Below are 142774 nucleotides of genomic sequence, written 5' to 3'. Positions count from 1 at the left end.
TCGACCCCCACTGGATCGATCGCTGCCCATCGACCCGGCAGGTAGTATAGCCATAGCCTGAGTCATGGCTCTATCCCCGAACACCTGCATGACTTGAGCAGCCACCATATATGCTATTTTTACTTCCTTGAACGCCAGTGCCGGGCACCAGAGGCAAGATTCAGCCCAGAACAGAAGCCATGTGGGTGGCAATGCTGCTATAGACCAACGAGCCTGCTCCAAAGCCTTTGAAGTCTTATATAACTCTACCTGGAAATGGAGAGAGGGGAGAGTGTGCCCTGAATTCCCATTGGATGAGTGGTACAGCTCAGCCTGGGACATGCCTTAAAGGGGAACGCTCAAGAGTTTAACAATCTTCAACTGAGAGCCCACTTCCTTGCCTGTGTTGCTAATAACACCTTACAGCAAAGACATTGAGAAACCTGATCTAGCTTTGATGTTGTGTGTTTCCTTTTTGCATTTCACTCTGCTCGGCTAGCAAAGCTGAACGGCTCCAAACTGTGTCGGTTTTCTTTCCCGGCTGGGACACTGCCCTCTGCGGTATCTTGTGGTCTCAGGGTTACCTCGGACGGGGACAGGGTAAATAACTGTGCAGGGATAGTTTGGGTTTGTGATGTATGCAGCTGTGCACAAGTTATGATTTTACCTTTAAGCCAGATTCTGGAGCTGTCTCCAGGAGGCAGCTGTTGTCCTAAATTAAGTTCAGCTGCAGACTTGATTATTTGTTCTTGCATTGTCCTTTTAATTAACCTAAACTTAAACATCATTCAGACTGACAGTTCCTGGCTCTTGTCTGCGCTGACTGACAGTGCTGATGTTCGTTAAAATCACAAATAGTGCAAATAAACAAAGCAATTCAAAACTTGTGAGATGCCAGATTCCAGGAACTTGCAAAATCCAGGGTGTGTGCAAGCTACCCAAGCCAAGTAGCTCCAGATCTGTCATTTACAGTTTCACTTTAAAATCTAAAATAAATGCAGAAAGCTGGTGCTAATACAATGCAAAAGCCAGACAAAAGGAAGCACTGAAGTGTTAGAAAAGTCCCACATTTCAGTTCTTCCCTACTCTATTAGCTTGGCCTTATCGCATATCCTGCATAAGCAATCTCAGTGTTGCTAACTGGCACAGTGTTAGCTTGAGTTTCACAATATCGACATTTTTCTTACATCCCTAGCTCCTGGAGTCAGAGGATTATGTAAAATCTCATTTTTCAGTTTCAAAACAAGGCATAAATGTGACTGGGAGAGTAATTAACCATTGGAACCTTTTCCCAAGGTGGCGGTGAGCTCCCCATCACGGGCAGTTTTTAAATTATGATAGGCTGTTTCTCTAAAAGCTCTGCTCTAGGAATTGTTTGGGGGCAGGTCTCTGGCCTGTGCTGTGCAAGGGGTCAGACTAGATGATCACAGTGGCCTTGGAATCTATGAAAGTTTCTAGCTCTTGTTGTTGCAGAGAAAAGCCTGAAAATGTGATGGGAGTGTGATCCAAAGGCTCAGAGACCAAAGGGCAAAGAAAAGGGCCCAACCTTGCTATTTTCAACCAATCCTGTGGTTCCATGGACCTGACTCATGAGGTGTGAGTAACCTGAGCAGCCAGCAACTGAATCCTATAGATAACATCATTGAATAAGATGCCCTGGGGTGTCTGTTTTGTTCTTCATGGGATGGGGGTGGGGGGGGAGTTGGCTTGTGCAGTTCACCAGCCTCACAGGTTCAGGGAGGGAAAAGCTGAACATCTCTGAGCTGCAGCTATTCAGCTTCGGTGCCTACAAACTCATCAGTTGCTCTTGCTAGCTCCTTGCTCTGGAGCTAACGGCTCTGCAGAGCCAGCTTGCCGTTTTTACTAGCTCCACTGTGTCTTGCTCCAGAACTGTTACAGCCACTTTTTTCAAGAGCGTGAGCAGGAGGAAGTTGCTATTCAGGTCTTTCCCCCAATCCAGGACACACGAGGGGGGGGGGGTGTCAGGGATCATACCCGAGTTGCATGAAAGTCCAGTGGCTTGAGCACTCCAAGGGGATGGGGAGGGGGCTCTGTTTGGGCGAGGAGCAGTCGGTCAGTATGTCAGGCAGTGCTGGGTGTGCTCCGTGGCTGCTCAGCAGTTGGTCATGTTAAAGGCCCAGCTAAGAGGTGTAGAGAAGGTGCCAAGACCTTGTTAGCTTCCCTGCAGCGCATGCACTCGAAACAGGCAGCACCCAGCTGAGCGTGCACATGACCGAGAGAGTCATGCAGAAAGGAGTCACTGGACGGAAAGTCAGGCTGAGGGGCAGGGGTGGGAGTTCCCGGGGGTTGCGGGACGGGGATGCAGCACTGGGAGAGGCTATATTGGGAAATATATGTATATCAATATACATTGTGATTCACAGATCCATGTAATATGTTATAGGTCAATGAGGCCTGGTGTGAATGGTGTGTGCTTAACATGAATACATACACTGCAAGTTAGCAACTGAAGCAAGAACTTATGGTCAAGGACTATTAGAACTATTTGTTCAAGAACCATCTTATGTTCAAAAAAAAAAATACAAAAAATACAAAAAAATCAGCAGAAAAGGAAACAACCAGCTGAATTAATATAAAATTGTATTAAAATTTTTAAAAATGGCCTCACATCATGGTGGCCCGCCCAGAATTGTCTCTCTGGGATTGTGTGGGTAGAAGGCCTAGTAAACAAAGATGAAAAACCAATAATGCAACAGAATAAACTATATTTGGTTGCCTCTAATTTCTGCAAATCGGAGTTGTTTATTGATCCAGCTTCCCGTGTGGTTATCGATGTGGTTTTATCATCTTATAATCAAAAGGAATCTCAGCTGTCCCTCGAAACCATTCTGGCCTTTGGACTCTGGCATAATATGTTTGGGCTGTAAAAGTAAAGTGAGTAAGGTTTGTTTTGTAATCAGTAAAAAGCATTTAAAGGGTTATATACCAACACTGTGTCCTGTATCTGCCTGCTCCCCATCCCATAACAAAACCTCTGTTGCAGGTCCAACAGCTGGAGTAAAGCACCTGACCATCCTGGGCCTGCATAGGAAAAGGAGGCGCCAGGCAGGGAAGGTGGAAGCTGAGAGAGTTCCCCTCCTGCTCTCGTACCTGGCCTCTCTCAGACCTGGGTCACTCTGACGCCACACCTCTGCAATGAGCTGCAGGGGCAGCTGCTGCCCTTCCCCACCTCATGCCCTCCCCCCACTAAGCGAGTTTCAGATTGTTTTGGTCCTAGGCTGACTCCAGGTTGTCATGTTCTGCTCACATCTAGAATGTGATGAGGCCCCTGCATGGGACTTCTCTGTCCTGCCTATTTAGCATCATTTCTGAATATTGCTAATGTGCTATTTTCCCCGTAAAGACGCTGTCATAAACAGATAGCTAAGGGAGAGTTAGGACACACCCCACGGCTGCTGCTGCCTGCTAATGAAGAAGTTAATGAGACCAGACCTGCCCCGATCCCTGCCAAACACACTGCACTCATACACTGCCATGGGCACCTCTAATACCAACATGCAGCGCGGGTGACAGCTCTCCCAACCACGGAGCCATTTATGAGACACTGCTCTGCATCTTGTGGCTGCTTTATTACAGCCCAGGGCCTGATCCTGCTGTCAGGGACAGAAGCAGCCAAAACAAGGACCACTGCACTAAGTGGGGGGAGGGGATAAAATGAGGCCTAGCCAGAGCTACCCCTTCTCCAGACCCCGACCCCAACGCCAGAACTGTACAGGGGAGACTGTCACACTCTGGAGGCACTAGGACCCAGGTGGTCCTTAGTCGGGGGCAAAATTGCAGAGAGGAACCAATCAGCCAGAGACTCCATCCGGAAGGAGCAGAAGCTCCCATAGCAGGGACATTTGGGCAGTCAAGAACTTTCTACTGCCCTGTGCTGGCAGGCTATTTGCTCCAAGCCTTCCCCTCCCTCACAGTCCCTTCACCTTAGCTTCACTTGACCCCAAGAGGAGAGGGACTGAAAGCAGAGCCAGCAAGCTTCACAGGCCCTGTCCAAGTTCTGTCCACACCTGGCTGCAGTAGCAGAACCCAGACCTCAGCTCCCCAGGCTGTTGAGTTCAATGGGACTGGGCATTAGCCATGCTGAACCAAATGGTAACAAATGCCCGTCCGGGATACGACCAGCCAGCAGAGCCACTGACACTCCAGTGTGAAGCCTTGGAGAAAGGACTGAACTTTTGCTTTTCAGGCTTTTGTGAGCTGTAAATGCAACATCTGAAGAGGCTCGTAGAAGGAAGACAATATGGATAGTGAGCGATCAGCTGTTGTGACCTGCACAGGATGTGCCATGTTTGGCTTTCTCCCAGATAGAAGTGACTTCGTCTGTACGAAGTGCAAGCTGGTCCACATATTGGAAGAGAAGGTTAAAGGACTAGAGAACCAAGTATCAACCTTGCACTGCATCAGAGAAAATGAAGATTTTCTGGATAGAAGTCAGCGTTTGGTACTGCAGGCACAGCATGCTGAAGAATCAGAGAGGATAGTGCAGAATGGGGAAGAAAATTGGCAGCATGTGACCTCCAGAAAAAGAAAGAGGAGAACCCATGTACCCCCAATGCAGATGGAGGGAAGAAACCATTTTCAGGCTCTCCGCACAGGTACTACAGTGGAGAATGGTTTGAAAAAGTCATCTGAGGGAAGGGATCAGAAGGGGACCCCATCGACTGGAAGGCATAGGATGCATTTATCCTAGAGATGGGGGTTCCACGACCACCACTCCTGTCAAGGTTCTTTCCCCACTCTGAACTTTAGGGTACAGATGTGGGGACCTGCGTGAACACCTCTAAGCTTAACTACCAGCTTAGATCTGGTCTCGCTGCCACCATCCAGATTTCTGAGTTATCTGGAAAACTCTCAAATACTAGCTCCCTTTTCTGGATAGTCTTGAGAGACTTCTTCACCAAGTTCCTGGTGAACACCGATCCAACCCCTTGGATCATAACACAAGGAGAATTTAACCATCCCCCTTCCTTTCCCCCACCAATTCCTGGTGAGTCCAGATCCAATCCCCTTGGATCTTAAAACAAGGAAAAATCAATCAGGTTCTTAAAAAGAAAGCTTTTAATTAAAGAAAGAAAGGTAAAAATCATCTCTGTAAAATCAGGATGGAAAATAACTTTACAGGGTTATCAGATTCATAGAGCCCAGAGAAACCCCCTCTAGCCTTAGGTTCAAAGTTACAGCAAACAGATGTAAAATCCTCTCAGCAAAAAGGAACATTTACAAGTTGAAAAAACAAAAATAAAACTAACACGCCTTGCCTGGCTGTTACTTACAAGTTTGAAATATGAGAGACTGGTTCAGAAAGATTTGGAGAGCATGGACTGATGTCGGGTCCTTCTTAGTCCCAAGAGCAAACAACCCCCAAAACAAAGAGCAGAAACAAAAGCCTTCCCCCCACCAAGATTTGAAAGTATTTTGTCCCCTTATTGGTCTTTTGGGTCAGGTGTCAGCCAGGTTTCTTGAGCTTCTTAACCCTTTACAAGTAAAAGGATTTTGGTGTCTCTGGCCATGAGGGATTTTATAGTATTGTGCACAGGAGGGCTGTTCCCTTCCCTTTATAGTTATGATAACTTCCAAGAGGAGAAGACAGGTGGTGGTCATCGGGGACTCCCTCCTAAGGGGGATGGAATCATCCATCTGCCGTCCAGACTGGGAAACTTGAGAAGTGTGCTGCTTGCCTGGAGCTAGAATTCAGGATATGGCAAGAGTGTCTGCCGAGACTGATCAAGCCCTCGGGCCGCTACCCCTTCCTACTTTTCCACGTGGGCACCAATGATACTGCCAAGAATGACCTTGAGTGGATCACTGCAGACAGGGCGGCTCTAGACACCTGTAAAGCAAGCATGTGCTTGGGGCAGCCCATTTGCAGAGGCGGCAGGGATCCAGCATAGGAACTGAGAACCAACAGAGGGCCCTGGGAGCTGTAGTTCCTTGGTTAGCTCCCTGCCTACAGAGCCAGCCCTGGAGCAGGGAAAGAACTACATTTCCCAGCATTCCCTTGGTCACTACCAACAGGAAAGGAAGGGGGAGGGAGTGAGGAAGCTGAGACCTCGTGCTGCAGCCTGCTATGAATGGAGAGCTGCACTGTGAATGAAGGGTAGGGATACCATATGTTAACATTCAAAAAATAGGACACTCCATGGGGAGGGAGAGTAGCCCCAACCTGCCACCATCCACTCCCTCCAACTGCCCCCCACAGAAACCCCAACCCATCCAACCCCCCCGCTCCCTGTCCCCTGATCACCTCCTCCTGGGACCCCTGCCCCTAACTGCTCTCCAGGACCCCACCTCCTATCTAAGCACTGCTAGTCCTTGTCCCCTGATTGCCTCCTCCTGGGACCTCTGCCCCTAACTGCCCCTTGGGACCCCACCCCCATCTAAGCCTCCCTTCTCCTTGTCCCCAAATGCCCCCTCCTGAGACCCCCCCAACTTCCCCCCTAGTACCCCACCCCCTACATGTCCCCTGACAAACCGCTGGGACTCCCATACCTATCCAACTGCTGCCTGTCCCCTGACTGCCCCCCTGATCCCTGACCCATCTAACCCCCCTTCTCCCTGCCCCGACTCCCCCCCAAACCTCTGCCCCATCCAACCCCCTGTGCTCCCTGTCCCTTGACTGCCCCCCCCCGAACCCCCTACCTCTTCTCCGACCCCCCAGCTCCCTTACCGTGCCACTCAGACCAGCGTGTCTGGCCCCGTGCAGCGACAGACATGCTGTTGCATACGTGCTGCCATGCTCCCCCATGGAGCCACACCCCCCCAGCCTCCCCAGCACCTGCCTTCCAGATTTGAACACCTCAAAATTCAGGAGTTACTCAAGCTCAGTTTGGGCTGCTGTTACTTGATTTCTCCCAAATCAAATATACTGATCCACTGTAACTTGCTATAGAAAAAGTAGGATAAAATTGAGCAAGAAGTGCTTCCCAGTGGTTATTAGGACTGGAATTGCTAGTTTCAACAGGCATTGCCTTTTGTTTATTTATTACTGACCTTGGCACGAAAAGAGGGAATGTGCTAATAAAGTTTGCGGATGACACAAAGCTGGAAGATATTGCTAACACAGAAAAGGACCAGGATATCATACAGGAAGATCTGGATGACTTTGTAAACTGGAGTAATAGTAATAGGATGAAATTTAATAGTGAAAAGTGCAAGGTCATGCATTTAGGGATTAATAACAAGAATTTTAGTTATAAATTGGGGACACATCAGTCGGAAGTAACGGAGGAGGAGAAGGACCTCGGAGTATTGGTTGATCACAGGATGACTATGAGCCGCCAATGTGATAAGGCTGTTAAAAAAGCTAATGCAGTTTTAGGATGCATCAGGTGAGGTATTTCCAGCAAAGATAAGGAGGTGTTAGTACCGTTGTACAAGGCACTGGTGAGACTTCATCTGGAATACTGTGTGCAGTTCTGGTCTCCCATGTTTAAGAAGGATGAATTCAAACTGGAACAGGTTCAGAGACGGGCTACTAGGATGATCCAAGGAATGGAAAACCTGTCTTATGAAAGGAGACTCAAAGAGCTTGGCTTGTTTAGCCTAACCAAAAGAAGGTTGAGGGGGGATATGATTGCTCTTTATAAATATATCAGAAGGATTAATATTAGGGAGGGAGAGGAATTATTTAAGCTTAGTACCAATGTGGACACAAGAACAAATGGATATAAACTGGACACTAGGAAGTTTAGACTTGAAATTAGACAAAGGTTTCTAACCATTAGAGGAGTGAAGTTCTTGAACAGCCTTCCAAGGGGAGTAGTGGGGGCAAAAGACATATCTGGCTTTAAGACTAAGCTTGATAAGTTTATGGAGGGGATGGTATGATGGGATAGCCTAATTTTGGCAATTAATTTGGCAATTGATCTTTGATTATCAGCAGGTAAGTATGCCCAGTAGTCTGTGATGGGAAGTTAGATGGGGTGGGATCTGATTTACTACAGAGAATTCTTCCCTGGGTGCTGGCTGGTGAGTCTTGCCCATATGCTCAGGGTTTAACTGATTGCCATATTTGGGGTCGGGAAGGAATTTTCCTCCAGGCAGATTGGCAGAGGCCCTGGAGATTTTTCACCTTCCTCTGCAACATGGGGCACGGGTCACTTGCTGGAGGATTCTCTGCAGCTTGAGGTCTTCAAACCACAATTGAGGACTTCAATAACTCAGACATAGGTTAGGGGTTTGTTGAAGTTGATGGGTGAGATTGTGTGGCCTGCAGTGTGCAGGAGGTCAGACTAGATGATCCTAATGGTCCCTTCTGTGTCTATGAGTCTAAGACAGTGATATTGCATTGGCAAATTCCCCATAGAAAGAAAGAGTGGAACAAAAGAATAATAAAGGCACCTCAACTTTTCCTCATTTATGGAGGACAGTCTTATAATATGCATCCAGATATCCTCCAGTCACACAAGCTGAAAATTGTTCCATATTACTGCAGTTCTGTAACCATATGGGAACCAATCCTGTCTGTGTTCTGTGCACATCCAAAATTCTTGCTGAATGACCCACCCTGGGAGCAAGTTACCAGTGACCCAGGGCTGCAGCAGAAGGAGGGTGCAGGTGGTGGGGTGGGGGGAGAGCCCAGGTCTGGGGTGGCAGGAGGTGTGTGTGGGGAGCAATGGTGGGGGGGAAAAGGGGAGGGGAGAGCCCAGGGCTGGGGCATCAAGGGGGTGCAGCAAGGGGCCCAGGGCTCTGACGGGGGACAGTCAAAATTTTTTTTGCTTGGGGCATCAAAAAACCTAGAGCTCGCCCTGACTGCAGACTACGTGGCTCTGGGAAGAAGGATAAAGAAGTTTGAGGCACAAGTTGTGTTCTCATCCATCCTCCCTGTTGAAGGAAAAGCCCAGGTAGGGAACATCAAATTGTGGAAGTAAATGCATGGTTGTGCAGGTGGTGTCGGAGAGAGGGCTTTGCATTCTTCGACCATGGCACGTTGTTCCAGGAAGAAGGGTTGCTAGGAAGAGATGGGATCCACCTAACGAAGAGAGGTAAGAGCATCTTCGCCAGCAGGCTGGCTAACCTAGTGAGGAGGGCTTTAAACTAGGTTTGCCGGGGGATGGAGACCTAAGCCCTGAAGTAAGTGGGGAAGTGAGATACTGGGAGGAAACACAAGGAAGAGGGAGCAACAGGGGAAGCTTCCTGATTCACACTGAGAAAGTAGGGAAATCGGCTAGTTATCTTAGGTGCCTGTACAGAAACACAAGAAGCCTGGGAAACAAGCAGGAAGAATTGAAAGTCCTGGCACAGTCAAGGAAGGATGATGTGATTGGAATAACAGACTTGGTGGGGTAGCTCACATGACTGGAGCTCTGTCATGGATGGGAACAAACTATTCAGGAAGGACAGGCAGGGGAGAAAAGGTAGAGTTGCTGTCAAGGCTAATTCCCCACTCTGTCACCCTGAGTGCAGAAGTGTGACCCGCAAGGGTTCTAAAAATTAATACTGGCCACTCCAGGCTTGTATTAAACGCCCAAGGTTACAGCTTCTTTCTAACGTTGGATTGTTAGATGCTGCCACCACCCATGTGCAAAACCCCTTTGAGAGCCCAGGAAGGCGCACTTGGGAATTCCTTCCTGTGGGGTACCCTCAAGCCCTTTCACACACACCCCGCCCCCCCAGGGAAGAGCTGAGAAAGAAAAACAAAGGAAATCAGGTGTTGCCACCAACTAATTAAACAACGTGTGCACAAACCTCTTAGGACACAAAAATCCAATCCTGTTCTTTAAAAAAGGTAAATTTTATTAAAACAAAAAGAAAGAAAATACATCTGGAAATTCAGGGTATTGCTAGATTTAAAAAGAGCAAATAGAAAGATTAAGCATCAAGAATAGATCTTGAGGTCCAGCTTAAAGGTTACAAGCAAAACAAAAGCACCTGGGGTTAGCACAGAGGTGTCCACAAGCCATAAAGAAATAAAAGGAGATAAACCTAATCGCGTCTTCCAAGACATTTCCTGATCTACTTAAGTATCAGAGTTTTAAATAAGTAGTTTCTAGGTATGATACTGATGGGTTTTCATACCTGGCCCCAAACTTCTTACAGCATAGCTCTGCCCTGTCCGCATCTTCCCAGGAGAACAACCACAGATAGACAAAAGGGGAGTCTTGTTTCGATTTTAAAAAGTTCTAGCCTTCTCATTGGCTCTTTTGGCCAGGTGCCTTCTCACTTCCTTTTACCTGTGCATAGCAGTGAGTTGTAACCCTTTACAGGTAAAGCAAGTAGAGAACAGCGACTAAGAGGGATTTTATAGCTAACTGACTGGCTGGGTTCATAAAAGGGAGCTACCCTCCCCCCACCTTTTCATTTATCACAGTTGCAATGTATGTAAGAGAGCAGTATGATTGCTCAGAACTCCAGTCTTTAGGTTAAGCTTACAGGCAAGAGAAAGAAGAGTGATGTCGTAGTGGGCATCTGCTATAGACCACCAGACTAGGAGGATGAGGTAGACGAGGCTTTCTTCAGAGTATTAACAGAAGTTTCCAGATCACAGGCCCTGGTTCTCATGTGGGACTTCAATCATCCTGACATCTGCTGGGAGAGCGATACAGCAGTGCACAGACAATCCAGGAAGTTTTTGCAGAGTGTTGGGGACCTAACTTCCTGGTACAAGTACTAGAGGAAGCAACTAGGGGCCGTGCTCCTATTGACTTGCTGCTCACAAACAGGGAAGAATTGGGAAGGGAAGTAGAAGTGGGTGGAAACTTGGGCAGCACTGACCATGAGATGGTTGAGTTCAGGATCCTGACAAAAGGAAGAAAAGAGAGCAGCAGAATACGGACCCTGAACTTCAGAAAAGCAGACTTGGACTCCCTCAGGGAACTGATGGGCAGGATCCTGTGAGAGGCTAATATGAGGGGGAAAGGAGTCCAGGAGAGCTGACTGTATTTTAATAAGTCTTATTTAGGATGCAGGAGCAAACCATCCCGATGTGCAGAAGGAAAAGCAAATATGGCAGGCGACCAGCTTGACTTAACAGATAAATCTTCGGTGAGCTTAAACACAAAAAGGAAATGTACAAGAAGTGGAAACTTGGACAGATGACTAGGGAGAAGTATAAAAATATTGCTTGAGCATTCAGGGGTGTAATGAGGAAGGCCAAAGCACAAGTGGAGTTGAAGCTAGCAAGGGATGTGAAAGGTAACAAGAAGGGTTTCTACGGGTATGTTAGCAACAAGAAGGTGGTCAGGGAAAGTGTGGGACTCTTATTGAATCGGGGAGGCAGCCTCATGACAGAGGATGTGGAAAAAGCTGAAGTACTCAATGCTTTTTTTGCCTCAGTCTTCACAGACCAGGTCAGCTCCCAGACTGCTGCACTGGGCAGCACAGTATGGGGAGGATGTGACCAGCCCTCTGTGGAGAAAGAACAGGTTAAGGATGATTTAGAAAAGCTGGACATGCACAAGTCCATGGGGCCGGATGCACTGCATGTGAAGGTGCTGAGGGAGTTGACTGTTGGGATTGCAGAGTCATTGGCCACTATCTTTGAAAACTTGTGGCAATCAGGGGAGGTCCCAGACAATTGGGAGAAGGCAAATGTAGTGCCCATCTTTTAAAAAGAGAAGAAGGAGAATCCAGGGAACTACAGTCCAGTCAGCATCACCTCAGTCCCCAGAAAAATCATGGAGCAGGTCCTCAAGGAATCCATTTTGAAGCACTTGGAGGAGCGGAAGGTGATCAGAAATGGTCAACATGGATTCACCAGGGGCAAGTCATGCCTGACCAACATAATTGCCTTCTGTGATCATCAGCTCTATGGATATGCGGAAAGTGGTGGATGTGACATACCTTGACTTTAGCAAAGCTTTTAATATGATCTTCCACAGCATTCTTGCCAGCAAGTTAAAGAAGTATGGTTTGATGACTGAACTGTAACGTGGATAGAAAGCTGGCTAGATTGTCAGGTTCAATGGATAGTGATCAACAGCTCGATGTCCAGTTGGCAGCTGGTATCAAGTGGAGTGCCCCAGGGGTCGGTCCTGGGGCTGGTTTTGTTTAACATCTTCATTAATTATCTGGATGATGGGATTAATTGCACCCTCAGCAAGTTCGCAGATGACACTAAGCTGGGGGGAAAAGTAGATACACTGGAGGGTAGGGATAGGGTCCAGAGTGACCTAGACAAATTGGAGGATTGGGCCAAAAGAAATAAGATGAGGTTCAACAAGGACAAGTGCAGAGTCCTGCACTTACGACAGAATAATCCCATGCACTGCTACAGGCTGGGGACCGAGTGGTTAAGCGGCAGTTCTGCAGAAAAGGACCTGGGGATTACAGTGGACGAGAAGCTGGATATGAGTCAGCAGTGTGCCCTTGTTACCAAGAAGGCTAATGGCATATTGGGCTGTATTAGTAGGAGCATTGCCAGCAGATCGAGGGACGTGATTATTCCCCTCTATTTGGCACTGGTGCGGCCACATCTGGAATATTGCATCCAGTTTTGCTCCCCCCCACTATAGAAGGGATGTGGACAAATTGGAGAGAGTCCAGCGGAGGGCAACAAAAATGATCAGGGGGCTGGAGCACATGACTTATGAGGAGAGGCTGAGGGAACTGGGGTTATTTAGTCTGCAGAAGAGAAGAATGAGGGGGAATTTGATAGCAGCCTTCAGCTACCTGAAGGGGGGTTCCAAAGAGGATGGAGCTCAACTGTTCTCAGTGGTGGCAGATGACAGAACAAGGAGCAATGGTCTCAAGTTGCAGCGGGGGAGGTCTAGGTTGGATATTAAGAAACACTATTTCACTAGGCGTCAAGTATCAGAGGGGTAGTTGTGTTAGTCTGGATCTGTAAAAGCAGCAAAGAGTTCTATGGCACCTTATAGATCAGGGGTCAGCAACCTTTCAGAAGTGCTGTGCCGAATCTTCATTTATTCACTCTAATTTAAGGTTTCACGTGCCGGTAATACATTTAAATGTTTTTAGAAGGTCTTTTTCTGTAAGTCTTTAATATATCACTAAACTATTCTTGTGTGTAAAGTAAATAAGGTGTTTTAAATGTTTAAGAAGCTTCATTTAAAATTAAATTAAAATTCAGAGCCCCATGACCAGGACCAGTGCAGTTGAGTGGAGTGAGGCATCACCAGCAATGGAGCTGCCATGTGATCAGGACAGAATAGGGATTTGAACACAGAGTGGAATGTCATATGAAGAATGAATGAAGATTTGACTTCAACTTCTTTTTTATCATTACTAGTGGTTTGACCCAATCTTTGTGCTGTTTCCTGGGATGAAAGAAGTAGGTATATATTTCTTGCTACTCCCAGTCACAACAGCTACAGTTAAGCGTTTTTTGTCATTGAATAGAATTTTGTGTTCTGAAAGAAGTCACCTTCTGCCTGATCATGTGAATGAACTCATGAGTATATTAATTGAAGGACAGGAAGTACCAGACATATGAGAAGTCACCAAAAATGAACGCACTGCATTTGACAAGTTCATTAACAGAGTAGTGCAAAATTACAGCAAGAAGGATGTAGATGTTGTGCTTCACAGAAGCCTTAAGAAGCCAACTTTGATTTGTGTGATGATTTTAAACCATAAGTTAAATCTAATAAAATGGTCCTGAAACATTTTTCAGTTTTTAGTATGGTGCCATCCAGCCGACCTTCATCCTCAGTCTCACTCCTCATCAGCCCTCACCCCCCTGTACATTTGAACACCGCCCCCACCTCCAAATTCAATTCCTAGGGAAAATACTGAATAGGAGACAAGGGAAATGAGGGAATTCAGAGGCAAGTTAAAAAATAAATTAGGCCATAACCCCAGGTTGTGTTGTAAATCAGTTTGGAACTAAGTGGTTTTTACAAGTGTTGAAAATAAAATGTTAATGTTTTGGAAAATGCTGTCTCTGTTGATAGTCATTTGGCATATGGCATTTAGGCAGATGTTAATTGGAAATGAGCTTAATATAGCCAGACAAACATAAAAAATATTTAATGGTAGTAAAAAGGTGGGTTTAATGCTAATTAATTAAGGGGTGTTATAATAATGCATTATACAATGGGTAGCAAACTAATTTTAACTCATGCGCACTCATCCACCAGCAAGGTACGCTCAGAGAAAGGATTGTGAATCCCCCCTCATAGACTGAGTGCCTGTACCTGAATCCCTCCATCTCAGGAGGTGAGGATCTGTGCAGTGGGTGGTGATATGCCCACACCTTCAATACTGCGAGCTCAAAAAATATATATTGGAATTGGAAAAGGTTTAGAAAAGGGCAACAAAAATGATTAGCGGTATAGAACAGCTTCCATATGAGGAGAGATTAATAAGACTGGGACTTTTCAGCTTGGAAAAGAGGCGACTAAGGGGGGATATGATAGAGGTCTATAAATCATGAGTGGTGTGGAGAAAGTAAATCAGGAAGTGTTATTTACTCCTTCTCATAATACAAGAACAAGGAGCCATCAAATGAAATTAATAGGTAGTAGGTTTAAAACAAACACAAGAAAGTATTTTTTTCACACAACACACTGCCAATCTCTGGAACTCCTGGCCAGAGGGTGTTGTGAAGGCCAATATTATAACGGGATTCAAAAGGGAGCTAGATAGATTCATGGAAGGTGGGTCCATCAATGGCTATTAGTCAAGATGGGCAGGGATGATGACATGCATCCGACAAAGTGGGTATTCACCCCCGAAAGCTCATGCTCCAATACGTCTGTTAGTCTATAAGATGCCACAGGACTCTTTGCTGCCATCCCTAGCCTCTGTTTGCCAGAAGCTGGGATTGGGTGACAGGGGATGGATCACTTGATGATAACCTGTGTTCATTCCCCCTGGGGCACCTGCCATTGGCCACTGTCAGAGGACAGGCTACTGGGCTAGATGGACCTTTGGTCTGACCCCAGAAGTGGCCATTCTTATGTTCTTATAATGCGAGGCCTCTTTGCTTAATTCCCTATTTTATTTTTAATAAAGCTTTTAATTTGATCACTCATTGAGTCATTCACAGGCCTCCACTAAATTAAACTGTGTTTCACCACCCTAGAGGCTCAAACCTAGAAAAATTCAGTTTGGTTTTATTCCTCATTACTAACTGGGAACACACCGAATCAAAGGCTCCAGAAATCCTGGAGAAGAATTCCTCCCCAAGATGTCACCGGGCCTCCACACCATCCTTCAAGCTGTGGGCTGCGCGTTGTGGGAGAAATTCACTTTCTCACTCACTCCCAGTTTGGGCACTAAATAGCACATAGGCCTTGCCCCCTGTAGAGGGGTGAATTTCACCCAGAATCTGACCTGCCAACCCCAGGCATTCAAAATCATGAGATTCTGTTTAAAATATAAATTCTGGGTGCTTATTTTTTTTGTGTTCTGGTATTTGAACCGCTAAGATTCACATTTTCAAGCTTTTCTCTGAAACTGAGAGGGCCAGAAACTATCTAAAAGAAAAAAAAAAGTTGAGATTGTCACATGACTGCAGCAGCTGGGGCTTTAAGAGAAACACCAAATATAGTGATTCTCATGCTAAAATGGTAAGAGTTAGCAATGCTACATGATGCACAGTTTGTGTGGAAAGAAATCAGTGAAGTTCAATTAAACTTAAGTGCTAACTGCCATGATGGGCTCTGGTTCAAAAGCAAGCTAACAGCGTAATATCCAGGCACACGGAGGTTTCCTACATCACCCAGGATGCACAGACAGTGCCTCTGTGCTCAGAGCACCACCGCATGTGGTACCTAGACAACAAAGCTTCTCTCTTCTCCAGTAAAACCTACATTTCAAGTCCATGTGAAATGTGGTGGAGAGAGAAAGGCACTTTGCGCTGCCTTTGCCAGTCTCTACGGAGTTTTATTTAGACATCAAAGAACCATTGTGTTTCTTGTCGGATCATTTAGATTGTCGGCACTTTGGGGCAGGGCCTGTCATTATGCTTGTACAGCATGTAGCACAGGGGGCCCTTGGTCTCTGCCTGGGGCTGCTAGGTGCCATGTTCCCACAAACAGTAAATAATAACAAGCGGAGATGACACTGTGTGGCAGGTCAGCTGCGGCTGCTTTGGGGTGAGAAGTGCTGGGGATTTCTGCACCAAGGGACTCTGCTGTTTACTAGAGAGCAAAAGAAATTCTGTGTCAGCTTAAAATTGTGCAACACTTTTCTCCTCCCGGCAGAGAGGTCTTTTCCGTTGAGTCAGAGGACATGGAGCTTGCTGGGCAGCATAAACAGCTCAGGCTGCAAGTCACTTATTCTCTAGGTTCCAAGAAACACCTCCCATATTCTGGGTCTGTAATGGGGGTGCAAGGCAGATGTAGAGGAATGGGCTACTGGGTCCTTTGGCCCAGTTAGTCCCAGTTAAGACACTTGGAGCAGAAAGCAGGCCTCCAGGGAGGCTTAAAAAGAAGAGCCAGGCTCAGGTGTTGAGAGCAGGCAGAGAGTGAGCAGATGTTGAGCTCTCAGTGTGGGAGAAAAGGCTGGATAGAAGGGTCAGGGACTGGGAAGACTCGGGCCAGGTGGCTCTCCTGGCAGCCTGGGGAGTTATGTTGCTTTATACTTGGTTTGGACTTTGAGCTCCCTGGAAGGGGTAGCACCGTAAGAGGTCTTGCTGGAGGGCTCACTTCTGCCACCCAGAAGGCATTGGAGGGTGGGCAGAGCAGTGGAAGCCTGCCCAGCTGGGAAACCAGTGATTTCCCTACCCCCCCCCCCCGAATTTCCCCAGCACTCCCCCCCAGTTTTGTGAACTAGTTACATGCCAAACCTGGTGGCTGAACTTTGCGACTTTGTCCTCACCCACAACTATTTCACATTTGGGGACAATATATACCTTCAGGTCAGCAGCAGTGCTGTGGGTACCCACATGGTCCCACAGTATGCCAACATTTTTATGGCTGACTTAGAAGAACGCTTCCTTAGTTCTTGTCCCCTAATGCCCCTACTCTACACTGATGACATCTTCATCTGGACCCATGGAAAAGAAGCCCTTGAGGAATTCCACCATGATTTCAACAATTTCCATCCCACCATCAACCTCAGCCTAGACCAATCCACACAAGCGATCCATTTCCTTGACACTACCGTGCTAATAAGTGATGGTCACATAAACACCACCCTATACCAGAAACCCACTGACCACTATACTTACCTACATGCCTCCAGCTTCCATCCAGGACACACCACACGATCCACTGTCTTCAGCCAAGCTCTGAGCTACAACTGCATTTGCTCCAATCCCTCAGACAGAGACAAACACCTACAGGATCTCTATCAAGTATTGTTAAAACTACAATGCCCACCTGCTGAAGTGAAAAAACAGATTGACAGAGCCAGAAGAGTACCCAGAAGTCACCTACTACAAGATAGGCCCAACATAGAAAATAACAGAACACCACTAGCCCCCAACTAAAACCTCTCCAGCTCATCATCAAAGATCTACAACCTATCCTGAAAGATGATCCCTCACTCTCTCAGATCTTGGGAGACAGACCTGTCCTCGCTTACAGACAGCCCCCCCCCCCCCAATCTGAAGCAAATACTCACCAGCAACCACACACCACAGAACAAAAACACTAACTCAGGAACCTATCCTTGCAACAAAGCCCGATACCAACTCTGTCCACATATTTATTCAAGTGACACGATCATAGGACCTAATCACATCAGCCATGCCATCAGGGGCTCGTTCATCTGCACATCTACCAATGTGATATATGCCATCATGTGCCAGCAATGCTCCTCTGCCAAGTATATTGGCCAAACCAGACAGTCTCTATGCAAAAGAATAAATGGGACGCAAATCAGACGTTGAGAATTATAACATTCAAACACCAGTAGGAGAACACTTCAATCTCCCTGGCCATTCAGTAACTGAGGTGGCAATTTTGCAACAGAAAAGCTTCAAAAACAAACTCCAACAAGAAACAGCTGAACTTGAATTAATATGCAAACTAGATACAATCAATTTAGGCTTAAATAGAGACTGGGAGTGGCTGAGCCATTACACACATTGAACCTATTTCCCCATGTTAAGTATCCTCACACCTTCTTATCAAACTATCTTAAATGGGTCATCTTGATGATCACTACAAAAGTTTTTTTTTCTTCTGCTGAGACTAGCTCATCTTAATTAATTAGCCTCTTAGAGTTGGTTGGGCAACTCCCACCTTTTCATGTTCTCTGTATGTATAGTATCAGAGGGGTAGCCATGTTAGTCTGGATCTGTAAAAGCAGCAAAGAATCCTGTGGCACCTTATAGACTAACCTTATAGACCTTATAGACTAACAGACGTTTTGGAGCATGAGCTTTCGTGGGTGAATATCCACTTCGTCGGATGCATGTAGTGGAAATTTCCAGGGGCAGGTATATATATGCAGGCAAGAAGCAAGCTAGAAATAATGAGGTTAGTTCAGTCAGGGAGGATGAGGCCCTGTTCTAGCAGTTGAGGTGTGAAAACCAAGGGAGGAGAAACTGGTTTTGTAGTTGGCAAGTCATTCACAGTCTTTGTTTAGTCCTGAGCTGATGGTGTCAAATTTGCAGATAAACTGAAGCTCAGCGGTTTCTCTTTGAAGTCTGGTCCTGAAGTTTTTTTGCTGCAGGATGGCCACCTTAAGATCTGCTATAGTGTGGCCAGGGAGGCTGAAGTGTTCTCCTACAAGTTTTTGTATATTGCCATTCCTAATGTCTGATTTGTGTCCATTTATCCTTTTCCGTAGAGACTGTCCAGTTTGGCCAATGTACATAGCAGGGGGGCATTGCTGGCATATGATGGTGTATGTATTTATATATATACATATCCTCACTATATGTTCCATTCTATGCATCCGATGAAGTGGGCTGTAGCCCACGATAGCTTATGCTCAAATAAATGTGTTAGTCTCTAAGGTGCCACAAGTACACCTGTTCTTTCTGCGGATACAGACTAACACCACGGCTACTCTGAAACATGCCAATTTAGTGACTGTTTGGAAATTTGAATTGAAATTGAAACATTAATACACACTTTAAAAGCATATACAGTGTATGATAAAATACATAGATCTGAAAAAGTATAATAGATTTCAAAAGTATGAACATAGACTAGCTTCCTTATACAGCTGTTTTTTATGACAATGTCAGTGCATTCATTTCAGTGATGTTGGCCAACGTAATAATTTCAAATGATGATTTGTAAGCAAAGTCTAAATGAGCTCTCCGTGACAGCTAGTGATGAGCAGGAGGCTGAGGGGAAAGGCTTCAGGACCAGATTGGATTTACTTTCACACCTAATCTACCTAGGTATCCAGCAAACAGAGCTATGTTGCCCAAGTGATAGATTTTGGCTGGGGTTGGGTTACAAACCACTTGTATGTGGGGAGTGGGGGGTGGGAAATGAAATGTTGTTCTTATTGTATGAGTACAGGTCAGTCAAACTGTACTTAGCCTGTGCTGATTGACCTCTATCATATCCCCCTTTAGTCATCTCTTTTCTAAGCTTAAAATTCCCAGTCATTTAAATTTCTCCTCCTGTTTCATACCCCTCATCATTTCTGCTGCCCATCTCTGTACCTTTTCCATTTCCAGTCTCTCTTTTTTGGGATGGGGTGACCAGATCTGCACACAGTATTCAAGGTGTGCATGTACCATGGATTTATATAGAGGCACTATGATACTTTCTGTCTTATTATCTATCCCTTTCTTAATGATTCTCAACATTCTGTTTGCTTTTTTGGCTGCCTCTGCACATTGAGTGGATGTTTTCAGAGAACTAACCACAATGACTCCCAAGATTGCTTTCTTGAATGGTAAAAGCTAATTCAGACTCCTTCATTTTGTATGTATAGTTGAGATTGTTTTCCAATGTGCATTACATTGCATTTATCAGCACTGAATTTCATCTGCCATTTTGTTTCCCAGTCACCCAGTTTTGAGAGATCCCTTTGTAACTCTTCACAGTCTGCCTGGGACTTAACTGTCTTGAATAGTTTTGTATCATCTGAAAATGTTGTCAGCTCACTGTTTACCCATTTTTCCAGATCATTTATGAATATGTTGAACAGTAATGGTCCCAGTACCAACCCCTCAGGAATACCACTATTTATCTCTCTCCATTCTGAAAACTGATAATTTATTCCTACCCTTTGTTTCCCATATTTTATCCAGTTACTGATCTATGAGAGGACTTCCCTCTTATCCCATGATGGCATACTTTTCAAAAGTCAATTTAAATTAAATACATTTAAAAAAAAAATTATAAATTTTTTGGAAATCTAGACCTGTTATGTGTAACTTGCATTATCCTTATGTTAAATTTGCATTATCCTAACAAAGCATTTACTTTATTCATATCTCTTTTATATATCTCATTGGCCCTGACACCCCCCCCTGTAAATTCAAACACCCCCCCTAATTTCAATTCCTGGGGAAACTACTGTGGGAAACTGAGGCTGAGTGGTGGCTGCCCTGCACAGCGCTGGACAGGGCACTCTACATTTACACAGCTGTTCCAATCTGGCGTGTTAGGCTGAATGTTTTAGCCATTCAGTTGCTGAGGGAAGGGTATTGTGCAAGTCCAGGGGAGAACCAGGCAGCCCTTGCCAGTGGGTGCACTCTGCCAGTGTATATGATCTAAAACCTTCCACCTGGCCACAGCAGCAAAGGGGAGAGTGAAGGCCCCCCCCCCTCCGCCACAGCGTATCTGATCACTTTACAGCCGAAGGGATTGCGCTTTGCCCACAGATGGGCGGAAGGACAAAATTCCGGGGCTGGACGGTTGGAGCTGTCATGGGACAGGCACTGGCTGTGTTTGAAGCTGGTTTTTGCCACCTGGAGGTGACATCAAGGTTCTCGAAAGGAATTGTCCAAGCAGAGATGCCTTAAGCTAAGACAGTAGGTGATGGATTAGACACAGCATCAAATGGGGGAGATGTGGCACGTCTTGTACCTTAAGGGTGGGGACAAAGCCCCTCCCACTGCCACTAGGGAGGATTCTGCATGGGGTGCCCTGGACAAGCAGTGCACTGGACCCATGACTGCCTGGGCTGTGCTCAGGGTCTGTCTGCACTGCAATCCGAGGTGTGACTGCAGCACAGGCAGACGTACCTGAGCTAGCTCTGGGAACAGCAGCCTGGGGCCCTTTGGGGAGCTAGACCTTGCTGCTGTAAGTCCTTGGGGAGGAGGAAATGAGCAGAGCAGACCTCCCATGATTCCCACCCCGGCCTGGTCCTGCTGTCAGGCCAGCGCCGCCCGGAAGGACATGGGCTCAGCCAGTGACTCTAGTCTGGCTGATGGGGATGGTCCCATGCTCTCCTTCATTCATTCTGTTTCCCTCCGAGAGCTGAAATGACCCCTCGCTTGCCTTCATATCACATACATGAAGGCTCTGCCGTGGTCCCCAGCCCTACACTGAGACCCGCATGAGGGGCTCGATTCTCCCCTCATGGGTATGTGAGCCACACCACTGCAGCCCATTGACTCCTGTGGAGCTACTCTTTGTCGGCATGTGAGTGAGGAGAAGGGCAGGACACAGCAGTGAGGCCCCCAGGGAACCCTGCTCCTCTGTATGTCACTCCAGGCCCTCTCTGTGGTTCTTAGCACACTCCAGTCTGGGAGTGCTGACACAGCTGGACAGGACCTTGTCATGCCTGGAGGAGGTTCATTTTCTGCACACACTAAAGGAAGGGAACAGATTTATCTGCTCCAAAGGCCTAAAAATCATCTGCCAGTTTGGGAGAGAACTGTCCCGATGTGCAATAAGAGAACAAATACCGAACCCCGGGCCGGGGTCCACACTGGTGCTGGGGGCTGGATCCCAGGTGGATGTGCTCTGAAGAGTGGCCCGGGGAAGTGAATTTGCACTGGTGCTGTAGAGGGCAAGGAGGAGCCAATTCATAGTGGCACCAGCCACACCGGATCGTTAGTGCCCGTCACTTTCTGCAGAGTCTGGCCACCTTCTTCTTTTAAGAAAAATAAAGATTCTAGGGTGAGATTTTCAAACTGCCCAAGGGATCTGGCCAGTATTTGAGCATCCAAGTCCCTTCAGCAGTTTTGCAAATCCCCTCCCTAGCTTGTCTCACTGCAAGGATCTCGTTCTGATGCAGGGTTCTGTCTGTTCCTCTGGGCCAAGGGCTGCTCCTCCCTTCCCATTGAGGCATGGCCCAAGGATGCTCCAGAGCACAGCAGGACCATCGCACAGCCCAGCTGGCTGTGCCAGGCGATTGCACCCAGAGAGGGGAGGGCTTTGATACATGTGTTGCTGTGCACACCCCAGACCTGGAACCCCCGCAGGAAATGTGCAGAGGCCCCAGTGCCACCCAACCCATTGGGCAGTGGGGCAGCAACACCGGTGATGACATGGAGCTGCTGACCTCGAGGGTGGGAACAGAAGGTATTTTTCCTGTTCAAGGCCCCTTAGATTCTCTGTTCAAAGGCGTATACTAGGGCTGCGGATGAAGTGGGAGGGAGGGGCCTATTAGCTTCGAAGACAAGGGCAGACTCCCCCACTCAGCTCAGTAGGGCATTGGCTTGCTAGCAGGGCTCTTTAAATGTCAGGTTGTTAACCATTTCCCTGCAAAAGCTTTGCAGCGCTTCCAGCAGTCCCTCCCAAGCCTCATTGTAAAAGGCGTCATTCCCTTTAGCTCCCTTCCACATGCGCTGGCCACCCCCTCGCTTTTGTTGTTATTCCCAGCGCAAAAAATGAATCATGAAACCGAGGTTACAGAAAGAGTCGTTTGCACTAATGTCCTGAATCCCACAGCGTTGGAAATTTCATTTCCCGGGGGCAGAGTGTGGTAGCAGGCATAATGGTTCAGCTGCAGGCTGCTTATTTAAATTGACAGAATCTCCATCATTAATTACAAATGTGCTTTTATGCTGAAAAGAAAGTGCTTCCCCTGAGCATCTGGCTGTGTGTATGCATCTCTTGCCCAGTCTTTTTACTTGCCTGGCTACTGGTTTCTAGACTGTTTGCACTGAGGTTCCCTGCGGGCTGTGATGTCCGTATTTCACACTAGCAGAGCTCCCTGGCTGGAGGGCAAACCCACATCTTGAAAAGGCAAACACTGGCGAGGCAGAAATACAAGATGAAAAAGTTTGGTTTGGGTTTTTAGTGAACTGGAAAACTCAGTCCCCTGCTTGTTAACATTTGAGGGCTCTGTTAGCAACACACTAAACACTTTGCCCCAGGTCAGTTGATTATTTACCCTGTAGTGAGTTAGGTGGCAGGATAAGGCTCTGGGATTTGCAACTCCCAGAATTCCACACTGCTGGAAATTCTCTATTGCAGTGATGTGCAAACTTTTCCAGTCACCACCCCCATCACTGTGCCGCCCCCCCCATCACCCCACAGCAGCAGAGCATGAGCCAAAGTCAGAGCTGGAGGTGGAACTGGGGATGGGGAGGAGCTGGTCTAGGGATGGAGGGAGAATGAGGGCAGAACTGGGCTGGAGGCAGAGCAGAACTGGAAGCTGAATGGGGTTGGAGGTGGAGCTGATATCGGGGCAGAGCAGGGCTGGAAGCATGGCGCTCAGTTGCTGACCCCTGTGGGGCTGGCCTGGGTTCCCTACACGTTCCCCCCCCCCCAAATGTTCCTCCATGCCTTCCTAGGGGAGCACATCCTGCAGTTTGGGGACCACTGGTCTATGGACCAGAATGATGGGGGAGAATAAGAGTGTGTAATAATAAATAATAATCCTTAGCTCTTATCTAGCATTTTCATCAGTAGATCTCAAAGCACTTGGCCAAGGAGGTCAGTATTTTACAGATGAGGAAACAGGCCAGAGAGAAGAGGCTGGTAGCACTGCCTGGGATTCAGGTGCCTTTCCATTATTTGTTTACTTGTTTACTTACTTATAACTTTGTCAAACTTTAATCATTTGGGCTAAAACTTTCCACGCCAGTGTCAGCCTTGGGCTGATTTTCTTTAATTTCATTCAAGATGGTTCAGCCATTTCCGAGAATGAGGTTAAGGAAAGAATTTCTGGTGATCTTTTCTTTCAGTGCTCTAGCTCACCCATGCTCTGGAGCAGGAACTGGGACTTTGGCAAGGGAGTGGCCTTTGGAGAGGCCTTCTGCTGTGTCAGTGAAAACTTGCCCAGATTGGTCCAAGCGCTAACCTTTGAACAAGTTTGCACATACTCAGTAGAGACTTGCTAGAGCTCAGCAGTTAGAACCACTGAAGATTCCACGTGAAGCAGGCGGGCGCTGGGGGCTCAGCTCCAGACAGCAGTAGGATTGCCAGGCATCCGGTTTTTGACTGGAACGCTTGGTCAAAAAGGGACCCTGGTGGCTCCATTAAAAGTCCAGTCAGTGACGCAGCAGTGCTAAGGCAAGCTACCTGCCTGCCCTGGCTCTGCACAGCTCCTAGAAGTGGCCAGCATGTCCCTGCAGCCCCTAGGTGCAAATGCAATCAGGAAAGCTCCACGCACTGCCCCCACACTCAGAGCCACCTCCGCAGCGCCCATTGGCAGGGAACCATGGCCAACGGAAGCTGCAGGGGCAGCGTCTGCAGGCGTGGACAGCATGCACTGCGCAAAGCCATCTGACTGTGCTTCTGCCTAGGATCCGGACATGGCAGCCGCTTCTGGGAGCAGCATGGAGCCAGGGCAGGCAGGGAACCTGTCTTAGCCCTGCTGTGCCACCGACTGGGAGCTGCATGAGGTAAGTGCTGCCCGGCCGGAGCCTGCACCCTGAACCCCCTGCCCCAGGTCTGAACCCCCTCCTGCACCCAAGCACCCTCCTAGAGTGCACACCCCCCTCCCACATTCCAACCCCCTGCTCCAGCCTGGAGCCCCTTCCCACACCCTGAACCCCTCATTTATGTCCCCACCCTGGAGCCCGCACCCCCAGCTGGAGCCTTCACCCCCTCCTGCATCCTGATCCCCTGCGGCAGCCCAGTGAAAGTGAGGGAGGGAGGAAGGCTGGAGTGAGTGAGTGCAGGGCCTCAGAGATGCGATGGGGCAGGGGTGGGGCCTTAGGAAGGGGTGGGGCTAGGGTGTTCGGTTTTGTGCAATTAGAAAGTTGGCCACCCCAGGCCCTGAGCTCAAGCCTGCCAGCAGCCAGGAGCAGCGCTGGGGCCAGCAGGGGGAGGAGGGGCCGGTGGGGGGGACAGCAGCTGGGCCTGGTGCTAGGGTTGCCAGGCAACCGGTTTTCGACAGCTGACCGGGCTGCTAAAAGCCTGGTTGGCCACAGCAGGGAATGCAGGCTCTGTGCCTGGCTCTGCGCCAGTCTGAGGAAGCGGCTGGCATGTCCCTCGGGCTCCTAGGCAGGGGACAGAGAGGACGGGGAACTCCACACACTGCCCCCCCGACAGGCGCCACTCTGACCGCTGGTTCCGCTGTTCCCATTGGCCAGGAACCACACCCAATGGGAGCGGCGGGGATGGCGCCGGCGGGTGGGTGCAGCGTGTGAAGCCCCCTGGCCGCCCCTCCACCTAGGAGCCTGCGGGACATACTGCCACAGTAGCTGCAGTGAACTGTTGTCAAATTTCTTTTCCGATTGCCTCCACCCTTCTCATTATGGTTGTGTCAGACAGTTGCAGCTCTTTGGTTTGCTTTAGGGTTGCATTTTTGTTATTGAAATCAGCATACAGGATTGCCGCAGAAGACAGAAACACTCTTTAATGATCTGTCAGTAAATGCCTTCTTATGTCTTGCTCAGATCCATGCGATTTTGAAATATGCCTCTGTCAAGCATTCTGCAACGGACCTCGAGCGCTGTTTTATTTTTTGCTGGCCTTTTAGTGAAGCAGCAAGTTGTTCAATTTTACTTTTTCGTAGGTTACTTCCAGGTGGGTAATTTTTGCTGAAATTTGCATGCGCTGTTGCATAATGGCTTTCAAAATTGCTGCGCTTAAAGGCAGAACACGTCTGCTGATAAATTAAACAAACAGGTGTCAGGGACTCTAACCCAGACGGCAAAGTTTGTTGTTTGACCGCGAGAGAGACAGGCAACACCAGCAAGGTTTGATTAAAAGCTTTTTATTGACAAGTGCACGCATTAATAGAGAACAGCTTGTTTTTAGAGAGAACCAGCCTGCTCTTTACATTTTAGTATAAGCCTATATAGACAGTTTTGTTGCGTTATAAATTATTTACTGGAGCAACCCCCTCCCTTTTTTTAACAACTAGAAACTAGACACTTTTAGTATACATGTTTTACAGCATTAGGTGATTAACAATGTTTTAGCAAGCACCAGAAGTTAGGAGTGTAGGGGAGTTAAAACAGACAGAGAACTGAACCAAGGAGTGAAAACAGGGAGGCTGGGATTTTTTATTAGTTTTTTAAAGGAACTGTTTTTAACACAGCACAGTTGGTACTATACCAGGAATGCAGCCCCTTTTTTATTTTACTTTTTTTTTAGCGCTTTGTGAGACATGCTGCTTTTTATTTTTTTTTTTACTTAGGGATTACCCACAAACCTTTGTTAGCCTGACTGTGGTTAGGTTGGCATACCTGGTTTTGTTTGCTATATTTTTATTTAGGCCTAACACAGGCTTCATGCATGTTTCATTAAGCACAAAGAAAAACTCATTAGTCTACTTTTCTTGAAACTTCCGGTTTTCATCTTCCAAATCACGTACCTTTCTCTTTTTCTTGGCGGGCTCTGGAAGGGGGCTCAGGGCTGGGGCAGGGGCTTGGGGTGCAGGAGAGGGGATTGGAGGCTGGCCCCAGGTCGCTGCAGGATGGGTGGTGGAAGAGAAACGCTGGTCCAGCATAGCTGGGCCTGCTGTACTCATGCTACTTCTGGTCTTAATGCTGAAGAACTATTCAGAACGTGCCCATTGAGGGGCAGCACTTACATTGGGCAGCCTGGGCCCCACGCCACTCCTGGAAGGGGCCAGTGCGCCCCTGTGGCCCCTGCGGGGGGCATGTGGCTCTGTGTGCTGCCCCTCTCTGCAGGTACCTCTCCCACAACTCCCATTGGCCACAGTTCCCTGTTCCTGGCCAATGGGAGTTGCAGGGGCAGTGCTTGCAGCCAGGAGCAGTGTGCGGAGACAGCATGGGCTGTGGGGGTGTGGTGGCTGCTTCCAGGAGCAGTGTGGGGCCAGGGCAGGCAGGGAGCCTACCTTAGCGGCAGCCCCACTATACCACCAGGCATTGCTGGAGATCGTGATCAACAGGGAGCTGCACTTAGGGTCGATCGGAGCCGCCACTGGCTCTCGGGCCTTGCAATGAAGAACAGTGGTTTACAGTGTACTGCTATGACAGGTCCTCCAGCCCCCCACAGCACACATACAGGTAGGGACACGCCCAGCTGCAGCTACACACGTGCTGACATCACCTCTGTATGGGAAGGCTCATGTAAGGCACCTCATGGTTTCCAAGGCTCACACCCCCCTCTGGAGTGTAAACCCAAAATTATACCATCTTGTGCTGCACAGGGAACTGTACAGCGTAAGCTCATGAAATTCATCCCTTCCCCCAATGTGGAGGAAGATATACAACAGCTTTCTGCCCCCAGTTCTGATTTCCACACATTGGGGGTATTTTGGCTGGAGCCTTTCTATTGTTGATTCATGCAGTGGCTGGCAGAGCATTCATGAACACAGCTGGGTGTGGCCCCTGCCTGTGGATGTCTGTGTTAGGGCAAGCTTGGTGGGCTTTGCAGCTTGTCACAGCATGAGAGGGAACCCAGACTAGTAAAACAGAGGGCTTAACTGTACCCCAGTTCCAGGGGGCACCCCGGGGGGGACCCGTCACAACCACAGCTTGTGGGAAGAGCTTTGCTGCTGCTGTATCCTGCCACAGGGGCTGGACAGGGCCCAGAATTTGGAAGGCATAATGGTAGCCTAGAGCCACTTTGCCCTTATGCCACCAGGGCCTGTATGCTGCCCCCACCACTGCATCGGGGGGCCCCTGATGTTGCTAATCCACCTCCTAAAGGGACTGAATTCCCAGGCTGTTTGCCTGGAAAACAGTCTCTCTGTGGAAGCCAATAGACTATTTTTATCTTCACCTGGGCAGGACACTGCTGGCAAACTCTCAGCCGCTGGTGTTGGCTTCCTGACAGATGTGGTAGAGCTTGTCCTTCATCCCTGCGCTGCAGACCATGTGAGAAGGACAGGCTGTCACACAGGGCAAGAACTGCCGTCTAGCAACATTCCTCCTTCTGACCAACTCCCAGGTAGAAATCAGAGCCTTGGATTGTGCTCTCATGCTGGGAGGAGGATGAATCATAGTGTGTGGAGATGGGAGTCTCATGGGAAGAAAGTGCAAACAGGCTAAGACTTGGTTACTCTAGTAACTGTATCCATAGTGATGGAGCTCAATCACCCTGATCATTAAAAACATATTTCAAACCATCTTATAGCTGGGCCCAATCTCCAGGTAAGGGGCTTTTCCACACACATTAATGACAGTGAGTCACTCGGATACTGCAGTAATGGGGACTACATAAGTAGTGTTGTCCTATTGGCCTGAGCGGTTAGCCAATACTTGGGGCTTTGCAGGGCTGTTTCCCTTAGGAGGTGATATGATGATACGAGTCAGGTCATTCTTTGGTGCAATCCTATTTATTTACAAAGAATGTGACCAGAGTACTCTTCCCCTGCACACAATAGGAACAAACAATTTCAGGCAGTTTCCTCGCTCAGGAATTCTCAAGCCTGCCTTTCTAGCCAGCCCTGTGCCCCAGGCAGCTCTATTTCTGTGCTCTGTCTCAGGGCCATGCTGGTGATGTCTGCTGGCTTTTTCCTCAACACACACAGCTTGCGAAACAGTTCCCTACCTCTGCATTTACAGCCAGTCACAAGGAAACCCCTCAGGCCACTCAGCTTACTCTGATCAGGCTTTGCCATGTGGCCCTGTACCTTGAGTGGTAGCCTCCTACAGTTTCCAGTTATCACTACATAAAGGGTCATTTAATTGCTGCTTCCATTTAACCTGAAAGAAGGATGCTTAGCACATCCATCAGCTTTAACCAGGTCTGTGACTGACTGTAGAGCAAAGATCTCTTTGATTGCATCTTGTGACATTCTGTACCTCAAAGCAGCACCCTGGAACCACCATATTCACCACCATCATATAATTATATGTTTTGTACAAAGTGTGCCTTGTGAGGTATCATTTTAAAAGTCTTTATCTGTCGAACATTAATATCCAGTTGGATTGTATGTGCTATCACTGTATGTGGAGTTATGAAATTGTGCTATGTGTGTGTTACTGAAATATGTTGTGACTTTGGGAACACCCACAACTAGCCTTTCAGGTAAAACAATGAAGTAGCCAGATGTGCCGATGGTCCATTAAAGGGAATCCACTCTCCTAACAACCATCTCAGAGTGAGCGTATAGACAATGGAGAATGCTTGACTCACGTCATAGCAAAAGATCTTTCCAGCAAGCTGGAAAAAAACATAAAAGAGGGGAAGTGATATCAGGATTTGTCCTCACTACCCTCCCAGCCTAAGAATACAAGTATAAATTAAAATCCTTCCAGTCAAATACACATTTGAACTCCTTCCAACCAAATACACATTTGCAAATAAAGAAAACAACCATAAGCCTAACTTGCTTTATTTACCTAGTACTCACTATTCTGAACTTATAAGAGCCTGTATTGGAGAGATTGGAGAGAAACCTGGTTGCACATCTGATCCCTCTGAGCCCCCAGAGTGAACAACAACCAAAACTAACAGCACAGCACAAAAACTTCCCTCCCTCAAGATTTGAAAGTATCCTGTCCCCTGATTGGTCCTCTGGTCAGGTGACAGCCAGGCTCACTGTTCTTGTTAACTCTTTACAGTCAAAAGAGATATGAAGTACTTCTGTTCTATTAACTCTTACTTATCTGTTTATGACAATATGTTACCTAAAACAGTGTCTTTCAGTTGAAGTACTTGGGAAATCTCAGCTCAGTTTACAAAGGCTAGTGCGTGTCCTCTCCACATCGAGGGAGGAGTGGACGGGTAATGGATTTACACTGCTCAGGCTTCTGACCAGGGCAAGACAGTACAGCTCTGGGGTGCAAGGCTGAGCAGCTGGGGGGAATTGACTGGAGCCTCCCTATTGATAGTTCATGAGCGGCTGGGAGAAGCATTCATGTAACTCAGCTGGGTGTGTCCCTGCCTGGTGATGTCTGTGTCAGTGCAGTACCTGCCAGTGGTTTGTAGCTTGGCAACAGCATCACAGGGTGAGAGGGAGCCCAGGCTGCTGGGACAGAGGGCTCAGTGGTCCCACAGCCCAGGCTGCACCCTGGGAACCCCGTCACACAGTTATTAGCACCTGCCGGGAGGAAAGCACTGGGTAGGAATGGAGAGTAGCTAGCTTGTACAATGCTGCAGTGTTGGGCTTCAGACACATTAGGGGAACAGTCTCTTGAATCCTTGCTCATGTAGGTGGCATCATTGTTCTAGGGGACATCAGAGCTGAGACTGGGGCCCTTTTTCGCACCCAGGGACTGTATTCAGCAGCAGCTGGAACAAAAATGCACAGGGAGAAGAGCCAAGAAATACAAGGGGAATGTGGAGAGTTGGAGGGGGTGGGGTCTCTCCTGCTTTGCCAAAGGGAATATGGTGCTTGACGGCACCATAGACATACTGGGGGTGTCTATCAGTCAGGTGCCACTAGACAGATTAGGTTGTGATAGGAAGATTCCTAGTTGCCAGCAGTGGGTTTTGGGATGCTGGGGGTAGTGGGTTTGGAGGCCTATGGGTGGTGGGTTTAGGGGGGGCTGGGTAATCATATTACTGACCCCCAAGGTCACCCCATGCTGTTGGTTACAATATCTGCCTCCTTGCCACAGGACTCATTCCCCTGGCCTGAGCTGGGCTGCTGCGGGGAATGACATGTGCCGGGTAGCAGGAAAGATGAAATGTTGGCCCCACTAATTATCCCAGAGTGGACTCAATGGAGCATTGTCTGCTGCATTGTTCCTGCTATGCCCTTGATGGGGACTTACTGGCTTGAAAACTGGGGATTCGCTATTTGAAGCCTAAAGCCCATGTTAAAGCAGCAGTTATTTGGATTGTCTATGGCTCGGGGGTGGGGGAACAGTCCATGGCAAGGAGGCAAACATTGCATCCAGTGGCACGGGGTGACCCTAGGGTCTATAATGTGGCCACCCTGCATTGTTTGTGCACATCACTGCCAGGCTGTTTTTAGGGCACCAGCCACCAGAGCCATGGAGCATTCTGCCCTTGGGAGCATTGCGCCTGCAAAGGAAATCTGGGTGCACGTGGGGAGGAGCAGGCCCAGCAGGGCTGCTGGCCAGGGAACGTTACTGTGCAAGGGGGATTGGGAAGACAGGCTCATTCTGAGGGATGATCCCACCTCTCCAGGTGCATCCCCAGCCCCACTCTCCATAGTGTCTGAGCACTAGGTAACTGTCCAGGAAGTCAGGTTTCAGAGTAGTCTGTATCTGCAAAAAGAACCGGAGTCCTTGTGGCACCTTAGAGACTAACAAGTTTATTTGAGCATAAGCTTTTGTGGGCTACAGCTCACTTCATCAGATCCACAAGTTCTCCAGGAAGTGGGGTCTCCACTGCAGAGCCAGAAGGTGACTTTCCCCACATCACCCAGGGAGTCTGAGTCGGAGCTTGGAATTGAACCCAGCTCTTCTGGGCCTCAATCCTGTGCCTCAGACAGCACAGAAGAGGGGCACTGCCCTGCCCTATGGCAGCCCTGTTTTGGGAAGTTGGCCCAGGACTGTTTGAAGTCCCTCGACCCCTGCTGGGGAGACCTGTGTGATGTGACAATCATGAGGAAGGAAATCATTTGACTCAGGAGCGTTGGTTTGTGAGCATTTTCCTGAGGTCTCTCTGCTTCCCTTCCCCTTTGGGTGGGGACCGTCCACCTGGGGATGCTTGGCAGGGGGGTGTTGAACCATTGTCACTATCTTCATGTACATATTGCCCCTGGTTTCTTCCCTTGGAGACCGTTTGTCTCTGTTCCTATGGCAATGGGTTGGTTTTGAAGGTGTGACACATTCCATGAGGAAAGTACAGGGCCTTGGGCTCTTTCAGGTGCATTTGTTTGGTGTTAAAACCTGTTCAGCTTTGTTTTAACTGCATTTTATTTGGACTTTTACCCGGTGCTGCCCAGCGCAAGTCTGGGCGGCTTTTCATTTCCTGTGGCAATTTTATAAGATCGTTTTCTAGTAAACAATAACAGAGTGGTCAAATGATCGGGCAGGCCAGCTTCCTGATCTGTGAATCCAACCACAAAGTGAGACAATCAGTTAGTGGGGCCCAGAGCTGAACACCCAGGGTCTGAGAGAAATGACAAACTCTCTGACGAAGAAAAGAATTGTTTGTGCTTTTGACATTCTCTGTTCCAAGAGGGGATTGCGAAGAGATCCAGACTGAACATTAACACAAGCAATGGGCAGCCTCAGAAATCACCACACAGCACGTAAAGAAAATAAAGCAGGAGCTTGTGTGGATTCATCGAAAAGCAACAGCTCTGGAGATCGTGCATTCCATAATAGCCTTTAGCAGAACCAGTGAGCAACTAGGGCAAACGCTGGGCTGTGGGAAATGTGGTTCTGAGCACTAGAGAAATAAGGCGCCGACACAGCAAACCACTTACATTAAATCCAAATGCGCTTAAATGCTTTGCTGAACAAGGACGAGATAACTCACTTGCATAATGGTAAGCATGTGCTAAAATGCTTTGCTGAATCGGTACCTAAGTGTCCTGCACTTGGAAATATCTGCAGAGACTGTCCCAGAAAGGACCGTGATGAAAGAGATGTGAAGCAGGAGACGTGCCAGCAGGCACAAACAGGCATGAAGTGAGGAGTGTGAGGAAGGGAACGCACCTCTGGAACTGAACAGAGGTGCTGGGCGAAATCTTCAAAAGCACCTAAATGTCTAAATACCTTTGAGGATCTGGGCCTTAACTCCCATTGAAAGCAAGGGGGAATCTGTGCCTATGTGATGTAGAAGTAGGGTGACCAGATGTCCTGATTTTATACAGACAGTCCCAATATTCGGGGCTTTGTCTTACATGGGCGACTATTGGTCCTCACCCCCATCCCGATTTCTCACACTTACTATTTGGTCACCCTACCTAGGAGCCTGAGAAGTCAACAGGATATAAGCTCCTAAGTCACTTAAGTGGTTTTGAAAATGTTGTTTGCAGTGGTGTTGTAGCCTTGTCGGTCCCTGGAGATTAGTGTGACAAGGCAGGTGAAGGAATAGCTTTGACTGGATCTTTGAGTGAGAGACAAGCTTTTGAGCTTCTCAGGGCTCTTCTACTTGAAAAAGCTCTGTGGAGCTCAAAAGCTCATCTCTTTCCTCAGCCGAAGTTGGTCCAATCACAGGTAACACCTCCCCAGCCTTGTCTTTGAAATGTTCACACTTCCATGGTCAGTGTAAGACAGGAGCTGAAGTCTCTGCAGTGTCAGGAAAGCTGGGAATAAATCTGAGCTAAATAGCACGAAAGAAACGTGGTTTGAGCAGAGCTCAGGAGGCCATTCCTGAGTGAGGAGAGAGACAAAGTCTGGGGACTACGGTTTTAACAGGAAGAGGGGGACAGCAAAAAAGGCTGAAGTCTGAAAGTTGAAATTTGGGGTGGAGCCAGATCTGAGCAGCCTCTGGCCGGCTGAATGAAGCTGCTTGGAATTGACATGTTAGGAACATTTGACAATTGCCCTGGGCCAGATTGTGCAACCCTTATGCTGAGAAGTGCTTCTTCATGGGAGCGTGAGAGTGCGTGCTCACCAGCACAGTGTGGGTGTGACCAAATGCACCCCTCTATTCACACTCTCCGTGCTAGTGTAATAATCTTTGTATCCAATATGCCTTGTGAGGTATCATCTGAAAACTAATAACACACTGTGCAATCATATGAGGAAATGCAGCAACATTATGTGTAAATGTATGAATTCCTCCTGCATGGTGTTGATAGCACATGTTCAAACCCATGTAGACCTGAGTAAGGCAGGAGTGGTTATGCAGGTCTATCTTAAACTAAGGAATGTGTGTTTACCTCAATTTACATATAAGTAGTAAACTGGGTCCTTGAGACAGCAAGGGGGAGACGAAGCAAATCTGCATTTCAGAACACGCAGGGGAGAAGAAAGCATGGGGGCAACTTCTCCCCCAGACTCCATGTTGCCTTTACTGCTTGAATAAACTTGGCTTTGGGGTTAATCTTCAAAAGAATCCACTTCAGATGGGGAGGGGCAAAACACCCCAGTCTCCCTCTCTCTCTTTCACTGAAGACAAGGGACCCAGACTTTGGACTTTGGGAAGGGTTCCGACCAGAGAATTTGGTCAGCCCTGTTGCTGGGACCATGTGGTAAAGATTTTACCTTGAATCAAGTCTAGTTTGTTAAACCTAGAAAGAGTTTTCTCTTTATTTTTCTTGTAACCGTTTCTGACTTTAATACCTTATATGTGTCCTCACTTAAAATCTCTCTCTGTAGTTAAATAAATTTGTTTTCTTTAAAATAAAATTGAATCTGGTTTTGTATTTAAACTGAATGGTTTGGTAACTCCAATTAAAGTAGCAAACGATAGTGTATTGACCCGTTCTAAGGGCAATGGACCAGTAATCTCTGAGCTGTCCAGATGAGCATGGACAGTGCAGAACACATGTTTTTTTGGGAAAATCCAGGACTGGGAGTGTGCTGGGATCACCCCACAGGCAGGAACCAAGGCTGCTGGAAGCCAGAGTGTGGCTGGTGTGTTGCTGACAGGCTGCTGGGGTCAGACACTCAGGGTGTGCCCTCCATGCTGGTGGATGGATCAGGGCCAGCTCTACAGTTTTCGCAGCCCCAAGCAGCACACTGAATTGCCGCCGTGGGCGGCGGGGGCAGTCCGTGTGCCCTTAGGGCAGCAGGTGCATTTCCGCAGCGGCGGCAGTTCGGTGGCAGCTTCCATGTTTAGCTGAAGCTGCTGTGGACAGCTGCCCCTTGCAGATTGCTGCCCCAAGCAGCAGCTTGGAATGCTAGTGCCTGGAGCCGGCCCTGGGGTGGACTGTGGGCAAGACAAGTTGTGAGATACAACAACAGGGCATTATGAGATACCCCAGGTGGCCGGGCAAACGATGTCATAAACCCTTACTGGTCTGTATGGCCTGGAACTGGAGTAGGGGAGGGGAGACCAGGGAACTGGGGCAGGGATGCTGGGCAACAGGAGGGGAGTATGAAATGGACCCTAAGCCGCAGCAACCTTCAAAGAGAATTTGGAGGCAGACGTGGGCGGACAATGGGTTTGTGGAGCACACGGCTGTATGGGACAGGGGTGTTCCGGTTAATTTCTGGGGGTGCTACTGAGGCAGTCTGTCTACACCAACGTTCAGCAAAGGAAAATGCCCCTCCCCCCCAGAGCAGGGCCTGAATCGGGGGTCCTGGGCTCTGTGAGCAATTCCAGAAGCAGAAGCTCATTTTGGATTGAAGGAATTTTCCAGGAATCTCCTTTCACTAGCCAGCTGCTAACACTTCATCTGCAGCATCGGCAGCATTCCCCTGGAGTTATGGAGAATCCAGCCTGGTCGCTTCTCCTTCGACCTCCCCTTTCCAGGACTCAGGAACAGGAACACTGGCACTGGCACTTTCCTTATATTCATATGGGCAGGAGTGCAAGGGACCAGGGCTGAAGAGCCCTGAGAGACATAATGCAGAGGGAAGCCCCCAACGACAAGCTGGCGGCAGGCGGTGGGTTATTAGGGAATGGTGCAGGGGTTGGGATCATAGGGGGACGTGGCAGCTAAGGAGGCAGAGTTGCTATGGGGACAGGTATAGGAGAGTTTGGAAGCTGCTGCTTGGGGTCATGGGTGCTTACGTCAGGGGTGCAGGAAGCTGAGGGAGGGTCTATTTGGACAGCATGAATCTTGGAGGAAAGAGAGGGCAGACAAGGGTACTCACTGGGGTGCCAGGTGGCCTCCAGATTCCCTCCCTTTTCTGCCTCTGGACCTGGCCAGCAAGCCCCCACTCCCCTGTAGTGTCCCTGGCACTTTAAGGGGAGAGCTGCAGGTGGGGCAGGGCTGTGGATGGGGAGGTGGGTCCATGCTCGTGGAGTGGGAGGCACCAGACTATGGAATGTGTCCGTGGTTCTTTGAGATTCGCTAATGTCCCAGCTGCAGAGCATTAAACGTGAACTCAGATCTTGCAGGAAATAGCTTCGACTGCACAGAACCCACATCTCCCTCCCCAGCTCCTTGCTCTTCTGAGAACTGGAGGGCGGGAGTGAAGAATGGAGGAGTTTACTGTGTGGGCCACTTCAGGGCACTGACTTTCTACTGGAGGCAATTCCCTTAAATGAGCAAGCAAAGGTCAGGCTGCATTGGAATTGCTCCCTGCTACCAGGACAGCAATTCCAGCTAGTGCCAGAGGGCTCCCAGCAAATAAACAACACACACAAGAACAGAACATAAGAACGGCCACACTGGGTCAGACCAAAGGTCCATCTAGCCCAGTATCCTGTCTCCTGACAGTGGCCAACGCCAGGTGCCCCAGAGGGAATGAACAGAACAGGGAATCACCAAGTGATCCATCCCCTGTCGCTCAGTGCCAGCTTCTGACAAACAGAGGCTAGGGACACCATCCCTGCCCATCCTGGATAATAGCCATTGATGTACCTGTCCTCCATGAACTTACCTTCACAACATCCTTTGGCAAAGAGTTCCACAGGTTGACTGAGTTGTGTGAAAAAATACTTTCTTCTGTTTGTTTTAAACCTGCTGCCTATTAATTTCATTGGGTGACCCCTAGTTCATGTGTTATGAGAAGGAGTAAATAACACTTCCTTATTTACTTTCCCCACACCACTCATGAGTTTATAGACCTCAATCATATCCTCCCTTAGTCACCTCTTTTCCAAGCTGAAAAGTCCCAGTCTTATTAATCTTTCCTCACATGGCAGCCGTTCCAGACCCCTCATCATTTTTATTGTCCTTTTCTGAACCTTTTCCAAGTCCAATTTATATTTTTCGAGATGAGGAGACCACATCCGCACGCAGTATTCAAGATGTGGGCGTATCCTGGATTTATATAGAGGCAATCTGATATTTTCTGTCTTATCTATCCCTTTCTTAATGAGTCCAAACATTCTGTTCGCTTCTTTGACTACCGCTGCACATGGAGTGGATGATTTCAGGGAACTCTCCACAATGACTCCAAGATCTTTCCTGAGTGGTAATAGCTAATTTAGACCCCACCATGTTATACGTATAGTTGGGATTATGTTTTCAAATGTTCATTACTTTGCATTTATCAACATTGAATTTCATCTGCCATTTGGTTGCCCAGTCACCCAGTTTTGTGAGATCCTTTTGTAGCTCTTCCCAGTCTGCCTGGGACTTAACTGCCTTGAGTAGTTTTGTATCATCTGCACATTTTGCCCCCTCACTGTTTACCCCTTTTCCCAGACCGTTTATGAGCATGTTGAATAGGACTGAGCCCAGCACAGACCCCCGGGGGCAGCGCTGTAACAAGGGCGAGGCGAGTGAGGTACTTGCCTTGGGCACGCACAGCTGAGGGGCGCAGAAAAGCCCCAGATCGTCCCTGCCTGAACGAAAGCTGCTGCATATCAGCAGGGGGTCAGGGGAGGCGGCACACAGGTGCTTCGCAGCCCTTGCCTCCCCTGGCACCCACCTGGAGGAGATGCCGAGGGGGCTTCTGGTGGAGACAGACCTGATCATCTGCAGCCAGGGGACCTCACTCACCTGAGCAGCTGCTGAGGCTTCGGTGAATGTTTGACCTTGTGATCCCCCCTTCTCCAGCCACCACTCCTGCAAACTGGGCAAGGGGCAGCCCCATCCCCCACCCCCCGTGAGGCTATGGCGAGGGGCAGCAGGGGAGGAAGGAAGCCACATGTGATGGCAGTCTCCTCCCCCCAGCACCCACCACCACCTCCCAGAGCCCACACCCCCTCTCTGGCCCCCAAACTCTATCCCAGGGCCTGCACCCAGCCCTCCGCACTCCCTCTCAGAGCCTGCACCCCTTCACTCATCCTGCACCCCACCCCGTGCCCCAGCCCTGAGCCTGCACCCAGCACCCAAACTCTGTCCCAGAGCCTGCACCCCCACCTCTTCCCACACACCCTCTCCTGCCCCCAAACTCCCTCCCAGAGCCTGCATCCAGCCCTCCATACTCCCTCCCAGAGTCTGCACCCCTTCACCCATCCTGCACCCCCACCCTGTGCCCCAGCCCAGAGTCTGCACCCAGCACCCACACTCCATCCCAGAGCCCAACCTTTCAACGGTCCTACACCCCAATCCCCTGCTCCAGCCCAGGGCCTGCACCCCAGACCTCCTCCCCCCACCCAAACTCCCTCGCAGAGCCTTAGGAGGTAGGGGACAGAGTTTGGGGGGGAAGGGGTGGGCTCTGCGTGTTCTGGGCACCACCAAAATTTCTACAAATCTGCCACCCCTGATACTTGGGGAGGAGCGGTGAGGAGGTGAGTGGCGAGTTGGAGGATGGAGGGGGGCATCCATTTTCAGTATTTTAATTTTTGGTACTGCATTGATTGACTGCTGTGTGCAGTAATATAGTGCCCCCTGGGTCTCTGAGTGAGGCTTTATACTGGTGGGGGGTGTGTGTGAGGAGGTGAGCCGCGAGTCGGTGGCTGGAGGGGGGCAAATCTCCCAGATTCAAAATCTGGGACTGTGTCTGTTGGTCCTTTTTGCTGCTTTTCTCTGGGCTGGGGATTGTCCCAATGCTGCACAGAGGTGTCCCCAAAGGAAGGGGCTTGCTCCTAACCCCTAGGCCGTCAGTGTGTCTGCTCTTCTCTAGTCAGCCCACTTGACAAGTCTGATTGTCCTTGGTCTGGCTCCCAGCCCCTCTCCAAGGGTTGCAGCTGTCTGGAGGTGTTGCCTTCCACACTTGCCTCAGTCCCACCTCATTCATTCAACAGGGCAATTGATTACAAAGTGGGGGGAAGATCTTATTCTACTCCTAGCAAAAAGACATTTTTCTTTTACTTAATTATACTACCTTAGGGGCCTGCTATAACATATTACCAAGGTTCAATACAAAGTCATATAACAGTTATACAAAGATGCATAATGCAGAGATTTATCTACAACTGCATTGATTGACTGCTGTGTGCAGTAATATAGTGACCCCTGGGTCTTTGAATGAGGCTCTATACTTGGCGAGGGGGAGGGGGTGAGCAGTGAGTTGGGGGCAAGCAGGTGGGTAACCGGCTGGTGGGCAAAGAGGCGAGCAGTGAGCCAGCAGGGGTTCTAGGGGCGGGCATAGGTGTTTCTGACAGGGGAGGGAGAAGGTGAAAGGAGGCAAGTGGTGGGTGGGGGACTGACTAGGAGGGATGCAGCATGCCAGAGGGGGGTGAGGGGTGTGATGGTGGGGCTGAGCAGGTCCTATTCTATTGCTGTGATCTGGTCACCCTATGCGTGCCGTTTCTTCTTATATGGAGGGGGGGAAGGCACAATTTTATATTCTTGCCTTGGGCGCAAAAATAGCTAGTTACGGCTCTGCCTGGGGGACACCACTATTTACCTCTCTCCATTCTGAACACTGACCATTTATTCTGACCTTTTGTTTCCTGTCTTTGAACCAGTTACTGATCCATGAGAGAACCTGCCCTCTTATCCCATGACAAGCAACATCCCACCCCGAGAGAACCCCCAGGCCGGCCCCCAGCACCACACCAAACCAATGCTATGCCCTGCCCGGGGACAGGGGCTCTCTGCCAGCCTCCTACCCCAGGGAGAGCCACTGCAGCCTGCCCTGCCCCACCCCAGCTCCCATGGGTCTGTTGGCAGGAGCTACCAATGGCCACATTGCTATACTGCTTGGTCAGAGGAATCCAGATCTCTGGAACCAGCCAGCCCACAGTGCCCAAGATTGTTGCTGGGGACAGGGTTTTGGGGGTCAATTCCAAGGGGAGGCCCTGCAGGCTGGGTGCTAGCAGAAGGACCAGCTGATCCAGTTCAGGACCAATGCTTGCATTTTCCCTCCCACTGAGCTGTTAGAGGCAGCACCAGGCGTGCAGCCGATGCTGCCAATAGGCTACAGCCCAGTCAGCTCTGGGAAAATGCCACAGCTGGCAGAGGTGTGTGAGTGCACATGCACTGCTCAGGAACTGCTCAGGCACGGCATGGCATTGCACAGACAATGTACAGGCACTGCACAGTCACTGCATGCTCAAAGCAATGACACCAATGGTTGGTGCAATATCTTTTTGCCTAGTGTAAAGACGTGTAGAGACGCCCAAGTGTCAGCCCCCAAAACAGCTTCAGGTTCCTTTGAGGTTCTCCCCTGCCCCTCACCACCGGGACAGCCAGCTCCAGCCCCACCCTTCCAGGCAGGGGCAGCTCTAGGTATTTTGCCGCCCCAAGCACGGCAGGCAGGCTGCCTTCGGCGGTTTGCCTGAGGGAGGTCCCCTGTCCCGTGGATACGGCGTCACGCCTGTGGGAGGTCCACTGAAGCAGCGGGACCAGCGGACCCTCCGCAGGCAAGCTGTTGAAGGCAACCTGCCTGCCGCCCTTGTGGCGACCAGCCAAGTGCCCCCCGTGGCTTGCTGCCCCAAGCACGCATTTGGCGTGCTGGGGTCTGGAGCTGCCTCTGCTTCCAGGTCCCTTCGTGTTGGGCACATTCTTCCAGCTCCTCTCCCTCTGGTTCTCTCAGTGGCAGGAGGAAATTAGCTGGCTTTTCCCTGGTGCTACTAACACCACGAGTTTGCACCCTGGCCAAGATCTGTACCCGCGCCATCTCAACTTGGCTCCAGCCTCTACATCCAGGGGAGAGACCCAGAGAGAATGGCTCTACTCTCTAACCATCTCAGAGAGGGCCCCACTGCAGGCCCAGAAGCTACCAGGCCCCTCCCCAAGGCCTGGCAGTAGCACTCAGAGGACTGCTCACTGGTTTAATTTGTTGGACTTGCCCAAATTGAGATCTAACATTTGCTGCGACTCCTCAGATGTCTTCATGGCATCCTGCTAGCTGGGGCTTGCCCACATGAGAAGGTTGACCTCGTCTGCTTGATACCAGGATAATGGTACAGACACAACAAAACCTGAAGTGCTAGCCCCACACTGCTTACTCTCCACGCAGGACACGGCGCAGTGCGTGGGGTGGGAATCCTAGGGGGCAAAGTGCTGCTGCTAGGCTCTGTGCATTCTGGGTGCTTTTTGCAGTGGATTGTGGGTGCCTGCAGGTATCTAAGGGCATTGTAGGACTCGGCAACAAACTCCCATGATCCCTCCTACAATCTCTCAGGTTTCAGCAGCTTTTTGCTATCCAGCACCATCTGCGAACTGTTCCAGGCAGCACAGGGGAAGCACTTCTGAGCACTGGGACTGACAGACCAGGTGATCCTGGGGAGCAGCAGTTGCTCAGCTGGGCAGCTTTGGCAGAGGCAGCAGCAAACCATCACCAGGGCGATTCACGAGGGGACAGAGGCTCTTTCCTAGCCACTGCTTCTACGGCGCCAGGCTCGTCCCACTTAGCGTGGCTGAATCATAGCACAGTGCAGAGTCCTCAGGCAGCAATGGACAGATCTGAGGTCAACAGCCAGACTGGACCAAACTTCTCAGAGAGCATCAATTCCCAGGGACCTTCCCCCTGGATATCTAGAGGATGTGACATGGACGCAGCAATGGGGGATGTCTGCAGGAGTCCCTGCTCTTGGTGGCTGCAGGCAGTGCACTACGTGCTGTGACTGGGGGCAGCTGGAGAGTCTGTCTCTAGGAAGACATTTGAATGCCTAACTCTAGGAAAGCAGAATGCCCAGGGCTTGGGGGAAGATACCATTTCTCTCTGGACACTCACGCTGCCCTCCCGAGATATTTTTAAACTTGAGGGGTGAAATCTTGCTGAAGTCAAGGAGGGTGGGGATAGGGTCCAGAGTGACCTAGACAAATTGAAGGATTGGGCCAAAAGAAATCTGATGAGGTTCAACAAGGACAAGTGCAGAGTCCTGCACTTAGGACTGAAGAATCCCATGCACTGCTACAGGCTGGGGACCGACGGCTAAGCAGCAGTTCTGCAGAAAAGGACCTGGGGATTACAGTGGATGAGAAGCTGGATATGAGTCAGCAGTTGTGCCTTGTTGCCAAGAAGGCCAACAGCATATTTGGCTGTATTAGTAGGAGCATTGCCAGCAGATCAAGGGAAGTGATTATTCCCCTCTATTCAGCACTGGTGAGGCAACACCTGGAGTGTTGTGTCCAGTTTTGGTCCCCCCGCTACAGAAAGGATGTGGACAAATTGGAGAGAGTTCAGTGGAGGGCAACAAAAATTATTAGGGGGATGGAGCACATGACTTATGAGGAGAGGCTGAGGGAACTGGGATTGTTCAGACTGCACAGGAGAAGAGTGAGGGAGATTTGATAGCAGCCTTCAACTACATGAAAGGGGGTTCCAAGGAAGATGGAGCTCGGCTGTTCTCCCTTGTGGCAGATGACAGAACAATCAGCAATGGTGTCAAATTGCAGTGGGGGAGGTCTAGGTTGGATATTAGGAAACACTATTTCACTAATGTAACCCTTCTGCCCCTCTGAATTGGCAGCAACAAGGGCCGGGTTCAGTATCCAGGGGTTTCGTTTCAATAACACAATGCATAACCGGCTCGGCCCCCACCCAGTGACCTGGGACAATTACATACCACCACCCCCCTCGGGCGCCTCTAGGAGGCAATACTTCCCCACTCGCAAGCACGGAGTCCGAGTGTAGCAAAATCCTTTTAATAAAGGAGGGAAACAATGCGGCGTCACATTGGAGAAACACCACAAACAGGATTATAACACAAACCATAAACAAAAAAAAAACCCACCCCCAGGTACATTTGGCAATGTCCTTTCCCTTTAGGGTCTTAAGTCCAATCACCCCAAAGTCCAACAACACAAAAGTCTCTGGCTCAGTGCCACCCCAGAATTCGAGAGTTTATCTGCAGAGTTTTACCCCCCACCCAGCCTGGGTGGAAAGGGGGGGAAGTCCACACAGGGTGCTAAGGGGCACCTTACGTGGGCCAGGGCCAACTGCTCTGCCTCTCCGTGGAGTTCTGCTGCAGCCTTCACCATGACCAGCTCCACCACACCAGCTGTGCCGCTCCTCCAGCTGTCCCTGCAAACCGCTTCACTCCACTCACTGTTCCATGGGCTGCTCCAACACACTGCAAACTGCTCTGCTCTGCCAGCCACTTAATGATAGGTCTTCAGGCTCCCCCACTAGTTAACACAGCACTCCATGATCTCAGTTCAGCTCTTAGTAGGGGAGCCCTGGTGCTGGTGCACCATTGGCCCAGCATGAATTCAGCTCAGCAGTCTCTAGATGGACTCCTAGAAGAATCAGGAGGATGTGCAATTGCTGGTCAAGGCCCTTAAAGGGTACCCATACCATTAGACACACACACACACACACACACACACCCCATCCCAAGCTGCTGTGGGGTTATGCTAAGTGGGGGGGGGGGGGTGGATGTCAATGCAAATTCTTGAAATTCTTTCCACACTCTCTACAATTCACCACCAGATGTCAGGGTAGCACTCATCCTGACTCTGCTTACATCAGGAAGGTGATGAAGCAGTGGAATGGGTTCCCTAGGGAGGTGGTGGAATCTCCATCCTTAGAGGTTTTTAAGGCCCAGCTTGAGAAAGCCCTGGCTGGGATGATTTAATTGGTGTTGGTCCTGCTTTGAGCAGGGGGTTGGACTAGATACCTCCTGAGGTCTCTTCCAACCCTCATCTTCCATGATTCTATGATTCTGTGATTCTAAGGGGAGTTTTGCTGTTGATGTCAGTGGGACTAGGATATCTCCTAGGGTTGGATCCTGTGAGCTAGAGAGCAAGATTCAGGTAGCAGAAGGCCACGCATCCATCCAACCTTGGCAGGACAGACTGTTTTCTTAGAGGCTCCAAGATATAGTGGAAGCGGAAGGTACGGCAGTTGAGGAAGAAACAGCTTTTGCTGTCCCATGGCAGCTTGCCAGCTGCTGCTACGAGAGCATGTGCCAGAGCAGTGAATCCCACAGTGACACCACCATGCTGCACTGTGTCACATATGCCTGCCTGTCCGGGTCCAGCTCCATATTCTCCAGGAAGGCAGACAAGCCTGTGTCTCCTGACACCACCCCAGCCCCGGTCCCCATCACCCCCATTTGTTAACCCCCGGGCACTGTCTAACAGGGCCACCCAGGAACGAGCCAGCTGCCAACTCTTGCCCTTACTCTAGCAGGCACCTGGGCATAGCTGCCTCTCACCCTCTTTTGCCATCCTTTGTGTTGCACTGGCAGAACCTGGTGCCCTTCCCTCCCCCTGGGCCCTGGCAGAGCTGGCCCAGCTCAGGCTTAGATTTGGGTGGGCCTGACTGCTAACTGGGTGAGCTGCGGCCCACTCCTGGCTGCGCCCTAGCAGGCCTGTCGTGGTCCCCGGGCCGCTCGTCGCCCAGCCCTGCTGTAAGCAGTGAGCGGAAATGGAAGTGACGGGAGCTGAGGCACGACAGAGGGGAGGGACCTCATTCATCTCCTTGGTAGCTACCCGCCCTCACAGGGCCACTGGCAAAGCCTCTCAGACCAGGTTCGTTCTGACTGTTTCAAACTGCACAGGGCCTCCCACTCCTCACATGGGGGATGAGACTCTGCACAACTTATAGGGTCCACATAATACCCTCCCTCAGCCCCACTACCCTCCCCTATTCAGCCATATAGGTGATTAGCCAGATCATTATACAGCAAACTTCACTGTCCTTCCCTAGATGCCCTTACCGGGGTGGCAAAAATGCAGTGAGCATGGTCAGGAGGGATCTGAATTCACTCATTGCTCAGCCTGATCAAAGACAATTTGCTTCAGAACAAAGCTGCGTGCTACCGCTTGGTGAGGGCTACTTCCAAGCCAAACACCACCATCCAAACCGTAGGCATCTCAGCTGCAGGCCTGTTCAGAAGCAGTTTTTATTTATTCTGTTTTTAACTGTTTCTGCTCCTGCTGTTCCAAACCAAGTCTGGAAAATTGCAGCTGGAGAAGTGAAAGTTTTATAAAGTTAAGAGTGAATGAAACTGGGGACTTGGAATGGAAACCATTGTGCAAGTGGAACTATTCTGGTTTAGAACCAGTGGCCCGTGTAAGGCAGCTTTCCAAATTCATGCAAGACACACTTCCAAGTCCCATCCCATAATATTCTTTTCTCTGCACTAACGTCAGCCCTGGTGCCCAAGCAAGTCTCCCTACCTCCCTCATGGCAGCCTCAGCTTTGCTGAAACTCTAGGCAGAGAGGTCTCCAGAGAACAGCTGATGCAATAAACCTTACTCCAGGCACTTCTGCCTTTGCCTTCTGAGTGCTGTGAATATTGTAGCAATGCTGTTTCTTTCATCTCGGCTTCCTCCCAGGGAGCCCCCAGCCCTCCATTCACTTCCACCTTGCTGTTCATCTGAATTATTCAGACTCTCCTTCCTGAAGTGGAGAACCGTCCATTACGCTTTTATCTCTGTGATGCAGCTGGAATCATGGCGTTTGAAGCTACACTGCATTAATCTATTCTCTTTCCTGACCAGCATGTTCTTCCTATAGATTTAGCACAAAGGACTTTGTCCTTCAATATGCACAGGCCAACCCCAGTTTACTTCCCAATGCCTTGATTAGTTTAATTTCAGGTCGGAAGGCAGCCCGTCAAGATCTCAGGGTGTTTAGATTTGGGAAGGATTCACCAGGCTCTCCCAAACCTTATAACCAACCTCTCTTAAACCTGAAAGCACCTAGGATTGGCAGCAAACTCTCAAGTCCAGTGGCCCTTCAGACCCTGAAACAGAGAGGAGCCAGTGGGTTGAGGCAAGGGCTGGCAGCCAGGGACTCTTGAGTTGTGTTCCCAACTCCACCATGTTATATGGCTTGACTGCATTGCACGGACAACGCACCTTGCGTCCAGAGTGCTATGCAAACCTGACGCAAGGGTCACAACTCTCCCACCATCTGGAAAGATGCTTTATGAGGGATAGGCGAAAATTTTCTCTCTAGTTTTTGGTGGAAAACTGGGTCTCCCATTAAATGAAATTTTCATGAAAAGTGTCTGCAGAAAATTTTGAATATTCGTTGAAAATCAGAAACCTTTTGGGTCCAAACTTGAAAGCTCACTAGCTGGACCCCAGGGTTTGGTTTTCGCCTCAAAGGCTTCCAGTTTGTTAACAAAAAGTTGAAAGTTTCTTCATGAAATGTTTCCCCCAACCAGCTCTAATTTTAACCATGTTTTCTGATGGGGAAAGTGAAGCCAGGGAGGCAATGGGATTGGCCCAAGGCCACACAGTGAGACGGTTGGGATTAAATCAGAGGCCTTCCCACACTACTAGGTCACGCTGCCTCCTGCACAGCTCACTTAACCCTTCTATGCCCTGTTTCTCCGTTGTCAGAGTGGGGCTAATACCTCATGGGGATGAATGAGCTAATGTGTATTTCTGCTGTTTGACAGTCAGACTGGCTGTACAAGTGACTCTGTGATACTCACCATAGAGGCAACTTCCCTGCATGGATGGTGCCTGCAGGGGAGCGTTGGATGGGCAGAGTTATGATTCTCTGAGGTTCCCTGGTGTTGCCTTAACTCCAGTTTTTCCGGTAAGGGGAAAGTAGGACAATGTTCCATGGATTCATGGTAAAGCAGACGGCTCATCCGCGGAATGGGATTACCGACAACACAGCTGGCATGGAATGCCTCAGACAATCCCAAAGTCTGCAGATTTATATCGGTCTCCAAATCTCTGGATCCTTCACTTACTGCATGGAGATCTGACAGAGGGCAAGTGTCCATCACAATAGTGTCTAGGTGTCCCATACAGCATGGCAATAGCCACTCACTACTGTCTGCTACCCTACTGGTAAGGCCATGCTTCCTGCAGCTTGGGAAGTAGCATATGGAAGGAGGGAGGAGAGATATTTTAGAGGGGGGAGTGGCTCCTGGTTGTTCTCACTGAGATGAGGGGGCTTTGCCAAGAGGTGTGCCCTGTGTTTTGCTCTAGAGGAGGAGGGACATGAGCCTATGGCAGGGTGCCCGGCTGTCTAGAGCTGTCTGTCGGAGGTGCCCTTCCCTGGCTCCCAAGACACTGGTGGGTGACAGTGCTGGTATCTTGGGGGAGAGAAGCATTCTTGGAGGGTGCAGGGAGAGAGCTACCCAGGTCCCAGGCATCTGAAGGGACTCTGGGAGTGGAGAAGGAGCCAGTGCAGAGCACACAGTATCAGTGTGGTGTGTTCTTGCCATGGGGCCTGGGTGGGGATATGATCTGAAGTATCCTGCTGTGGTGGAAGATCTGCCCTGAGTGAAAGATGTTACTGTGGAGACAGGGGCATGTGCCCTGTGGCCAGGCCTGTGTCTCTAAGGAGGGGTCACATGCTGCTTGCTGACAGCAGGTGGAGAAATCCCCATCAGGTGACTGATGCTATTCGGTGCCTGGCTTCAGGGGTGACTCCAATAGGACTCACTGTATAAAGAACCATGACATTGCCACGGGCTTTCTGAGCCCCATCTGTGTGACTGGCACAGGGTGCAGGAGGGCAGGCCCAGTCTGGCTCTGCTCCTGCCCACAAGGAGAAGAGCGTGCCAGGAGCTCTACAGGGCTGCAGCCAGTTTGAGGTCCACAGAACAAAGCAGCGGATGCCGGGTTAGCCAGGTCTTTGCCACAGTAGAAGGGTCTTTTGGTTTCCTTCCCAGGAGTAGCTAGACTCACAGAGAAGGTCCCTCGTACTTAGACTTGGCAGCACTAGCTTGGGATCGGTAAATGTTGTTTTCTCCGTACACACACAAACCCACCAAAAATAGTTCCATTGATATAATCGAAATGTGCAGAGAGGCAGAGTCAGGAAAATGCTGCTTGAAAACTTAGGAAAGTTTGATTTAAGGATATTTAATTTGTACATTTTGCCATGTTTTGTGTTTTAGTGGTTACAGGGCTTTAACTTTTTGAATCTTAGTGTTTACTGACATTAAGTCAGTGCTTAATTTATGCCAGGGCTTGCCAGGGCTGAGCCCCGGCACCTCTGGGCTTGGCAGTTCATAGCTCCAGAACCTCTGGGCTTGGCAGTTCATAGCATATCAGGGTTGAAAGAGACCTCAGGAGGTATCTAGTCCAACCCCCTGCTCAAAGCAGAACCAATCCCCAACTAAATCATCCCAGCCAGGGCTTTGTCAAGCCTGACCTTAAAAACCTCTAAGGAAAAACCACCTCCCCAGGTAACCCATTCCAGTGCTTCACCACCCTCCTAGTGAAAAAGTTTTTCCTAATATCCAACCTAGACCTCCCCCACTGCAACTTGAGACCATTGCTCCTTGTTCTGACATCTGGTATCATAGCCCCAGAAACTCTGGGCTTGCTGCATCAGTAATGACATTTTTTCAAAAATCGCTTCTGCCCCAGCACCTTTTTCCTTATAAATGAAGCCCAGCATTAAATAATCATTGTTTTAAGCCCTGTCGTCTGACCCACCCATAATTTTGAAAATTTACATTAATAAAAATAGAATAAATGCTTAATATGACCATTGATATTATCTGTTGAAATTATAATAGATAATATAGAATTGTGCTGAGCGGACCCATACTGTCCATTGAATAGCAAGGTGTCCGTTTAAGTCACAGCGTGGTTTGATTGTTCAGGGAGCAGCAGACATTATGTACAAATAAATTCTCCCTCCCTCCGAGCCCAGGGGGTAAGTACAGCTCTCAGTCCAGTATCACTTGTGATTTGTATGACACAGTCGGGTGAGTAAGCATGAGTGGCAGCACTAGGCCATTCCACTACTTAGAGATCATAACACTGATAAAAAAGCCATGTGGTCTAGTGCTTATAACCTTGGCCTGGGGCCAGGGCCGGATTAACTTTTTGTGGGCCTGGCGCCAAACATATTTGTGGGCCTCCCGGGGAATGACTGTAAAAGGAGCTGGGGGTAAAAGCACAGTGGGGCAGGAGCTAGGGTTGGTCTTTGGAACAAGGGAGGGGTCAAGAGTAAACTGCAAGCGCAGCAGGGCTGGGGGGGGGGTAAACAGGATCCTCCCCCCCCGCCTCTGCCCGCACAGAGCGGGTACCTACCTGGTTCTAGCCCAGCCTCTGCATCTCTCCCTGCGCTGAGCTGCCCCCACTCCTGCAGCAGCAGGACAGGTTCTCTTCCAGCCCTCGGGGGTGGGGGTGGGTGTTGGGAGGAGCGGAGGCTAATGTGGTTACTCCTATACCCGGACATTTAGTTTCCACTCAGCGCTGCTAACCAGACACTCAGGTCCCGTTTTCTACTGGAGTTTCCAGTCTAAAGCTGGATACCTGGCAACAGGGTTCCCAGAAAAGCCTGAGAGGGGGAGAGGGGCAAGCACTCATTTTGAAAAGTAAGAGGGCTAAGCCTTGAGGGGAGGGGGCTAGGGAGTGGAGAGGAGCTAGTGGGCAGGGCCATGTCTGCTGTACTGCCCAGGTAGGTTGGAGACTGTGGGGATCAGCTGACACAGTATCCAGAGCTAGTGCAAGGATATTTTGCACCCTAGGCGAAACTTCCACCTTGCCCCCCTCCCTCCTCCCCGGAACATCTCTCATTATAAATTTTCAGAAATGAATACAGTGGAGTCACATCTTAAGGGGGTTAGGTTCTCAGGTCAGCGCGTAAGGGGAAAATCGCATAGAGTGAAAATTATCATAAACTACAGTATACACTGTATGCACTAGAACAGGGGTCCTCAACCTACAGCACATGTGCCAAAGGTGGCAGGCGAGCTGATTTTTTTTTTTTTAATGGCAGGTTGTGGGTCCCAGCCACTGCTGAGCCTGCTGCCAGCCTGGGATTCCATTTACTCAGCTGCCAGCCAGGGTCCCAGCCGGTGGCTCTGCTCAGCCTCCTGCTGCTCACCCAGGCCGGCAGGATGCTGAGTGGAGCTGGTGGCCAAGATGCTGGCTGGCAAGGGGCTGGCAGCCGGAACTCCAGATCGTAAGTGGGCTGAGCAGGGCTGGCAGCCGGGACCCCATCTGGCAGGAGCCGGCCCACTGCTGGCCCTGCACAGCCCGCTGCCGGCTGAGTGAACAGAACCCCAGGCTGGCAGCAGGCTCAGCGGCAGCCGGGACCCACAGCCTGACATTAAAAAAAAAATCAGCTTGCGTGCCACCTTTGGCACGTGTGCTATAGGTTGAGGACCCCTGTTCTAGTGCATACTGTGCATACTATAGTTTATGGTCATTTTCACTATACACGATTTTCCTCTTTCATTGTGATTTTAGAACCTAACCCCCGTGTAAGATGTGACTTCACTGTAGCGTAAAAAAAATTTGAGGGCACTGCTTTTTGGCACCCCCAAATCTTGGCACCCTAGCAGTCTCCTAGTTGGCCTAGTGGTTACACCGGCCTTGACAGTCTCCCCAGCCCAGGTGACGTGACAGCCAGTGGTGGATTTAGATTTAGTGGGGCCCCCCCAGCCCTGTGCTCAGCTTCATTTTTGGGTTCCTCCTTGGGACCCAGCCAAGAAAAAGAACATTTTCTCTTATCTCCCGCTGCCCCCGTTTTTCATTCTTTTTTTCTTCATCCTCCTCCTATAAGTAATAGCAAGTAAATGAAAATAAAGTGAGGTATCTTGATTGTTCTTGTAGTTGAACTTATTTTTCCACAGACCACTTGAAAATCACAGAGGGTCTCGACAGACACTTAATGATCTTTGCAAATATTGTAAAAAATGTTCGGGTGTGGGGTCTGGCCAGGAACTAGGGCGAGGGCGGGGGCTCAGGGTTGGGGCAGGAGGTTGGGGTATGGGGTGCTTACGTGGAGCAGCTCCTGTTTGGTTCTCAGGATGGGGGTGGGGATGTGTGGGAGTGCAGGTTTCAGGGCAGGGGCTGGGGGGGCGTGAAGGGGGATGCAGGAGTGGGGGCCGGGGAAGTGTAGGGGGTGCAGGGGTCAGGACAGAGGGCTGGATGTATGTGAGACGGTGCAGGGGGGTGGGTGTGTGGGGGGTGCAGAAGTCAGGGCAGGGGGCTTGGGGTATGTTAGGGGAGTGAAGGGGGCTGGGGATGTGTGAGGGGGTGAAGCTGTCAGAGTGGGCAGGGGCCTGGGGGTGTGGGCTGGGGTCATGGGAGTGCTCATGCAGGGGGCTGGAGGGGGTATGCCCCAATTCCAGCCCCTTTCCCAAGGCCTCACCCTCCTCCTCCTCCCCGGCGCGGCACGCTGCGGCTCGCTCTTCCTCCCCCCACTCTTGCCGGCAAGCAGCTGATCTAGCTGATCAGCAGCAGGGACGTGAGGAGGGAACGTAACATGCTGGGGAAAGAGGTGGGGGAGCCTCATGCTTCTCTGACCCCACAGGAGAGAGCAGGGGGTGGAGAAGAGCAGGCCGGGGCCCCTTTTGACAGAGGGCCCGGTGCCAGTATAAATCTGATATTGCCTGGGGCTCAGAGGCCGTGGATTCTACTCCTAGCCTGGTGGGTGACCATGGATCAGTCAATTCTGCTCTTGTGCCTCAGTTTCCCCATCTGTACAATGGGGGTAGGGATACTGACCTGCTTTGAGAGCTGCAGGTGAAAAGTGCTAGGTAAGAGCTTGATGTTCTCATTTGTTTGGTCATAGGGACAGATCTGTAAAGGTATTTAGGCCAGGTGCTGTACAAAAGGTGGTCACATAGAGCTCACAAAGTGCAGTGCTTCTATATTCTGGGAAATTTCCCCAAAGCTGAATTTGAAACATTTTACTCCCAAACTCCCAGGTTTGGGGAAATTTCCCAGGATATAGAAGAACTGTAAAAATCTTTAGCTGGGAATTTTTCACCATATTTGGGAAATCTTTAGCGCTCAGTTGGGAAAAGTTGGCATCACGGTATAGAAGCACCGACAAAGTAGCTCGTTGGCCCTCCTCCATCCAGGCCTTTTTTTAAAAACTACACTGCAAAGGGGCTGCCGAAGCAGAAAAGTTACTCGTGCACCTTCGGGCCCGGCATTCCACAGCCAAGAAGCAAAGCTGCTGGGAGGTTGGAAATTGCTGAAATCAACATTCCCCACTGTCAGGTGCTGCACCAACCCTGAAATGACACCGCCAAGAACACTGTTTGTCTTCTAAAAGAAGCTGCATTTTACCTTGAAGGTTAGATTGACAAAACTGAGCTTCTCCAATGCTTAGTTCAAAGCCTTTAGGCTGGAGCGTCTGTTTGGGAGATCCCATTTGTCCGGCTCCGAGTGAATAACTGCTTCTTTTCAATCTCCAAAAGCCTTATCCATCTGCACCTGGAATGCAGCCAGGCCACACGACATGGTACAACGCTCTCAATGCCTTCTCTATCACCAGGGTCCATTGTTATTTATTAATACTGGTGTTTCATCTGCTAGAAATAGTGGCACCATGAACCAAATCAAGGATTCCTTGCCTAATGGACACTGGAAAAGCATCACATTGCACACAAGCCACAAAAATCTGCACAAAACTCAGATGACCTCTCTTCAGACAGAGCTACCAATGCTGTTCAAAGTGACATAGAGAGTTTAACAAAGTCAGCTTCATTTGGTTCATCTAGACGTTTTACTGTCATCATGTTTGCCTTACTGACTGATTGACAGCTTTGCTTTTCACACCAGATAGCTCATCAGTAATCTTGTTTATTGTAATAATATATCTTTACGCTCTGATTGAGGCCAGTTTATAGAAAAGCTACTGCCCCAGAAGGGCCCAAAGGCTATCTGGGATGAGCCTCAAACTCCTGACCCTCTCATCACATCAGGTGCGTCAGTACCATTAAACAGCTGCTTTCTTCCCTGCTGACCTGACAAAGGTCACCCGGCAGTGGTCATGTGGGGTGGCACAGGAGAAAGCAAAAGGTGCTGGTGGGAAAATACAACTCACGGACAATAAAATGTGTCTGGTGAGACTAAACTCCCTTATTGTCTGTCAGTAGAAGACAAAGGGTGGGCGGGAAATAGAGAGGATGAGACTTGCCCAGTGTCACCCAGGAGGTGAGTGGTACAACCAGGGAACAAGGCCTGTCTCCTGAGTTCCAGCCAAGTGCCCCATGCACTAGATCACACTGCCTCCCAGGTGAGCCCTTGGGACACATCACTCACTCACCTGAATCATTGTCCATCCAAGGCTTGGGGGGAGCGGAATCTCTTTAGGTCCCAGTCCTCCACCCCCCCTCCAGGCTCTTGCTGAAGTAGGGCTCATCTGCTTGTTCCTCCCAGCCCTGCACGTGAGTTTAAATTTCTTGTACTTTTCACGTGCTCTTCGCAAGAAAAAAGACTAGAATTGGAACAAATGGCAGCTGAACATTTTCCTTCTCAGTCCTGAAGGCAGCACTGCGACCACCAGCGGCTCAGCAAAGCAGGCACGATGTGCATCAACCAAGTGGAAGACCAACAAAATGAGACACCATTTGTCTGGGGTCATAGGACCCAATTCCCTGTTGCTGTTACACTGTGTGACCATGGTAACCCACAGGGCCTAGTTGTGTGTTTGCACAGCACCCAGCACAACAGGGTCCAGGCCCATGGTAATACAAACGCTGACGAGCAATAATAGTAGCTGCACTCTGTATGACCCCCGTTAACACACACGGCCCAGTCCCCATTACCATCATCCTGCGTAAGCCACCCTAAAACAATGTGATTCTCTGTCGCCCCCTAATGGCTGGTTCATGTACCAAGAGATGAGGCTGCTGCAGCCATCGAGATCCTTAATGTATTCTTTAGCTCAGGAGGTCACAGTTTATGCTTTTAGATCCAGAGCTCCTGGGTTTGGTCCCCGTGGCCGACGACTCAGCCGTGATTCCATCTCACACCGTCAAGGTTCCTTCCCTACTCTGAACTTTAGGGTACAGATGTGGGGACCTGCATGAACACTTCTAAGCTTAATTACTAGCTTAGATCTGGTACCACTGCCACCAGCCAGAATTTCAGTGTTTAGATCACTCCCTGTCCCCCCAAAACCTTCCCCTCCCTGGGTTGCCTTGAGAGACTTCTTCACCAATTCCCTGGTGAGTCCAGCTCCAATCCCCTTGGATCTAAAAACAAGGAAAAATCAATCAGGTATTAAGAAAAAGGCTTTTAATTAAAGAAAAGAAAGGTAAAAGAAAACCCTCTGGGAAAGATTAGCATACCAACTACTCTCACAGACAACAGATTCAAAACACAGAGGATGTTCCCCTGGGCACAATTTAGTTACACCAAAAAAATACCCAAATACCCAATTTGATTCTACCTGTATTTGCATAAGACAGGTTACAAAGAAATAAACATAAACTATTTATTCCTTTCTAAAACTTACTACTCTGATAAGAGGCTGGTTCCTTGATCTTTTTCACTCCGGCTGAAACTGAAACTCTCAACAAAGGAAAAACTTCCCTCTTTCCTTTTGAAACATCTTGTTCCCCCATTGGTTCCTTTGGTCAGGTGTTAGCTAGGCTAGGTAAAAGAGGCATTAACCCTTAACCATCTGTTTATGACACACCTGTTCCAACGTTCTCCTTCACACCTGTGCAACATGGGGGTAAAAGGCTCCCAGACCAGCCAGGTGGCGTCTTATGCTCCCCTTGCTCTGCTGTGAACGAAAACACTTGGGGAAGGCAAGGGAGGTGAGGCCATGACCTCCAACCTAACCAGGGTCACGTTGTACCCAGACGAAGGGAAACTGCCTTGTTTCCCTACCCACCCCAGCCTAGGTTGGTTCCATGCCTACTGGACTGACAACAACTGGGACAAAAGGCTCGGGCAGAAGCGGGTGGCTGGGGACTATTCCATGGGAACTACTTGGTAATCGCTGGCAAGCACCTAAGGTGCAGACCCAGCAACCCCACAGGGTGCGGTGAGATTGCAGGGAGCGGGTTCCTTCACAGGAGGGAACTGGGCTTTCTGAACCCCACATTGTCAGACCCTTGGACAAACTGTGACAGGGAGTTAAAGAGTGGCTGGCATAGGCCAGCAAACCAGGAGAAAGAGGTTTTGAATGGCCAGGGCACCCTCAATGGTCTCAGAGGGGGACTGCGCCCCTCACATGTCTCCATAAGGGAATCTGCGAAGGTTCCAGGGTCTGACAAAGCATCGACAATACAATCAGCCCAGCCAGCCGCTCTGAATTGGCCTGTGGTAGCTCAAGGGGCCACCAGGTAAAGTCAGGGTTTGCCAGCTGTTATTCCCCAGTAGCACCTGAGACCAGACCCTTCCAATCGTCTGAACAGGAAACAACTGCAGCATGTGAGATTCACATACACACTCATGAGATGTGTTGGTGACAGTTACCACCTGTCACCTCGGTTTGGAGAACAGCCAGAGCCCACAGTACTTTGGTCCTGACTGACAAATGAGACCAAAGCCATGGTCTTCCATTTAGGTTTGTGTCCCCACCACTGGGCTGCTTAGAGAGACAGCCCCGGGCTCCCTACCCCTGCAGCAGGGCGGCTGGCTTTGCTTTGCTCCAGAGCTCACAGAAAGCCTGTGACTAATCCTGGAGATTTAGAAAATTTGCCATGACCAGTTTGTGATTCTTGGCGCAATGCACCGACGACCAAAGCCTTGCCCTGGTCACAGCTAACGGTTCCAGGGTGGGAAGGGGGAAGTGTGGGGTGACAGTTCATCTCTCTGAGGGCGGGCCTGGATGAGTTGCATTTTTGAAGACTGATCTCTGCCCGTGACGAGGGGACCCCACCCTGACTACAGTGAGACAAATTGCGAAAGCTCCTCTGGACTCCAGTGCAGCAGGTTCTGAATGAATAATCAGCACTTGCTAGTTGCTCTACACTGGGTCTTGTTACTTAAAAAGATTCTTACACATGAAAAATTCATTGCATTAAATGATTGATGGCCAGTCCATGGAGGTGCCCTACATTCTGCAGCAGAGCTCGGAGTGCAGGCAGGTTCTCTCTTCCACTTTGGGCTGCCTCCTACTCTGGGGCCTGGGCTAGAATGAACACAGCTTCCTCCTCCAGGGCGTCATCCAGCCCCATGGAAAGTGAGGACAGTCCCATTCACACCAGAAAGAAATCACACAGGCAGGCAAACCCCTACCAAAACACACAGAAATTAGAAACATAACTCTATCTATCTATCTATCTATCTATCCTTTGAAGTATTTCTCATAGTGTAACGTATTCATTTCCCCTTCTTCCTCCTCCAACTTCTCTTTTCCTCCCTTCTTTGGGACAGCCATCTTGGAGGGAACAGATGTTCTGCCTGTGGTTGGAGGGAGATTCCTTATTAGCTCTTGTGGCAAAGGCCTCCGCCTCTATTCTAGCCTGTTCTTTTCAGGTACTTGTACCACCCTCATCCCTGCACGAGCGGAGCACCTTCCAGTAGCACATTAAGGGATATGACTAATAGCTGTCCCATGTGGTTCATTTCCTCTCTGTTCTTTTCTTCTCCTCACTAAGCACATCCACTAGAAGATCTTTAATAATAATTTGAGCTGGCTGGGGGGGGAAAGGGAGAAAAGATTTTTTGAAAATTTTGAGGGTTTTTTTTTTCAAAATTTGAAATGTTGAGGTTCAAACCATTTCAACTCACGCTATAGCGGGTTGAGAAACAGAAACATTATCCTGGGAACATCCTAGCTCAACTTATTGTGTGAATTTTGAAAGTTCAAATTTCAAAATCTGTTGACCAGCTCCAGTAATAACGCTGGAATTCCCAAGCCAAGATAACACACACACACACACACACACACACACACACACACACACACACACACACACACACACACACACACACACACACACACTCTCTCTCTCTCTCTCTCTCTCTCTCTCTCTCTCTTAGTGACCCAGAACATATTAGCACTGTTTCTGGATTTGTGTCACTGTACTAGGGCCTGGTCCATTCAAGTTAATGGCAGTCTTCCTTTTGCCAATCATGGGAGTTACTCTGGGCCTTGTAACATTTGAGAAGTGGATAATTCAGTGTGGATGCATGTTATTTGCGTGGCAGTATCAAAGGGACTGGGCCATTACAAAATGAATACCTCCTGTTTTTAATGTAAATGACGTTCTGATGAGCGGGTGTGAGGCGGGTTATGTTTAATCTGTGTTCAGACATTAGCTTTGCCTCTAATGATTGGTACATGGAATTATTTTGCTCAGTAGGAGAACGTTCCTGTTCGATTACGGGTATTGCAGATAACCCAGCTAGCTAGTTTTGAATGTTAACATAGCCTTGATGTTGCAGGTTGGTTATAATTGTACAAAAAGCCACATTTTGTGCATTTTTGTAGAACTGGGAGAAAGGCATTACAGGGCTCATGGAGCCCTCAGGAGAAGGCTGGAAGCCTGGGGAAAGCATTGTTGACACTTTGCAGTGACTGTGCTTTGTCCCAGGGTGGAGGGAAAGCCGCCCAGTGGGAATGGTTCTGTCCAGCAGTGTAGGTGGTGGGGTAAGGCTGGGCTCCGATAGCTCATCTTGCCTGAGCTTGCTCTTTCCATGGTTTTTAATGTTCGTGGCTTGTTTTCTTACAGCTGGGTTTAGTTCTGCAGCTTCTCTTGAAGCGAGGTTAGCAGTCGCAGTGAGCCTTAGCAGGGCTCATGATCTGGAATTTCCCATATTTTGTATCACTCCCTGGTTTAGTTGGACGCCAGGTGCTGCTGGGCTGTGTAGGAAAAGCTCTGCAGCACTGCCTGGAGACCAGCTGGGGAGCAGGGGGTAGGGTTTCTCAGCTATGCATGCAAAGCTTTTCCTGGAGCAATTAGGATTTTTACCAGCTCCCTGGACCTGATCCTGGTCCCCAGCAAGTCCCTCTCCACAGACCTTCAGTCTCCAGCTTTGGTTCCCCCGTAGGGATGCCAACCCTCACAGATTGGCCAGGAGTCTACTGGAATCGGCATCCATCTCCTGGTGACTATTGAAAGCAATCCAGGAGATCCAGGCTGCACAAAGTCCAGTTGGTGGCGCAGTGAGGGTGGCAGGCTCCATACCTGCCCTGGCTCTGCACGGCTCCTGGAAGTGACTGGCATGTCCAGCTTCTAGGTGCAGGGACAGCCAGAGAGGCTCTGCCTGCTGCCCTCGCTCCAAGCCCGGACTCCACAGCTCCCATTGACCAGGAACCACAGTCAATGGAGCTGCAGGGGTAGTGCCTGCAGGCAGGGGCAGCACGCAGAGCCTCCTGGCCGCCCCTGAGCCTAGGAGCTGGACATGCTGGTCACTTCGGAGAGCCACCCGAGATAAGTGCCACCTGGAGCCTGCACTCCAACCCCCTCCAGTGCCCCAACCCCCTGACCTAGCCCTGAGCCCCATCCCACACTCCAAACCCCTCATTTCTGGCCCCACCTGAGAGTCCACACCCTCAGCTGGAGCCCTCACCCCCTCCTGTACCCCAACCCCGTGCCCCAGCCCAGTGAAATGAGTGAGGGTGTGGGAGAGCGAGTGTGGATGGAGTGAGTGGGGAGCGGAAGTGTGGCCTCAGAGAAGGGGCGGGACAATGGCGTTTGGGTTTGTGTGATTAGAAAGTTGGCTACCTTATTCCCCAGCAGCCTATCTTCTCCTTTCCTTCCCCCATTGGCTCATTCTTTGTCAGCTGTTGGGCTCTTTCTCCCTGGCTTTTCCAGTGGCTGCCCAATCTTCCCCACCATTTGTGGTGGTCTCCCTCACCCCACAGTGGCCCCCCAGGGATGCAATGTTCTGCTGCTGCTGCTCAGCCCCTGGAAGCTGCAGAGCAGGCCTCTCCCTCGTTTGCTGCCCCATGCATGGCACTGAGGGGCTTGGGGGTCAGGGAGCCAGCAGAGGTAGCAGTGAGTAGGGGATGAGGAAGCCTTGGCTGTTTGCTCAGAAGTGGCCTCTAGTAGCAGAAAGGAGGCACTGGGGGGAAGGCCAGTGCAGGAAGGGGGCATGAGTCTGACACCTGGGGCGTAACCGCACTTGGGCTGGTGGGGAATTCCCAGCTTGAGGAGACACACCTGGGCTAGTTCTTACTGAGCTAGTGTAGCACTGGCAGAGACCCCCAGCCTGCGGCAGAGATCAAACCTGGGACTTATGGAGCTTCACGCGTGAGCTTCAGGCTACATCTTCCTTGGCCCAGGCGGCAGCAGACTCATCCCTGACTAGCTAGGACTAGCTTCTACTAGAGGGGGCACGGGAGCCACCTCAAACAGGCCTGAGTTACACTAGCAGCTAAAAACAGAGGATGGCGGCTCATTGCCCTGGGGTGATCCCATCCCGACCTGACACTAGGTACGCACTGGGAGCAGCTGGCACCCCTGTGGCTACACTACAGCTCAATCCAAGCTAGTGCTGGCCTGTCTCCTCGAGCTGGGAATCGCCTTCAGCTCGAAGTGCAGCCAGACCCTCAGAATCAGGGACAGGCAGGGTTTTACATGCCCAGCAAGAGGAAGGGTGGCCTAGTGGTTGGGGCAAGGCCATCCTTAGGCATATGCAGCATAAGCAACTGCGTAGGGCACCATGAAGTTTGGGGCATGAAATTTCATAGTGCCCTAGGCAGCTGCGTGCTGCACACGCAGCAGCAGCAGCCCCGGCGACCAGCTCTATCCCTCGGCAGTCCCTCCCTGCAAGGGGTAGGGCTGTCCTTAGAGGGGTGTGGGGCCCTGGAAAACTCCCTCCGCCCCCGCCTCTTACCCTTCCCCCCTGTTCAACCCCTGGCCTGCCCCCATTTCACCTCTTCCCCCAGTGACCCTGCATTCACTGGCAGTGGGAAGTGGAGCAATGCGGCCCCAGCCGCTCCACTTCCCTCGCCCCAGCTGTGTCACTGGGTGGGGGGTTAGGGAAAGGTTTCCCCCCACACACACCCACCAACAGTGGGAAGCGGAGCTCCACAGCTGGCAGCTGGTGGAGTGGAGCAGGCTGGGGCCAGGCTGCTCCACTTCCCATCACTGCCGGTGAGTGTGGGGAGGTGGGGATCCCTTCCCCCAAGCCTCTTCCCCTGAGTGAGACGGCTGGGGCCAGGGTGAGGAAGCGGATTGGGCTGCTCCTAGCCCTCCGCTAATCCCCCGGGCCACTCTGGGCCTGTGGGGCCCCCAAAAGTGCCCCCTCAGCTCCTACCTCCCAGACCCTGGGAGGAGGGGGCTGTGTAGGGGACCCAAATAGCTAGTGACGGCCCTGGGTTCAGGTGCTCACGTAGGATGTGGAAAACTTGGGTTCAATTCTCTGCTGAGCCACAGACTCCCTGTGTGACCTTGGCCAAGTCACTCAGCCCAGCTGGATGTCAGTTCTCCTCTACAGAGGAGACAACTGCCCCGCCCTGCCGCACAGGGGTACTGTGAGGTGCTCACATATGTGGTAATTGGGGTTGTACAGTATCTTGGGTAGACTAGAGCTGTGCTTTCTAGTGAGTATGTGAATTAAATACACCCAGGATGTGGAGGGTTTGCAATGAGCATTGGTTTTTCATGGAAATGTCTGTGTTGCTCAAAAGGCTCAGATTTCTTGGGGGAGCCAAAGGTCTTGGTCCAGCTCCACCCCACTCATGACAAACACTCAGTTCTGTATCTATAGCTGAAAAATCAGAAAATTCCAGGGGAAAATTTTGTTTTGATAGAGATGGTTCCTGGAGAAGAATTCCCATTTTTCTAGCAGCCCTGGTGGAAATCTCTTGAGCCTGAAACTCTATCTCTGCCCGGGCACAGGTGAGGCCTGTCCCCAGAGAGTACCCTGTTAGGAGCCATTGTTGTCTTTCACACCTGGGTCCCCATTCACAAATCCAGGCTTCCCACTACACTCTGCTCTCTGTAAGTTGTCCCAGCCAGACAGCCTGGAGGCAGTGGCTAGCCCTGTTCTGTGGGTTAGCGCTGCCCTCTGCTGTCTATCCAGCAATTTGCATTCATGTTTATTTTCGTTCTCTCGTCCAGCAACAGTGGCAGGATTTAGAGGGTGGGACTGAAATTTGAGGCCAGAAGTTAAATACAAATAGAGCCACCTTAATCAAATGCAGTGCCCTTGACCCACTGCACTGTGTGGTCTCCTAGGCCCTTTTATGCCACTGTGGTTGGAGGACCATAGGAATTACAGCATGAGCTAGGGCAGCCCTGAGGCTGCTGTAATTTACACTGTGGGCTGGACAGATGCTCAAACAACCCCAGAATACAGGATAACAAGGTGAACTCAGTTATGTAACTCTGATTCATACCAGCTGAGGCACTGGCCAAGGGAGTACAAATCTGCTGTATAGCTACCTTTGTCCTAACTGTCCATTCCCCTGGTCCTGTACTGCTCCAGGACAGGGCACCTCGGATTGGGGCCATGGTGACCAATCACCCTGTGCTGTGGTGTCTAAGTGCTGACATAGCCTGAGAACTTCTCTGCTTTTTCTGCTGCTTCACACTTGAGATCCTGCCAGAACTGAGCAATGCGGCTGAGCTGGCAAATGCCTGGTGGTGTTAAAACCTTCTGTGAGATCTTAATGAAAATAGATTTTTTAAAAGTTTCCCTGTACGCCTAACAGGGAACAACGACCTCAAATGTGTCAGAGATGCACATCAGGCAGATATATTATGGGTATAGAACCAATTTCTCACTCTCAGGTTAGACTAGCTCCATGACCGTGGGTGGTGGGGATAAGACACCAGGGGAGGCTAAGCCTCCCCAAACAGGACACGGTGCTCCTCCCTCTGGAGCTGTGCTGGCCCACCGCTGCTGCTATGGCACTGGGGCCTTGGTCCCACCCACGCTCCTTCCTGTGGCCCCACACTCGCTGCTTCTCTTCCCACCTCTGCTCCACCTCTTCCCCCCATGCGTCTGCACCTTCCGTTTGTGCCTCTTCACCCTGGCAGGCAGGGAGGACCTCTGGGGCAAAGAGGAGCGAGCAGTGGGTGGGGGAAGGGAGCAAAGAGGCACGAGTGGCAGGGAAAGGGGCCTCGGGGGAGGAGGCCAAGTGGGGACAGGCCTCGGGGCAGAGCAGGGGTGGAGTGTGGGCAGGGCCTCAGGGTAGAACAGGAGATGTGGCCCCCACACTTCTCAGGATCTTCCTGCACTTGCTCCCAGCCTCCCCAAATGCAGGAGTCACACGCTGCCCATGTCCATTATGGATACAAAGCCAACATCCCACCTTGACTCTGGTACTGAATTTTTCCTGGAGCGTGTCCCTAGGTTTGTTGCCAGCAGTGGGTGGGGGGATGAACCAGGGTGGGAGTGGCATGAGCACAGCTGCTTTGAGAGCCATGAGATAAGGCTCTTGTTTTATTTAAGTGAAAATGGAAAATCAACCCAGCCTTGAAATGACTGTGACGGCTCCCTTTAAAGCTTTGTCTAGACATGAGGTTCTCGCAACAAATATTTTGGTGGCCTCAGAGTGCGGCCACCAGCTCTTGCTGGTAGCAGCACTTACATATTTTCCTAAAATTATTTATTTTTCCTAAAGTTAAAAAAGTAATATGCACATCTATACATCCAAATCATTGGCATTTATTTATGTAAGGTTTGGGGTTTTTTTTGCAGACTCAATAATAAAAATCACGCACAGTTCTCTCTATTCTTTACGGACCTAACAGAATAGAAACACAAATAAGGTGCTTTGCATGTGCTTCTCTTTTTTATTATTGTTTCTTTTCCTTTGTTGGTAGAAGTGGTTGTCTGTATAACAGTTCTGAACTAAATTTAAAAATGCTTTGACATAATAGAAGTCCAAATAATAATAGAAAACATATCTGGGTGGCTTGGTTCTGGAGAGAGGAGGGGAACAGAGGTATGGCTGTGTCTGGCCTAGGGGAGCTTGGGGTTTTGGCCAGCCTGGAGCTCCTCTGGAAGAGGTGGGGAGGGGCCGGTTTCAGGGCTTTGGCCGGCCCAGGGTTCATCTAGGCAGATGCGTGTGGGGGAGTGGGTCTCAGGGCTTCTGCCAGCCCGGGGCTCCTCTGGCCACAGGGCGGGAGCTCGGGACTTCTCCAGGCAGGGGACTTGTGGCTTCAGGCGCAGGTAGTCTCGGGGCGCCAGCTGCCAGGGGCGCAGGCAGAAGGGTGCAGTTGGGGGCTAACCTCCCCAAAGGGGAGCTCCACCTGCTGCCTAGGCACCCACTGTTCACCTCCTCACCCCCTGCCCACCGCTTGCCTCCTGTGTCCCTCCTCACTCCACCACTCACCGCTCACCTCCTCACTCCCCTGCCACAGACACCCCCTGCCCGCTGCGAGAACTCCCGCTCGCAGGTTGGTCACTGCTCACCTCCTCACTCCCCCGCTCGCAGCCAGACCCCCTGCCCACCTTGTCCCCCTGCCGCTGGCTCTCTGCTCGCCTCCTTAGTCCTCCGCCAGGCCCCCTGCCACTCGCTTCCTCCCCCCAGCTCCTCCCCCCCATGCACCCGCTTCTCGGCTCCTCACTCCACCCCTGCTCACCTCCTCTCCTCCCACCCGCCTCTCACCCCCCCATGCACCTGCTGCTGGCCTCCTCACCCCCCACTCGCCTCCTCACCCCCCCACTCACCTCTCACCTCCTCACTCCACCCCTGCTCACCTCCTCACTCCACCCCTGCTCACCTCCTCTCCTCCCACCCGCCTCTCACCCCCCCATGCACCTGCTGCTGGCCCCCTCACCCCCCACTCGCCTCCTCACCCCCCCACTCACCTCTCACCTCCTCACTCCACCCCTGCTCACCTCCTCACTCCACCCCTGCTCACCTCCTCTCCTCCCACCCGCCTCTCACCCCCCCATGCACCTGCTGCTGGCCTCCTCACCCCCCACTCGCCTCCTCACCCCCCACTCGCCTCCTCACCCCCCACTCGCCTCCTCACCCCCCCACTCACCTCTCACCTCCTCACTCCACCCCTGCTCGCCTCCTCTCCTCCCACCCGCCTCCTCACCCCCACATGTACCTGCTGCTGGCCTCTTCACCCCCCACTCGCCTCCTCACCCCCCACTCGCCTCCTCACCCCCCCACTCACCTCCTCACTCCACCCCTGCTCACCTCCTCTCCTCCCACCCGCCTCCTCACCCCCCCACTTGCCTCTCGCCTCCTCACTCCACCCCTGCTCACCTCCTCTCCTCCCACCCGCCTCCTCACCCCCCACTCGCCTCTCGCCTCCTCACTCCACCCCTGCTCGCCTCCTCACCCCTGCCCGCTGCTCACCTCTTCTCCCCCGCCTCCTCACCCCCATCCACCCGCTGCTCGCCTCCTCACCACCGCCTCACCTCTTGTCTCCTCAACCCCCTACTCTCCTCTCGCCTCCTCTCCCCCCCACTCACCCCTCGCCTCCTCAGCCCCCCGCTCACCTCTCACCTCCTCAACCCCCCCGCTCGCCTCTTGCCTCCTCAACCTCCCCACCTTTTGCCTCCTCACCTCCCTGCTCACCCCTCGCCTCCTCAAATCCCCCCACTCACCTCTTGCCTCCTCAACCCCCCCATGCACCTGCTGCTCGCCTGCTCACCCCCCGCTCACTTCTCGTCTCCTCACCCCCCAACTCACTTCTCGCCTCCTCAACCCCTCCACTCACCTCTCGCCTTCTCACCTCCCCGCTTACCTCTCATCTCCTCACCCCCCCAACTCACTTCTCACCTCCTCACCCCCCCGCTCACCTCTTGCCTCCCCAACACCCCTGCTCGCCTCCTCAACCCCCCCATTCACCGTTTGCCTCCTCACCCCCTCCTCGCCTCCTGCCTCCTCACTCCACCCCAGTGAGATTGCTTTATGTGATGCATGATAGATATAATGATTTTCTTTTAAAGGGTTAAAGATCTGGCTGAAGACTACTATAGATCTATTACAGGGATAGGCAACCTATGGCACGGGTGCCGAAGGCGGCACGTGAGCAGATTTTCAGTGGCACTCATGCTGCCTGGGTCCTGGCTACCAGTGCAAGGGGCTCTTCATTTTAATTAAATTTTAAATGAAGCTTCTTAAAACATTTAAAAAACCTTATTTACTTTACACACAACAACAGTTTAGTTATATATTATAGACTTACAGAAAGAGACTTTCTAAAAACATTAAAATGTATTACTGGCACGCAAAACCTTAAATTTGAGTGACTAAATGAAGACTGGGCACAGCACTTCTGAAAGGTTGCCGACCCTGATCTATTAACTAGTCTACTAAGGGGTAAGGAATGGGAACTACTCAATTGTCAGTCCTCATTCTGCCTTTGCAGACTCAATAGTCTGATTGTCTGTGCGGAATAGCAACCTCATTTTAAGCCAGACATGCAGAATGGCCCTTTGATGAGTTTTCAATGGCAGATCTCTGAGATTTCTGCAGGGGGGGTGCCCATCACCACTTTATTGACCCTTTCCAAAACCTCCCCCTTTAATAATCAGGGCCTTCAGCTGAAAGGCTGCCTGCTCCCGACCTGCCAGGAGGAGAAGGGCCACTCTGTGTGCAAAGGACACATGGCTGTTTTCAGCTTTGTCTGAAATGTCAAAGGAAAGTGGAAAAGCCTGTGACGTAACCCTGAAGCCTCTTCTCCGCTGCAATATGTGTGTGAGTCAGAGTGCTGGGGGGCTAGAGGTGAAATCACAGCTGAGATGAATGGATGATGGATGGGCTGGGATGAGGTGGCAGAAATAACTCTCCAGTTTTACCAGTGAATGGATACAGAGACCCAGTTCCTATTGGCACTACCTAGTGCTGAAGGGCACCGTGTTCTCAGGTCCTGGCTGTAAGGGGTGTACGAGCCAGAAGGACACGCTAGCTTTGTCATGAGTACATGGCCACAGCTTTTCCTGGCACCTAAAGGGGAACGATCCTCTGGATAAAAGGTGTTTCTGAGCAATCATTTACTTTTCCATCTTTTCCCTCTGGCAGCTGCACCCTCAACTTCAGAAGAGCATCCACGGCAAAGCTCCCGGTCAGGCCAGTGAGGTAGGGATGAGCCCTAAGACCACAACCATTAAAGGCGGAACGAAATGTGGGAGAGCCACCCTATCACACAGCCATGGAGCCAGTGAGTGTGTAACACCAGAGATGGGCAAAGTGCAAGCTAGGATCATGCAGCTGAGTCTGAGACTGGCAGCCCCGTGGTCACGTGGGAAATGGCGAGACATCAGAGAAAGCACTGCCAGGATTTTCACTTCTGGGGAATCCATCCCCAATGCTCACAACATGCTCATTACCAAGAGGAGACAGAACCAGTGACCAGCCCTCAATGGTGGAACCGCAGATTCCAAGGTGATGGGTGGTGCACTGTAAGAATGGAACAGGACAAACTGAGATCAGAGGGAAAGAGGAGCAGAGAAGCTGACCCTACCTCCAGCCGAGCCCCCAGTAGCCACTGTAATACACTAATGGGGCACTGGAGGTCCATGCAGGAAGAGCTTAGAGCACCTGGTTGTGAGTGCACACAATTCTGGTACTACAGTTGCCAAGCAAGTTAGACTAATCATTTCCAAATCTAACCCCAGCTATGAACCAAGGAGGGGCTTTGAAGATCCCACCAGGTGAGATGTAGATCAAAGCCATTGCAAGTTAGAGAGATTTTCTGGGTCTGAAGGAGGGTTAAAATCACTTGTTCTGCTGCTTATGTGACATTCCATAACCTGTGCTTTGTTGTGTAGGTAATTGGACCACACTGAAGGGCTCATGTTTGATTTCTTGCTGGCAGTCTGGCAAGGATGAAGGGAAATCTCTTTTAACCTCTCATCTGAGTGCTGAGGAGCTTTGTGGCTTGAAAAAGCATGAGTCAGTTTGGGTGAGTAAAGTAATGTAGATAGAAGCAGGAGCAGATAAGCCACCACAAGCCCTTTTATTCAAATACCATTTCACTTTGATGTAGGTACTTTCTGCCTCTCATTGTGCACTAGAATGTGCATTTTATTGCTCTTCATAGATCAGCTGGAGCCAAAAGCCCAACTGCCAAGGGGGATGAGGAGAAAAAGCAGAGTTTTTCAGATGCATGCTCTAGCGTGGCATCTGATGGCCTCCTCTGCCAGCCAACTCGTGGGGCAAGTGGGCCAAAGTGACATTCCCTTGGGTAGGAGCAAGACCCTGCTTGCATTTGCCGCAGCTGGGAATCTGTCTTGTTCCAGGTGCAAGGAGTTTTCTGTAGCCTGCAAAAGCTGCTTTTCATTTTCAATAAAATTTTGAAACTAAAATGTGTTTATGGAATCTTCAGAATAGGGCAGGGTGAAACTTTTCCAAGGAAACTTTTTTTGGTGGGAAATCTAGATTTGGAGATGCCAAAACATTTTGTGAATTCATGTGGGTTTCACCCAATGATTTGTTTCATTTTTTTAAAAAATGAAATGTTTCATTGAAACACTTCCATTTTTCCCTCCAAAATGACTTTTCATTTAGAAATTTCTCCTAATTTAAAATGTCCTTATTTCTCTCAATGATGTTTCAAAATGCTTGGAATCGAGACAAAACATTTTGTTCAATCCGAAAATATTCCTTTGTTTCAACTTTTCGATTTGCCGAAAATGTCAAAACATTTTTTTTCTGTAATTGCCAGAAAACTGAAAAATCCATTAGTCCCCCAGCTCCTCTTCAGAGCTGGGATTTCATAGCATTTAGTGCCAGAAGGGTCTGTTCTGATCAGCTAGTCTGAACTCCTGCAGAACTCAGACCAGAAAACCTCACGTACTGATTCTGCATTGAAGCGAACATCTCACGGTTGAGCTAGAGCTGATCTGCTAAAGAAAGACCCGTCTTGATGTAAAGACCCCAAGAGATGAAGAATTCACCATGTCCAGGAAAGTTGTTCCAATGGTTAATCGTACTTATTTCTAGTTTGAATGTATCTAGCTTCAGTTTTCAGCCACTGGATCCTGTTAGGATTTTGTTTACTGGGTTTAAGAGCCCTTTAGTATCAGAAAAGGTCTCCCTCTGTTGGTATTTATACACTGTGATGCAGTCACCTCTTAACATGCCCTTGGAGAAGCTAAACAGATCAAGCACCTTAAACATCTCTCACTGACAAGCAGGTTTTGCAGACCTCAGATCTTGTGGCCTTTCTCTAAACCCTCTGCAATTTATCAGCCAATTGCAATTCTCCAGCACTGACCTTTTCTTTCTTTCTTTTTTTAATACCCAGTTCTAATCAAAGTGTCCCGGACTCACAGATCGTGCCCACTCTTGGCCCTGTGCGGTCCATGGGGGGTGCCCCTTTCAGTGAGACAGCCCTTCTCGGGGGTCCACTCTCTCTTGGGGTCAGGCCTCTCCATCTCCTGGAGCCTCACCTCTCTGAGCCTTAGCACATCTGTCTCTGCGGTGGGCCCCTCTGGGAGTCCATGCTCTCTGGACCCCCTGGGCCTCTTCATGCCCGTATAAAACAGGAGGGTTTATTGAGAGTTGAACACAGCACAGGAAACTCTCAGGGTCTCAGGTCTGGCCTCTCACAATAACAGCACATCCCAGTCTACCTGCATCCAGGTGGGCTCTGCCTGCTTTCCCTCGCCAGCCCCGAGCCCCCCTGCTTCCTCTGGGCCTCCAGCTGGGCCTCTGATATCCCCGCCTCAAGCCCCGCCTCTGTCCATTGTCTTCTCTCCAGGTAAACAGGGTCGTAAACAGGAAGGCCTGAGTCCCCTCTCCTTGCAGCTCTCCTCTGGCTGGAACCGGCTGGTCAGGTCACCGGGGTCCTCTTTCTGCAGCCCATTGTCCTCGCACTGGCCAGAACCAGTTGTGTTTCCTGGGCTGGGGTTCCTCCCTCTCCCCTCACCTCGTTAAACCAGTAACACCCAGGGACATTGAGTCCCACCCCCTGTGCATGCAAACCCTGGAAAAGACAGAAAACCCCAAGAAACCCCCCCACTTCGTCACACAGAGCACCAGACACCTTGTGATTCGGGCGCGCACTGAGAGCATGCTGGTGCACAAGGAAGCTACTAACATCCAAGGTCTGAATTATTCATAAGAGAGACTGGACTTGATCCAAGTCTAGTTATGCAGCTTCCAGCACCAAAGGAGAGGTAGGACCCCCAGCCATGGGAAGGCTTGTTGTCCTTACATGGCCCCACTCACCACAGTATCTAAGCACCTGAGAACCTTCCAGTGGCACACACTGCGAGGCGGGGCAGGGCGATCATCCCCACGGTGCAGATGGGAGATATGAAGCACAGCAGAACCAAGTGGCTTACGCTGGGTCACAAGGGAAGCCTGTAGCAGAGCATGGAGCTGAACAGGGAGTGTCCCTGTGCTATGGAGAGGCCCTAAGCACTGGCCCATCCTTCCACACATCAAAACACAGCTGTGGCTATCCACAGATGATCTTACTGATCCATGTGCAGACAGGCACAAGGCACAGAAGAAGGATCCTAGTAAAAAGGAGCCCTGCAAGGCCTGCATGAAGGGTGTCATGCTGTCTGGTGCAGTTCACAGCTGTGAGTGCTTGCCTCCTGGCAGATTGTCACAAAACAGGGCAGACATCCCAAGCTGGCAGCATGTTCTATTCTTAGTTTTCACCTAGACAGTAACAAATGTGAACTCCTGGTCACTATCCCAGTCTTACCATGAAGTCACAGACAGTCTCCTTAGGCCCTCCAGCCTATCCTGCCATCCAGACAAACTGAACTTTGTGAGAAAAGCCTCAGATCACACCCCATCAGGTTGCTCTCAGTCCCAAAGGACCAGTTGCTTACCACGGATCAGTTAGTATTCCAGACCTTACACCAAAGGCAGCCAATTGTATAGTAAACTAACTATAGGTTTATTAGCTGAGAAAAAAGAATGAGAATTATCGAGCAGTTAAAGCAGTTAAAATATAACAACAGGTGCATCACAGTTTGGAATTCCAAGTGGTGGCAGTGATTAATAAATTGCTAGTTTCTCAGGAGTCTTTTCCAGAGCTACCCAGAATAATTCTGGGGATCTACATGTTCTCATTCAGTTATTTTGCCCTGTTAGAATTCAAGCAGTCCAGAGATAAAGGATCTTTCTTTGAATCCATATTAATAGTGTCTTCAGACTAGAAGAAAGAAAACTGGCAGTGTCTGTACCCCTGTGGGTTTTTTCTTTGATGACTGATACTGAGGAATGCACTAAGAGTCCTTGACCTGGATCATCACACACAATGGCCACTTGTTTTGAAATTATCATTTTCTGTTAAAGACCTTAAGTCCTTTCATTTCACAAGCTTTCTTTGGTGGGCAATTTAGGTACAGAGTTATACACAAATGTAAATGTTTGCTGTTGCATTATAATAGGACAAGATAAGTGAGAACAATTCAAGTAATGATATATATGTTTTCATAAAGTTTAAACATCTGAATACACACTTATACATTAACAATTGCCTTGATCTACACTAACACAGGTGAACTGGCCTGTGGCCTAGGACTGATCTGGTTTGCCAGCGTCACAAAGGGTAGGAGCAGAGCACCAGGACTGGTCAGAATATGTTTTTTTTCCACATGGAAAATTTAAACTTGTCATTGAAAAAATAGAATTTGACATTTTTGATGGGCCCTGCACAGCATGGTATCGAGGACATTAATGATCAGCAGCAACGCCGGGATATGACACAGACTTTACAAGTGTGTTACACATGCAGATTCAGAGGCCTTGTCCTTAATTGTACCATGGTTGGTTACAACTTTGTTAGTCACATTGAACAATCTGAAACACAGAACACGGTCACTACCCCGATATCCCCTGCTCCCAAGAGAAAACATCAGGCCCGGCCTTTGGCCTTGCAATGCACTATCGCACTCTTCACCCTGGTCATCTTGTTGATCCACAGCTGCCAAGTCTCCTCTTGCCCGATACACAAGAAATCCCTGCACTGAACCCCCGGCAAACACTCTCACCCTGGAATGGCATCATCCCAACCTGGGCTGGTTTGTTCCACCCACTCAGCCACCCCCCAAGTGGGTGAAAAGTTCACCCAACTCCTGTGAACGCAGGTGCTGACTGGGGCCCACAATGGCCCTATTGGATTTACGGCAACAGGGGGGATGGTGTAATTAGCTGGTGGTTCTTTCCTTTCCCCTCTCATGCAGCTGCTCTGCTAATCTGTTTTATCCTCTAGCTCTTCCGCTGGCAGCCACGCTGCCATGACAGATACAGCCATAACAGTAAGCTGTCAGGAGGGAGCTCTGGAGTGCTGGCTGTGACCAAACCTTCCCAGTTTGAGCTGTCTCTCTTCACGGCCCTTGTTCTCTGTGGCCTGGTCTACACTACGCGTTTAAACCGAATTTAGCAGCGTTAAACTGATTTAACCCTGCACCCATCCACACAACGAGGCCCTTTATATCGATGTAAAGGGCTCTTTAAACCAGTTTCTGTACTCCTCCCCGACGAGGGGAGTAGCGCTGAAATACGTATTGCCATGTCGGATTAGGGTTAGTGTGGCTGCAAATCGACGGTATTGGCCTCTGGGCGGTATCCCACAGTGCACCATTGTGACCGCTCTGGAAAGCAATCTGAACTTGGATGCACTGGCCAGGTAGACAGGAAAAGCCCTGTGAACTTTTGAATTTCATTTCCTGTTTGCCCACCGTGGAGCGCTGATCAGCATGGATGGCGATGCAGTCCCAAATCCAAAAAGAGCTCCAGCATGGACCGTACGGGAGATACTGGATCTGATCGCTGTATGGGGAGACAAATCTGTTCTATCAGAGCTCCGTTACAGAAGACGAAATGACAAAGCATTTGATAAAAATCTCCAGGCTATGATAGACAGAGGCCACAGCACAGTGCTGTGTGACAAGCGTAATGGAAAGCCAAAGAATGAAATGGACGCTCATGGAGGGAGGGAGGGGGTACTGAGGACTCCAGCTATCCCACAGTCCCCGCAGTCTCTGCAAAGCATTTGCATTCTTGGCTGAGCTTCCAATGCCTGAAGGGTCGAAAACATTTTCCCGGGTGTTTCAGGGTGTATGTCGTCAATTTACACCCTTCCTCCCCTCCTTGAAAGAAAAGGGAAAAAAAACATTTCTCACCTTTTTTCAATGTCACCCTATGTCTACTGCATGCTGCTGGTAAACGGGGTGCTGCAGCGCTGAACACCAGCATCCCTTTCCTGGTGGATAGCAATCATGTTGTACTGTCTGCCATCGTCATCATCAGCCCGAGAGTGCTTCTAGCTGGCCTCATTGAGGTCGGCCAGGGGCACCTGGATAAAAATGGGAATGACTCCCAGTCATTCCCGGCAGATGGTACTGAACGGCTGGTAACCATCCTCATCATAGCAAGTGGAGGCTGAGCTCTATCAGCCCCCCCGTTTCATGTCTAAAGAAAAGATTCTGGACTATCATAGCAGCTGGAGGCTGCCTCCCCCTCATTTTATCTCACTAAAAAGTCAGTGTTTCTTATTCCTGCATTCTTTATTACTTCATCACACAATTGGGGGGACACTGTCACGGTAGCCCAGGAGGGTTGGGGGAGGAGGGAAGCAATGGGTGGGGTTGTTGCAGGGACATTCTCTAGAATGGCATGCAGCTCATCATTTCTGCAGGATCTCTGGGGCTCTGACATGGAGCAGCTGTGCTCTCAGGTTCTCTAGTATACTTGCCCCATATTCTAGGCAGGACTGACTCTATTTTTAGACAAAACATAAAGAAGGGAATGACTCAAGGAGTCATTCCCATTTTTGTCCATGCACCCCCGGCCGACCTCAGCGAGGCCAGCCAGGAGCACCCATGATAGCAGCACACGGTACAGAACGATTGATAACCGTCATCTCATCGCCAGTTTACAATGGCATGGCAGACGGTGCAATAGGGATGGTAACCGTCTGCAACCTTGCAAAGGCAAATGAATACTGCTGTGTAGCACTGCAGTACCGCGTCTGTCAGCAGCATCCAGTATACATACGGTGACAGTGACAAAAGGCTAAACGGGCTTCATGGTTGCCATGCTATGGCGTCTGCTAGGGCAATCCAGGGAAAAAGGGCGCGAAATGGTTGTCTGCCGTTGCTTTCACGGAGGAAGGATTGAGTGACAACATTTACCCAGAATCACCCGCGACACTGTTTTGGCCCTGTCATGCATAGGGATCTCAACCCAGAATTCCAGTGGGCAGGGGAGACTGTGGGAACTATGGGATAGCTACCCACAGTGCAACGCTCCGGAAATCGATGCTAGCCTTGGTACATGGATGCACATTGCCGAATTAATGTGCTTAGTGTGGCCGCGTGCACTCGACTTTATACAATCTGTTTTACAAAACCGCTTTATGTAAAATCAGAATAATCCCATAGTGTAGACATACCCTCAGTTGCTGTGTTAATTCGAGTGCTCCTGGTGAATGCTGTGTGCTCTCCTCACATTCTGGCTTCTCACATGGGTTTAACAGAAATAAATCTCTCTCAGTGGCCAGCTCGTTCCAGCCCCGTTCCAGACCCACAAGCTGTTGTGAAACAGAGGAGGGGTTTAAGGCAAGGTAGAGATGGGGACTCAGGATTTTCCCAGGCTGTGGTGGGGTTTGTAATGACCCTAACGTTATCAGAAGAGAGTTTCCTGCATGGCAAACCACCAGTGAGTTCGGGGACAGGAAGGCAGCAGAGATCCTGCCCATTAGCACATTCCAACAGATGCAGAACCATCATATGGAATCAAAAACAGCTGCCAAATAATCCAAGAGTGTCCCAAGCTGAGTATATGCAATCTGCAACACTGAAGGATGCCCCGGAGGGTTAGCTAGGCATGCAGTGCACTGGGGAGGGATTTGTTCTGCAGGAACAGGACAAGAGGCTGAAGCAGAAATGAAACATGGGAAACCAAAGGCCAACTCACACAATATTTGGTGTTTTTCTTAAAACTCCAGCTTCTGGAGTCATGTGATTCTAGGAGAAACTAAGCTTTCATTTTAATAAAAATAATATTTCTAGCCCTTGTGATTGTGGATGAAAGCTCAAAAATATTACATGAATGTGAAAAGGCCCAAAGAAACAGAAGGAAAAGAAAAGGCACCCAACAGTTATTATATTTTAGAAATCTCATGATGTTTTGGGCTGGTAACTCGTGATTTTGGAATATTTGGGGTTGGGATACTGAAAATCATGGAGTGTACACGAGGAACGAGCTCATCCTGTGTCCCCTCTCCCCAGGCAAAATGTACGACAAGTTTTGTCTGCAGTGTAGCCATGTTGGTTATGGGCTATTAGAGAGACAAGTGGGTGCGGGAATAGCTTCTATTGAACCAATTTCTGTTGGTGAAAGAGACAAGCTTTCAAGCTCCACAGAGCTCTGCTTCAGGTCCTTAGGTCCAGGGCCATCCTTAGCCATAGGCAGAATAGGCAGCAGCCTAGGGCACCACTAGGTCTGGGGGCACCGCTCTGCCGGGAGCCCAGACAGACGGGAAGCAGTGGAGCATGTAAGAGCAGGGCTGCTGGGTCCTAGAAAGAGCAGAATGCTGCACAGTCTGAGGGAGGGGATTGGCTGCTGGGGGTTTCTGGGGAGGGGCGGGGGTAGGGGTTGGAGAAGGAGCTCACCTGTGAGTGTGACTCTTTCCCCCCAGCTGAGGTGAGGTGAGGCAGGCTCTGTGGCTCTGGAACCAGCATCCTTTGTTGTCCCCCATAACATCCATTCTTCTCCCCTCCTGCCCCATGGAGCACCCCCTCCTTTCTCCCTCCTCCCCAGGAGCACCCCTCTCTCTCTCCTCCCTCCCCTCCGTGAGGGCTGGGTTGGGTGAGGTGCTGCGGGGGAGGGGAGGCTGGCTGCCTGCTGAGGAATGAAAGTGAAAGTAACTCACTTCCTGGGCAGCGAGCCAGGATTGGAATGTCACACAGGGCTGGGTTGGGGTTAGCCAGATGTGTGACAAATCAGGATAGGGGATTGGGGTACAGTGAGCAGATATCCCTATTTTATAGGGACAGTCCCAATTTTGGGGTCTTTTTCTTATATAGGCTCCTTTTACCCCCATCCCCACCCCTTGTCCTGATTTTTCACACTTGCTGTCTGGTCACTCTTGGTGGGGTAATTGGTGCCTATATAAGACAAAGCCCCAAATATCGGGACTGGCCCTATAAAATCAAGACATCTGGATCTGGTCACCCTAGCTGGGGAGCGCCTCTCCCCCAGGCTGGCAGCTGCCAGCGATCCGTCTCATCCGGGGGGAGCTGCACAGGGCAAGATGAGCTGCTGTGGCTCCATGGGTGACCTGTCTGAGATCAGATGCTGTGCTAACTTCACCATGGTCCGTAAGGCTGGTGGTGGTGCCTATTAGCGTGTGATTGGACCTCAGGGTTTGCTGCTGCTGTTGCCACTCTGCACCTCAAGAGCTGGATTTTGGGGTCTACTGCAGCTGTTTGACCAGCAGGCTGGGGGGTGAGCCAAGCATGAAAGCAGTACTGTGTTGCCATTTAGATTGTCATTTAACAACTTTGTGTGCCAAAAATTCTTGCTAACAATCCTGAATCTAATGTCAATATTTTTTTTAAATCAATATCTTAGCCAAAAAGAGAAAATTAAGTTGTTGACAATTATTAGTGACAGGTTTGGTTTGAAGCAGGGAGTGGGCCAGTTTTCATCTGAGGTTCCGGCTGCTGCCCTATTGCCAGCTGGGATACTGGCTGCCGGCCCCACTCAGCACCTGCTGCTGGCCTGAGGACCCCCAAGGAACCCCAGGCTGGCAGCGGGCTGAGCAGGCTAGCTGAACCACTCAACCTGCTGTCAGTCTGCGGTTCCATTCACTCAGCTGGCAGTGGGCTGAGTGGGCTGGTGGTGGGCTGAGCAGGGCCGGTGGGGGGTTGAGTGGCTCAGTCTGCTGCCAGTCTAGGGTGCCAGCAGCACTCAGCCTACTGCTACTCCGGGGTTCCGGCTGCCAGCCCCTTGCCAGTCAGGATCCCAGCCGCTGGCCCCACTCTCCCTCTTGCCAGCCTGGGTGAGCAGAATCCCAGGCTGGTAGCAGGCTGAGGGAGGTTGGCGGCCGGGATCCTGGCTGGCAGGAGTTGGTGGTCAGAACCCCAGACCAGCAGCGGGCTGAGCAGGGCGTGGGATCCTTGTCTAGGGTTCCAGCCACCAGCCCCACTCAGCTCGCTGCCGGTCTGGGGTTTCATTTACTCAGCTGGCAGTGGCCTGAGCAGGACCGGTGGCCAGGACTTTGCCACTCGTATTCTACTGACAATTCCTGTAACAGCAGCATCAGGAGAACGGAGTTTCTCAAAACTAAAGCTCATTAAAAACTATCTCCGCTCTACAATGAGTCAGGAACGCTTAACTGGTCTTGCTATTCTTGCAATCGAACAAGACACGACTTTGTCTTTGTCATATGATGACATTATTACTGATTTTGCCGCCAAAAAAGCCAGAATGATTGCTTTTAATTAAAAACAAATCTTTGTTTCAATACCTCTTCACATCAATTTCCAATAAAATTTTGACAAATTAAAAAAATTATATTATTTGCATCATTCAATCAAATCAGAATTTTTTCTATAGTGCTACTTCTTTAGTGCTAGTGCATCAGCATTACAGTGTGCTTAATTAAGTTAAACTGGTTTTAATAACATGAGTGTGGCAAGTTTTCCAGTACTGTATGTTTATATTTGTTTGCTAAGAGCAGATCAGGCACAGGGGCACCAGTTTAATAATCTCGCCTAGGGCACCATAAATCCTAAGGACAGCCCTGCTTAGGTCACCCGGAGCTTGCAAGCTAGTTTCTTTCATCAACAGAAGGTGCTGGATAAAAGACATTACCTCGCCCACTGTGTCTCTTCCACAAGTCCTGGGCAGTTCAGAGACAAGAAGTGAATAGCCAGCTAACAACAATGTGCTGAGCCTAATAAAAAACAGCCTTTAAAGCCTGGAGCTTCACAGCTCAGAAGACCCTGGGGAAGAGAACATTCAGGGTGAAGATAAGGAAGTAGCTCCTGGCAGGGAGAGGTATCAGATGGGGGAATCCCTCCCCAGGGAAAAGAGGGAGGTGTCAAAACTGGACACAACACTCAGCAACGTGGTGTCGGGACCTTAGCCCCAGGGAGATGGAGCAGCAGGTCTGATAGGCCTTGTCTGTCCCTCTCGAGTAGGATTCCAGGGCCCCTCTGAGGCAGTTCAGAGTGAAGGAGCTAGGGAGCTGGGATGGCCATGTGAGCTTGAGAATTAGCACACAGTGTTGACAGTCTTTCCTGGGCTTGCACAAGCATTGAGGGAGTGTCTAACATCTTGCCAGCCAAGGCCTGTCACAGCAGGGGCTAAGCGATTGGTCTATCGCTTTTGGGCTCTATGGCACAGCACGCCCGTTGTAAGGCAGTGTTTCCCTCTGATGTTTTACAGGCAAGTTTTTCCCCAAGGCTTCAGCGTGTTTATGGCAAATCAATGGCAAAAAGTCGCCCGGGCCAAAGAAGCTAGTGGAGCAACACTGACTTTGGGGCTGGAGACTGGCCAAAGTAACGCCCTGGACTTGAAAAGCACAGATGGCATTTTTCTCAGCTCTGCTCCCTCCAAACTCTTGATAAGGCTGAAATGAAACGTTGCCCAAACAAATGAGAAGCCGCCAACCTTTCCCGTTTGTTGATTGGGTAACTCGCCAAGTGGGCTAAATATTGACTGAGATAAAAGGCTGCCCTCACTCCACTGTGCCAGCAGGAAATGTCACCTGCATCAGTGGGAACTGGAGGGAAGGTAACAAAGGGACAGTGGTGTTCAGCATAGGCACCATATTTCCCTATGCTGAATATGGGACACCTGGGAAAACTACTCGCATTCAAGTGAGTTCAGCAGCAATCAATCAGAATGATGCAGTACAAACGTTCAAATTAACATCAAGCTGACTGAGCCCCTGTTAAAAAGAAATACTGCTTTAGGGTTCACACACGGAGGGGTGACACATCACCCCTACCCCCCACGCACACACACACATGGAGAGAGGTAACACACACACACACACTCCCGTACACCTCTCTCACACGGGGTGATCAACTGACCTGACCCTTCCCTCCTGGTGCTGTCTGCCCTCCATGCCTGGCTGGGCCCCCGTGACGGACCTGCCTCTCCCAGTACCTGGCATCGCATCTTGCCAAGACAACATGTTGGGGGGCACACAGGGTCACATACCACCCCCCAATTTCTGCCAGGGTTCACACCAAAATGTGGCTGTGGGAAGGGACGGGAGCTGCTTCAGCTGCAGGGGGGTGGGGGAGGGATGACCTAGCCCATGTCTTTGCAGAGCTCATTTCTTCTTCTGCTCCCCTCTCCCTCTCACCCCCTATGGCTGGGAGCTGCTTGTCTCTTCCTGTCCACACAGTGTCAAAAGGCAGTTAACCCTCCAGGCTGCTGCTGGCCACCCACCTAACTCAGCTGCCTCCTGTCCTGCCTGTCCCTTCCACCCCCATGGCTACAGCATTGGCAAGAAGGGGTTAAGCTGTAAGGATGCATTGTGCACCAGGGCCCAGGGACTGCAGGGGCTTGAGCGAACTGGCCAGAGAGGTGGCTCAGCAGGGGAGGGTGCCTAGGGGCCAGAGCAGCCCCACACTCCCTGGAGGCAGGACCTAGGGCGGGGGGTGGATGAAGAAGGTGCTAAACCTCTGCCCTGGGGGATGCTGTAGAGCCTGCAGGTTTGGGGCGTGAACAGGCTGAAAAATAGCTTCCCCCCGCACCCCTACCCCACACACATACTGCCGCCACTCCAGAGCTTAGCTGAGGGGCAGAGAGGCTTCCCAGTGCCAGTGCTGCATGGGGCTTCAGCACATGCAGGGCTCGGCTCCTCTGGGCCAGCACCCTGGGCCGGCGGGTCTTGGGCTTTCCAGGGATGCCAGCCCAGCCAGAGGCAGTGGGGGAAGGAAGGAGCCTGCCAGCCAGGCTCTGGGTGAGCTGAGTGCACCGACCAGGAGCTGGTTCTCTGCACAGCACTGGGAGTGGGACATGTCCCGCTGGGGGGATACGGAGGAGCAACGTGGCTGGTGAGGGTGAAGGGGCAAAGCAGGGAGAGGACAGCGAGAGGGGAGCACGTAAAGGGCTGATGGGAGGGCAGCAGAGGCGACATGTAACCAGCCACAGCCTGGCACCTGCCTGCACTCACCAGTCACCACAGCCCCCAGTGCAGCCAGTGCCGGCTGGAAATGGGATGTTGGGCAGGACCCTGCTGGCCGAGAGCCAGCACACAGCGGAGGCTGCACTGACGGACCAGCAGAGGAGTGGCCAGCCCTGCGCGCTGCATCTTTGCCCTGCCACCAGCCTTGCACACCCAACCCCATTCGTCAGCCACCTGGACCCCCCCCCTACTCACCGCTGGTGGGAGGGCGACTGATGAGCAGGGATCTGGCCAGCAGCAGGACCCATCAGTACTGATATGGGGGAGACAGAAAATATGGGACAATTTGCCTGTTTTTAATAAAAAGCTGGGACACCTGCAGGAAGGCTTAAATACAGGACTGTTCCTTTAAAAACGGGACATCTGGTCACCCTACTTCCTCAGCTGTGCTAGGGACTGATGAATTTCATGGTGGGAGCATTCTGAAGATAGGGGAATATGGGCTGTTTGCAGAAAGTTTGTCCAAATAACTCTAGGGAAATGAGAGGGTGCTTAGACTCCCCCTCCAGCCCTGGCACCAACACCAGTATAAGGAGCAGTCCCACTGTCTCTGTCTGCTCTAGATTCCGGCAAATGCGGTGGTAATGCCCTGTTTAGACTGAGCATGTGAAAGCACAGAAATCAGGTGGTTCCCACAGTGAGACTAACTGGGCCCCACTGCACATGTTTGTTCAGTGCTTGGTGGGGATGGTGACTCATGTCAGCATTTTCAGGGGTGTTCCCCTATAGTGGGAGAGGAGGAATGGGGGAGGGTCAGTTTATAGTAGCTCCATCACCTCGGCAGTTTATAGTAGCTCCATCGCCTCGGCACCTGGACTTCTAGCCCAGAGGAAAGAGCTATTCTCAAAAACCCAGACACAAGAGCAAGATCCCCAGCCCAGCTTGCTGTAGTTAAACTGATCTCAGAGTCCTGGCTGAACAGCTCTTACCCTGAGCCTTGGCAATCCTGAAATGGGGGGTCCAGTGGGTGGCTGGAGGGAGCAGGATCCAGGGGAGAGGGTCCCTGTCACTGTTACAGGGCTAGCTGCACCTCTCTGGGCTCTCTGGATTCACCCCCTCAGGTCTCAGGTCTCCTGCCTTCCCTTCTCAGGGTGGACTCCTACGATTCTCCCACACTTAAACCACGCTCTGGGCATCAACCACGCTTATCCATCAGCTCCTTCAGGCTTTGGTACTTGCAGTTCTTCTTCAGAGTCTGCGACCAAAGCACTGCATTGACCCACAACCATCTTTTGAAACCAAAGCGTTGTTTGTTTAACCACAGGAACACTGCATAGCATGAGACAAAAAGGTTTTAAAACAACAAAAGATCTGCAGGCGTGTCTATCTTCCCTGGAAGTCTACATTCTATCCTTACCCTAGCCCAGCCTACTCAAGTCTGCATTCTCCCTTCCCCTAAAACCCTTTGGGGAGCTCAGCTGGTGCTGGAGATAGAACTTCAAAGCATGTGGCTTTTGCATTGTCCTGGCTCTCCAAAGCCATTGTCCTCTTTTCTTCCTACATGCAACCACCAGCCTCTTCTTGAATTAGCCCCACGTTTTCCTACAGCAATCAGGGCAGAGAGTATTCATTGCAGGCAGCCCCAGATCCCACACAGAATGCCCTAGAGATCTCAGCCTCTGAGACATGAATCCAGACTGACCCAGTAGCCCACAACCTCCACAACAGGACACAGGAGAGAGGCAATCTCAGAGGGACCATGGCCAACTCCAGCAACTTACCATCAGCTTCCCACTTTCCTTCTTTCCAAGGGCGGCTGCCCTGCTCTGGGCCCCCAGCTCCTTCCAGCTGACTCTGTAAAGGTCAAAGAGGGGTGGGAGGAATCCTTCAGCTCACAGTAATGCCTGCCCATGGGGAGCTGTCTCTGAACAGCTTCCTGTCTGAGTTCAGGCCCGTCTGATTCTCTTGCCCTTGTGCTGTTTTGCTCGGGGAGACAGGACTGGTCTCCTTGCTCCCTATTTCACTGCCATGGCCAATAGCTCCTGTGACTCTTCTGCCTTCCCCACAGCCTGCCACTTTACAGCGCTGCAACTTTCTCGCTCACTGGTAGCTACTCCCTTCGTGGGGATGGGTTTTTTACAGTGCTGGGAGAACTCTCCCAGCTCTCTGCCATGACTACACAGTCACATGAAAGCGCTACATTGCTAGTGAAGACATACCCTCCGTCTGTGGGAAACAAGCTTAGAATTTGCACAGACCATCTCGTGCTGAATTGGGAGGGGTGAAGAGAAGTATCCAGCAGCTACCCCAAAGAGCACTGGCATGGCCAATCCTCTCCCAGCCTCAAGCTGCCAAGACAAGGCCAGAGCTGCCCTCCTGGGCAGGTACTGTCGTCCGAGCACCGTTACCTTGCTGGGAGAATAACGGCTTGATAAAAAAGAAACTTGGTGTCTGTCCGAATGTTGTGATCTTCAAAACCTTGTTCTGTAAACGAGAAAAAGCTACACTGGCACAGCTCAGGTGATGTTGAATTTCTGCATCGATATCTGCCTTGGATGAAAGATGACTTCCGAGGTAGAGGAAATGATCGACATTAAAATGGAGTGAAGTCCTACGTGATGGTTCCCTGCATTTTGAACTTGCTCATTGACAAGCTGAAGAGGATAAGAGACATAGGAGGAAGGAGAAACTGGTTCCCAGACATGGTCATCAGCCTCCTGCTGAGCCTGAAAACATCTGCTCTCATTGTAATAGAACTTGTGGTTCAAGGATTGGCCTTATTAGCCACCTGAGGACTCATAACTCCCATGGAAGATGATCATACTTGGTAACGAGTGTTCTCCCATCATCATTACCTTGCTGCTTGCTTTGCTCCCTTTCCCAGTTATTAATGGAGACGAGACCAGACCTACCAGCTGGCCCTTGCCAGGGCTGGCCCTGCCCCCTCGACCTCCCTCAGCACCCTGCTCTGTCTGTGAAAGCCTCACAAAGGAGGCCAGACTGCGCTCGGGCTTGGCCCACCTTCATGGGACGCCTCAGCCCAAGCACAGCACCTGTCATCGTCCCACTGACTCCTCTGGAGTTATGCCAGCCGAGGAGCTGGCCCAGGCTAAGCTTTGTACAGTATCTGTCCCCAGACAGGGATTGTCTCGTCCTGGGGCTTTGATGGGGAGAGAGTGACATATACTCAGCCAGCTGACACTGGTGCTTGTGTGAGGTCAGGGGTGAAGCCAAACATCGAAACATCACAGCCAGCATTTTGGGGGGGAGGGGTAGGTACAGGGCTAGGGTTGGTGTATGAGACACTGGGGGGGTGGGTAGGGACAGTTGGGGGGCTGGTGTATGGGGCACTGTGTGGGGGTTGGGGCAGTTGTGGGATGGTGTATGGGGCACTGTGTGAGGGTTGGGGCAGTTGGGCTGGTTGGTGTGTGGGACACTGTGTGGGGGTTGGGGCAGTTAGAAGGATAGTGAATGGGACACTGTGGGGGCTGGGACACTTGGGGGGCTTGTGTGTGGGACACTGTGTGGGGGTTGGGGCAGTTGGGGGAATGGTGTATGGGGCATTGTGTGGGGGTTGGGGAAGTTGGGGGAATGGTGTATGGGGCAGTGTGGGGGGGTTAGGGCAGTTGGGGGAATGGTGTATGGGGCACTGTGTGGGGGTTGGGGCAGTTGGGGGGATGGTGTGTGGGGCACTGTGTGGGGGTTGGGACAGTTGGGGGGATGGTGTGTGGGGCACTGTGTGGAGGTTAGGACAGTTGGGGGGATGGTGTGTGGGGCACTGTGTGGGGGTTGGGGAAGTTGGGCTGGCTGGTGTGTGGGGCACTGTGGGGGGTCATTTACATTGCTCTGCAGCTGGTGTTACAATCCCCTGAGGGGAGGGATTTGAGGCTGGATGCTGGAGCTCAGGAAACAAATGTCCCATCCGTCCCCGGCCCAAGCCTGCGGACACAAACGTGCAGGAGGACACCCTGCCCAGGGCTTACCTCTGAGCAGCTCAGCAGGGGACCAGCAGCCCCCCTCTCCCCCCCTCCGCTGCTTGGCTTGGTTTATTTATTTAGGTGTACAGGCATATGCAGTGCTTTCGCACCAGGGGACGGGGGCAGGCACAGAACATAGGGCCCAACTCTCCCCTCCTCACACGTGTGGCCATTCACATATGTGTGCAGTGAGTGTGAAACGTAACCACAGCCGAATGACAGCATTTCATACACTCTTTATACAGTCAGTAGGATTCGAAGAGCCGGGCAGTGGAGACCCAGTCCCCAAAGAGCTGACAGGCTGGAGGCCCTGGCGGGTGCAGTGCAGCATAAACAATCCCTCATTAGCTCCGACTGCCAGGCAACGACTCAGAGAAGATATCAGACCTCTTTCCAGGTGCGCCTTGAATAAACACAGCGCTGTGCCTGGCTCTCTCCTTTGGCTGAGAGAACCAGGTCATCTGTCAGGGAACTGGTACCAGCTCCCTGATTGTTGGGCAGGCCTGTTCTCCTGGGCTCTTCTAACGCCTATCAGCAGTATGTGCAAACACAGTGGAGGCTGCGAAGTTCTTTTTGTGTCAGTGGGGGTAGAACCTGGCCTGTAGAACATTTATTCTGCAAGAAGGAAGGAACCAACCCAGCTTGACTCTCAGGTCCCAGACTGAGTGCAAAGCTGCTGGTGTATTTATGTGCAAATTACTGAAAATCAGTAAACATGGAAGTAATGATGCCATCATTACAGAGCCACTCTTAAGATGTCTTTTACCCCAGGACAATTTTAAAACAGTTCAGCCTTCGAAAGTCAACCAGCAGTAACTGTCCTGAAGAGTTAGACTGAAATACCATTTCTTAAATAACCAAAATACCTGTGTTTAGAAATAACATTGGGAGCTCTAAGTCTATGGCATGGGTGGATGGGGGGATTTGTGCTGCAGGGCACCACTTGTGACTTTTTCCAGACTGTGATCTCATGTTACAGTACAAGGGAGCTTTGGGACCCTCCTCCCATCCAGCCATAATGAAAGAGAGGGAGGTCCTGATCCTCTCTGGAGGTCTCAGGCCCCTGTTTGAGAACTGTCTAGGCTACATCTCTATAGAGTCCTTAAAGTTCTGGAGGCCTCTGACCCTGAAGATCCTGCCAAGTGCAGCCTAGAGTGTCTCCTCAGCTCTCCAAATGAGGAGACTTGTGCTGTTGGTCAGGAGCAGGGCCGGCTCTAGGTTTTTTGCCACCTCAAGAGCAAAAAAAAAAACCCTCCAGGAGCGCAACTGCCAAAGGTGGCTGGAATGCCACCCCTGAAATTGTTCAGCACGTGCTTGGTTTGCTGGTGCCTAGAGCTGGCCCTGTTCAGGAGCAATGGAAAATGCAGCTAAAAGTGTGAGTCTCCCCCACACAGGCAGAGTGGGAGACTGGACTCTCCTTCCGGAGACAGGAATGTCTAGTGTCCCTCCCAGACCAGCCTCTGGTCTACAAATATCCTTCCCCTTGCTTTGAAAGGCTGCACTGATCCCAGGGGAGAGGTTCCTTTGGCTCCGGTACTTTAACACACTGATATATCCAGTTCCCACTCACTCATTCAAATATTAAACTGTTCCCCAAAGTATCACAAACAATGTTAATGCTGAATCTGCCTTGATTAACCCACAACTTAGTGGCCACACAGGATCCTGTCACCAACAGCATGAGAAAAGGCAGACCTAGTGTAACCCCTGGTGAGTTGTTAGCAGGGCTTCTCTGTGCCTGTCCAGAGAGGAGAGCAGCGGGTAGAGCCCTGTCTAGGGAACGCTAGCAGCTTGTGCTTTTAGCTGTGGTGGCTCCCGGGTCCATCCATGATGTGTTGGCCAAGATGGCAGCTGTCACATGAGCATGACAGCAGCAATTCAAATGTACCTTAAACAATAGCTTAACCTAGTACAGTGCTTTACATCCATTGATTGCAAAGGAAGTATCATTACCCTCATTTTACAGATGGGGAAACTTAGGCACAGGGCAGTGAAGTGTTTTGCCCAAGGTCACTAGTCCCGGCTAGCACTCCTGACTGCCACGGTAGTGCCATATCCAGTGGGTTACATTGCCTGCCTTGTGGGAGCCCTTCTAATTATGCACAGATCTCTGGGCTCTGTTTACAATGGGTATGTTCATAAGCAGGTATGCCTCAGACAATAGGATGAGTCTATTCTTGTCATTTGGAATTTTGTAAATAATTTTCTTAATTAATGCTCATACTAGTTACTGCCTGCTCTGTAATGTACATATTGTTTAACTCGACCATCAAATGTTAATCAGCCTTTGTAACTGTTCATTCTGTGTCTATATAGATTTAGGAAAAATTAAAGAGAAATAGAATTTAGGACTAAAGAACACGGAGAGATGGCTTCTATTACCGGCCCTTCCAATTTCCTCACTTTGAAATGAGCAATTTAAGAGTAGATGCAAAACTGGTAACTTTGTCAGTGTAATACTAGTGGGAGTCACCAGATGGCTCTATCTCAGATGGTCTTGCTTATTTATAGGTGTTAAAATGTCCAGTAATGCTGCTCTGTCCGCACTAATGCAGTTCTTTGGAGAAGCACAGCACTCCGCCAGCAAAGTCTGTTCTGGCTTCAACTGTCTCTCTAAAATCATTCTTAGGTACAGAGCTGCTGCAAAAACAGTGCACAGGGCCAGGACATTACAGCTTGGTTTGGACTTCTGTTTTCATGCTCCTTCATCCTAACAATGACAATTCACTCAAAGGATCAAAAATTCTTTGAGATACAGGAGTTCTGCCCTTCAGCAGCCACCCATGGTCCTCAACATACCCCCACTGGCTATCTGGGGGGCCCCATGCCTCTACCTCAAGCTGTGGCTCTGTCCCTATACCGTTGCCCCATACCTCCTTAGGGTAGGGGCAGGTTGCAGAGTTAAGCTGAACTGGACCCTTTCTACCTCTTGCAAGCTATTGTTTCAGGCTGTCAGCAGACTCAGGTAGGTATCAATTACACTCAGTTTAGGCTTTTCTTTGTATCCATGAGGAGGATTAGAAATATAAAGCTGAGATTCTGATCTCATTGTGTGACTCCAGGAGCCACATTCGTAGGCATGGGCTAATAGCGTCTACTCTTTAATCGAACCCTGCTACCATGTGCCACACTGGAAGCAAAAGACCCAAGAATGAGACTCCTGCACTGATGAGAATGGGCACTTTCCATTAAAAGAACATCTTTAAATAGGGGTGAAAGGGGGCCAAAAGTACAACTGGGTTCAAAAGAGAACTAGGTAAGTTCATGGAGGACAGGTCCATCAATGGCTATTAGCCAAGATGATCCAGGACTCAACCCCATGCTCTGAGCAACCCTAAACCCCTGCCTGCCAGAAGCTGGGAGGGTAAGACAGAGGTGGGTGCTCCAGCTTCCCTGTTCTGTGCACTCCTCCTGAATCTGGTACTGGTGTCTGCCAGAGACAGGATACTGGGTTAAGTGGACCATTAGTCTGACCCAGTGTGGCCGCTCTTATGTTCATAGCTACACTTGGGCTTTTGCCAGCACAATTATGTTAGGGGGGGGTCTCTTCCCCTCACCCCCCCATTACCACGCTGGCACCACTCTTAAATGTAGACAAGGCCTCAGTAAGAATCATTGGGTGGTGTCCTGAAGCCTGCTGTGTCCCTGCAGCGCCTGGCGCAGTGGGGGCCTGATCTCACGGGGTCTCCTGGGGGGTCACCCTCATGCAAATAACAAAGACCAGTGCGCTGTAAAGTCCCTGCGCCCAGAGCCAACGCGCTAAGGTTACACTGCTGGCTGGCTGGGGCAAGGCGGGCCTGGTTCATACAGCGCCTAGCACCGGCGGGTCCCGGCCCCGCGCTTTGGGCGCTGCTGTAATGCGAACAAAGTCCTCCCCCCACCCGCCGCTGCCAAGCCAGACGGTAGCTTGCGTGGGCTCCCCGGCGCTGCAGGGGTCGCGGCGGCTCTGCCCTGGCGGCGTGGCCGAGCCGGCTGCAGGGACCTGCCCCGGAGGGAGCCCGGCTCCGCGGCCAGTCCGAGCGCATTCCGGGCAGGCAGCGCCCCCGGGCGGGTGCAGGTCCGGGTCCCACCCCTGGCGCGCAATTGGCCAGATGTGCGCGGGGAACTGCTGCGCCGGCCGAGCCGCAGCCAGTGTCGCGGGCGCTGCGCTGGGCGCCCCGGGCCGGACGCGAGGCGGCAGCTGCAGGTCAGGAGGGGTTTTCTGGGCGGCGCGGAGAGCCGGGGCTCGGGGCAGCTCGCGGGGCGGCGCTGCGTTGCGTTGCGGGGTCCCCGGGCTGCTGGGCGCGGCTCTGGCAGCCGGCGAGCCCCGCGCCGAGCCCAGCCCCGCTTGCACAGGTGCAGCGGGAGGCCGGGGACCCGCCGGTGCCTGACTTCGGGGAAAGTCCCGAGGCGGAGCAGGGCCGGGCGCAGCCCCATGCGCTGCCCGCTGGGCTCTGCTCCCCTCCCAGCCTGCCCCTTGCAGCGCCGCGGGCTGGTGCCCCACGTGGGTCCGTGTCTGATGCGTGGATGAGCCCGGGAGGGCGCGGAGCCTGTCCCCCGGGCTCCGCGCTCAGACACGGGGGGCTCAATGGCCCCCGCTTGGAGCTGCCCTGACTGGCTCGCTTAGACGCGTGAAAGAGGCTTTCCCCGGGGGCTGGTCTGGTGAGCGCTGCGGTGGTGTCGTCCCTTGGCCGGGGGCTGGGGCAGAGCCCTGGCTCCATCCCCAAACCTCAGCTCGTGAGAGGAGCCAGGGGCTGGAGGTTCCCCCTCAGGGGAACAACTTGATGGTGGGGGGCTGAGAGCCATTGAACCGAACTGTAAATCTTGTATAGAATAGAAACTACTCCAAGCCCTCCCCCTGCACCCTAGTTCCAGCGCTGTGTTCCTCCTTCCTTCACTTTGCTTGGACTGGCTCAGTAATGCTCTCCACAGAGCGGGTGGTCCCCAAAGTGCAGTCAGCTCTGCTAATGGGGAGCTCCCATCCCTGGCCATGGCTGTGTGGAGTGGGGCAGAGATGAGATCCTGTCTCACACCCAATTCAGGAGGTAGCTCGTTTATGTCCGTAGCGCTTTCACACCACAGTGATGGGCACTTTTGAAATGCAGCAAGGTGGACAGACAGACAGATAGGTTCTGTCCAGATTTCAGGTGACTGACTTTCCTATGGTACCTGGTACAGAAGTGGCTAGCTGTTCCTGCGTGAAGTACGGGTGTCAATGAAATACTTTCTCAGGCACCATATCTATCTATGGTCCATATAGAAATGCCCTCCCTGCCCTGGGCCAGTGACTTTGTTAGACGCTTATCGGTTTACTGTGAGAAGGATCCTGTCAATTGGAGCTCACTCGGGGGTTTGGCAGCTCTGAGTGGTTTCGCAGAGAAAGGTGGAACGTGATCCAGTGGCTGCAAGTTGAGGCTAGCAAAGTCAAACTGGAAATAAACTGCACATTTTTAATGGGGAGAGTAATTAACCACTGGAACAATGTACCAGGGGCTGTGGTGGATTCTCCATCAGTGACAGTTTTCAAATCAAGAGTGGGCATTATTCGAAAAGCTCGGAGTCAGTATTAGGAATTATTTGGGGGAAGTTCTGTGGCCTGCGCTATACACGCAGCCAGGCTAGAGGATCACAGTCGTCTCTTCAGGGCTTAGGATTGATGAATCTGTAAGTGTGGGAATCTGGCTAGGAGACATGATCCCCAGCTTCCCTTAACTGCCTAGGTTCCTTCAGCTACAGTGTGAGCCTCCTGCTGCTCTGTGCTTTCTTGTCTGTCTAATGCAAATGATACCAGGAAAACAGATTATTTGCAGAGGCTGGTGATTTTGTGTCCACTATTATTAAGCAGTAATAAAAGGAACAAAGTGGAGATGGTTAGGGTAAGAATCTGTTCTCCAGTTTTCTGGAAGACCATTTAAAACGATTACGGTGACACAGCCCTAGCATAAGGGAATGTCTGCTGTGAATGCCTACCCCAGGAAGCAGGAGATCTTTCCTTAGTGAACCCAAATGCCAGGCTTGTTAGGGGCCATATCCTCAGTGGGTGTAACTCACTGGTGCTCTATTGAAGCTAAAGGAGCTATGCTGATTTACACCGTAAATGCTGTGTTTAAGGAAACGTATGTGGATTCCAAGAGGCAGAGGAATGGAACAGGCCAGACCCACTTTGGGAGTGAATCTCTTGAGCTCCCGCAAGGTATCTGGGTTGCAACCAAATTGCTCTGCTTTTCTGTATTGATTTTATCCCCTAAAGAGGAGAGAGTTGTTACGGGCTTAATGGCCTCTGCTGTTGTGGCTGAGCCTGAATTCTGCAAGGTGGACAGGCCTCCATTTCCCCTGTACTAACTCTGCAATCCTGTTGATTACCTTGTCCTGCCATGTGGGTCGTGACGGGCCTCTGTGTCCCGCTGAACCACCTCAGATTAGCTTTCCCAGGATAATTGCTCTCCCTGGAGATACGCCAGCTGCCGTAAGTGCATACACGTGCCAGCGATGCCGTTATTAGCCAGAACGCGCACAGCACCGGAGCTGTGCAAGGCATTGTACGGATGGTTATATGAAAGGTACCTGTGAGGATCCCTTCATCGATGCCATACACAAGGCCTCAGATATTGCAGTGGTGGGGCCCATGTCAGTGACTGCACAGTTCATTGGGTTAAGCCCTTCGCGCTAATGAGGATACAGGTGAGGAGGGTGCACAACGGAGCAAAGGAGAGATTCTCTCACAAAGGCAGGAGAGGTTAGCTAAGGTTCTCCCAGAGCTTTGGAAATGTGCTCAGTTATACGGCGAGAGAACAAGGGCTTTTATTGTTGCCTGCAGTAGGTTTATTGCTGAAGCACAAACATGTTGTCTCAGACCGTGAAACAGCAGTTAATTTGCCCCACCCTTTCACAAGATTCCTAGCCCAGCCACAGTATCAATTCATAGCCATTGGGCCTGATTCTGAACCCCTTGCCCCCGTTTGACACCGGTCGGACTCCACTGTTCTCAATGGGGCTACTCCTGATTCCCCCCAGGGTTAGTGAGTTCTGACTCAAATCTGGTTGTATGCAGTATAATTTAGCAGCAGGGCACTGGTTACAAGGTCCAGCAATTCCATTCAGGGCTGCTGGAAACGCGTGGCTGTGGGGTTCACTGGCACACTCTTTCCAGTGTCTGATGAAAAGCTGCGGCCTAGGAACTTGTTTGAACTTGCACAGTTGTTCCTGGTAGTAGAGTTAAATTATGTGGGTATTAAACACAGTTGTAAAGTCTGATGACCGTTCATCCCCAAGGGAAAGAAAAAGGAAAATGAAAACATGGCTGAGTTTAGAGTTTATACTGTGTATACAGGCATAGAGACACTACATGTGCAAGGAGGCACAAACGTGCATGTGTGTCAACCCAGTGTGGGTATGTAAACATACCTGCATGCCTTCAGAGGAAGTGTGCACACATGCAAATGTATTTGTGAACCAATGTAGTAAGAATTGTGAGCACATCTTTTATACGTGTGCCCTGTTGCACTGAGGCATTCTCAGATGAATACAGATGCACATACATGTGCCCACACATACAAACATGCAGATTTGCACAGATTGTGTGCGCACATTCTGACTCGTGTAATGTAAATCACGAGTTATCCTGGCTGAAAGTGTGTGTTTACTCTTTGTAAAATGTAAGTGTTTCATCCATGGACACCTGACTCCCCTGTTGGTCTCAAGTAGCCTGGGTCACCTGCTGCAGGCCCGTTCTCCAGTCTTCTGTCAGTGGGAGATGGTCAATGTGCTTTTGCTGCTGGATTGATTCAGGTTCAAGCCATTGTCTATATCGTTATATGTAGATTCCAGAAATTGACAGGAACCTGCAGAGAGAGGAATGGATGGATGTCCCGTTTTACTGGAGCATGTGCATACATCAAACTAAGTAACTAGAAATGTTGGACCAGATCCAAGCTGGTGTAATCAGCATGCCAGTTACACCAGCTGAAGATCTGGCCCAGGTGTCGCAAACTCAGGATGTTCCAACAGCCCCTTTGCAGCAATGCGTTTTTTGCATTAGTATAGACAGGACCACTGTTCTGCAGAAGGAAGAGGGTTAGATTGTGATGATGATAACTCCATAAATCATTACTCCACCCTGGAATTAGACGACTGAGGATGTTCAAGCTTGCCTTCTTCCCTCCAGTCCTGACTTCAATGGGTCAGACCAACTACACCCCTTCCGGTGTGGCTCTGGCTCCTGAATGAACTTTGGAATAGTTGAGAACCTTAACAAAGGTGCCTGGGATGTATATCCCTGGGTTGTCTTGGAGACAACATGTGGGCATCTCAGACCACACTTACTGTCCTGCTGTCAGTCAGACAAGGCAGGGAGCATTCACCTGCAGATGGATATGTGATGTGTCAGGTTCACTGATGGCTCTTGGAGAAGAGGTGAGATGTCAGATGCATGGAGAAGACCACATGTGGAACCAGCTTCTAAGATGGAACAAGAAACTACTGACCAATGAGCTTGTAACTTCAGCACCGGGTCCAATGCTACAACAGCTAACAAGGCAATTGCTCAGGGAGGCATTCGGGTCAGAGGTCTAGGTCTAGGCATGACAGAAGGACCTTTCTGCTGTGTACCCAGCATGAAGGGCAAAATGGTACTGCCCAGCGTGGTTACTGTTCTCCAGTGGACTACAATGAATTCTATGGTGAGGGACACATGAGATGTTTCCAGATGACATCAGGGCCTCCAGGTCTGGGAAGTTCACTTTTAAGCCCCCAACTAATTGCAGGCAGAAACAACCTTTACACACTTGGGCCCAGTATTCCCAAGAGTGACCACTGCTTTGGGCTGCCTAACCATGGAACTGTGCAGACACGAGTCAGCGAGCTTCTGGATAGCGATTTGATTTGAAGGGCACACTGGAAGAGGTCCAGTGGGATGTATGTTTACAGCCAATGGAAGGGGAAGTTGATGGCAGGAGAATACTAGGATCATCTTGGGTGGAGGATGTAGTATCCTGGGAGCATCAAAAGGACCATTCATCCCCAGAGATTTGCAGAGAATAGTATAGAGCTGGCTACTTTGGTTGCAAATCTCCAGTATTGGAGAGGCCACATGAGACGAATCTTAGACACCGAGCGCCCAGATGGCAGCCGGCATTACAGGTGCCGTCCCTTCTGAATAGCAGGCCTGAGCGAGCTGTGCAGCCAGCCCATCTACCCTGCTCCGAGCTTCTCCTGCTGTTTTCGCCTGGCTGGGGCCTGGCGTTCCCAGCCTTGCTTTGGCAGCTCTTGGGGAGGATTTCTGTCCACTCTCTGGAGAGGAAGCAGCCTGCTTGCTCAGAGGTTTCCCTTTAACTCTGGAACAGCCTCAGCACTGGGTCTTCAGAGCTTATCTCCGTGACCCAGCTCAAAGGGAAATGTGCTTTGCAAAGATAAATCAGCCTGGGGCTGCTCTGGGCACTGTCCCCCTCACACTCTTGATGACCTCAATGATTTGGCAGTGCATGAGGATCAGCTGGAGCCACAGTCTCGGTCACTTATCCCACTTGAAATCGCCTAGACAAGTGTTCCCGGGTTCCCAGGAGCAGACTGTGCTGCAGCTGTGGGGAGCAGACATCAGACTGACCTCTTTGGAAAGTGGCTTAAAGGAATGTGAAGCTTTTAAAACAGCCACGTAGCCCCACGTCCCCATCTGTTAACACACTCCGGACTCCCCCACAAAACACACAGAGCCTAGCCAGACTCTCCGCAGGCTGGAAAGCCAGAAAATTCAGAGTTAAGTTTCCATGCAGTGTTCAAGCTATCACAGTACGACTGATCCCAAATGGTCAAGAACCAGGAGTCAGGCCCTCCAATAAGAGATTGGGTTTGACATCATGAGATTTTTAAATATTTTTTTCTTTTTAGCTTTCTGAGCTTTTAGGTTGCACTGTCCAGGGTCATGTGCCCAGCTTTTCACCACAGCCAGGAGGGCTAGAAATGTTTTTCATAAATATAAGCTGAGGTTTGCCCATATTCACCTGGCTCCAGGAGCTGGGGCTTCACCCCAATATCACAGCACTCATGATAAAATTGTGAGAGTTGGCAGCACTGCAGTCCATTTCTTCTGGACAGAAGGTGTGGTAGGGGCCAGTATTCCAGGGCCTTGGCCCTCAGCTGACAACAGTAAATCTTTTCAGTCAGGAATTTGAACAGAGACTCCGAGAACGACAATGGGTGGCTTTGTGCAGCCAAGGTTTGGACCTGGCAAGAAACCAATACAAACCAGTGGGGCAGGAGGTGGGCAGGTGTAGGCTCACAGTTTCTAGGAATGATCCCTGCTTAGGTCTTTGTTCTGCTCCTGGAGTTAAGGCTTTTACTGCCATCCCCTGGATGGGACTGGTACCTCTCACCACACGTCGTTATGAGTAATGGCCAGTCTTTTCCTTGCAGCCCCCACTTGGGAGCTAGCCCCATCTCGGATAGCAACATGGCTGCATTTCAGGGCAGGCTCGGTGCTTCATGTACAGTAACAGGCGATCACGGGACGTTCTAAGTGCTTTGGAATCCTTGAGTATGAGACTATGTCAGGGCAGAGAGCTAGAGACCAGGCAAGGCAGATGCTGGGGGAGCGGGAGTGGAGAAGGTCTCATTGAGGTCAGTGCCTTCCACATGTTGCTTGATTCGCAGCTGTGCAAATGGCCACGGGATTCTCCTTATCCTCAAGTGTCTGCAGCAAAGCTGCTCGCTGCCCTGTCAATTCACACACATGCTCTCACTTCCTCCAACTCCCTCTTCTCTGCCCGGTGCTCTTCTCCTGGGATGCTCCCCTGCTTCCCCCTCAGAAGGTCTGCACCTGGGCTAGGGGCCTGCAAGGTGTCCTAACATGGCTCCCCATTTATTTCTGTCCCTTGGGCAAGGGCTGCTCCCCCGTCACCCCAGCTGGCCACAGAACCTCTCCAGCTGCAGACTTGCCATGTGCTGAGGACAGGGTCGGCTCTAGGTTTTTTGCTGCCCCAAGCAAAAAATGTTTTGGCTGCCCCCCCCCCCCAGACAAGAGGTCCCCCTCTTGCCCACCAGTGCCCCCCTACTCATACCCCCTGCTGCCCCAGCACTGGGCCCCCCCCCAAACGTGGGATCTGCTACCAGCACACTGCAGCCGAGCCCTGGCCTAGCTGCGACTCTGTCCCCACGCGGGTGGAACTGCTGGGCGGCGTGGAGTGGGAGTACTTCCAGGTGGCGGCGTGGCTGCATGGCGGCGCAGAGAACACAGCCCCCTCTGTGGGCTTCGCGGCGCTGCTGGTGACCGAGGTGGATCAGTTCGTGCTCACCGCCCTCATCCCCGACATGCTGGCGGCCGAGGACCTGGAGAGCCCCCCAGACCTGCTGTTCTTCAGCCTCACGGTGCCCTGGCCCAGCCCCGGCAGGAGGGAAGGCGAGGATCTCCGGCTGCAGGGCTACCTGCTCAGCACCGACCAGCCCAGCCGGCTGCTCACCTTCTCACACACTCCTGGAGCCCCTCTCACCGCCACCGCAGCCAGGGCTCGGCTCCAGGGGACCCCGTTTCCCTCCCTCCCCGGCTCCTCACACACTCTGGGCAGGGCCGCCCAGAGAATGCAGGAGGCCTGGGGCAAAGCAATTTCGGAGACCCCTTCCATAAAAAAAAGTTGCAGTACTATACTATAGTAACATGTATTTGGAAATGTAAAAAATAACTAGTGAAATACATTCAAAAATTAATTTGTAATAATTTGAAAATACACCAAAACCATTATTTAAAAACATTAAATGCTTTACTGGTATGTATACATTTGCAGTTACATAATGAGCTGTTACTGGGTGATGGTGATGGTTGGTGCCAATGGGCTGTCGCTGCCTGGGGGTGGTGCTGCTGTTGCCCAGGGCTGGGTGGGGAGCTGGGCTCTGGGTTGGGGGGTGCCCGACTCACAGGGGCTGGGTTCAGGACTGTGGAGAGATGGGGTCAGGGGTTGTCTGGCTCAGAGGGGCTGGGCTCAGAGCTGGGGGTTAGGGCTGTGGGGGGGATAGGGCGGAGGATTGTGCCCAGCTCAGAGGGGCTGGGCTCGGAGCTGTGGGTCAGGGCTGTGGGGGATGGAGTCAGGGGGTGCCCAGCTCAGAGGGGCTGGGCTCAGAGCTGGAGGTCAGGGCTGTGGGGGGGATAGGGCGGAGGATTGTGCCCAGCTCAGAGGGGCTGGGCTCGGAGCTGGGGGTGAGGGCTGTGGGGGGAATGGGGTCGGGGGTGTCTGGCTCAGAGGGGCTGGGCTCAGAGCTAGGAGTCAGGGCTGTGGGGGGGATAGGGCGGAGGATTGTGCCCAGCTCAGAGGGGCTGGGCTTGGAGCTGGGGGTCAAGGCTGGGGGGGATGGGGCCAGGGGGTGCCCGGCTCCGGCCCAGCTCCTTACCAAGCCGCTTACCCCCTCTCCCCAACAGCGCTGCAGCAGCGTGGTGTCTCCAGCAGGGCCAGAGTTCCCGCTCGGCTGCAGCTCGCAGCCCCGCCCCCTTACCAGCTGAGACACCTGGGGATGGGAGAAGACGGAGGTGGGGGGAGCCTCCGACATACCCTGCGGGACCCGGAGCCTGGGGAAAATTGCCTCACTTCCCTCCCCCGGGCAACCCTGACTCTGGGAGCCCTTCTCCCCACCGCCGCAGGCCGGGCTCGGCTCCAGGGGACCCTGCCTCCCCCTCTCTCTCCCCAGCTCCTCACACACTCCTGGAGCCCCTCTCCCCGCCGCCGCAGCCCGGGCTTGGCTGTGTGAAGAGCCTGGGATGGAGGGGGAGCCAAGCCCGGGCTGCGGCGGCAGTGAGAGGGGCTCCCGGAATGTGTGAGGAGCCGGGGACGGAGGGAGGAGGGGTCCTGCTGCCGCTGCCACTCCCAGCGGCGCCGCGTTTCCAAGTGGGCTGGGCAGGGCACCGCCGGGCTGGGCAGTGGGCGCGGATCCTGGCTCGGGCGAGTGGCTGCGCCAGGGCCGGCTCCCGGCAATGAGGCCACAAGCAAAAAAATAAAAAATAAAAATAAAAAAAAGAGGGGGACGGAGTGCCGCCCCTTAGAAGGTGCCGCCCCAAGCACATGCTTGGAGGGCTGGTGCCTAGAACCAGCCCTGGCTGAGGAGAGAGTTCTCTGTTCCTGCCACAGCTGCAGAAGGTTCCTGCAGGGCTGTATAAATCCAGAGGGAGTCCCATGGAAAAGTGGGAGCCTGCTGCATAACTTAGGTGCAGCGTGCTGTAGGGGATTGGGACCTCACTTGTGGCCATTGAAAACACAGCAAGGAACATTCAGAGAAATAAAAACAGAGACCTGGGGCCTGGTCTTTGTGCCAGTGTCACTCGACTGACTTGGAATCAGGCCCCAGGAGCCCCCAGATTCCTCCACACACCTGCTGCTTTCCAGGCGAGAAATGCAGAGCCTGCGTCCAGGCTCTGTTCCACTTGCACATTCCACACTCCTGGCTCCCTGGACATTTCCTGCCATTGTATGTGGTCTGGGAATGTGACTCATGGTGGAAGTGTTTGTGGGAGCTGGGCTGCATTGAATTCTCTGCTGCCTGGCCCGGGAGGGTTTGCAGTGTTGCTGTATGGAGCTGGCCCTGGTTTCTGAGCTTTGTACAGACGGCCACAGAGTTTTTTCATTTTTATAGTCTAGCAAATAGACTATAAAAGAACAGTCCAGCCCTTGGAACTCCTTGGGGGGGTGGATTGGAAAATCAGGGGGAGCTCCATGAACTGTCCCTCCAAAGGCCAGAGAAGGGCAGCACAGCCCCAGAGCTAGTGACTGACTGCTCAGGCAGCTGACGAACCTCGTAGTTCCCCATCTAAACATCGGAGAGAAGGAGAAAGAGTCGAGCAAAGCCCGTGCTTGTGTCTGGGGGAGCTGTGGGGCTCCGTTTCCACCCTGCCTTTAAAAATAACAGCACAACTTCCTCTCTAGTGGGGTCCATGGAAAGTGCCAGAGAATGGCTTGGAGGTGACTTAACGCTGTTGTGTGAGAAGCCCCCGAGCAGCAGGAAACTGGAGAACAGACCTGCCCAGCATTAGCGTAGACGTGCTGAGAGCTAAGGCCAGAAAACTTCCTAACCAAGGGTGTTTGCTCAGACGCAGCGGGGGCAGTGGGACGGTCCAGGGCTCATGCTGAGAGATAAATGTAGCCAGATTTTCAAATTCTCATCTCTTGTGTAGGCACCTGAAGAGCTGGGCACTGAGCCCTTGAAAGCCTGGCCTATAACTCCTCCGGTGCAAAGGAACGTCTGAGGTGGGCGAGCCCATTGAGTCCCGGGTCTGTGGCGTCCCCTCCAGCCTGGTGTGATGGTGAGAGGTGCTGGTGAGCGTGCAGTGACCTGTGTGCTAAGGGCTGACACAGCGAGGCCTCTAAGCAGGGTCACTGATTCGCCTCTTGCTCCTGCTGGGCTAACTGGGGAGTAACCGAAGTCAGTTGTGTTGCTAATGGGAGTGAGGGACTGAGCCACTTGAGTGACACAAAGAGAGAGTCACTGGGCCGGCACTCAGGAGACATGGGTTCTAATCCTGGCTCTGCCGTTGGCCTTGGGCATGACTCTGGTGCCCATCCTGCTGGGTAAGCTAGACTGTTTGGTCATTGGGGCAGGGATTGGCAAGGGCTGCTACTGTAATAGAGCTTGATGATAATAAGAGGAGGTGCTGGGCTCCTCAAAGAGGCAGCTGTGCGGTGGAGAGGGACCTTGCCAGAGCTGCTGCCAGTGGACGGTGCTGGTTAATGTTTGACTGGGGCAGTTGATGCCGTGTGTCTCCAACACATGGATCACTCTGCTCTCCCCGGGCAGGAATTACTCTTTGCAGACAGGCTTGATTGGATTCAGGGCTGGAGAGGGTGGGGTCTCTGCCCCAGGTGCCAGGCCCACCTGCTGAAATGGCTGGTAGAGGGGCTGGGATCCTGCCACAGTGACATCTGGCCCCTTTTGGTTTCAGCTGTGTGCCCTCTTACTCTGGATTGTTCCTGAATGTGTCAGCCAGTCAAAGAAAGGAGCAAACTAAAAAATGGTGTGCCTGGATTAACACTGCTGCCTCTGCAGTGTGATGTGGCTATGGCAGAGCACCCCACTGTACCCCACATAACTAGGGGGAGGTGGTGCTGCCTAGTGGGGAGAGCACTGGATTGAGACTCGCGAGACCTGAAATTCTGTTTGCAGCTTTGTGACCCGCTGACCATCTGAATGACCTTGGGCAAGTGACTTCACCACTTTGTGCCTCAGTTTCTCCATCTGTTACAAACTGACTTGTTTGTAAATTGCTTTGAGATTCTCTGATGAAAAGAGCAAGGTTTTGTTATTAGATGCACCCAGCTTCCTAGCACATTCGCAGCCACTAAGACCATTCTCACTCTCTCCTTTTTAAATAGATCTAATCAACCAGTGAAAAGCCCTAATGCAAACACACTTAAACCAGCTAACCCCTCAGTTCAGTTGGTTTAGCTTCATTCAATAATTTACCTGTGCAAGGCAAAGCAATTTAAGAATGGGTTAAACCTGTTTAAGTGCATCTACATGAGGCGTTTGCGCTGGTTTAACTAGATTAGTTTTAAAAGATGAAGTTTAACCTTTGTAACTTTTCTACTCTAGACAAGCTCTCAGTGAGCTAACTAAGAACAGTAACCAGTGTGAGGCCTAACAGAGATGCTTCACTTCAGTGCTTTTCAGCCCGTGTCCATGGACCTCTTGGGGGCCAGAGACTAAGTCCAAGATTTCCAAAGGGGTTGTGCCTCCATTCGAAAAATTTTAGGGGTCCGCAAATGAAAAAAGGTTGGAAACCACTGGGCTAATTCAAAAAGGTAATATCTGGGGGCAGTTCTCTGGCCCAGGTTATACAGGAGGACAGACTAGATGATCACAATGGTCCCTTCTCACTTTATCATCTATGAAAATGGCTGAGAAGCTGAACTGCTCTTTAAAAACCTGTCTTCAACAAGAGAAATATTAAAAAGAAGTTTGGCCAACGAGGTAAGTAATGAAGACCTGGTAAAAGAGAGACTGGTGAAGAGAAAGCAGAGACCCTCCAGAGAATGATAACTTATTCAGATCCATCTTGATTGTTTGGTTCACATCCCAGAACAACGAGGGATTGCGCTAAGAAACATGGTACTGTACCACTGATGACTGAAAAGTTATGGAAAACCATGGAGCTACTAGGAGACTGTAGAAAGCAAATGCAGTTCTGATTTTCAAAAAAAAGTCAGACGAGTGATCATGGTTGTGAGGATGTGGGAATTTTCGGTAACATTTTCATGAATCCTATGTATGCCTCAGTTTCCCCTATATGCTGTACTGTTACCCAGTGGACGGGACAGAACTGCTTGTTCTCAGGGCAGGTGAAGAGACATGGGTATGAATGTGGCCCAGCTGTCTGAGCCTGGATGGGCCATTGGAAAAAGACTGTTTGAGGCCGACCCCATATCAGTGGAAAATCCATGAAGACAATGGCAAAACCAGTCACCAGGACACTGACACCTAGCAGTCACCAGGGAGAGGGCTCTCCCCACCTCTCATCAGGGGCGCTTGAGAACAAAGGAGTGCGAGGGGTGAGGTGGGGGCATAAGAGCTGGCTGCTGGAAGGAGTCAGGGCTCCCACCACAGGCAGACAAACAGAACTTGCAGGGGTTCACTGCAGCTTGGCTAGGCTCTGGGCTGACCAGGATGGTCTCTGTTCGGACCTTCAGTTCTTTGCTAAGCCAAGGACTTACCATGCTGCCTTCCAGTTAACGGAAAATCCCGACTGTTTTGAGGGTGCTGTGAGTGTCACTGCAAATACTTGGTGAGGTGCAGCAATGCCTGCAGAGTGCACACATCTCAGCCGGACTCGCTGAGCAGAGCTCAGGGTATGAAGCAGGAGGGCTGCAGGCCCAGAGGGCCAGTCTAAGGAGGGGGTGGTGTGGCTCACTCTGAAGGGAAAGCGGCACCAAGGGATCTGCCACACTGAAGGGTTCCTCCTGGAGACTGTTTCAATGCTGGGGGCGTAGCCCCAATCCTGTGGGTCTCTGACATGGGCCACGATCTTCCAGTCAATGTAATTTCTCCCCAGGGCTGATCAACACGTAACAGTGGTATCAGTTTAAACCAGCTGGAATAAATACGTCAAGGCTGCCCTCACCACGTCTGTGGCACCTTGAGGCTATAGCAATTCTGCCAGTCTAGTGCCCCATTTCTGCTAGCAGCTCCCTGGGTAGCTAGGAGAGGAGACTAGGAATCCTCCTCCCCCTCGCACCTCTGCACAGCGGCTGGCCAGAATCTCCTTTGGGAATGTCACCACGCAACAGGGGCAGGAAGGGACCGGATCACAGCAGTAAAGTGATGCAGCGGGAGCTAGGGTGCCTTGCTCATCAGGAGCCTAGCTCCGAGGAGAAGAGACTCTGCTAGGATTAATGTGCAGGCCAACCTCTGACAAGCCAGGACTCCTTGCCCGTGACTGCGATGTGCTGTGAGATGGGACTGGACTCTAGGAGAAACCCACTCTCCATGGCTGGCTGAGCCCTGGATTGTCTCCCAGACGGTTTGTTTGAAGGCTGAACTCCTCAGGAAGTCTGGGATGGAGTGTGGAAGGTTTTTCCTGGCATGCTCCCCACACAGGATAGAGACAGGTTTCCCGGCGGATGGGAGCTGCTCCTCTGTTTCCCTTCTCTCAGGAAGCAGGGTGATGAATTGTGATGCAGGAGATGGCTACATAGCTGTCGGTCTGTCACTGTCCCTTTTCCTCTGGTTTGATTTATTCTCAGTGTGTGAACCCCTCTCTCCTCCCCCCCGCCCCCCGGGAGGGTCAGCCTGTCCTGGAGTCTGCTGGAGGAAGGAGTGTTAAGATCCAGGTATAAGGAGGTTAGTGGTTTCCCTGAATGCTCTGATGCTTTTAGCCTAGAGAAAGAGGGAAACTTTCAAAAAACACTGAAGGAAGCTGTGCTCCTAAATCTCTTTGGCTTTCAATGGCATTTATGCTCCTAAATCCCTACGGTGCTTTTGAAAATCACCCCAAAGAGGTTTAAAGCAGGTCTTTCTCTAAAGGCCCATATGTGGCCAGATTTCTAACAGAAGCACTCTCTTACCATGCTGAGGAGTGCAGTAAAAATGCCTGGACAGACAGACAGACATGCCCTTTGGAGGGCAGGGAGCATGGGAACACCAGATGAAGACAACAGTAAAAAATACAGGGTCATGTTGTGATTGGAGCCTTAGGGGATGGAGAAGCCCCTTAGGGAGATGGTTACTGCTGCATATTTCTCTGCTTGGCACCAGCACAAGTTAGAGTAGCCTGGGGGCTGCTCTAATGTGTGCTAGCCAGCTCTGTGTCCGCCTGGCCTCTGAGCATCAAGCTGGGCCCTGCCAGCCTTCATGTCATCACCCGTAACAGAGATTCTGCAGCCAAGTTAGGCCCCAGTGACTCCTGTGCAATCCCTTCGGTGCGGATGGGTTTGCACAGGTCACCAAGTGGAACGTAATAAATAAGCCCGTCGCTGGCTGATTTGTTATTAGCTTGGATTTGTAAGTAACCCTGTGGCAGGGTGGTCACCCGAGGCAGGAATAGAGCCCTGCTCACTCCCCCGGGCTGGCTTGGCAGAGCTACTAGGAGTAAGAAGCAGCACACACTTGTTTCGGTCAGTCAGGTCAGTGGATATGGCCTGGCGGTGCGGTGAGGCAGCCTGCTGGGGTTATTTTAAGGAATCTCTGTCGGTCTGATTCCTCACGGTGCCTCCCAGAGCCTGGCAGGACTCTGGCAGATAACGGCACCAGGCTTTTCTGTCTAAGCGAACAGAGAGACTGAGCTCGTCCTGCCTCCTGTGAGCATGTGATGAGCCAGCGGCTGCCCTCACGCCGCCCTGGCAGCAGGAGCCTTTGTGTGAGGGGCTCTGTCAAGGCAGTTCTCCTGGCTTTGGTATGGTCTCTTGCTGCCGGAGAATGTCCGTCTCCCTCCCCTCCTTTCCCATGCAGTAGGTGCAAATAGAGTGGGGTTCATCCCAAGCCTGGGGCCACCCCAAGTCCTGTGTTCCTTGTATGTCTCACTTGACCCCTCGGAAGGGAACAGAAGCTGTGCATAGGCCCGGTGCAGAGGAGGAGAATTTACTCTGCCCATGTTTGAAATGCACAGTGCCCCTCCGCTCCCAGGGTGGGGCCAGAGCAGCACCTCGGCATGGGGGTGCCAGGAGAACCCCCAGCCCCAGATTTATATAACCACCTTTCCACTGCATCAGAGTTTGGCACTGGGTAGTAATGTCCTCTCAGCCTTCAAACCTGCCAGTGTGCAGCACAAGCTGTGGAAATCCATGGCTTCTTCCCCCTGAGAGGAAGGATGGTCCAGAGGCTAGAGCACTCCCCTCCACCTCTGGAGAGTCTTTGCTCTGCCACAGACTTCGTGTGTGACCTCAGGCAAGTCACTGGCTCCCAGTGTCTCTGTTCCTCATGAATAGTGAGGAGGGTAAATACAGTAGCGACTGGCAGGTGCTCAGATATTCTGGTGAGAGGGTCAGATATATACCTTAGATGGATAAACATATAACAGATGTGCAGAATATGGGAATCTGGGCTTTGTTGCATGTTCCACTACAAGTGCCAGATTATGACTGTTACTTGCTATAGAAGCTGGTGTTTTCTCACGGTGCCAGTGCAGTAATCCATGTTTTTCTGAAAGAGGAAAATGGGAAACCAGAAGTTTTGTCTTGAGCAGCTGTAAGCTCTCCCCGTATGGCCCATCCTTAGTGCTTTGAACACAGGGCTTTCAGATCCCCAGACCTCTACACGTGAGGCGAAGGGGCAACTCCTATTCTTTGTGGATTTACCACTAGAGGGGCGTGACACACCCTTTGCCAGTGGGTTACAGTTATTTGTCAGAGAGCAGTAGAATGCAAGTGATCGGGAACCTGGGCTCCTCTTCCTGGCTCTGGGAGGGTAGCGTGATCTAGTGGCTAAAGACAGGATAGCCACACACAGATCGGGTACAATCAGCCTGGAAGGCAGTGTGGCTGAGTAGCAGAAACCTGGGTTCTATTCTGCACCCTGCCGGTAATGATCTTGTGTAACCTCTCATTTAGCATGTTTATCAAACGAGGGAATGGTACTGCCTAGGGCAGGACATGGGGCTTTGCTCGATTGCAAGAGCTGGGAAGTGCATAGAGACATTAACAGCAGTCAGCGGATGGGATACTCAAGTGCAGGGTCTCCTTGCTCCCAGTTCGGTGCACTTCCCCCCAAACTGCAGAGCACTCGAATGGTAGGTTGGTCTGTCTGTCCTCTGCAGAACAGGGAACCTGATTGAGCTGCATTGTGGAATGCCCTGCAAAATCTGGGAGCTCCGGCCTTGGTGCGACCAGAATGTGCTGTCAATGACACCTAGTGTAAATCTAAAGTGACCCATTTGAATTCAGTGGGGATGTTACAGGGAGGAAAATCTAATCCAGTGTGTCTGGGAGCCTGAGTCTCTCAGGGGGACAAAAAGTGTGAGACCATTGCTGGGCTTTGCTGGCTGCGGAAGGCGCTGGGATTCTGCAGGGCTGCTGTGTAATACAGCCTGGCCTGGAGGGCAGGACCGGCTAGAATGAGTCTGCAGAGCTGTGGGCAATGGGAAGGAAAGCAATGTTCTTCTCATGGGCACGGTGTTTCCTTGCAGCAGCTGGGGGAAAATCCAGGGTGACTGCTGGATTTCCGTGCTGGCTGCTCCCCTCAGCCTCCATCTGTCTGGAATAGGCTTGTGTACAAAGCTGGCTCTGAACTACAAGGCTGTGGCCTTTTCAGCTTTAACTTGTGAACTCGCTGCCTGGCAGCTGGGAGGGGAAAAGTGCCTGGCCCAGAGCTCCACGCAGCACAGTCTGTCTGCACCACACTGCTCCTGATAGTAGTGGGCAGACATACGAGAGCTTTGGGATGGGCTTGGAGGCTGAAGCTGTGACGACTCAGCTCAATGTAATTCTGCCCTCATCCCATGAGAGAGCATCAGAGCGTCCTGGAGCCTCGGCCTGGCCTCCCGAAACTGGCAGGGGGTGGACACCAAGGAGACGTGGTGCCGGCAGAGTGTCTGATCTGACTCCCACTGAAGTCAGTGGAGAGACACGGTGGGATCTGGATCAGGCCCTGAAATAGGGCTAATCGATTGGGGGAGGGGCAGAACAAACCCAGACACAGATTCAGGGGGATGGAGAGGTTCGGGGCTGCCCCACTGCTGTGGCACCAGGCTGTACCCATCAGGGCTTGGCCTGGCAAAGGTGGTTCCAGCCCTGTTGGCTGGGGGAGTCTGACTTCCTGGATACCGATCAGTGCCCAGGGCACCTGCCAGGACAGAGGAGGGGCCCAGGGCACTGATTCAGCTGCAGCTGGCTAGCAGGTTGTGACCTTTCCTCCTGCAGGCATGCCCTGGCCCCTGGAGGCTGGATCCCTGCTGTGCGCTGTCCAGGGGCTGTACCTCGAAGCCGGTCTGTAGCGGGAGCCAGTGCCAGACCCGTGTGCACCTCTCGCGGTGACTCGGGGCTGGTTGCCAAGCATTGCCAGCTGTAGTTCAGAAGGACAGTGTCCCCAGCCCTGCCTCTGACCTGCTCCTTCCTTCCCATCCCCATGTGTGGCTCCTAGTCTCTGCTGGCCCAGACTGGGAGGGAAGGGGATGATGTGCAGACCTGGCTGTAACCCCACCGTCCAGGCAGGACTAGGAGTCTCTTTATGTACAGATCCCAAGGGACTTGAGCGCTGGTGACTTTTGCCATTTCCATGAATGTCTGGCTGTGAGACGTTGCTCACTGAGCAGCTGGGAAGGTCAGGGAGGGCCCCGGGCAGAGGTTTTAAGGCCCTTTCATATGTAAAACTGGCAAGTTTGCCGTGTGCCAGATGTGCTGGAGGACTTGGGTGGAGTCCAGCAAACACAGCAGATAGCTGTTACTATACTGTGCTCGCAGGCGTGGGTGGAGCACCTGCAGAGCTCCTGGGAAGAACCTCTGGGCTGGAGGACTTTAGGAAAAGCTCAGGTGAAGCCTGGAAGGAATATTGATACAGCTGTAGCAAGCAGGGGCACAGGCAGGGCCGGCTCCAGGCACCAGCCCAGCAAGCAGGTGCTTGGGGTGGCCAACGGAGAGGGGCTCTTGGCAGCAGTTCAGCGGCGAGTCCCTCATTCCCTGTCGGAGGGAAGGACCAGCTGCCGAATTGCCGCCGGACACTGAAACGGCGACGGTAAAGCTGAGAGCGATCAGGGGTTTTTTTGTTTTTGCTGCTTGGGGTGGCAAAAACCCTGGAGCCGGCCCTGGGCACGGGACTGGTGAATGGAGCCGGCCCTGGGCACGGGACTGGTGAATGGATGCCCCCGAGCAGTGGTAAGGTTACAAACCTCCTGTCTTGGACCAGTAGGTATCATTCCTTCTCTAGCCGGATGGGGCCTAGAAACAAGGAAACGCACAAGCTCCAAATGCGTGTTCCCCATGAATGTAGCTGATTCCTCGAGGAACTGGCAGGCTGCATTAGGCTGCTGTCTAATGTCTGTGATTAGCCGTGTAATTATAGGGCTTAGAGCCCGGGGACTCGATTGCCAGCATGTCTGAAAAAATATTCTCTGCTGTCAAAGGGAGCTGGTTTGAAGCTCTTCTGCTGGCAATTCTCAAAGCAGGTGCGATTCTGTGAGCCGGCTGTTGTTCCTCTTCTCTTAGCAGCCCACACGGCAGCTGTGTTGTGTCCACCCACTGGGAGCGCTGAGCTCTGGGTCTCTCAGGGGCTGCTTTCTGAGTCAGCTCCCTGGTGACTAATCCTTCTAGGCGGAGGTATGATATTTCTGATCAGCAGCGAAAGCATCACTGCCCTGGCATGGCCCCTGGGTGCAGGCAGCCAGACTCAGCACCAACCGCAGGCACCTTTGAACGGCTAAGAAGCTGGAGATCTGGGCACTGCTGCGCCCTCCGCTTTGGGAATTCACGACCCCCGCTGCGTTCACACACTGCGATGGTTAGTGGCACTAGGAGGCAGGCTAGTTGCAGAGACCCAGCACTTTCATTCACGGCTCAGTCATCGGCCCAGTCTGAGGCTGCTCAGATATCTAGAAACTCATCCCTGCCCCGATGCTTGCAGACAGCTCCAGACGATGACCCCTGGCTGAGGCTGCTGGTTGGCTGCTTGCTCCCACGCATGGGTCACACAGCTAATCTGCACTGCCACTGCCTGCTATGGCTGTTACCCTCACCAAGCCTGCTCGTCTTGACCTCTCAGGTCTGGTGGCTCTTAGCTTTAAGCTCCCTGGGTCAGGAATTGTCACATTTATGCAGAACCTAGCACAATGGGTCAGGGATTTCCTCAAAGGTACTTAGCCGGCTCCATCACAGTAGGATTTGAGCACCACACAATCGTGAATGGATTTACCCCGTGGGCTAGGACAGAGCTCTCAGCCCTGGCATAACCTGGGCAATGGCACCTCTATTTCCGTCCTCATGGTCCGGCAAGGGAACCCACTGTAGGCACCTGGCTCCTCAGCTGACCTCTGTCTCCTTCCTCACCAAGCTTTCTCCCCACTGCACAGTTCCCTGCCTACACTGTGTTACTCCACAATAAGACCGATGGCCTGAACAGGTCTTTGAAGACTTATGATGACTGGCATAATGACCCACAGGCACAAGTTACCTCACAGTGCTTTCTAAGTATGTACGTTTATTCTTAAGGTTGAAGCATTACAGAGAAAATACCACACTGAAAACAATACGAACCTCCCCCCATGCCAGTAAACTTATTCCCAACCCCACCCAGGGATTTTTCTGTGGTCAGAAGTTCATAACAGCAGCTAGCTCAGAACAAGCCCACCCATGACTCTGCAGATGCCCCTTTACCCAATGTGTGTGTGGTCTGCAGAGCCCGTGAGTAAGTAACCAGACAGAGTGGGTTTCTCTGCAAGGCCTGGCTTTGAAAGAATGGGTCCAGAGGTGGGTAATCGGCATTCCCCGTCTCGCAAGTATTTCCTGGGAAACTCACCCAAGCAACAGTTCAGTCTCCTCTGGCCCATTCTCTTAAGAACCCTTTGACGCTCACAGCACTTCCCAAGGGTTATGTAGTCTTGGCTCCTACAGACAGTCCCACCGTAACACAGCAACATTTGCACTGTTAATATAATGACCTTGGAAGACACTGAAACGTACTTCGGTGAGGTTTCTCCAGCAGAGTGCAGGAAACCCCACGTCTGTCACAGTCCTCGTTTTACAGAGAGGTGACCGAGTGGCAGAGAGGCCAAGGCCCAGACCCTCAAGGCTGTGGAAGTCTCCTAACTCCCATTGAATCAGTGGCTGTTAGGAGCCAAAATACTTTTGAGGAGCTGGGGCTAAGCAACTTGCCCAGAGCAGCGAATTGTACCTGGGTCTCCTGTGCCCAGGCTAGTGCCCTTACTACAGGGCCAGCCTTCCTCTTCTGGCTGAGTCCTCTACATGCTGCCGCTGCAGAAGTTCTATAGTTAGCACTTGTTCTGCAGGTTTGTCACAATGAGAAAAGAGTCATGGATACTGGACTATTTCTGTGGGTCCGTGACTTTAATAGAGCAGTGTCCCCAAACGGTGGGTTGCTGGCCCAGGAGGAAGAGGAGGCCCCGGTGGTGGAGGCTGAAGAGCACGCCTGCCCTGCACTCATCCTGCAGTGGTGGTTGGGCCCTGCTCTGGTGTACGGGTTTGCAGCACCACTCGGGTTTGGCCTGGCTGCCCCTCCATCATGACCATGTATAAAACAAGAGAAACTGAAAAATCAGCAAACTGATCAAAGGGAATGCTTTCCCCACCCAGTGACCAGCGGAACTCACTGCCACAAGATATCACTGTGGCCAAGAGCTTAGAGCAGGATTCAAACTAAGAATTGACATTTCTATGGATAATGGGCACGTCCATCCTCACACTAGGCAGTTGGGCTATAAACCTTCCAGGTTCAGGGTATAAGCCAACCACTAAGTGACAGGGAGTAGGAACAAATGTTCCCTGTGAGCAGGATCACTAGGGGCTTCTTTCACCTTCCTCTGAAACATCTGATGCTGGTTGCTGCTGGACACAGGATTCTGGCCTAGCTGGACTCTGCTGTGACCCCATCTGGGCCAGGGCTGTGTGACACACAAGGTCTGGTATGGCACGTCCTGTTCGCACAGGCGGATGCTAATCCTGCTCTCAGCAGCTTCCCTGCTCTGATTTGCTTCCTTTCTGAGCAGGAGCAGAGTGTGGGGCCCCCTTCTGCCAGACATAAGTATTGCAGCTATCAGACAAAAGCGGCCTTCCCCCTCCCCAACACTGGGTTTTTCTTGTAAATGTGCTGCAGTGTTTAAAGAATAAACATCTCTGATAATGCTGGAGATCTCTTAGCCCATCCATAACCCCTGTTAGTCCTCCTTGGAGAGAGAGATTCCCACCCCCTGCCTTGCCCTTGAGGCTGGCAGAGTCCTTCCCTAATAGTCATCCTCATTTTTCCGTTTCTTATTTTTATCCCCTTTTACCCTAGCAGCTCCCAGCCTGCCTTTTGGACTCTTGTATGCCCCATGTCTCTGCAGGCGCTGAGCACATCACAATCATTCGTCCTCCCCACACCTGGCCAGGCAGGGATGGATCATAGTTCCCATTTCACAGATAGGGGAGCCGAGGGAGGCGCAAAGAGATGAAGCGACTTGCCTGAGGTCACACACAGAGTCTGTGGCTGAGCTAAGAATAAAACCTGGGTCTCCTGTGTCCCAGCTGTAATCACAGGCTTCTCCTCTGGTATGCCGGAGCCCCATGATCTCTGCAGGAGACAGAGTGTGCCAGAGCCCAGAGATCTCAGATTTCTGTATGCGTCCACCAAGTGAAACCAGTATGTGCATCAGTCCAAAGATTACCTGTACCTGCCAAGAGCAGGGCGCGGGGAGGAGGGGAAGTGAGGGCAGTGGCTTCAGCAGATGTTACTGAGCATGCTCACAAGCAGCAAATCTGGGGGTGCACATGACCCTGCATGACTCCCCCCACCATCGCCTCTCATGTCACCGACATGTCTGGCATGACCATTATTTGGAACAATTCTGCTGTCACTGTGGATAACAGCACATCCACATGCTCTCGGTGTAGGAAAATCCAGGGGAATCTGAGTAGCTCTGGCGCATTCAGGAGACTCTGAAACTGAGGGACATGCTGCTATGTCACTATGTTACATCTCGTTCCTAGCAAGGGGTTGAAACCAAACCCCAGATCTCAGCATCCTTGGATTCAGGGAGTCCAAATCTAGCTACGGATTTTACCCCAAACTCTGGATCCAGCCCCACTGCCCTTTGTGGGAGTCAAAATCCAGAGGCGGAGCCAAGTCTGATGACTCGTGCTCATCTCTGGGTGCGGCAGGAGAAGGAAGACCCCAGTGGGAATCTGGGGCTGTGTTATGTTTGAGATATTGCTGCATTCACTTTGTCTGGGGTTTGTTCTAATCTGCAGCCTGTGGGATGTAGTCAATCTCTTGTGATTGGCTGAGCGGCTTTCAGTGATGTATCACATCTGATAAGAGGGTTGTTTTTGGAGCTGGGGTTTATCATGAGTGTTGGGGCTGGGGTGCTGGCTGCTCCGATCTGGCACTAGTTCTGGGAATTACAAACTCCCCTCCCTTTCACTCCCCAACCTGCGGGGTTGTTTGTTCTAGCAATTTCCCACAAAAGCAAACATCATTGTTCCTGCAGCGCTGGGGCAGTCAGCCAGCAGATGCAGACAGATGTTCCAGCGGGTCAGCTCTGAACAATTGCATGTTCCCTGCTCCCCAGCTAATTAACTCACTTCTTGGAATTCTTTCAAAACCAGATTTTTTTCCCCACATTTCATGGAATTCTCCGACTCGCTCCTGGAGCTCTGCTCAGTTTCACTGCTCTGATCTCTCTCCCTCGCCCTCTCCTAGTCTTCCCTTTCCCTCCTCACAGTGTTCCCCTGCTGCAGCGAAGGGGGCAAGGCCTTGGCTACAATACAAGGAGTCCAGTGGCACCTTAAAGACTAACAGATTTATTTGTCACCGGACTCCTTGTTGTTTCTGTGGATACAGACTAACACGGCTACCCCCTCCCCCCCGATACTTGGCTGGAATGTGACTGATTCCCATTTGCTCTCAACTCCAGCCCCCCGCGTGCATCTGAAGGTTGGGTTAGAAAATCTGTCTTTGGGTGACTGCAGCCCCAGACGCTGAAGCCGGCCCTGCCAAGGAGAGCCCATTCCCTTATGACCAGAAATGTCCGTCCTCGCAGATCTGCACGGCCTGAACATGCTGCTTAAGGAGCCAGTCCTGCTGCAGGTCACCTCGGACGCTGCAAGTCACTGAATGTTGCTCCTGGAAAGCCATTGAACCTGTGGAAACGCTCCTGCTCAGCAGGGTGTGGTCACCAGGAAATGATTACAGGCCTGAGGTGGCAGATGGTGCGGGAGTGGGCTGTGTGCCTCTTGCTCCCTTAGCTTAGCTCACACCGGCCAGACCGCACCCCCTGCAACTGCCTGACGACACATCCAGAGGTTCCTCCTAGCTGCCCCTGCTGAGGCGCTAGGAGTGTGGCTCTCAACATGCCCTGATGCCCTGCATAGTGCTGGCCCGCTGCTCCTCCTCCCCGGGATAGGCCAGCTCCACCCAGCCCTGGCAGCCAGGAGCCACTGGGCTTCCAAAGGTGAAGTGCAGAATGGTCGGACATTGCTTGAGCTACATTTATCAGTGCAGGCTGTTGGAGCAGGTGCTCTAGGAGCTAGTCAGGTGATCTGGTCACATGGGCACTAGAACACAGGAATCCCAGCTGGGCCAACAGAGAGGAGACAAGTGGGACTAGATTCAGACCCTGCTGAGTCCACTGGATGCCATGATCTCCCCTGGGGCAGCAGCCTCATCATTGGTCATTTGCATTCTAGCTGCCCTCAGGCTGGGTATAAAACAACCTGTCTGCCTCCCAAATCCAACTGTCTTGGACCCAGATAATCATTTCCTTAGCAGCGAGGGTGCATGTTCCATAAAGCCCTGGGCTACACCCTTCGAATCTGCACCCGGCTCCAAGTTTAGCTTCTCTGGCCTGAACGAGTTATCCTGATTGTCCTGTGGCTAGCTGGGGAGGGTGACTGAGGTGTCTCTGGGCATCTTTAATGAGTCTTCACTGTGATAGCAACATGCCGAGTACACGGATTAAAGGAAACACTAAAATTGTTCAGCTCTGCACCCCTCTGCAGGGCTGGCTTTAGGCCGATTCCGCCGAATCGGGCCCTGTGCCTAAGACGGCCCCGTGCCCTAAAGAAGAGTGCCTGAGTTTTTAATTTTTACTCATCTGGGGGCGGTCTCGGTCTTCGGTGGCACTTCGGCAGTGGGTCCTTCAATGCTGCAGAAGACCCGGAGCGAGTGAAGGACCCGCCACTGAAGACCCGGACTGCCACTGGGTATTCAAATCAGGCCCCGCACTTCCTAAAGCTGGCCCTGCCACTCCGTGACCCATTTGCTTTTCTCTTCCTCTTCTTTGTCTCCTCTCATCCTCTCCCTCTGCTTCTCCTCCCTCCTCATGTTCACGATCTGGCCATGCAAAGGGTGAAAAGGATTCCAGGCCCTCTTGTGGCCTAAGCTCCTCAAATGTCTGATTTGCTGCTTCTTGCGTCCCTGGCTACTGTCCCTTCCCCCTTCCCGTGCACTCTCCTTGACAATGACTCAGATTGGGCTTCATCTCTGGCACCTCCTGTGTTATCGGTGAAGCAGGGGCAGCATTCTCTCTCTCTCTCTCTCTCTGCACCTAGTATGGAATTGCTCCATGTACAAGGAGCTAATTTTAGCCGGCATGACTCAGAGCAGCAGCTCCGCTGAGAGCTCACAAACAGCCCCTTGCAACAGAGATAATCAGCGACTGCTGAGTGTGGCGAGACGTGGACAAGGTGAACGGAAAGCCCTCCACACCAATCTCTACCATGACACTTGGAGCAGGGCAGTCTCTGCCTTCTGCTTCGGGCCCAAAGTGGCCCACTGGCCACCCTTCCATTTATGGTTCCTGCTCTGAGCATGTCAGACATCCAGAAAACCTCCAGCTCTGTTCATGTAACCATAATTAGGCGCCAACTGTCCAACCCACGACTGGTGGGAGATGCCCTAGATCCAGCAAACCTTGGGAACGAAGCAGGGAGACTAACAGGCCAGAAGTGAAAAGTGGGAGAACTTCATTTGCCTCGCAGGATTTCTGGACCGATACTAGATCATTGGTGCTGGAACCAAGCTACACAATAGGAAGTAGGGATGTAAATATTGGTTTAAAAAGTTAACTGGTTAAACAATTAAAATTATATCATTTAACTGGTTAACTGTTAACTGATGTCGCTCTGGTGGCAGGCTGGCATGGCGAGGCAGGAGCTGGGATCCCACCAGGGCTGGGGTCTCGCTGGCTCGGCATGGCTGGGGGTGTTCCAGCTCACTCGGCAGGGCTGGGGCTGCTGGGGCTGGGGTCCTGCAGGCATTGCCAGGGATGGGGTCCCACCAGCCAGCCAGGCACAGCCAGCCACAGGGATTAACAGTAAGCCTATGCTTACCAGGTAACCAGTTAACCCTTTACTTTCCTAATAGGAAGTCTGCTTTATGCTGCGCTGGGGGTGCAAAGCAACCTCAACCCAGCTGGAGACAGCCCAGGATCTGCACCAGACTCTTCACGCTTCACTTTGCATTTCGGAGACTTTGCAGCATTACAGTAAGTGTGTTGCTGAAGCCAGACCAACACTGTGTCCTCCCAAAGCAGAGAGAATGGAATAGACCCTGGCCTGTTCCCTGGGAAGTAAAAGCTGTCTCTTTTGGTGTCCCTCGCTTTGATCGCAACGACGCCCATAAAGTAGCCAGGGTGGTATAAAAAACTACAGCCAATTCTGTAACCAGGAACCCAATAGCAACCAGTCCCCCCTGCAGTACAGACGAGCCCAGCTGAAACAGAGGGATGCAGCCTGCGACTCAAGGCCTTAAAATAGGGCAAAGTTCCACTGCACAAAGCTCCTGCCTAGGTCAGGCTCACCCCAAACCTCCGAATCACCTTGTCCAAACTGCCCCTGGGTGCCAATGAGATCCCTTGAGCCCCGCTGCAATCCTGGAGGGGAGGGCTGCTGGGCCGGCAGGGGAGAACGGGGGTATGAGCACACGCTCCCTGAAGTTCTTCCCTAAGCAGCGGGGAGGGGATTGGCCATAGTGTCCTGGGCCTGAATGTCTCCGTCCATATGCTGTGTGAAATGCTCATAAGGCCCCAGCCCTCGCTGGGGGTGGGGGTATCATCAGCAGTGGAGAGCGAACCTCCCTCTGAGGTGGGAGACAGGCCAAAAAGCCTTTCAAACATTCCAGAAATGGCTTAGAAAACATTCCAGAAATGCACTTACAACCCTAGGCCTTGCAGACAGTTTGATTCTAAAATCTCACTGGTGCCAGACTGCAGTGGGAGCTGAGCGTGGCTCCTCCAGAAGAGATCATTTTGGTGTGTGTGTCACGTCCCAGCCAGCCCCAGGCCCTACTCAGATAGAAACCCCTCCACCTCCATTGTTACCTTAACTATGGCCACAGGGTCTAGTGGCCAGGGTCCTGGTCTGGGAATTGAGAGACCTGTGTTCATAAGACCAGCCATGCTGCATCAGACCGATGGTCCATGTAGCCCAGTTTCCTCTCTCTGACAAGGACCAGCTAGAACTTCCAGAGGAGTGCACAGAACAGGGCAACTATGGAGTGATCCACCCTTGTCTTCCCCTTCCAGCTTCTGGCAGTCAGAGGTTTTGGGACACCCAGAGCATGGGGTTGCATCCCTGGCCATCTGGGCTAATAGCCATTGATGGACCTATCCTCTTATCTAGTTCTTTTTTGAACCCAGTTATACCTTTGGCCATCCCCTGGCAATGAGTTCCACAGATTAATTGTGCATCGTGTGAAAAAGTATTTCCTCCTGTTTGTATTAAACCTGCTGCCTATGAATTTCATCGAGTGACCCCTGTTGTTTTCATATTGTGGGAAATGGTAAATAACTCTGTTCACTTTTTCCACATCATGATTTTATAGACCTCCATTGTATCGCCCCTTATCACCTCCTTTTCTATCCTGAACCGTCTTTTTAGACTCTCCTCGTATGGAAGCCATTTCATACACTTTCATTGCCCATCTCTGGACCTTTTCCAGTTCCACTTTATCCTTTTTGGAATGAGGTGACTAGAACTGGACACAGTATTCAAGTGGTGGGTGCACCATAGATCTGTTCCCAGCTCTGCCCCTAACTGCTGAGTGCCCTTGGGTGAGTCATTTCCTCTCTCCGTGTCTCAGACTCCCCTACACTCCCAGTCTTCAGTAAATAGCCCAGCTCTTGCTCAAGCCTCCTCCTTGTCTCCAGGACAGTTTTCTCCACATGGAGATTTTGCATTAGGGATCTTGGGGAAGGTGATCTTCATTGTAAAGCATTTTAATAACCATCCCTACCTCTTATGTGGTGCTTTGCCTCAGATCTACAGAGAAGGTCAGTGTCATTCTCCCCATCTTACAAATAAGGAAACTGAGGCACAGAAAGGTGACTTGTACCTAAGGTCACCTAGCAGCAGAGCCAGGACCAGAACCCAGGTCTCCTCAGCCTCGGTCCAGTGCTCTCTCCAGCAGTCCTTATGCTACTTCAAGATCGCCAGCTGACAAGTGCTGAATAGAAGCTGGGGCATGATACAGATTTTCCCCTTTCTCTGATGCAACTGGTGCCTGAGCAGGGTCCTCCTCCCTTATCTTTCAGGTTATATTTTCTTTTCCAAGTTTCACTTCAGATCTCCCTCTTCCCGCTGTGCCCCAGAATGCATTGCAGAGTCTAGCCACAATTTCCCCTAATCCTCCTATGCTGTGCTTTGAAGCAGGCTGCCCAGATGGGGTGGGGGTGGCTAAAGGCTTCCAGGGCAAGAGCCAACACAAATGCTGCAGAATGGAGTTGGGGAAAGGGAGACACAGGGTTCCCGTCTAGTCTGTGTGGGAAACGCAGGCTCCTGGCTCCTGCTGAGCTGAGCGTTCCATGGGGCCGTCTCTGCAGGAGGAGGAACGCTGAGGCTGTCTGGGCACAGAGCTGTCTGAGGGAGGCGGTTTCACCGTGTGGTGGTGTGATGCGGCAGGAGGCTGTTCCCCTTGTGACTGGGGTTTCTTTGTGATGTTTTGGTGTAGGAAGCAGAATTGGGGTGTGAAGCCAGGAGGGCAGTTGGGGTTGCATAGACGGGCTTCCTTCTAGTCTGTGCTGCTGAGAGTCACAACCTACCTACCAGGAAGGAATTCACTCTGGATTCATAATGTCTTTTCAGATTTCCAGTCCGCTGGTCTATGGTTTTGTGATCCCCTAGGAGAAGATGGCACAGCCCATACACCTGAACCAGAATCTCCCAGGTAAAGACATGGGCAGCTCCTACCTAAGGGGTGCCAGGATGATGTGTTCTCCCAGTACTCGGCTCTGAATGTAGAGATGGGGCACCCCCAGCCCTCCCACAAAAAGAGATGGAAGGGGGTGATCAGCCTCTTCCATGAATGCAAATGGCAGGGGCTGCAGCCTAATCAGTCGTCTGCACCTCCAAGGCTGCAGCCAGGGCCGGCCTTAGGGAAAATGGCACCCTGGGTGAACTTGTATTTTGGCATCTCCCCCCCATCACTCCTGGCCCCCACAGGCTCCCTGGGCTTTCCCTCCCCTCCCCCTATCACCTCTGGGCCCTGCTGCCTCCCCTAGTGTTTAATTTGTATTGAAAGAGATGCCAGAAGCTAGACCTAAGCACTGGCAGGGCCGCCTGATACTGGCCGGGCACCCAGCTCTGAAGGCAGCGCCACCAGCAGCAGCAGCGCAGAAGTGTGGCCTGGCATATGGTGTATTGCCACCCTTCTGCGCTGCTGCTGTGGCTTGTGGTGCCTGATGCTTGGCATGTGGCTTTGCGCTGTCACATGGAGGCTGCATCTTGCCAGAGCCCATGGCCCTCCTGGCTCACCCAGGGCACCATTTCAGATTGGGAGAAGGGAGGAAACTTTAACCGTGATTCCAGGGACTGCTTGGGTACCTGAAAATTCTAGGGTTTTTGCAGATAATAACGTAGGAATTAGCTGACCGGAGCACTGTGTCTGATTGTTTATATAAAGAAAGACAAAATTATATACAAACACCAATTAAAGCACTGTCAAGGTATTATTCCCACTTTGAACTTTAGCGTCCAGAAATTGGGGACCTGCATGTACCCCTCTAAACTTAATTCCTATCTTAGATCTGATAGCGCTGCCAACAACCAGAAATTCCAGTGTCTGGTACACTCCCTGTCCCCCAAAACCTTCCCTGGGGGACCCAAGACCCAACCCCCTTGGGTCTTAAAACAAGGAGAAATAAACCATTTCCCCTCCTTTCCCCCTCCCAGCCTTTCCCCACCCTGGGTTACCCTGAGAGACTACTGTGACCCAAACTCCTTGGATTTTAAAACAGAGAGGAATTAACCTTTCCCCCCTGCTCCTTTCCCCCCACCAATCCCTTGGTGAGTTCAGACCCAATCCCCCTGGGTCTTAAACAAGGAAAAAAATCAATCAGGTTCTTAAAAAAGAAAGCTTTTAATTAAAGAAAGAAAAAAGTAAAAATTATCTCTGTAAAATCAAGATGGAAAATGTTTACAGGGTCTTCAGCTTACATAGACTAGAGGGACTCCCTCCCCGTAGCCTAAGATACAAGTTACAGCAAACAGAGATAAAAATATCCTTCCAGCAAAATACACATTCACAAGTTAAGAAAACAACATAAGCCTAATCCGCCTTTTCTAGCTAGTACTTACTATTTTGAATGTGAGAGACTGTTTTAGAAAGATTGGAGAAAGATCTGGTTGCACGTCTGGTCCCTCTTAGGCCCAAGAGCGAACAAAGAACAAAACAAATGCACAAACAAAGACTTCCCTCCACCAAGATTTGAAAGTATCTTGTCCCCCCATTGGTCCTCTGGTCAGGTGTCAGCCAGGTTCACTGAGCTTCTTAACCCTTTACAGGTAAAAGAGACATTAACCCTTAACCATCTGTTTTTGACAGCCACGTTTAAAGTTTATATGTAAATGTAGAATAATCAGGAGATAATACAGCAAGATATTCCCAGTCCCAGACCTTGAGGTATCAGTTCTGGATCTTTAACACAGATCTCAGAAACACATGTTTGATACGTTGTACACTATCTTTATTAGAGGTACATAAATAAAATCTGCTTAAAATCTGTGTTACTGCCATTATCTACTTTAGTCAATTGTTTTTCACTAAAAACATAATTTTAAAATATGTGATAAGGGTTTTTTCTCTTTTATTAAGAAAGGGAATTTATTTTTCTAATTATTTTGGCATTTATGTTTACCAATCACAATCATGTATGTGACTCACTAACATTTGACTCCATCATTGCTGTTGGTATCAGAATTGGAACTGCAGTTATTTTCATGCAAATAAAATAGATATTTTACAGATATAACTAAAAATACAATTTGAAAATAAGCAACTTTCATCTGCCCGGTGTCTAAAGTTATGTGTTTAGCTAATGTTTTTTAAACTGACACTGCTAAGGTGAGTACAAGCTAAAGTTACATTCTAGAAGGATACTGTTATTTGATTGTACCACGTTAGATAATGAATGACAAAGCACAATATGATGATAACAGTAATAATGATAATTACTCCAGCCAGGACAGGTTAGGCGCTTTAGAACTCACTACTCAAAGAATTCAGTGTAAGCATGAGAGAGAAATAAAATTACGAATTGCACAAACCAGTCAAAAAACTAAAATAACAGCACTTTGAAAGAATAAAATTACAGAGAATATATACGCATTGCAGGAAGTACCAGCAAGTACCACAACCAACAACAGTATAAGTCTGTGTTGGGGGGTGAGTGTGAAAGAGACAGTGTATGTGAGCTGGGGGAGTGTGTGAGAGACCACGCTTCGGCCCTTTAACAGAGCAGCACTCAGCAGTTGAAGGAAAGCTCCTTCAGACACTGCAGCAGCTGCCAGCAGCTCCGTCCCTCTCTTGGTGAGCCCTGTCCTCACACACACACACCCTGCTCTGTGGAAAAGGGGTACCTGGGTGGAGGGTGGGGGCAGGGACACCCTGACATCAGAGCCCCTCCTTCCTCCCTCTCTCCCCCACAGCAGACAGGAAGCTCCCAGGAGCAGCTGGCCGGGGCAGCTCCAAGGCAGGGGGCAGGAGCCTTGCGGCTGCAGGCACCAGCAGAGCAGCAGAGAGAGGGGTATCCGTGCTCTGGAGGCACCTTGTTTATAACGGTGCCCTGGGCTTTCTTCCAGTTCGCCCCTAGATAAGGCTGGCCCTGGCTGCAGCCATATCTCTCTGTGGACTGTTGGTAGAGCTGAGCAAAACCCAGCATTTCCACCCAGCAGGAAATTCCTGTATGTCAACATTTGTTTTCACATAAATTGGGATGAAAAGTTGAAATTTAGAACTTTTTCATAAACTGGAAAGTCTGAGAAATTTCTATTTGGAAATGTTTCATAGAATCATAGAATATCTGGGTTGGAAGGGACCTCAGGAGGTCATATAGTCCAACCCCCTGCTGAAAAGCAGGACCAATTCCCAACTAAATCATCCCAGCCAGGGCTTTGTCAAGCCTGATCTTAAAAACCTCTAAGGAAGGAGATTCCACCACCTCCCTAGGGAACCCATTCCACTGCTTCACCACCCTCCTAGTGAAAAACTTTTTCCTAATATCCAACCTAAACCTCCCCCACTGCAACTTGAGACCATTACTCCTTGTTCTGTCATCTGGTACCACTGAGAACAGCCGAGCTCCATCCTCTTTGGAACCCCCCTTCAGGTAGTTGAAAGCAGCTATCAACTCCCCCCTCATTCTTCTCTTCTGCAGACTAAATAATCCCAGTTCCGTCAGCCTCTCCTTCTAAATCATTTGCTTCAGCCCCCTAATCATTTTTGTTGCCCTCTGCTGGGGACTCTTTCCAATTTTTCCACATCCTTCTTGTAGTGTGGGGCCCAAAACTGGACACAGTACTCCAGATGAGGCCTCACCAATGTCGAATGGAGGGGAACGATCATATCTCTTGTTCTGCTGGCAATGCCCTTATGTATAGAGCCCAAAATGCCATTAGCCTTCTTGGCAACAAGGGCACACTGCTGACTCATATCCAGCTTCTCGTCCATTGTAACCCTAGGTCCTTTTTTGCAGAACTGCTGCCTAGCCATTCGGTCCCTAGTCTGTAGCAGTGCCTGGAATTCTTCTGTCCTAAGTGCAGGACTCTGCACGTATCCTTATTGAACCTCATCAGATTTCTTTTGGCCCAATCCTCTAATTTGTCTAGGTCCCTCTGTATTCTATCCCTACCCTCCAGCGTATCTACCACTCCTCCCAGTTTAGTGTTATCTGCAAACTTGCTGAGGAAGCAGTCCATGCCATCCTCCAGATCATTAATGAAGATATTGGACAAAACCGGCCCCAGGACCGACCCTTGGGGCACTCCACTTGATACCGGCTGCCAACTAGACATGGAGCCATTGATCACTACCTGTTGAGCCTGATGATCTAACCAGCTTTCTATGCACCTTACAGTCCATTCATCCAGCCCATACTTCTTTAGCTTGCTGGCAAGAATATTGTGGGAGACCATATCGAAAGCTTTGCTAAAGTCAAGGAATAACACATCCACTGCTTTCCCCTCATCCACAGAGCCAGTTATCTCCTCATAGAGGGCAATTAGGTTAGTCAGGCATGACTTGCCCTTGATGAAACTGTGCTGGCTGTTCACTTAGTTGAAATGATTCAAAATGCTTCTTTCCAATCATTTCAACATTAAACTGTGTGGATCTTTTGTGGTACGTTGCCTCATGGGAGCTCAGGAGTCCCATTCTCCCTATGAACCAGACTCCTTTCCCAGACTACATCTCCCATGATGCACCACACAGCTTGGACTGAGGGAAATCTACACTGCATTATGGGAGATATAGTCCTCCAGGGAGCTTGGCTCATAGGAGAGAACGCGGAGTCCTGCACTTAGGAAGGAAGAATCCTATGCACCACTACAGGCTGGGAACCGACTGGCTAAGCAGCAGTTCTGCAGAAAAGGACCTAGGGTTTTCAGTGGATGAGAAGCTGAATATGAGTCAGCAGTGTGCCCTTGTTGCCAAGAAGGCCAATGGCATATTGGGCTGTATTAATAGGACCATTGCCGCAGATTGGGGGAAATGGTGAGGCCACATCTGGAGTATTGTGTCGAGTTTTGGTCACCCCATTACAGAAAGGATGTGGACAAATTGGAGAGAGTCCAGGGGAGGGCAACGAAAAAGATCAGGGGGCTGGAGCACATGACTTATGAGGAGAGGCTGAGGGAACTGTGTTTATTTAGTCTGCAGAAGAGAAGAGTGATGGGGGATTCGATAGCAGCCTTCAGGTACCTGAAGGGGGGTTCCAAAGAGGATGGAGCTCGGCTGTTCTTAGTGGTGGCTGATGACAGAACAAGGAGTAATGGTTTCAAGTTACAGTAGGAGAGGTTTAGGTTGGATATTAGGAAAAAGTTTTTCACTAGGAGGGTGGTGAAGCAGTGGAATGGGTTCCCTAGGGAGGTGGTGGAATCTCCTTCCTTAGAGGTTTTTAAGGTCAGGCTTGACAAAGCCCTGGCTGGGATGATTTGAGCTTTGAGCAGGGGGTTGGACTAGATACCTCCTAAGGTCTCTTCCAGCCCTGATATTCTATGATTCTAATGCAGGGGGCGTGGCTGAACTACAATTCCTACAAGGCCCTGTGCTTCAGGGAAATGTAGTTTAATGTTTTATTGAACAGATTTCTAATGTTCTGTTTTGGGTCAGTTCAGCAAAATAAAATATTCTGATTTGGGTCAAACGCAGACAAAATGGAATATTTTATTTTGTAAAATCAAGATTTTCCCACTGAAAACGTCGACTTTGTAGAAACTGCATTTTGTGTCAGAAAATCACTGTGACAGAAAATTCCCAACCAGCTCTAGCAGGATTCTAGTGGGGATTCAGAGCTAATCTAGTGGGAGTGTCGCTCACCTGAGTCAAGTGGAGAGGGGATCCCAGGGGTCAGACACTCTCGCTGTCTATCCATTCGTACTAATGACGGAGGGTTTCCTTCAGATGCTCCGGGGCTTGGCCATACACCTGAATTGGCTGGCAGCTGCACTAGGCAGGGTTGGGGAGCTGGGCATCCCCCACCCTCGCTGCTCCCCTCTACTTTAACCCCAGAGTGAAGGCCTTTTCATGAAGCGCAAACTCCTAACCTCTCTCTGGGCCTGATCCAAAGCCTATTGCCACCAATGCCGTCAATGGACATTGGATCCGGCCACAGGTCACTTTGTCTCATAGCTCTATCCTTGCTGAACATGCCCCAGTTTAGCATCCTCTGTCCATGGACTGACCATGCTGCTTCACCTCCCTCTCAAAGACCCTGAATTAATCCTCACCCTCAAATTTGGGTGTGACACTCACACGGGTCCAGGCTTCCCCACAGGCTCCAAGTGGTGCTCAGAGCAGAGGGCCCATGGGGTTATTCCAGACCCCTGCTTCCCATCTTCTGCCAGGTGAGAAAGCCCCAGGCCTTTTCGTCTAGTTTGGGCACCTACGTGAACTTTCTGTGGCATCAATCACTCGCCCTGCATCCAGCAGGAAAAGCTGAGAACATGAAGACAGGCAGGGGTGCCGAGAGCTGAACCAAACTGTAAACTCTGTATAAGATGGAAACCACTTCAAGCCAGGGGGTGCTGCCGCACCCATAGCACCCCACTTCCAGCACCTCTGGAGACAGGGACAGGAGATGGGTTTGACAAACTTAGGTCTCTCTTGACTGTACCAATGGTTTCCTTTTGGCTTTCCTGGCAGATTTAGGTGGCCCCTTCTTGTACAGAGATCAGGAAGATGGGGAGAGGAGCTCCTACTCTGTGGAAACCCCCTACGGCTTCCTGCTAGACCTCGATTTTCTGAAATATGTCGATGACATTGAGAGTGGCCAAACTCTCAAGAAGATGCCGAAGCACCGGAAAGTGAAAGGATCCAAGCAGCACCCCAGTTCCCTGAGAAGCCCCAGCGGCCACGCCAGTGGATGGACCTCCACCGAGTCTCTGGCATCCACGGCCAGTGAGGATGGAAGGAACGTGCTCCTGTTATCTCCACGCATCAGAATGCAGTCTGGGTCTTCAGAAATGAGAGAACCCCTGAGCAAACAGGCTTCCAACCCCATGTCTCCAACGACAGTTATAAATCTCCTCCCACCTCCTGCCCCCAAATCCCTCATGCGAAATCCCCGGGTGGAGAAAACCCTGCAAGAGACAAGTAGGAGGCTGGAGCTAGAGCAGCTCCATTTGCAGAATAGTGGAGATGCCCAGATGACTGGGCCACCCAGCAGTCCCTCTAAAACATGGATCTCCGTCTCCAGTACCACTTCTTTTCACCAGACTCGCTCCTCCTCTGCTGTCCCTTTGAATGGAAATGGGGACAGCCAAGCCACACCTGGCCCATCTCTGACAGGCTCTATGAGAATGAGCCCTTCGAATTCCGGAAGGAGCACACCAGCCACCAACATCAGCCCAGCGCATCTGCAGCATGTGCGGGAGCAGATGGCTGCTGCCCTCAAGCAACTCAAAGAGCTGGAGGAACAAGTTAAGACGATCCCAGTCCTAGAAATGAAAATCTGCAAACTGAAGCAGGAGAAGGAGAAGCTGATGGCGGGTTTGCAGGAGCAACCCCTGCCCGAAACGAGCGAGGCCTCTGTTTTCAGCTTTCCACCCAGGTCTCTGGGCGCAGAGGTTGCCAGGGCAAGCCAGGAGGCTCCCGCGGATCTGGAAAGGGAACTGGAGTCGGTGAAGGCTCGAGCAAGTAAAATCACAGAGTTAAGGAGACTCACTGAGAAACTGTCTGCTTCCGACAGGAACGTGCGAGCCAGCAGGGTGGCTGTCCGGCCTGCAAGGGCCATGGAGAAAGCGTGTAAGTCTGTAGGTGTGGGCGAGGAGGTGAACATGAATGAGGCTGTGTTCTACTACCGATCTCAGAAGCCATGCCATGAGATTGCTGTTGGCCAAGAGACTGAGACCAAGGACGCTGCAGTGTGGGTCGTGGAGTCCTTGTTAGGGCTTCCGACGGAAGCAGAGAAGGAAATGGAGCTGCTGCAGCACACGATTGGCCACCAGAGAGAGGTTATTGCCATGATGGAAGGCCACTTGAAGGACGCGACTAAGGAGCTTGAGGAGTTAAGAGTAGAGGTTTGTTCCAGAAGGCCAAGAACTTTGATAGATAAGGAAATAATGGCCACACCTCAGATGGTAGAAGCACATGCAGAGGCTGCAGTACCTATGCAGAACCAGGAGGTGGGCAGCCACTTGGAAATGATCGATAAGGGTGTGGATTGCTCGCCAGAGATGTTGTGCATTGGAGTCAACTGCAATTTGGAAAGTAGAGAAGTTGCTGTAGGTCCAGATTCACCAGCCCAGTATGAAGAGAAGGACACCCAAGCTGATCTAGAGGCAGGAACTGATGCAGCAATGGAAGAAACAGATCCAGGTGTGGCTGGTGATAAGTCTAAACAAACCCCCAGTGGTGCCGGAGAAGGTGGAAACCAGGTGGATGTTGCTGAGTCTGACATCACCCGTGGCACTAAGACAGCCGTGCCTCAGAGAGGGACAGGGACAGGGACAGTGGAAGTGGAGCAAAGGGCACGTTTAATTCCCCAGGACTCCAGGAAAGGAGTGCACGAGTGTGTGAGTGCAACGCGGGAAGGGCCTCTGGAGAAGGACAGTAACGCTCCTCTGAGTCCTGGGGCTGGTGAGTCACTTACGCCAGCATCTGCTGCATGCTGACAAGCCTCGCGCCTGTCAGGCCCTAGCAGAACATGCCCATTTGCATTTCTTTTTAAGCAGTTAGCTGGAGCCTGACCCCCCAGGATCCTGGTTCTCCACTCACTCACACCGGTTTGACACCATCCCTTTAACTTCAGTAGAGCTACTCAGCCGTGTCAGTGAGAGGAGACGTCCAACCTCAGAGGAGGCTGTGTTGATCAGGCACCTGGGCAGATGACCTCATCCTAGGTCATGTGACAGCAATTCTGGTAACCACATGCTGCCAGCCCCCCAGTGAATTAACCCAGAGGTTTGTGGGGTAACTGAGGATCTGCAGGCTGGGGGAGGGGGAGCGCAGTGTTTGTGTGGAGCAGGACAGGTGGAGCCATTGTAGGGGGGGAGAGGTTGGGGGAGGAGTAAGAGCGGCAGGGATTGTGTGCTTGTGTTTCGGGGGACAAGACCTGGGCATGGCTAGGAGCTCCCACACCGGGGCAGCCATTGAGAATTAGAGCCCCGAGTGCTGTGGGTTAGAGCTGCCTTCCTCGGCACATGCAGGATGCTGCCTGGGCTCATTGCTCTGCTGAAGCTCGGGGTGTCCAGATGGTTAGAGCAGCAGATTCCCCTGTGCTTTGTTACTCTCTAGTGAGACGAAGGAAGAACAAATTCCAGGCCTTCGGGGTGGGAGATGGAGCGACAAGTGGAGAATCCCCCAGCCCAGCAGGCTCTGGACAGGAAGCCTCCTTGCCCAAACCCAGCCTGTTCTCACCCCCAGCACTCTCAACCCCAGCCTCTCCTGGACAGCCTGCCACCTCACCCAGCCCCCTTTCCAGGAACTTGGGGTGGGGTGGGGAGGTGGGTGGAGTGAGACCCTACCTTTCCACCATGTGACTTTCCCATCTCTGTTTCCTCAGGTGCCCTGAAGTCAATCATGAAGAAGCGAGACGAGTGTCCGAAGAGCGAGGCCGAGGGCGGGAGGAAGAGCCTGCAGTTCGTGGGGGTGCTGAATGGGGAGTATGTGCCCTTCATTCCATCTCTTGCCAGGGCGCAAGCTCCAGCACTCGCAAATCTCTGTAATCCCAGCTGCATCCTAGTCCCACAGCAGGGCAAGAAGCTGCCGTGATTGCAATATGCCATGTGTGTGTTGGGGCAGGGAGCAGTGTGACCCCAGCTCTTCCTCTGCACAGTACGGGCGCCATGGGAGAAGGTGGCAGCTCTCACTGCAGTGCCCTGACCCCGCTCTCTCTCACGGCAGGTACGAGAGCACGTCCAGCGAGGAGGAGGAGGACAGTGAAGAGCGCTCCTCTGAGAAGATTTCACCCACCAGCTCTGACAGCGACGCGGAGGACGACGCAAACACCTGGGACGAGGAGATCGGTGTGAACATGGGTGAGGCTGCGAGCAGCATGGAGGGTCCTGAGCCGGGCACAGAGCAGAGGAAGAGAAACGGGGAGCAGGGGACAGAGAGCGCACCAGCTCTGGACCCCACCGAGGTGAAGGAGAAGTAAGTGCAGGGTAGTCTCCCCAGGGCTGGAATTCCAGCCAAGCTTAGTCAGAAAGGCCCAGTTATCTGAGAGCGCTCCAGCCAAACCCACTGGAGCCGTAGGGAGGGAGGAGGAGTTGTCTAGAGCCTCTTCCACAGAAACATCTCAGGCCAGGAGTGGTTCCAGCTGCCGTCTCCCTCTCCTGGCTGAAAAAGCCAATTTTATTTCTGCAAAAATGTCTAGGGAAATGACTTTGTTCTAATTTTGCCATAGACGATTCCTTCCCTCCCCCAGTGAACAGCATAAAATGGAGCCACAACGCTCATCTTGTTTCCAACTTTGTGGCCACAATTGGACCCATTTGGTGAAACATTTGAATTGTATTTTTTTGACAGGAATAATAACTGAGTTTAAAAAATTCAGTTGGCCCTAATCTCATCTGAATTGGTTAGTAAAAAGATCGGCCATTCAAACTCATCCTAGCCCCATCCCCCAGGGCAAGCCAGCATCTCCCAGCTGGGTGCTGCCAGCAGACGCTGTTAGAGCCATCATTAGTGGCAACCAGTGAAGCTACGGTTGCTAAACAGTTTGCGTTCTGCCCCCATTTCCACATGCTCCTAGCTTTGTAAAACACTCCCCCTTGGGGGCTGGCATCTGCCCTGGGCTCTGCTAGAAGGTGAATCTTTCAGGAAATTGGAGCAAGATTCTGCCAGTTGTATCAGTGTTATGGGGGCTCGAGGGGAATTCTCCCTGCTTGGTGTTTTGAGCAGGGCTTCATTAAACCATGGAAGGTTGAAAACAGGCCTGGGTGCAAACTACTCTGGGGACATTGTTCTGTTGGGGGAAAAAACAGATTTCAGTTTAGCAATCTGCCCATTTGAAATCTGTGATGAAACATGCACAAAGAAAGCCGCCTTCGATCTGCAGGTGCACCCAGCTTGCCAAAGCTCCTAGGGCCAGAGGAAGGAAGTGCACTGCCCTTAGCTGAAGCTCCTAGCAAGAAAAGCCGTAATGCCTCCAGGGACAACCAGGGGAGCATGTCTCCAGGAGAGCCTTGCTGTACTTTTGAGATGGGGTAGCATGTGTTCCCCAGTGTAGCCCTTCCACTGAATGACTGGAAAACCATTCATAAATGGCAAGGTACAAGATGCACGTAATTTAGACAGGAAACAAATAAGAGGGAACATGATAAGGGTATAGAAAATAATGAATGGTACAGAAAAGCTGGATTGGGCACTACTGAAACAAGAACAAAGACACCTCCAAGGCAGAAAATGTAAAACTGAAATAGGGAGACTTCCTTTTTGCACAACACAAGATTAGCCAGTGGAAGTAGATATACTTCACTGCCTCTGGGTATAATTGAGGGCAATTGCCCAGCAGGATTAAAAAATAGGTACAACATTTATATGAGAACATCCACATTGGCTAGGATTAAAAACCCACAAAGCTTGGAATGGATTAAAAAACCCATGCTTTGGGCATCAGCCAACCACTAAATCAGGGGTAGGCAACCTATGGCACATGTGCCGAAGGCGGCACATGAGCTGATTTTCAGTGGCACTCACACTGCCCGGGTCCTGGCCACCGGTCCGGGGGCTCTGCATTTTAATTTAATTTTAAATGAAGCTTCTTAAACATTTAAAAAACCTTATTTACTTTATATACAACACTAGTTTAGTTATATACTATAGACTTAGAGAAAGAGACCTTCTAAAAACATTAAATGTGTTACTGGCACTCGAAACCTTAAATCAGAGTGACCAAATGAAGACTCAGCACATTGCTTCTGAAAGGCTGCTGCCCCTTGCACTAAATGATGGGTTAGGAAGAAATTTCTCTCTTTGGCCATGTTATACCGTAATTGCGCACTGCCGGATTTTGCATCGGAGACTGGCCGGTGTGGGAGACGGGACACTGAACTAGATGGAGCTTTGTTCTAACCCAGCAGGGCAGTCCCTCCATTCCAGTGTCACTGCTTGCTAGGGCCTGTAATCATTTCTCTGGGAGCTCCTGGAAAGCAGAGACTGAAACGCACACTCCCTGAGTGCTGCAGTCCGGGAGCCTTTGGACCCGTGCAGAACACAAATGGGATTCTGAATGACGGAAATAACAGGGGTTTTTTCCAGGGCAACCCCTCAGGAAGGCAGGAATCCAGATCGGCCCTTTGATCCCTCTAGCCTGACCCTCCCTGCTGCACCAGATCAGATATTCGTGCCTTTACTCTGGATCCAGTCTCTGGCTGTTACCAATGTCTGATGCGTTGGAATCCCATGCCCAGCACCTGGGTGGCGAGAGAGTCCCCACTGCAGAAGAGGAAGGATAATCTTGTGGCTCTGGCACTTGCCTTGACGCAGACGTTTTGGCCTTGCTCCGTTCCATGCTCCCTTGAGGAGCCATGGGCCCTCCTGTCTGTGCCTCCGTGTCCTGTCTTCAAAATGGGGAGTAGCAGATGAATCTGTGAATGTGAGGTGCTGAGATCCGCTGGCAAGGGGAGCCACAGCTGTATCTGGTCGGTGGGGCCAGGGCGTACGAGGGAGGGTTCAGGGCTGTCTTCACTCATGCATGGAAGCAGCACATGGATTGTTTTCTTTTCTCCTAACAATCCTTTGAGTCTATTGCTGATGAATTCCCCCCCACACACACCTTTGTGCTTTAATGAGCAACTAACTTAGCTGCTGAACCCCCCCCAGCCTGTCCTGCCAGAGACTTAAAAGCAGCTCCTGGCTGTGCCCGTGTGCCCTGAGGCGTGGCTAGAAGTTGGCGTGATGTTTAGGCACATACCCGTCAGGAACTCTAGGATCAGCTTGTTAGCCAGCAGCTGCGCCCGCTCGAGGCTGCCCGTGCTGTTCTGCAGGCCACCTACTTCTCTGGGGTAACGCAGCAGACAACTCCATCCCCCACTGCTTTTCACAGGTTTGAATTGAGCCCAAGGATGAGAGAGGCCTGCATGATTGTGAAGCACCACCTCAGCCATCCCAGTGCCGTGAAGAGCAAAGAGGTGGTGAGTAGGAGGGGGTGCCGAGAGGTGAAGCAGCTGGGCTTGCCCTAGGTGAGATCGAGACCCACAGTCAGGGGTATTCTCTCCAAAGAGGCTTCTGTTAGGTCATTGGAGCCTGGATCCACAAACCCCTCTGCAACTCCTTGTACACCGGCCCTGCTGGGTCCCATGGCTAGAGCCCATAATCGGCAACACTAAGCACAAGGAAAAGGTGTGTGAGCCAGGACAATGGAAGACTAGTTGTTCCCCTGCATGCCACACGCTAGACGCTCTGCTCACCTCGGAGCACCCCTTTAGGGGAGGTGCGGGTGGGTATTTTGCTCTAGTGCAGAAGGAATTGTTCTGGGCAGGTCTCTGGCCTGTGTCATGCAGGATGTCAGACGAGATGATCACAGCGGGTCTCTCTGGCCTAGGAATCTCTGAATCCCACCCCCAATCCCTCCCTGTCCTTCTCTGTGCTGCAGCCTTGGAGTCATGGTCTGAGTCACTAACCTCTCCTCCCGGCTGGGCTCAGCCTGACATTCCAGGCATCACAGACCCTAAGAGATTGGAGGCCGAACAGCCCATGCTCCCTGCACACACAGTCCCCTCAGCATGCTGGGAAAGCCCTGAGGGCAGGTATAGAGCCAGCTGCTGCCTGCTACCCATGTCTCCAGACATCTGTGCCTTCCCTCCTGGGGCTTCCTGTCCGTGTCCACTCCCCGCCCAGGGAATGCCTAGCGCCATGTGTAAGGCTTCAGTCCAGAGGGTTCAGCACTGTCCTGTCACCCAGGGCCTTGGTGCAGCTCGGATCTGTGCTATGTTATCGATGGGCAGGTGTAGGGAATTGCACTGCTTTGTATTTGTGGCAATGGGAGGACTTGGCTAGGGATGGCGCAGCCTTGGGTCACAGCTGCTCATGGGAACTCTGGCTCCCCAGGCTTCGTGTTAGGGTGAAACTTAGCAGAGGAAGTGTTGAGAGCAGCCACAGCTTTGGCCAGTGAGCATGGTCCCTTGGAGATGAGCATTTCCCAGCTTGAGGCCTGCCCTTCTCCTTCCCCAGCTGTCCAGCAGCAGCATCCTTCTCCAGGAGTGGTTCCGAGTGTCCAGCCAGAAGTCCTCCGTCCCAGAGATGGTCGCCAGCCACCTCCTGGCCTTCGCAGAGGTCTCTCCAGGGATGCTGGCCCACGTGGTCAATCTCTCGGATGGGAACGGTAACACAGCTCTCCACTACAGCGTCTCACACTCCAACTTCCAGATCGTGCAGCTGCTCCTGGACACGGGTTAGTAGCACAAAGTGTCCTCTGTTTACCCCGGGCGCGATGTGACCCTGTCCGGTCCGGAAGTGAGGATGGCTCAGCTGAGGGTTCTGCACTAGGAGACGGGAGCGGAGACCTTGGTTCCCTCTCCAACAGCTGCCCTGCCCTCCAGGCTCCTCTTGGCTGCTGCTCCCGAGCCCTCCCATGAAACACATCCACCCAGGAGCCCTGACCCACCGCCTCCTCCCGACAGCCGGAGGCCAGTCTGACTCCCTCTCCTAGCGCCTCCTAGTGGCCAGGCTCTAGCCCGAGAAACTAGTCTGTGCTCGAGGTGTAGAACGCATCACTGGCCCATGCCCTGGGGTTACAGAGACATGTCAGGTGAATTAGGCCTGAAAATGAACCTACTACACAAGTATTTCCTTGCCCTCAGGGTCCCCAGATCCTCTGCCCACAGATTCCTGCAGTGGTAGAATCTGATGCAGGAATGCGGCCCATGGGCACTGCAGGGCAGGTGCAGTGACAAACACATGGACGGGGTCTTGGTGTCTGTGCTGTGACAAGGGGTCTGATCTTGCTGCCCTCATTCATGCCCCACCTGCAGTCCAAGGTGCCACCTGCGTACAGAGAGCAAGACACAGCCCAGGCAGTGGCCATTGCTGGGGCATGTGAAAGTGGGCCTTGTGCAGAACACTATTCAGTGCAGCCATTAGGCATTTGTCATGAGCCCAGGTAGCTGAAATAGCTTCCGTGGGCCCTGAGGTGGCTCACCCCTGGCAGGCTGGGGAACAGAACAGGAGATTCCATGCAGCAGCAGATCCTCCAGTCCCAGTCTTGCTCCACTCCCTGCATGGAGCCGCCCAGGGCTCCATGCTGCACAGAGCATGTCAAATCTCCTTTGCAGCCCCAGGAATCCAGCAAGGGGTTCCCCGCAGGACCGCAGCTGTGCAAGAGGGGGCTGGGTTTGCCCTTACATGCCCAGCAAACATGTACCATAGGGCAACATCAAGGGAACAAGGCCTTTCCAAACCGCAGAGCATCCCCCGGCGAGTGCGCCTGAGACAGGTGGGGGCCATACGGTCTAGGGCTGTGCCTTGGCCTAGCAGTGCAGCGCATCCACGGCACAGTGAGCATTGCCATCCGGAATCCAGACTTCCCAGCGCGCAATAGCTCGGCACCAGCAGCTCCTTGACTTGAGACACGCTCTTGGAGTCAGAGCTGAGGGCAGTTTTGCTGCTGAACGTTCCGGCCTGCTGGGGTCTCCAGCGCTCCCCCACTTCTCTTTCTGCAGGGGTTTGCAACATTGACCACCAGAATAAAGCCGGCTACACAGCCCTCATGCTGGCAGCTCTGGCATCGGTGGAGCATGAAGATGACATGAACGTTGTCAGGAGACTTTTCAGCATGGGAAATGTTAACGCCAAGGCGAGCCAGGTCAGTGCTAGCAGGGCTGCTCCCTGCAGCCGTCACCTCCACTCTAAACCCCCAGATTCAGCCTGGCTGAGCTCCCAGGCCGTGCCTCTGGTCTCGACCGACCGTTGGAAAGAACAGCTTGTGAGCAGGTGGGCTGGCTCACCTGAGTGACAGGGCTTGTTTCTGTCCCCTTTTGGTTGCCTTAAGCTTCGGAAGCCACTCCTGCTTTGGACCAAAATAAGTTTTGTTTTACCTCCAGTGAGCTCTGCGTGGGACAGGCTGGCTGCAGGCGGCTTCCACACAGGTCTGGGAACACAAGCCAAACCAGCCTACTCCCAAATAGCACTTGTCACCGTAAGCAGCTGCTGGCCGGATCCTGTGTGTGCTCAGTGCTGAGCTCCCAGTGCTCTGTCGCTGGCAGGACCAAGCATGTTCCTTATTTAGATTTGCCTTCTGTGTGAAGCTGCCCCTTTCCAGTGCTTGGGACCCCGAGGGAAAAATTGGAACTGTCCCTATAAAATCGGGACATCTGGTCACCCTACTCTGGCCTAATATGAGCCTGTAGGTCCTGGGCACTTGTCTGTCTAGGAAAGCGTCCAGTTGTTACTAATATCCCCTCTCCCAGCTGGAGGGGACCATGCCAGGTCTCTTCTCTATGTCCGCTTGCATGCAGCTCCCCTCACCTCTCTTCTCACTTGCAGGCTGGCCAGACGGCGCTGATGCTGGCGGTCAGCCATGGCAGGCAGGAGATGGTCGAAGCCGTGCTGGCCTGCGGAGCCGACATCAACCTGCAGGATGAGGAGGGCTCCACAGCCCTGATGTGCGCCTGCGAGCACGGGCGAGTGGAGACCGTGAGGCTGCTCCTGGCCCAGCCAGCTTGTGACATCTCCATTGTGGATAATGTAAGTCACTGCCTGCCCCACTCACACCCAGGGACCATAGTGCTGAGTTCTCACCACTGCTGCGTTGTGCTGCATACACTGATGTGCTGCCACCTCGCCAGTTCCCTGTATGACAGAGCTGGATGAATCGCTCCTGCCTGGGGATTTTCACCTTGTGTTGGCCTGCAAATTATCCACAAACAGAGTTTAATTTTTCCCAGTGTATTTGTGCTCAGTGATTGTTTGACTAACCCCTTTGTGAGAACAAACCTCAGCCTGTCGGGAGTTCACAAACCGTCCACTTGGACTAGGCACTGTACATGGCATCCGGCTGATCATCTGCGGCTTCGGGTGCCTGCCTGACTAACAGGGACTAGTGCACAGCGCATGCTCTTGTTTGCAAGTGAAACCAGGTATTGTACAGAACAGCTGAGCCCCGAACATTCAGAGACTGCAAGGCCAGAAGGGCCCATAGTCTGATTTGTACAACACAGGCCAGAGAACTGCCCCATGGAAGCACATGGAAACACAAACCCATTCAAACAAACAGCCCACACCTAGGGAGCCAACCCGGCTGAAGCCGGCAGCTGCTTGGAGGCAGAATGAAAGCGTCGGTGTGCGGGTTTCACCTGGCCCTATCACACCTGCACTCCACGGCCAGTCCAAAAGCAAGAGGGGAGGTGGGTCTGGCAGTCCCTGCTTTTGAAAAGCCATGCCAGTTCCCATTTAGCTCCTGTCTCCTATGTCATCACACCATCCGTTATTCCAGCCCCGGACCTTCACCTGGGAGAGAAGTTCCGTAACTTGCCCAGCCTGTCAGGCCCTTGCTGTTGGAAGGCGTTGGAAGCACCGAACGTTCAGTATTGTGTTACTTAAATGGTCACACCAAGTCTCCTGCTGGGAGCTCTCTGAGGAACCCTTTTCCTTTTCTTCCCTAGGATGGGAACAATGCCGTGGCCATTGCTCTGGAGGCCGGTCACAGCAACATTGCAGTATTGATGTATGCCCACCTCAACAACCCCAAGGCACAGTCACCCGTAAGTAACCGAAGGCTCCCCTAGTGGAAACCATGACAGCTTTGGCCCCATCCAGACCGTCCAAAGTGCTGTGCAGGAAACAGGTCACCATGCTCACTGGGACCTGCAGGCCGGACATTTCCCGAGCTGGCTTTTAAATGCAATTGGCTGCTGAACTCTCACTGGGTGATAGGCCAGGGTGGTTAGCACAGGGCCCAGCATCAGCCCTCTCCAAGCAGGGAGGCTTATGAAAACCTGAGACAACAGCAGGGTGAACTGACTGCAAATAAATCCAGCCTGGATCTCTCAGGAACTGAACTCTCTGCTGTAAGCTTATCAAAGGGAGGGATCTTGCCTGGTGGGGCTCGGGAAGGAATAACAAGTCACCCAATGGACCTGCCCAAAGGCAAGGTTAAAATGGATAGGAACTAACCTTTCCCATCAAGGCTAGTGGCGAGGTCTCCCAAGGGAAGGGGTGAAAGCCCCAGCCTTCGAATTGTTTAAACCTTGATAAGACCGAGCTCCAGGGTGGGCTCTGTGGGGACCGGCCTGCCCAGACTGAGGGAGAGTGATCTGTACTGAATATATTAGGAATTGTTAAGGGGGCAAAACAAAAGCTGGGATTTCCCATATATGCGAGAACTATTCATGAGAAGATAAGAACGATCACACTGGGCCAGACCAAAGGTCCATCTAGCCCAGTATCCTGTCTACCGACAGTGGCCAGGTGCTTCAGAGGGAATTGACAGAACAGGGCAATTGTCAAGTGATCCGCTCTACAATGCGTGTGAAACAGGCTTCTGACACCTAGGAAAGGGGGAATTTGGAAAAGACGTCTTTCTGAATGGCCTCAGAACTATGTGCCACCCACCCCAAGGAGAGTTTGTGCTAATTCCCACTTGGTGTTTCATTGGCTTAGTGTGCTGTCACTCAACCACCTGATGGAGAGACCAGGGAGGGGTGGAGTTCTAAGGAACATCCCAGAAGTTCCTCTCTAGTGCTCAGCTCTTCTGAAATGCAGTTGTTATTTCTCCATCGTGCCTCTAGACTCAGGAATTATTGCTGTCAATCAGACCATCAGCTTTACCTAGTGCCCCAATGACACACGCATACAAATGCATGTAAATTACAATACATGGTAGGAAAGCAGAATCTAGGAAGTAAATTACATTATTATATTTGAAATAATTATTAAACTGTACGTGATTTTCTGTTGTTTGGCATTGATTGTATTAGAAAGTTGGACGAACTTCCAGAATTGTCAGTATATGTCCTAGCGCTGCAGCACTGACACACTAGGAAGACGAAGAGCTAGGCTGGCATTTCTCAGAGTGGTTCTTAGCTGGGATTGCATATTTTGGGTGAAAGTTTGAAGCAGCCATTAGGGAGTTCTCTGCATTTGGAAGCAGAGAGGTAATTTCACACACTCAGATATATTTTCAGATGCTTTTTTTTCCACTTAGTTGACTCTGAAGCAGCATCAAACTTTTAATTGTGTCCTGACCCTGGGCCAGGCGTAAGGAGCCACTCTGCTGAATTGATGAAATTGGAAGAGATTTTTTTTTTTAACCTATCCATGCAGTTCTGCAGTGATTGGTGTTCTCCCCAGGGGCTGTCCCAGAGATGCCCAGCTGGGTTACACCCAAGAGAAGGGGTGACTCATAATGTAGATGAAAAATTCTCATAAGGCATCAACAAGGAATTGGCTACTGAGCAGAGCTCAGGCATGGCTTTTCATGCTCCCCAGACTGAACTGCTGGGGCCTGTCCTCCTACTGCCCTAGCTGAACAGCGCACCAGGGGTTGGATCGAGAGGATCTTCCCCTTTGGTCCCACACACAGGAATACCGGTGGGGCTGAGGAGGAGGCTGTTGTTTCTGCATCCTAGAAAAGTTTAGTGACTGATGTTCTTTCTCTCTCTCTGCATCAGGGGACCCCACCAATAGCCTTGAAGAGCTCTAGCAACCTAATGAAAAAACAGTAGAGCAGCCTTCACATCCCAGGCGGCTGGATTCTCCGGGCACTCACTCCTCATCGTCCTGAAAATGGAAACTCCCCCATAATCTCATCACATCCAAGAACTCGAGCCCAATCCCCCAAGGGCCCGTGTGTTTATATTCCTGTCAAGTGTGACAGGCATCTATTCTAAGCCTAATTAACCCAATCTCCACTGGAGGGAAGCAGCTGGCACTAATCTGTGTCATGGGGGCTGCTGTAGAGTGAAACAGAGGGTCACTTCCAGCATTTCCTCTCTTCTCCCCACCTTGATGCTTGTCTAGGCTAAACCGGGCAAGTCGCCCTACCCGGGCCAGCCATGAGCACTATTTCTAACATCATACCTAGAACTGGTAGAAAAGTTGGGTTTCATCATGGAAATTTTCAGCAAAAATAGGAAAAAATCATCTACATTTAAATTTTCCACAGAAAATTTCAATTTTTCAGTGGAAATTTGAATTCCAAAATACCTGAGGCTGAAAACAAACCAAAAGACCAAAAATAAAAAGTTTGATTGGGAAATGCAGCTGTAGCTGTGGTTGCTCAGGTCCCATTCTCCTCTCTGGGCTGTATTGTTCTGCTGCTTTATGACATGTACGCTCTGTTGTACCAAGAATTCTTATGTAACATTTGAAACATAACTGGTGGGAGTGGCTGGGCTGCTGGTCACTGCCCTGCATCCTGGCTCTGCCTTGCTCCCAGTTCCTGCAAGATGTCTGACTGCCAATTCCTGGGTTTGTGCCCTTGCCATGCATATGCATAACTTCATTAGAATACCCCACACATCTTTCCCTTTTTTTTTTTTTTTTTTTAACAACTAAACAAAAGAATACCCTCATTGTTCATGCAATGGTGAGAGGTGATTCTGCTGTTTCTCAGTAGCTTTCAATGAGTCTTTTTGGGTTTTTTGACCATTGTGTTGTAATGTGTTCTCACCTCCGCTGGGAGTCTTGGAACAGCATCAGTTTCCTGTGGTCATGGTGGTGTGTTTCCCAGATAACTGACCCAGGCATCCAATGATCTTGTGTCTGATAGTCCCAGCAGGTGACATCACTTTGGTATGTGTCAGTGTTGTTATCAGGATGTTCCTAGTCTGGTGTGTAGGTGGGTTTACTGTTAAGTTCTGCACTGTGTGTGGAGGTAGCTCATCTGGGACGTTTATCACCAGTACCAGTAAGAGATGCTTATGGCTCTGCCTCAACAAAGATCCTTGTTTTGCTCTCGTGTGATCTTGGAGCAACCAGTCAAATTACCTCAGCCTTATCCCCCATGAACCATTATTCCAAATGTTAACAGGTTCTCCAGGGCGTAGTTCCCTCGGGTGCACCGCGGTTTTGTCATAGTAGCACATTTTTATGCCTTCATCTTTCTCTTTCCTTCTGCACCTGTTTGTGCCTCTGTTCTTTAGCTGCACCCTGTTTAATTTTAGGCTGAGGAAGTTGATTTCATACCTGACATCCTAGCACAAGCTCTACAGGTGACTTACCACATTCTAAACACTCTGAATTTGCCTGCCCCATTTTCAAGCCCATTATCCTGCAGGGGTTTAGAAGTCGTATATTCAAATCATGTGCATCTGCACAAGGCTTGAAGTCTTTGCTCACAGGTTGAGATCCATTGTCAGTCCTCACTACCTGTGAAATCCCAAATCTGGCAAAAGTCCCTTTGTGTTTCAATATGACTGGGTAGGATGTGGCATCCGTCAGTATTTCTACCTCTGGGTAGTTTGAGTTTGGATCCAATGTAGCCACATAGTCTCTGTCCAGTAGGGTAAAGGTATCTGCTCTCACTGTGTCCCAAACACCAGTTGACACACCTATATTTAATTCTTGGCTATGGCTAGCCTATGGGTTTGGCATGTGGCACAGGTATTTACCATATCAGTGATGTCGTCATTCATGCCTGGCCAATCGAGTGCTCCCCATGCCCTTCTTTTGCATATCCCTCTATCCAAATTTGCTGTATTCATTTTCATGCACTGTAGTCCGCTGCCATTCCACACCACTAAGTAACAGTTTTCTCATATTTTTTGTTGTATCAGTCAGGTTATCTATGAAGTTGCCCAGCCAAGTCACCAAACCTAGAAACCTTTGTAAATCTTTCGTTTGCTTTGGGTTTGGCATCCTAAGGATGCTTTTGCTAGATCAGGCCTGACACCACTTTCTGACAAGATTTCCCCTGTACAGAGAAGTTCTGTCTTCGTGAACTGGCACTTTCCTTTGTCCCTGGCAAGCTGCTGAATAGTCACAAGCCTTGCATAGTGTACCTGTTCTGTAGTGCCCCAGATGAAAATATCATTATGTGACCTTGACACCTTCAGTGCTATCCAGTAAAAATGCATGGTTCTATGGCAGAGGTGGGCAAACCATGGCCCATGGGCCACATCTGGTCCTGCCTGGCCCCTGAGCTCCCAGCTGGGGAGACCAGCCCCTGACCCCTCCCCTGCTGTCCCCCCCCACCCCCACAGCCACGCCACCGTGCAGGCAGCACTCTGGGTGGTGGGGTTGGGCGCTCCTGCAGGGCAGCTTGTCTGGCTCTGGCCGGGCGGTGTGGCTGCCAGGCATGCTGCTCTGAGCAGCATGGTAAGGGGGCCGGGGCTGGGAGATTGGAAAAGGGCGGAGGTTTGGGGGGGAGGGGGTTGAATAAGCATGGGAGTCCTGGGAGGCCTGTCAGAAGGTGGGAGTGTGTGGATAGGGGTCAGGGGACAAGGAACGGGGGATTAGATAGGCATGGGGTCCCGCGGGGCTTGTCAGGGGGTGGGGATGTGGATAGGGGTCAGGGAGGTAGTCAGGGGACTGGAAGCAGGGGGGTTGGTGGGGGGTGGGGTCCCGGGAGGGCAGTTAGGGGTGTGGAGTCCTGGGAAGGGGTGGTTGGGGGACAAGGAGCAGGGGGGGATGGATGGGTCGGGAGTTCTGAGGGGGGCAGGAAGTGGAAGGGGGCGGATAGGGGGCAGGGGGCAGGCTTTTTCAGGAGGCACAGCCTTCCCTACCTGGCTCTCCATACAGTTTTGCAACCTCAATGTGGTCCTTGGGCCAAAAAGTTTGCCACCCGTTCTATGGAATACTCCAGGTACAGAGCAAATTCCGAAAGGTAGATGTTTGAAGCAGTATGTGCCAAAAGGAGTGTTACAATATTGCACACAGCAGTGAGCTCTAGGAGATCTAGAATGGTCAAAATGTTGGCACCCGCCATCTTTCCCAAGAGTTCATCTCAGTCACTATGTGATAATGCTCCCGTCTTATGTTAGTGTTTAATTCCTTGGGTTTGAGACACAAGCACAAAGATCCAGATTTCTTTTATACTATCACAAGTCTGTGGGTTCCTCAACCCTTTCTGTTACTTCCATGGCTTGGAGACATTGCAGTTCTTGCTGGAGTCTGCCTCTCAGGGCCACAGGCACCTTCCTGGCTGTGTGTATAACAGGGTTTGCATCCTTCTTCAAAGTTATTTTATGCATGACTGCCAATCTTCCCAAGCCTTTGAACACATCTGTATCTGTATCTACTAAAGTTTTGATGCCTTACAACAAGCTGTGTCCTATATTAATCAGCTTGCATATTAGTCCCAACTGTTGACCTGATTCCAGGCCCAATACAGGTGTTCTGTGTCCTATCAGAAAGGTGTACTCAGTCTTTTCTTTCTTATATGTGAGAATGAGCCAGCATCAGCCCGCCACAGCACTATGGAGTCCATCACGAGCTGTCTGGACGTTTGCCTGTTTCATCAGTGGGGTCTTGTATTTTAAAGTTCACCACCATTGTGCCGGTTGTACATGGGTATCAATGCTTGTGTCTACATTATCTGTGATTTGTGAGCCATTAGTATTACCAGCGATGAACCAGTTCTTGTCTACTGGCAGCTGTAGGGTGTCAACATACACTGCCTCCTCACTGGAGCTATCACAGTATTCCTGGATTGCATCCACCGTTTACTGTTGGCTGCATTGGTTAGCAAAATGGTTGTAGTTGAGACACACACATTGCACTCCTGTCCAAATGCTGGGCATTGTTTGGACACAAGTTTGGTTCCACACGTCCCACATTTGTTTGGAATGGCCCTTCCACAGATTTTTTTTTTTTTGCCCTTTCTCATATTGATTGGTGTCAGTTTATCACTTTGTATGTGTGCGTCTCCTTGTCCTGCACTGCAGTGATCTCCTGCATGATGTCCCTGGTACCCTCTTTGCTTAAAGCCTATGTTTACAATTTTGCCTATTCTGCTGCTTTGCAGGTGTTCATGGCTTTCTCCAAAGTTAAGCCATGGTCTCTCAATAGACATTCCTGTAGCTTTAGATCACTGCAGCCTGTCTCTAATCAAGGAATCTCTTCTGGCCCCAAAGAGGCAAGACCGGCTCTTGTGCTTAAAGTCTGTGACGTAACCCTCAATGCCTTTGTTTTCCTTTTGCACTCGTGTGGAAAAAAAATTAAGTTTCCTTCTTTCTAGGAATGCGATGAGTCTGAAATTGTGCTAGGACCTTATCAAAATCTTCACTGTCCTCAGGGGACAGCTAGAAACTGTTAAAAAGATCTAGAGCTTCCCTTCCAGTTACAGTTAGCAACGAGGCTGCTTTCTGGGCTTCCACTCAAGGAGCCTGCATCTATTGCCACCATGTATAGAACAAACAATGTTGAAACCTCATCCAGGATTCCTCTACGTTCTCCATTAACCTGAGTTCCAGTGGTAGCTTTATGCCAGCATTTTTTTTTCGCCTGTGTTGCAGAGGAGGTGGGAGGTGGAGCAGGGAGATTGGGGAGCTCCTCTGATGTAAGGCTGTTTGAAACAATCCCTCTTTCCTTGACATGCTGCCTTTAAATATTCTCCAGACAGTGCTCTCCCCTCCGGCCACTTTTGGTACCACGTCTTGTTCTGCTACTTTATGAAACAGATGCTGTTTTATAGAAAGGATTTTATTTAGTGTTTGAAACATAACTCTGGGTGGTGGCTGTGTTACTGATCACTGCCCTGTGTTCTGGCTGCACCTGGCACTCAATTCCTGCAAGATATCAGGCTACCTCTGCCTGGAGTTGTGCCTCAGCACATAAGCTGTGCTCCCTTGTAGAACTATATATCCCATGATGCACCAGTCTCCCCTCTTGGGAAAGTGCATGGCCTGGGTGCATCATGGAAGATGTAGAGAATAATGGGGACGTGAAGCACGTGAACTACATCTCCCATGAGGCACCATGGCAGTATTTCAAATCAAAATACTTTGGTTGTCAGGCATTCAGTTTTTCAACCAAAAAATCTGACATTTCTGTAGGAGAACCTGCACTTTTAATGAAAAAAATTTGTTTTAGTTTAAAAACAGTTTAATGGAAAATGAAATTACTAGTTTAATCATCTTGGCAGGAACTAGCTCTTGTGTTTGCTGTAGTGCACTGGTTCGGGAGGTGGCTAGAGTACCAGACTGGGCCAGAGTGGGGTACTCCATACCCGTGAATCCACTCAGACTGGTCATCTGGGGCTTTTTTGGAATTCCCACAGCTGTTACTGCCTCTTCCCACTTGGGGCCAGCCTCCTTCTCCCAATGGGGTTGGGGAGGGAGGCAGGGAAATTCCCTTTAGAACTCCCTCCCCCTGCTTTTAAAGAAGCTGGCAGCTTTTAGCTGTGAAGGCAGCTGAAGCTCCTCTTGGCGCTTACCCACCCTTCCATCCAGCCCTGCCAGTGGGGAGAAGCACAGGGGCCAGAGGCAGCTGGGAAAGTTACATAAGTGAGTGAAAAGTGGAAGTAGCAGCTGACAGGGCAGCCAAGCTTGTGTGGGGAGGAGAAGGGCTAAGATTATAGGTCCATGGTGGGACCAGCTGGGATGGGGTGAGGGCAGCACACCCATGGAATGTAACAGCAAATATCTAAACCAGAGCAAGGCTTTCCTGGGACATGTCACTACTGGGCTTTCAGGTTCTGCTGCTCAGCTACAGTGGAAGTGACCCTGCCAGTTTCCAGTAGCCGGGGGAGCAAAGGGCTGGCACTCCCAGAGACCTGCCACCTCACTTTACCCGTTTCCTTCACTGGGGCAGGAGCTGGACCCAGCCGCTGAAAATCATTGAGAAGCTCTAGCCTGGAGCTTTGGTTATGCCCTCCAGAAGCTGTCTGAAAAGCAGGTGGAGACCCACCCCTTTCCCTTGATTTCCGCACAGGAGACACTGTGTGGGCCTCACACCAGCACTGCACCTTTCCATCTACAATCCAACAAATCACAGTCCATGGCCTCCCAGCGCCCTTTGCACATGGGATGGGCTGGTATCTCTGATTCCAAGAGGGCCTGCTCGCTTAGGCTTATATGGGAGTTAGGCACCTAAATTCATTTGAGGATCTGGTCCTTAGCCCCTTTTCGGCCCAATTTTTCACTCGGCCCTTCTCAAAGGACTCAGAACCTGCCAATCAGTGTTAAACGCACTGCATGGCCGAACACACTCACTTGCAGGGTGTGTTACTGGCAACTGCACTGTGAGGTTTCACTAACTCTCGGAGGGGCCTCCTACCTCCTACCAGCTATAAAAATCAGAATATTTGGTCATGAAAAATGTAAGTGGGTTTGAAAAAGTGATCGCCTCCTCTCGTGCACAGCAACGCTGTCCAGCAGCTCTGTGAAAAACCTTCCCGTTACATAGCAGGGGTGTGAGCTCAGAACAGCAAAGGCTGGGCCAGGACACACAGACACATGCCCTGGGGTTAGTAGGCAACCGTGCTGGAGCATTTGAGAGCTTACAGCTGGGTTTGTTACCATGTTATCAGTATAGAACAGTGGTCCCAAAACTGTTCCTCTCCCCCTCCCGCTTACCAGTAATGGGATGTGTCCACATTCCCCCGACCCCAGCCTGGAGCCAAATCATGGCTGGGGGTGAGGACCATGGGAGCCATGGCTGGGAACAGGGCCAGAGCAGAGCTGGCCTGGCCATTCCTCCACGCCCCCATAGGGGAGCAGGCCCCCCCAGTTTGGGGACCACTGGTATAGAGCCAGCAGTTCTAGCCTGACTCTCCCAGACCAGTTGTTATTGTTTGTCCCAACCAGACTTTGGCTGAGCCAAGTTTATAGAATCTGAGAACTGCTCTTCTGATGGGCAAAAGCCCAGAGCCTCAGCAGTATTTGGGCATCTAACCCCTATTGCTTTCAGTGGAAGTTAGGTGCCTAAATACCTTTAAGGATCTGGGCTGAGGCTCCCATGCGTGCTGCAGGCCTGTGTTTGCTATACCCTGATGGAGGATGCTCCCAGCAGCTTTCTAGTGCTCTGATTACACTTGCTTTGTATGTACCACCCATTAGAATGCTTTTGCCTGGTGTCTGTTTGCTAATATTTTAATATTGTTTATTTTTTAAAATATAAATAAAATGTAATGTTAAATATATTTTAAAATCAAGGTGCCATCAGCATCCCCTTAACCTTTAAGGCTGCCTCCAGTTGAGGTGTCCAGAACCTGAACTTTACAGAACAAGGTGACCTGAGCTGGTTACCAGCTCGTTTCACCTGATTTCTTCCAAGTTTATTATGCATTGGCTGAAGCAATTCTGCCTGCCTTCCCCCATTCCGCATTCCAGGTGGTGTGGTCGGATGCAGGAATCACTGGGTGAAATATTCAGCTGTGTTGGGCAGGTCAGCCTAGCAAAAATGGTCATGTCAGACTTCAAAATCTATGAATTAATTTCTCAGTTGCAATCCCTGGCCCCTTTGCTCTGTCCTGATGTGCTGGTTAGACTAAGGCCCACATGGTTATATTGGAGGCCAGCTCAAGTGCTAGTGTGTGCACTCAGCACTTGCTGCTCCTAGCAGTAGGGCCCTACCACATTCACAGCTGTGAAATCTGATCTTTTGTGTACTTTCACCCTATATTATTCAGAGTTCACAGGGGAGACCAGTGCTTCTCAAAGTAAAAGAGAGTGATTGAGTGTGTGTGCGTGTGCCAGTCCTCCACCCAAAGGGAGGCTGCAAGGTTATTGCTGGGGGAATAGGGGGGTTGTAGTATTGTCACCCTTACTTCTGCGCTGCCTTCAGAGCTAGATGGCTGGAGAGCAGCAGCAGCTGCTGGCCAGGTACCCAGCTCCAAAGGCAGCACCTCTCCAGCAGCAGCAGCACAAAAGGGTGGCAATACCATATCAGGCCACTCTTCTGTGCTGCTGCCTTCAGAGCTGGGCTCCCGGCCAGCAGCCACCGCTCTCCAGCTGCCCAGCTCTGAAGACAGCACAGCAGCACACAAGTAAGAGTGGCAATACCACAACCTGGCTATAATAGTCTTGTGACTTTGGGGTCAGGACTCCTACACTTACAACACTGATTTAAATATCTGAAATCATTAAATTTATTTTAAAAATCCTATGACAATGAAATTGACCAAAGTGGACCATGACTTGGTAAGGCCCTATCTATCAGACCTGCTCAACCACCTTGGAATGGCCTGTCATTGCACTGCCTAATTCCCACAAACAGCATATAGAGCAGGATTACAATTGTTCTCGTTCCTGCCAAGGCTGTGGTCTGCCAGAGGAACAGCTCTGGGCTGGGGAACTCCTCCCGTGCACTAGCTCTGGTTAGTTAGTGAGGCCTGGCTCCACAAAGGGTCTTAGGCAGCACAATGCTCAGTGTAGCAATGCTGAACTTTTAGGCACCTAGTAAAATCAACAGGAGCGACAGTAGTAGCCACAAAGGCTGAGTCAGGCACCTGGGCTCCCTGTGTAATGAAGGGAGGGATGCTTT

General features: G+C 51.1%; 1 protein-coding gene across 5 annotated transcripts; it reads left to right on the top strand.

The window, feature by feature from the left end:
- Positions 1 to 86517: 86517 nt before the first annotated feature.
- On the top strand, positions 86518 to 134610 carry KANK3 (KN motif and ankyrin repeat domains 3). 5 transcript variants are annotated; one of them, XM_030540196.1, is made up of 12 exons: positions 86540 to 86585; positions 96522 to 96594; positions 114559 to 114640; positions 121112 to 123046; positions 123972 to 124071; positions 124313 to 124561; positions 127458 to 127545; positions 128585 to 128804; positions 130072 to 130214; positions 130895 to 131095; positions 132013 to 132111; positions 134020 to 134610. In XM_030540196.1, exons 3-12 carry the CDS (start codon positions 114604 to 114606, stop codon positions 134071 to 134073), a joined length of 3126 nt encoding a protein of 1041 aa, XP_030396056.1. In that variant the 5' UTR covers positions 86540 to 86585; positions 96522 to 96594; positions 114559 to 114603; the 3' UTR covers positions 134074 to 134610. The 5 variants fall into 5 exon arrangements, with proteins under 5 accessions (XP_030396054.1, XP_030396056.1, XP_030396055.1 ...); XM_030540195.1 differs by having other exon boundaries at positions 96522 to 96650; XM_030540197.1 differs by having other exon boundaries at positions 96522 to 96663; positions 121112 to 122785.
- The last annotated feature ends 8164 nt before the right edge of the window (positions 134611 to 142774 follow it).

The sequence above is a fragment of the Gopherus evgoodei genome, chromosome 22 (assembly GCF_007399415.2).
Source record: "Gopherus evgoodei ecotype Sinaloan lineage chromosome 22, rGopEvg1_v1.p, whole genome shotgun sequence".
NCBI classification, from domain to species: domain Eukaryota; kingdom Metazoa; phylum Chordata; order Testudines; family Testudinidae; genus Gopherus; species Gopherus evgoodei.
The sequence above is the reverse complement of the archived record's forward strand: the minus strand, read 5'-3'. Positions and strand labels throughout refer to the sequence as shown.

Excerpts from the sequence above, each read along its gene's own strand:
- KANK3 (XM_030540194.1), top strand. The coding sequence starts at position 114,604 with ATGGCACAGCCCATACACCTGAACCAGAATCTCCCAG. Across the intron at positions 123,047-123,971 it reads TCCTCTGAGTCCTGGGGCTG|GTGCCCTGAAGTCAATCATG; the intron begins GTGAGTCACTTA and ends CTGTTTCCTCAG. Across the intron at positions 127,546-128,584 it reads CCGTGAAGAGCAAAGAGGTG|CTGTCCAGCAGCAGCATCCT; the intron begins GTGAGTAGGAGG and ends CTCCTTCCCCAG.